This window comes from Cervus elaphus, chromosome 21 (genome assembly GCF_910594005.1).
Source record: "Cervus elaphus chromosome 21, mCerEla1.1, whole genome shotgun sequence".
NCBI lineage: Eukaryota > Metazoa > Chordata > Mammalia > Artiodactyla > Cervidae > Cervus > Cervus elaphus.
In genome coordinates, this window is record NC_057835.1 from 36368287 (window position 1) to 36512465 (window position 144179).

At 38.3% G+C, this 144179-nt stretch overlaps 1 long non-coding RNA gene across 1 annotated transcript; it reads left to right on the forward strand.

Annotated features, from left to right (window-relative positions):
* Nucleotides 1-51847: 51847 nt before the first annotated feature.
* LOC122679423 lies at nucleotides 51848-97370 on the forward strand. Its single transcript, XR_006336398.1, has 4 exons — nucleotides 51848-52055; nucleotides 70333-70556; nucleotides 80893-81001; nucleotides 97179-97370. It is a non-coding gene; the product is annotated as an uncharacterized LOC122679423 (long non-coding RNA).
* The last annotated feature ends 46809 nt before the right edge of the window (nucleotides 97371-144179 follow it).

Here is a 144179-nt window from a genome sequence, read left to right on the forward strand (position 1 = left end):
ATTGCCAGGAGAAATATCAATAACCTCAGGTATGTAGATGACACCACACGTATGGCAAAAAGTGAAAAAGAACTAAAGAGACTCTTGATGAAGTAAAACAGGAGAGTGAAAAAGTTGGCTTAAAGCTCAACATTCAGAAAATTAAGATCAAGGCATTCTGTCCCATCACTTAATGGCAAATAGATGGGGAAACAGTGGAAACAGTGACAGACTTTATTTTGGGGGGCTCCAAAATCACTGCAGATGGTGACTGCAGCCATGAAATTAAAAGACGCTTACTCCTTGGAAGAAAAGTTATGACCAACCTAGACAGCACATTAAAAAGCAGAGACATTACTTTGCCAACAAAGGTCCATCTAGTCAAAGCTGTGGTTTTTCCAGTAGTCATGTATGCATGTGAGAGTTGGACTATAAAGAAAGCTGAGTGCTGAAGAATTGATGCTTTTGAACTATGGTGTTGGAGAAGACTCTTTGAGAGTCCCTTGGACTGCAAGGAGATCCAAGCAGTCCATCCTAAAGGAAATCAGTCCTGAATATTCACTGGAAGGACTGATGCTGAAGCTGAAACTCTAATACTTTGGCCACCTGATACAAAGAACTTACTCATTTGAAAAGACCTCGATGCTAGGAAAGATTGAAGGTGGGAGGAGAAGGGGACAGAGGATGAGATGTTTGGATGTCATCACCAACTCAATGGACATGAGTTTGAGTAAACTCGGGGAGTTGGTGATGCCTGGACGGGGAACCCTGGCATGCTGCAACCCATGGGGTCGAAAAGAGTCGGACACAACTGAGCAACTGAACTGAACTGAACTTATCAATACATCACTGGCTTTCCTTGTCCCCAGCTTGCAGACAGCAGATTCTGAGAGTTCTCAGCCTCCATAATCACTTGAGCTAAATTCTTATAGTAAAACTCTGTATCTCTCTCTTTCTCTACTATTGATTCTGTTTCCCCAGAGAACACTGACTAATACACTTCCTCTGCAAAAGTTAAATTTGTTTCTGAGCAGAATCAGGCAGGGTAGAATTTTTCTCCCCCAAATGATGTAATGACTAAAAGAAGAAAAGAAAGTTCAATATCGTTCCCCAAATTCACCAATAAGTGAAATTCTCAGCAAAGTTATTTTTTCGTCAGATGCTAACCCACGATGAAATATGTAAATTGCTTCAACAGAGATGAAGACCTTTCAATGGAGCCAAACTCTAATTCAGTTACCAAGGAGCAACTATACAGTGAGTTTAAGGCATGAATCAGCAAACTTTTTTCTATTAAGATCAGTTAGCAAATATATTAGGCTTTGCAAGCCGTGAAGACTCTGTCACCACCGTTCTGCCAAGCCTTGGTGATGAAAAAGCAGCCATGTGTCCATAAAGAAGCATGGTGGTGTGCCAATAAAGCTTTATTTGCAAAAATAGGTAGCAGGTCTGTCTTTGCCTAACGGCCATAACTTGCTGAATGCTGGTGTAGGGGTTTAGATAGAGAGTCAATAGTAAGACAGACAGCCTGGGTTGGAGTTTTGGCTTCACCAACAACCAGACACTAGAAAAATGGTAAAGATGAACCCATTTGCAGGGGAGGAATAGAGACACAGATATAGAGAAGAGATGTGTGGACACAGGGGTGATGGGGTAGCGCAAAATGGGTGATGAGATGAGTCGGGAGATTGGGACTCACATATATACACTACCTTGAGTAAAACGGGTAGCTAGTGGGAACCTGCCATATAGGACAAGGAGCTTGGTTCGGTGGTCTGTGGTGGGATGGTGAGAGGGGGGATGTAGAGCTGATTCACTTCAGAAACTAACACAACACCTTAAAGCAACTCTACCTCAACTTTTTTTTTTTTAAGTGCTGGTCATTGAAACTCTATTTATGAAGTTGTTGTTTCGTCACTAAGTTGTGTCCAACTCTTGTGACCCCATGAACAGTAGCCCACCAGGCTCCTCTGTTCATGAGAATTTCCAGGCAAGAATACTGGAGGGATGGCCATTTCCTCCTCCAGGGGATCTTCCTGACCCATGGATCTAACCCACATCTCCTGCATTGGCAGGCAGAGTCTTTACCACTGAGCCACCTGGGAAGCCCATTTATGAAGCACCCACTCTTTAGGTTTATTGTGAGACTTGAATGAACTGTGTGCCCCCATTGCTCAGGGAAACCTTTGAAATATGGGAAGTTCTATGTGGAAGGTTGGCTTCCCAGGTGGCGCCGTTGGTAAAGAATCTACCTGCCAGTACAAGAGATGCAAGAGACATAAATTCAATCCTTGGGTCAGAAAGTTCCCCTGGAGGAGGAAATGGCTACCCACTCCAGTATTCCTGTCTGGAGAATCCCATGGACAGAGAAGTCTGGTGCACTACAGTCCATAGGATCACAAAGAGTCAGACACAACTGAACACACATGCATAATTATAGAAGGTAGTTATGCTTTTCAACTTATTTTCTCTGGCATTTAAAGGTTTGGGTTTTTGTATATACCACCAATTTAAAAAAAAAAAAAAGAATATAAAGTAGTCTGAAATGAAGTTACACTCAATTTTTCAGAAGAGACTGTTCAGTACCATTGTGGATGCCATCTGAAGTTCTAGAACCTGTTCCTGCAAATATGATTTAGTAATCTCACTCTCCATAATGGATTCTCATTAGCAACAAAGAACATCTTGTTGCAGTGAAACCAGAGACACTGTCCTGAGGAAAAGGCAGTTAAGATAAGACTTGGGGAAAATGAAATTTTAACCACTTCAGTGTTCAGCTGTCTTGTGTAGCTTCTCAAGGTTTTGACATTCAGTTTCCTTCAATGACCCAGTTTTGTCTCTTCTAATTGAGAATCCTCCAGTGGTTTAAACTGATAGGAAGTAACCTAGTAAAAACACGACCATATCTATTTTTCCTTAAGGTCAATAATAAAGATTTCACCCCAAATTATCTTTTCTATTTACCACATGGATCATTTTACCCTCCTCATGAAAAACCCTGAAGTAGCTTTTAATTCTTCTTTATAAATACAGCATGACCAAGTGCTTCATCGTGGAGATCGCAGCTTGGCGCAGGTTTTTCAGGACCCTCCCATACAATCTCTGACTCCCCCACCCACCCAGTCCCTTGCACTCAGATAGAGAAGCACATCATCCCTTTCATGTGTGCATTCCCAGGACCTGAGCTATGTCTGGAATCTCCCTCCCGCCTTGATGGGATCCCTCCCTTCTATCATTTATGAAGCTTATCAGATCACACTTGCTTCTCAATATTCCTCAAATAACTGAAAATGCAAGAGTAGGTCCTTACTCCACTTTGCCTTTGGGAAAAAAAAGAAATCTTGCCTACAAAGGCAAGAGGGCATGTCCCACACAACATTTTACACTTTTTTTTTAAAAAATTGTGATTTGCTAATCTTTCTGGAGAAGGGAATGGCTACCCACTCCAGTATTCTTGCTCTGGAGAATTCCGTGGATGAAGGAGCCTGGTGGGCTACTGTCCATGGGGTCAGAAAGAGTCAGACACAACTGAGCTACTAACATTTTCACTCACTTCTAATTTTTAATTTATATGATTTGAATGCTATTCTCCATTAGAGCTGAGCTGAGCTGAAGTCGCTCAGTCGTGTCTGACTCTTTGCAACCCCATGGACTGTAGCCCCCCAGGCTCCTCGGTCCGTGGGATTTTCTGGGCATGAATACTGGAGTGGGTTGCCATTTCCTTCTCCAGGGGATCTTCCCAACCCAGGGATTGAACTCGGGTCTCCCACATTGTAGGCAGAAGCTTTACCATCTGAGTTACCAGGGACGCTGAGCACTAATTCCAACAAGATGAGTGGAGAATCTTGTTGTGTCCACTGAGGGACACATACCCAGGGAACTAGGTCCTCCAGACTCACAGAGATATTAGGACAAGAAGCACAGTTTCTCTAGGAAGGTTACTGGAAGTGAAAGGAAGTGCCAGTGAGTAGTAAGTAAAATGGTCCCCAAAGATGTCCATGTCCGCATCCCTGAAATCTTTGAATATGATGTTACACAGCAAAGGAGACTTAACAGGAGTAATTAAAGTTCTAGTTAAAATAGGGAGATTGTCCTGGATTATTTGGATGGGCTTATTCTGTGATTACATGTAATTGTGTAATAACAGAAAACCTGCTCTGGCCTGAGTAGAGAGATGGAGCAGAGGAGAAATTAGAAATATTCAACGTATGAAAAGGGATTCAACTTGCCATGGCTGGAAGAGAGCCACTTGAACAGCTGAAAAGGAATGCAGGCTGCCTCTAGAAGGAAAGAACTGTCTCCCATTACTTCAGTCCTAGGTCTTCAGTCCTAGGTCTGAAGAACTGAATCCTCAAGGAACTGAATTCAGCCGTGAATTTGGCTTTGAACATTCTATGCAGAGACCAAGCCTACAGAGCTGTGAGATAATAAATGGTTCTTGGTTTAAGTTGCTTTGTTTTTGATCATTTGTTGTGGTGATAATGATGGCTCAAATAGTAATTTGCCTGCAATGCAGAAGATCCAGGTTCGACCCCTGAGTTGAAAGATCCCCTAGAGAAAGGAACGGCTACCTACTCCAGTATTCTTGTCTGGAGAATTTCATGGCCAGAGGAGCCTGGCAGGCTATAGTCCATGGGGTCACGACTGAGCGACTAACACTTTCACTTCAACACTTATGGTGGTAATAGAAAACTTACACAAGAGGCCACTCCTACCTTAAACATTTGATGTCGCAACTTACATGTTCTGCCTAACATAATTGTGCCAAGTCGCTTCAGTCATGTCCAACTCTTTGTGACTCCATGGCCTATAGCCTACCAAGCTTCTCTGTCCATGGAATTTCCCAGGCAAGAATACTGGAGTGGGTTGCCATTTCCTCCTCCAGAGGATCTTTCTGACCAAGGGATCAAACCCACATCTCTTATATCTCCTACATTGGCAGAAGGGTTCTTTACCACTAGCGCCACCTGAGAAGCCCAATCGTAAATAGCACATCATAGAACGGTTCATGATTTAAGGTATACGCTTGTCTTCTGGAGGATGGCTCCCAATCCTCACTGAATTTCATTATCAAACTAGTTCCTCACTGTCTCTCAGCAGGCCATTCCAATATTCATCAGTCTGGGAGTGTAGCATATGGCAGAACCAACTTATAGTCACGTGGTCAGTGTTCTCACTATAAGCCTTCAGATAGCAGTGTGGCCTAAGATTCTGGAGAAGGAAAAGGAAACACATACCTAGAATATTTATGAATTATAACTAATTGGGATAAATTACAGCCCTTTCCAGAGTGGAAGAGGCCCAATGTAATAGACTTGCCAGCTTGGGGCTGGTGGATATTTTTCAAGGGACAGTGCTGCAGTAGGGTTCTGCGTTTTTCTGTGTTGCCATTCAGGATGTCAGCTACCTTAGAATTTAGATCAGTCTTGGAAGTGGACCCATGTGGGTGGGTCCATGTATATATAGTGTGCCTCCTTGCCACCCTACCTACAGCACTTATTAACTCATCTTGTCAGCCCTAGAGTGGCTAAGGACAAATGTTACCTATGTCAACCAGCTGATTTTTCTGTCTACCCAGTTACTTAGTGCCTTTCCTTGTTAGATAAGTTTTTGTGAATGTTAATATAGAACACACACAAAAAAAAGGTGATGCATAATCTCATGCCTCTTGTTTTCTAGATGCCCTTCATGGCTGACTTCTTTTCCTTGTTTAGAAAAACATCCTTCCTGGCTTCTCTCATCTGTATCCTTCTTCTGTGCCAGTCACATGAGCACTTCCCTTACCACAATTCTACCAGTTTTCCCTATACATACTTGTCTCTCTTTTTTATACCTGCCTTTAGTAAACTGGAAATTAATTAAGATCCTTTCTCCACTGAACATGGAAACAAGATTTTATGGCATGCTTTATATGTTGCCTGACAATATACAGTACCTCCCTACTACTGACAGGGCAGGGATTATATCTTATTCATCTTGTAAACTACTGAAGCATGTACCACAATTTAGTCATTTATCCATTCATCAAGTAATATTTATTGATGACTTACTTATGTCAGGTAGTATAAAGAATGAATAAATAAGATTTGATCCCTGGGTTGGGAAGATCCCCTGGAGAAGGAAATGGCTGCCCACTCCAGTATTCTTGCCTGAAGAATCCCAAGGACAGAGGAGCATGGCAGGCTATAGTCCATGGAGTCTCAAGAGTTGACATCACTTAGCAATTAAACCACCACCACCAAATAAAATTCCTCTAGGATTTCAAAAGAATCGCTCAATTGGAGTTCTTTAGGATGAGTGAAAGTTCTCCTGGGAAAGAAATGAAATGGAAACTATGATATTAAGCCATGTAAACAGTATGTACAAAATATACAGAAATATGACAGCTTGTGGGGGCATTTTGGGACTGTAGTCAGTCTGGTATGCCTGGATCAGTAGTTCATAGTCAGGAATGCTCATCTGATGCATCTAAGAAATTTTTTCAGAATAGACATAACCAGAGTCCAACACTAGGAATACTAATTTAGTATGTGTGTCAATCAGGAGCCCAACAGAAAAGAGTTGGCAAAAGAAAAATGGATAATTTAAAGAGAAACTAATATAAGTCCTCTTTACCAAGGTATGGGCAGGGTAAACCAAGAAGGAAGGAGTATTACAGCATCCCAGCATTTTATAGGGCTTCCCAGATAGCGCTGTGGTAGTGCTGGTTGTTTGGTTACTAAGTTGTGTCTGACTCTTACAACCCCATGGACTGTAGCCCACCAGGATCCTCTGTACCAGGGATTTTCCAGGCAAGAATACTGGGGTGGGTTGCCATTTCCTTCTCCAGGGGATCTTCCTGACCCAGGAATCAAACCCAGATCTCCCGCACTGCTGGCAGATTCTTTACCAGCTGAACTAACTACCAAGGAAGCCCCCAGATAGCGCTAGTGCTAAAGAACCCGCCTGCCAACCCTGGCAGGCTACAGTCCATGGGGTCACAAAGAGTCGCTTATGACTAAGCACGTACGAGCAAGCATCTTAGAGCTACCAACTCAAGAGAAGTGAGGACCCTAAATGGGAAAGGGAGGAAGTAACAGATTGGTTAGCTTTACAGAAGGGGCTGTCAATAACCCGTGGCAGAGGGCTTTAGCCAATGCAGAGTAACATCGCAGGGAGAGAGGCTGAAAAATAACGGCCTAATCTCACTCTTTCCGGTCTTTTAGCCAGGAAATGACCATTGAGAAAATCTAGCCAAACACTAGAAGATCAGCTTCCCTGGGCACAGAGCATCATGGAGAAGGTAAGCAGTGGATCTGAACAGGCAAAAGGAAGATGTCTAGCACACATGTGGGAGGGAGCCTTGGCTTACGCACCTCGAAGTAACTCCCAGGTGGTTGTCCCCTTTTATGTCTCCATGGCCAACTGACTCTGTGTCATTCATTTATTCATTCATTCAAGAAATATCACTTGAGCATCCCCTAGTATGACCCAACATTGGCTTCTGGGGAAATAAGATTGAGAAAAATGGATAAAATTGTTTTTTCAACCATGTCATGATTCCTTGAGTGGGGCTATAATGCTTTCATAGTCCCAGGATTGCATAGGTTTGTTTCTATGATCGCACCTGCATAGGTAGTATTTGTTTCTAGTCTGCCACAACTCACACTGCCATCCTGCCCCAGGCCACATTCTTCTATATGGTTCCCTGTCACCTGTGATGCACCAACTACAATCCTAACACTGTCCTTGAAATTACCATTGACCCCAAGGCTGAATATATTTACTTATGCCAATCCTTCTTCCTTCAGGTTGATTTTTCTCCCAGGCACCATATACTCTTCTTTTTCCCCCTGGAGAGAATTGAAACATAATTTAATCGATGCAAATAGATGCAAAGAGAGGTATAAAATTCTAACAAGTATTTTATGATCCTAAGGTGTTTAGAGATCTTTTCTTTCTCTCAGTAATATTGACATAATATTAAGTCTAAAATTACTAGTTTTAATCTTTTGCAACTTAGTATTTCTCAGAGTCCATTAACTAAGCCTATGAGATTAGAGTGTCTTTGCTTTTTTTTTTGACAAGATAGCAAGGAAATAAATCACGATTCTTTTTTCTGCTGAAATGGCAGCCACTACCATTTCCAAAGAATTTAATCCACAAATGTCTCCTGCCCTTTGGTTGAGATGAGAAGTTAAATGAAAAATAATTGATCATTGTATTTCAATTTGCAAGGATTATAAACTTTTCACAAATACTGTTATTTATCAGCACTTTCATTAACAGCCATTAAAAATATTCTGGAATTGAAATTTTATCAAACAAGTTTAACAACAAAGGTAAGAAGATTAACAGTTCAGGTTTAATTTACTTAAAAATCAAACAGAAAGTTGCTCCTAAGTTCTGTTTTCCATTCTCCTCCACCCCTCCCCCCCACACACACCCCTTTTAAAAATTTTTATTTTCTTTCTTGGTGGTGGCTCATAATAACGGCTTTGTCTGGCTCCTGAATTCTTCCTTGTCATTTAATGCCAGCTGGAGTCTTGAGGAGCCCTGGCTTCACTTCTAGCTTTTAACTTCTCCAGACTGTAGGTTGTTAATTGTTCAGTAAAAGAGTTGAAGATCAGATAAAGTTGTTTAACCCCTCCTGGGCCAATGGCCCTAGTAGCCTGCCATCTCTTTGCAAGTCATTCATTCTGCTACCCTCAGAGCTATTGTGTGGTCACCTCGGCAGGGTTTCCAACAGTATCCTTTTGTTTAACCCTGTCTACCTTCTCTGGGGCTCTGAAAGGGTTAAGTAACATTAAAATCAAAATGTATTTGCCCTTTACCCTTTCGTCAGTTGTGCTCTAGTTTGAATGTACGTATCTTTCTCTTCCCTTGCTTTTCCTCCCAGAGCTTCACATTTATGGTTAATGGATCTACTAAAGAGAAAGGTGTTACATACCTGGGCTGTAATTTAACATAGCTTTTTGTTTACTTATTAACTAACTCATAACTACCTCTACCCCCAGCTTATTCATGGTGGCTTATAAGAACACATGTTACAGAAAATAGGGGTGGGGAGAATGTATACATGTGTGTGCGTGCTAAGTCACTTCAGTCGTGTCAAACTCTTTACTACGTATACACATGCAAACACAAATACATATATATGTATTATATAAATAGAGTGGGTATGCAATATCTAGCATAAAAAAGTGCAAATACATAACGCAAACTACAGAAAATAGGAGACAAATATATATTTATATATAAAACTATATGCCATTGATTAATATACTGATAATATTAATATATAATATGCATACATTCTTAGTCACTCAGTTGTGTCCGACTCTTTGCAACCCCATGAACTATAGCCCACCAGGCTCCTCTGTCCATGGGATTTCCCAGGCAAGAATATAGTAGTGGGTTGCCATTTCCTGCTGTAATGGATCTTGCCAACCTAGGGATTGAACTCACGTCTCCTGCAACTCCAGCATTGGCAGGCAGATGCTTTTATCACTGAGTCACCTGGAAAGCCCCAATATATAATATATTATTAATTAATATATAATTAATTTTATATATAAGGATGTGTTAAATAGGAATAGAATGTAAGAAAGCATAACAAAACATGTACCGACCAATTCTCATATGAGAAATTGAAGATCAAGTATTTGTTCTATCTAAAGTAGATTTTGAAACTTGTATTAAGAGTTATTTTTTTAACACAATACTTAGGAAAACCATATAGGGTAACCCAAAGCAATAGACATTCAAAGCTGTCAGATCCTTTTCATCAGCTCCCCCTCATTTCTCACGTTTAATTTTCTTAATGGTTCTACTATTTCTTTTTTTTTAACAAGTGAAAGGACTTTGTAAAGATAAGGGTACATTAGAGCCCATTAACACCATTAGGGCAAGTGTCTTAAAGAAAATCTGTTGAATATAACAAAAATGCTGAATTTCTACTCTCTGAGGCTTTTTTTTTTTTTCCTTTTGGCTTCTAGGACTATAGCCAGGTGGGATATGTTCCAAAGCACCTTAATACCATTTATGTTTTACTTTGTGGGATATCATGACCACAGATAAACCTCGACAGAACTGTTCAGTTAAACCTTGCTTTGGATCACGTGACATAAACTACACGCAGACAATTTCCAGCTGGGCAAACACTTAAGCTCCATTTACGGCTCTCAACTGTGATCCTATCTTTCAAACTTCTCACCAGACTCTCAACCCTGTGCTTGAGGGGTTACCTGCATGAAGACGACAGGAAACTACACCTTCACTTTCCTTTCTAGAAAACTGCATGGAGTCTTAACAAATTTATCGTAGAGCCACAGGAATATAGTCACAAGGCTTTACCTTTAATACAATTAAAGGAGAAAAATACAGTTACATAAAGAGAGCTACTGTAGTTGGACTCTTCTGTTTACTGCCACTTTCCACCTTGTTAAAAACCACAGACAGAAAGGTTTTATTTTGCCCTCTAAGGAAATGCTTAGAAAATAACTATCTCATGTCTATGAGGATCTGATGCTCAAGAGTAAGAAAGGAAATTTTAAGAAAGACAAAGGAGAATTTCAACCTCCACTGCCAGGAAAAAAAAAATAAAAAGCTCATGTGAGTTTGTAGCTCCCTGAATAAATAAGAACTTGCCCAGATTTATTTTAACCTTCAGCACCTAGTATTGTATCTTTTGTTGTTTGGTTATGTTGCTCTTGGCTTCTGACTTTTTTATCTATTATTCTTTCAGCTATACATTTCTGATTAATCATCCATAACAGTTTATAGTGGTTGTTCACAACCATTTCCCAGAGGTCACTCATGAAAGATGAGATTCATACACAGAAAAAATTTCCATGTAACGTTCATGGACTCCTACATTTACCGTCACTTCTTGTATGCGCCTCAAAAAATACCATATACAAAGTAATGAAAGTAAAAAGGGGATAACCTTGAACACAGTTATTCTTATTGTAAATCATTGATAAAGTTTATTCCTTTCACTTACAAGATATGCCCAAGGCAGTAAGACAAAACCACCACATCATTACAGCAGCAAGGAAGCGTACAAACAGTGTCAGGCAGTCCTGGGTCTGAGACTCACCTGCACCCTTTCCTAGCTGTGGTTCCTTGGACAAATTACTTAATTTCTCCCATTTTTTCAGTCTATAAATAGGAGCAAGAAAAGCATGTACATGAAAATATTCTTGGGAAAACCAAAAGACATAACACACGTTAACAGTAAGCATAGTGCCTGACATACACTATACAATTGTTGTACTAAGATCTCCTGGTTTAGAGAAGTTGTAGCATGAAAATCCTTAGTTCGGAAACTAAGACACTGAAAACCTTCTGTTTCCACTCACGAGGGAGAAACAGATCTGGACACATCTTCCTACCATCACCAACTTTAAGACAGGACAAATTATATGAAACACCTATTTTCAGATACTGGACAATAGGCAGACAGGACTGTGATCTTCGAGGTAGTGGTAACAAATGTAGTGACTCCTATGACCGTCCCAGCTTTTTACCAAGAAGAGACTTTTTCCAAGATTGTAGCACAAGTGGGGAAGCTAAGCAAAGAAGGCTGAGTGGAGAAGACAGTTTGGAATTGTGTCAAAGTGGCTGGAATTTATGGGTCATATTACTTGAGAAGAGGGAGCTGTTCAAAGAAAGAGCCCAGAATTCTCCATGGTATTCACCTGACTCTTTGGCTGGCTGCCAATCTGTGCTTGTTTAGAGCAAAATTCTGTACTGCTGGACCAAAAACAATATCTGGTGAAAAAATATTACCAAAAATCTGTAAACCAAGCAATTCCCAAAACTCATACAAGTGCAGAAACCATTTAAGTTATCACCATCCACAGTAGAGAGACCACATAGAAAATCTTCATTAGAGACTCCCAACAAAGGCAAAATACAGTAGAGGGACATGACAAGACCTAGAGTAATAGCAACTCTAGACCTGCTTTAACCTCAAAACAATCAGTCTGCTCCATAAGTAGCCTGACTGCCTGTCAAACATATTAAAGAAATTGTAAAGATAGTTAACAGAATCTAGTACTCAGAAAATGGCAATTACAATGTTTTAATATTTTTTACCCAATCAAAAACTAGAAGATATCTGAAATAACAGGAAAATGTAACTCATGAAAATGAGAAAATTCAGAAAATAGAAATAGATGTAGAAATCTTAGCGATTATGAAATTAGCAGACACAAATGTTATAAACGCGTGTGTGTGTGTGTGTGTGTGTGTGTGTGTGTGTTAGCTGCTCAGTCGTGTCCAACCCTTTGAGACTCCATGGACTCACCAGTCTCCTCCATCCATGGAATTCTCCAGTCAAGAATACTGGAATGGAATAGGTAGCCATTCCCTTTCCCAAGGAATCTTCCCCACCCAGAGATCTAATTCAAGTCTCCTGTACTCAGGCAGATTCTTTACCACCTAAGCCACCAGGGAAGCCCAAATGTTATTATAAATATGCTCAATGATTAAAATAAAAAGATGAGCTTAATGAGGACAGAATCTAGTGGAACAAATAAAACTTTTAAAAATGAAAAAGAGAATATCTTCAATAAAAATTTTATTGGATTATATTTATAACAAATTAGGCAGTTCAAAAGGAAAGATCACTAAACTTGTAACTACAGCAATACAGCAATCCAAAATAATGCACAGTGAGAAAATAAATCACTGAACATCAATAACAAAAAAACTCCTAAAAAACAGAACCTCAGTAATTTTGGGGACAATATCAAACAATCTAACATTTGTGCAATTGGAGACCTAATAGATATGGAGCGTGGGGAGACCAAAAACAAAAAAATGAAATCATGGATGAAATGTTCATAATTTGCTTAAAGTTATAATCCTACAGTTGAAATAAACTTGATAAATTCTAAACTCGTTAAAGCAACCAACCAACAAACAAATACACCAAGGTATATCTTAATCTAATTACTTAAAGTTATTCATAAAGAGAAACTCTTAAAGGCAACCATCGTGGGGAAGAGGCATATGACACATAGGTATAAGCAATACAGAAGGTTTCCTATTAGAAACATAAAACCAGAAGATAAAGAGACAACATCTTTAAAGTATTGAAAGAAAAAAAAAAATGTTAACCTAGAAACCTTTCAAATATGAAGCCAAAATGAAGTTTGTTTTTCTGAGAAAGAAAAATAAAATTTATCACTAGCAACCCATAATATGAGAAAAGTGAAAAGAAGTTTTTTTAGACAGAAGGAAAAGGATATCAGGAGGATACTTGGATCAACACAGAGGAATGTGGAGTGACAGAAATAATATTTAAAAGTTTCCTAACTTTAAACTTGTCAAGGTAACTGCTTAAAAATAAAATCAGTATATTGTATGTTTTAAGATCTGTGTAGGAGTAATGTGTGTGATGACCATAGTACAAAAGATGGTAAAGGTGAAATGGAAGTATATTATTGCAAGATTCTTATGCTATATGTGAAGTAGTAAAATGTTACTTCAAAAATTATTGCAATAATAATTGCAATAATAATGTTAAGTGCAAAGATTTAAAGCATAATTAAAAGGAAAAAATTAGATTGGGCAAAAAAGCAAATTCCAACACAAACTATCATGAGAAACTCATTTTACATGTAAAGACACACTTAGGCTAAAAACTGAAAAGTGGAAAAATACATGCCATGCAGCAAATACTAATTATTAGAAAACTAGGATGGCAATATTAATATCTAGAAAAGAAAACTTCAAAACAAAAAAAAGTTATCAAGGGCAAAGATGAACATTTCATAAGGATAAAGGATAATTCATCAAAAAGACAAAAACAATCTTGAATGTGTATGTACCTAATAAGGGAGCTTGAAAATTGGTACAGTAAAAACAGACAGAACTGACACAAATAGTTAGACATTTTGACATTCTTTTCTCAATAATTGGAAGAAAGAAGACAGAAAATCAAAATGGTTGTAGAAGACTTAATCAACACCATCAACCAACTTGACCTAACTGACATTTAAAAGAACACTTTACCCGAAAGCTGAATTATACAGAATCTATGTAGGACATTCATTATGACTGAATATATGTTGGGCCACAAATATGTTTGTATTAGAAAAGAAAAAGTTCAATAGCAATGACCTATACTTCATCTTTAGAAATCTATAAATTTAAGTAGAATGAAGACAATAATAAAAACAAAGAAACAGAAAACAGACAATATTGAAAATTAATAAAACAAAAGCTGATTCTTTGACATAAGAATGAATAGAAATTATCAATATGATAAACAAAGGAGATATCACTACAGATCATAGAAATATTAAAGGATAGTAAGAGAATATTATGAACCACTTTATGTGAATATATGACAAACTATATGAAACACACAAATATCTTGAAAGATACAAATTACTAAAATTTATTTAACTTAAAAATCTGAAAAATCCTGTATCTATTAAAGAAAATTAATTTGTATTAAAAATCTTCTCCCCCAAATAAAGTTCAACACCTAGATGGCTTTACTGGTGAACTATAACAGGCCTTTAGGGGAAAAATTAAATGCTACAAGAATTTTTAACTGAATTATTAAGTTCACAAAACACAAAAATCAAGTTATAAAAGTCAGTTGCATTTCTATATACAAGCAATGAATAATGGAATATTTCAACAAAAATACCATTTATGACAATGTCCAAAACTGCAAAAACCTAAAGGATATATTTAACAAAATATGTACACTGAAAACTGTAAAATATTGCTGACAAAAATTAAAGAAGATGTATATAAATGAAGAGATATACCATATTCATGTATCTGAACACTGAATATTCTTCCCAAATTGATCTATAGATTAATATAATCCTAATCCAAATCCAAGACAGTTTTTAAAAATAATATTGACAAAATTATTTTTAAATTTTCATTTAAGTAAAAAGGATCTTCAAAAATAGCCAATGTATTATGAAAGAGAAACACAAAGTTGGAGAACTTAAAACACTTGATTTGAAGATCTACTATAGAATTACAGTAACAAAGACAGTGGAGTATTATCATAAAGATATGTAGATTAATGAAATAATATAAAGAGACTCAGGCATATATGGTCGATTTTTGCCAAGGCAGCCAAGATAAAATATAGTGTTATCAAAAAATATTTTGAAACAACTAAATATTTATATGAAAAATATAAAATTTACTCTTACCTTACACCTTATACATAAATTAATTTGAAATTGATTATACACCAAAGAAAAAAGACAAAATTATAAATCCTCTAGAAGAAAAGTTAGGAGAAATTTTTGGGAGTGTTGAGTAGGTTAAGATTACCTAGAGTGCAAAAAACACAGAATATAAAAGAAAAAAACAATAACAGATTTCAGAATTAAAACCTTCTGCTCTTTGAAAACAACAAAGAAAATGTTCACAGTATATTTTCCTGACATATGGCTTGTATCAAAAAATGTTAATGCAAACAACCCAACAAAAAGAAGACCCAAAGATTTAAAAGAGATACTCAAAAAAGGAATACCCAGATGGTCAATAAACACAGAAAACAATGGCCCAAATCATTAATTATTAAAGAAAGGCAAAGTTAAGGCAAAAATAGATAACACTATACACCCATTGAATAGCTAACTGACATTACCAGACATTGGTAAAAATGTGGAATAACTGGAAACCCTATCTGTTTTGATAGGAATTTAAAATGGTAAAACCACTTTCAAAAATGGCTTGGCAATTTAATAAAAAGTTAAATATGCTCTTATACTATATATCCCAGCATTTTCACTCTTGTGTGTTTATCCAAAAGAAACACAAACATATGTCCACCCAAAATCTTATACATAAGTATTCATAGCAAATTGATTCACAATAGCTATGTGAAGGGTAAACGTTAAAGTGACCCCATGATCCTCATCCCCTGATGTTCATGCCCTGGAGTAATCCATTCCTCCTCTGGGTAGAGGGGACCTAGAACTTGCTTCTAACCAATGAAACCTGGCAAAGTAATGCTATATCACTCCTGTGATTACACTATGGTATGTAAGATTTCATCTTGACAGCAGACTATACAGAAAGTGTTGCTTTCCATTTCTGCCTTCCAAGGAGCAAGTGACCATGCCTTCTACAGCCACAAGGAAATATAATCTGCCAAAAATACGGCTGAGTTTGGAAGATAGTCCTTTCCCAGCCTAGATTTCAAGATGTGAATCTAGTCCTGGCAGACACCTTCATTGTAGCCTTGCAGAGAACCCTGCTAAGCTGTGCCTAGACTCTTGATCCAGGAATCAGTGAGATAATGAATATGACCATTTTTGAAGCTGTTTGGTTTGGGATAGCATGCTACACAGCAACAGAAAACTAAAATGAGCCAAAATCTGGCAACAATCTAAATATCTAACAAGTACATGGACATGTGATACATCTATATTATGTAAAAGAAAAAATACTAATGTACATAAAACAAGAATGAAGCTGAAAAATATGCTGAGCAAAGGAGACAAGAAACTAAAGATGGCATGCTGCATCATTCATTTGATACTCAAAGAAGACAAATCTTATCTACAGAACAGAAAGCATATCAAAGCTCAAAAGGCTGTACCCATAAATTATACCTAATAAAGGTGATTCTAAAAAACTATAGGAACTCAGAAATGGTATGTTTACTTCTAAATATTTAAGGTAGTAAAAGGGAAAACAGTTCATGTGCTTGTAAATAGAGCATATCTGGCTACAAATAACATTTTAAGACTGGAAATCCTGCACTTGATCTAGAGCAAGTACTTAATAATCACCATAAAGGAATTTTAGGAGCCTAGATAAAATTCTGTACTGATTCTAACTGCATAATAGCAAAGCCTAGAAAACTCAGGCTAAATAAGAGTTTGTACTTAATTTCACTGACTAATAATGTATAGATAGGATTTTTGCCCTGAATGTGGAGTCCAATGCTAAGGTCACAAGTGCAAGGCCTTGTACCAAGGTCACAGAACCAGAGCCCAGAACCAAGCTCATCTCTGGAACTAACTGAGCCTCATGTTAACCATTGCCAAAAGCTCCCTGATCCTCACCAGCCAGTTTCCTGACCACAAATTAGCAAAGATGCTCACCCTGGTCCTCACCTATAGCACCCTAACCAGTCACCTAATGCCACCCTTCCAGCAGGAATTTTCTTTGTTTTGAGTCTTCCCTGGGGGTTCAGTGGTAGAGAATCTACCTGCCAATGCAGGAGATTGGCATTATGTGTCCGATCCCTAGGTTCGGAAGATCCTCTGGAGAAGGAAATGGCAACCCACTCCAGTATTCTTGTCTGGGAAATCCCTTGTACAGAGGAACCTGGTGGGCTACAGTCTGTGAGGTCGCAAAAGACTCAGACACAATTTAGTGACTAACCCACTACCAACCCATGAAAGCATCAGTTCTCCCTTGAGCCGGCCTGCTGTTCTAACAGCGTCTCCCAGTAATAAACTCTATTCTCCCATCAGTCAACTGTCCCTGGCCCGTCAGGAGGTCAGTCCACTGAGCTCGCAGTACCCACATTAACTCTGCTGTCCATTCTTAATAAACTCACTGCTTTATGAAATACTCGGTGTTGGAAATTATTTTCCAACCCATGTTCAGATTGCCATGACACTGGTTGTCTATATAGGTAAGGCACACCAGATCATTTGGACCATGAAAATGATATAAACCCTGCACTTCAGAAGCAAAATGTATTAAGGGATAAAAGACAGTGTTACAAGTCACTGTAAGGTCAAGCAGAAAATGAGGATACAGATAAAGTTCTAGATAGATTCACCAGAAGTAGTACTTGCTTTGGGAAGGAAGTTCATGCTAAATAAATGTAGAAACAGATTCTTGAGCTGGTTTTTGAAAGATGCACATAGTTTTTGAAGGATGTTTAGAGAAGCAAAGAAACCAAATGGAAGGATGTTTTTGTTTAAATGCAAGAATACTGAGAATAAGAAAAAGTCATTTTAAAGATCACAGTATAAATAATGGGAAATAATACAGATTGCAAAGGCATTTGAATGATTCTACTCTAAATACACTCTCTCTAGGTCATTTTATCTAATACCATGACAGTAAATAATACATTTATGCCAGCTATTCCAAATTCTATCTTTATTCAGCCTCTTCATTAACCTCCAAACTTGATATCTAACTGCCTCCTTGAAGCTGACTTGCATGGCTAATAATAATCACAACCTCAACATGATGAAAAAGAGATTTTGATTCCACTGTTCCCAAAACCTATATTCTCAATCTTTTCCTTCTTAGTAAATGGTCTAATTGTCTATCTACTTAGGTCAAAAAACCCTGGAGTTCCCTTTGATTCCTTTCTTTCACTCTTGATTTCAATTACATTGAAAATTACCACCCACTTTTCTCTGAAAATAAATTCTGAATACCTCTCTCCAATGCTACCCGTCTAGTCCAAGCAGACCTAATCTCCTGCCTGAAGTACTGCCTTGGCTGCTAACTGGTCCCCCAGCTCCCATTCTTCCCCTCTCCAATCTCCTTCTACACAGAAGCCAGAATAAGCTTTCAAAGTTAAATTATATTGTTGGAACACCCATTAAAACCTTTCATCGGCTTCACATTGCAGTTGAAACAAAATCCGACTTCCTTATAAAGCCTGCAAAGCCATATGTGGCGGGGCCATTGGCTGTCTCCCTATCTCGTTTCTCCCCACTCTGCACCTCACTCACTCAGCTTCAGACACACTGCTTCAACCTCAGGTCTGCTCAGGGTTTTTATTTTGCTACTTCCTCTGCCTGGAAAACACAGGCTCCGTGTCTTAAAATGGCTACTCTATTTTGTTCACTGTATTCTCCTTGGTAAGGCTCTTCCTGATTGACACATTTAATTAGTCCCTTGCCTAGGCTTGACTCCAAATCATAGAGTTTGAGGGCCCCTCTTTAAAGACAGAGGAATGAGACTGTACATTAACCAACTGGGTAAAATATCTTACTCTGGTAAATATAGCCACATGAACACCTTTGTAGGGCTCCCCAAGGCTTGAGAATGGATCTTTGCAGTTGAGGGATGCTTCAGCTTTAGTTTCATTAGTATCACAGTCAATTTTCCTCTAGTTCCACCTTGTCAATCTTCTTTAGTCTGTTTCCTTTTCTTCATAGCACTTTCCAAAATTAACTTTCCATTTATTTTTCTACTTTTTAAAGACCATGTCTCACTTTCCCTAGAATGTAAACTTCATGAATATTTGTTGCACGAGTCAATATTTTAAAATTTGGACTTAAATTTATAGAAAAGAAGGTATAAAAATAGAGAAAATGAAAAATTATATCATTAGGAGGGCTACTGTTTTATTTGCAATGACTTTAAAGTAGAGAAAATGAGATCATGATTTCAGGTTATGCAAAAGGAAATAATGAGAAAAAGAAAACTACGAAAGATATAATGCCTGCAGAATACACAGGATTTGCCAGCTTAAAAGGGAGTAGCAAGTGGAGCAAGAAGTCAAATGTGACTATAATAATTTAACCTTAGACCATGAGAGAATGATGATACCAATAAAACAATGAAAAAGCAGTTTGTTTGAAAAAAAAATCCCAAGATTAATGTCCAAGACTGAATTAGAGATGGACTGAAATACTGCCCATAAATACACGAATCTCTTTCTTAAAAATCCTTTCTTCCTGTTGAGTTTTTTCTTTTTCTTTTTTTTACAATATTGGTATTGTTTACTCTTAGAAAATATTTTAGTCTCTAATCTTAATAAAAGTCATATTTACTATGACCAAAGCCAAAATTATATCAGTATAGGAAAGTTTAATTTTCTGAAATCATCAGTGTTGTTATGAATGAGTTAACATATCATTGTAAAGAAATCTGACTTATTTTCATCTTTGATCTAATTTAACGTTCCAAGAAAGCTTGTCAGTGTCAACCAGACTGAGCAAAATGAATAGAACGAATCAGTCAATGTCTATTTAATCATCTCATATAGCAAGATAACATACGACTCTCCTTAGCTGCCCAAATGTTAGTTCCTGACACCGCTGTGCAACCTACAGGCTTTCAGAAGCTGGAAGAAGAGCCAGGGTTCAAAATGGAACCGTGAAGCCATCTCAACAGGAACCACCTTTAATGAAACACTTAGCTGGCTGGAACCAAAATTCTGTAATGTAAAAATTCAAGTAACATCCTTGCAATCTGTCTCCTGGCTTAAATTGTACCACTATACAGTGTGCCGAGAAGTTCCATCTTCTCTCCTTTTCCTGATTGAAACCTCATCCAACCCACAACCAGAAAGAGGAGGCAGCATTTATATAAACATAAAATTGATGATTTTGGTTCAATAAAGAAAAATTATATGCTGATAAGATTTAAGGGATTTAAAACCTGAGATTGAATTTCAACAAGTTTTCACACAATTGGTTCCAATCAGGAAAGGAGTACATCAAGGCTGTATACTGTCCCCCTGCTTATTCAACTTATATGCAGAGGACATCATGCAAAATGCTGGACTGGATGAAGCACAAACTGGAATCAAGATTGCCAGGAGAAATATCAATAACCTCAGACACGCAGATGATAATACCCTTATTCCAGAAAGCAAAGAAGAACTAAAAAGCCTCTTTCATCAAGTGAATGAGGAGAGTGAAAAAATTGGCTTAAAATTTAACATTCAGAAAACTAAGATCATGGCATCCAGTCTCATCACCTCATGGCAAATATATGGGGTAACAATGGAAACAGTGACAGACTTTGTTTTCTTGGGCTACAAAATCACTGCAAATGGCGACTGCAGCCATGAAATTAAATGATGCTTGTTCTTGGAAGAAAAGCTATGACCAACCTATACAGCATATTAAAAAGCAGAGACATTACTTTGCCAACAAAGGTCTGTCTAGTCAAAGCTGTGGTTTTTCCAGTAGTCATGTGTGGATGTGAGAGTTGGACTATAAAGAAAGCTAAGCACAGAAGAATTGATGCTTTTGAACTGTGGTGTTGGAGAAGACTCTTGAGAGTCCCTTGGACTGCACGGAGATCCAATCAGTCCATCCTAAAGGAAGTCAGTCCTGAGTATTCATTGGAAGGACTGATGCTGAAGCTGAAACTCCAATACTTTGACCACCTGATGTGAAGAACTGACTCATTGGAAAAGGCCCTGATGCAGGGAAGGATTTAAGGTGGGAGGAGAAGAGGACTACAGAGGATGAGATGGTTGGATGGCATCACCAACTCAATGGACATGAGTTTGAGTAAGGTCCGGGAGTTGGTGATGGACAGGGAGGCCTGGCATTCTGCGGTCCATGGGGTTGCAAAGAGTCAGACACAACTGAGCAACTGAACTGAACTCACGGAATTCATTGTTTGACAATGAAATTTGAAATGTGTTCCATCTTATCCTCAGCCAATCATCTCACCTGTTCCATAGAGTATATAGAGACTCTAGATTAAACAGTCATTGAAACGTGCCTCTGATTTATAGACTCACCTTTCCACAGCAGACCTTTCAAACAGAAGCCATTTCTTTCTCCATCATGTCTCAGCCCCATAGATAGAGCTACAAAGTCATCTGCTTATGCCTCCTTATAAGCCTCCCTTTTCCCTTTCAAGCCATGATGCTTCCACCTTGAAGCAAGCCCCTCCTCTTTCAAGAGACATTTCATCTGGGTATAAAGAACCCCACCAAACTGTCTCTCATCTCCCCCGACCCCCACTCCTAACAGATCCAACTACAACTCTGGCATTTCTCTTATGCTCCCACAAGTTTCAAGTTTCATCATGACCAACCTCTGACTTCTTATACACAACTCACTCAACTCCCTGGTCAGAAAACTTCCAGTTCTTCTAGAAATTCATGAATTTCATGTTCATTTCACTTCAGCAAACCATTCCCTTGAGCTGGGATTTCAGCTAGAGTTTCGGGTTTTCCAATCATAACTCTCATCCTTTCCACTTTCTCACTCCTTAACTCACAATGCAGGTGTAGTCACAAGACATATAACAAAGGATTCATACTCTACAAATCAAAAAGAAAAGGTCAGACCACCAAGAGAAAATGAGCAAATGATGAGAGCACATGATTTAGACAAGTGGACCTCAGAAGGCCTCCGGTTATTTGACTCTTTTTCTTCTAGGCCATCATCCTCACCTTGTAATTTAAATCCTTCCCATTCTCTTATTTGCATCTTCAAAATCCTCACCTCCATTTGCTCCACCAATCACCACATCTCCTATTAACCCATCCATCATTTTTCCAGTTCATCACTTCTTGCTGATCACTGCTGGGTACCATTAAAAATCCCTTTGGTTTGGTGCCTACAAATTTAAGGCTTTTAACCTTATATGGGGTCCCACAGAAGCCATTCTAAGCTTTTATCACCATAAAAATGGTATTTATTTGCAGTCAACAGATTATATTTCATGTTGTTTCACAGAAAAACAATTGCAACTATCAGGTGGGAATGCCCTCCATTTCCTTGTCATAAATCAGCATTTTATATCCATTCCACAAGAAAAACAAAGTTTTTCTTAAAGAATCCCACACTTTCAAAACCTCTGCCTCAGAGAAAACCACTTGTTTTTTTTCTGGCCTGTGTCTTGAGACCCTTTTCTGTACATTTATATATATATATATATATATATATATATATATATATATATACACACACATGTATATATATTTGAAATATGTTTTGTATGTTAATATATTTAAGTAATCCATATTTGTCTTGGTCCATTTGGACTGCTGAAACAAAATACCACAGAATAGTAGTTTATAGACAACATAAATTTATTCCTCAGTTTTGGATCTGAAAATCCAAGGTCAAGGTCACAGCATGGTCAGGTTAGACTAAAGGCAAATTCCTCTGCCAGGTTGCAGATTTTGCTCTGTATCTTCATTTGGCAGAAGAAGGTGAGAATTTTCTCTGGAGCCCTCATGACCCAATCCACTCCCAATGGTCTCACCTCCCAAAACTGTCACCTTAGGGATTAGGTTTCAACCTGCAAATTTTAGAGGCCACAAACATTCAGACCCTAGCAATGTTCTATAGCTATAGAAATGTGACTCTGACATTTCCCTCTTTCTTTTTTACTCACAATGTAGTATGAAGATTTTGCCATTTCACTGTTTTGCAGCTTCTTCTATTTCTCTGTATAAAATATATCACAGATAACTCAACCATCATTCCATCATTCCATCCACAGTCATGTAAAAGTGAAAGTGTTAGTCACTCAGTTGTGTCCAACTCTTTGTGACCCTGTGGACTGTAGCCCACCAGGCTTCTCTGTCCTTGGAATTCTCCAAGCAAGAATACTGGAGTGGCCTGCCATTCCCTTCTCCAGGGAATCTTCCTGACCCAGGGATTGAACCCGGGTCTCCTGCATTGCAGGTGGATTCTTTACCTCTGGGTCTCCAAGGCAGCTCAGGTTGTTTCTAATTTCTTACTATTGCAGACAATGCTATGATGAATATCAGGCAGTGCAAGTGGTAAAGAATCTGCCTGCCAATGGAGAAAACTCAAGTGAGGCAGGTTCAACACCTGGGTTGGGAAGATCCCCTGGAGAAGAAAATGGCAACCCACTCCAGTATTTCATGTTGGAAAATTCCTTGGACAGAGGAGCCTGGCTGTCTACAGTCCTTGGGATCGCAAAAAGTCAGACACAACTGAAATGACTGAGCACATACACAGGCATGGGGTGGATATCTTTCTTATTTTTACCAAATTGTCAAAACACTACTTATTCAAAAATCTATCCAGTTCACAGTGAGCGTATCATATTCTAAGTCCAATTTTACAAGAGTCTATTGCAAGACTCTAGGTTGTTCCTCTTATTTCATTGTTTTATGTTTACACAACTTCCATAAAATTTTAAATATTGTATCTTTATTGTGATTTTTGTAATTTATGTCTCAAAATTTTCTTAGATAATTTTGCTCATTTTTTCTTCAGATACATTTTGAAATTTCCTTATCACAATCCTTTAAAAAAAACCTGTAGAGTTTTCATTTGGTGCATAGTGAATTTGTAGATTATTCTGGTGAACTTGGAACTATTTCAGTATTGTGTCTTCCCATCCAAGAACAAAGTATCTTTCTCCATTCAGACTTTCTTTTGATTCCTCAGCTTAATACTCTTATGTGCATATTTTTTCCCCAGATATTTTAAGTTGTGCTGCTTATGAATGGTTTTGCTAGTTCTGCAGGCTTATTGAAATCCATCTCTAAGCAGTCCTAAGAGGAGTCTCATCATCTCCCAGGGTCTGAGCCCTTCCCTGGGCACAGTGGTTCGCCCAAAGCATACAGGAACACTTCCTGTGGCATAGGATGCTCCACACCTCTCTGAACAATCTCAGAAGTGCAGTCTGACCTTGGAACTCTCCTGCTTGGAATCCTCCAATGATGTCTCCTCATCTCCCATATCATACTAGAAATGTTTGCAGGGCACATACATACACACATGAAATGTTCCACATTCTGGCTGCCATCTTCATACTATCTTTATCCCCACTTGTGTCCTACGTATCAGGCACCATGTGAGGCCGTGGGCCCAGCAAGTCCCTTGCATACCCTGATGATGTGATGCTCGTTGACTTTCCCTATATCTTGGCTTGTGGTCTTCCTTCTTTTTAAAATGTCCTTCTCGGCTTAGGTCAACTACTTTAATCCTGATCATCTGAAGCCCATTTCCTTCAAGAAGATTCCCTTGCTATTCCAGGGATTTCCCTGGCTTCTCCCCACCCCTCCTGTTTCACTGTACCTGGGTACCTCCTGCTATTTCAGTATTTGTACAATATTTGTTCTTTTCTGTCTGACTTTTTTCACTTAACATAATGCCCTCCAAGTCAATCTGTGTTGCTGCAAATGATGAGATTCTGTTCTTTTTTATGGCTGGTAGTATTCGTCTGTTGATGGATACTTAGATTGCTTCCATATCTTGACAACTGTAAATAATGCTGCTATGAACATTGGAGTGTGTGTATCTTTTCAAAGTAGTGTTTTGCTTTGTTTTTTCAGATATATACTCAGGAGTGGAATTGCTGAATTGTATGGTAGTTCCATTTTTAGTTTTTTGAGAAACCTCCATACTATTTTCCATAGTTGCTACACCAATTTACATTCCTACCAACAATGTACGAGGGTTCCCTTTTTTCCACTACCTTGCCAACATTTGTTATTTGTGCTCTTTTTGATGACAGCCATTCTGACAGCTGTGAGGTGATATCTTATGGTGGTTTTGATTTGCATTTCCCTGATGATTATCAGTGTTAAGCATTTTTTCTTGTGCCTGTTGGCCACCTGCATTTCCTCTTTGGAAAAATGCATGACAGTCTTTTTAAAATGCACTAGAATTCCCTGAACAGATCAAATACCGTAAACACAATATAACAGAGGAATAACTTACACAGAATATGGGGTACCTCTATTGGAGAGTGTTCCCCACATCCACAATCTAAATGACCCAGCTAAAATATGCTGCTACAGATGGACTTCAAAATTTTGACTCTCACTATGTTAATGACATAGGATTGGGCTTCCCTGGTGGCTCAGAGGTTAAAAGCTTCTGCTTCCAATGCGGGAGACCTGGTTTTGATCCCTGGGTTGGGAAGATCCCCTGGAGAAGGAAATGGCAACCCACTCCAGTATTCTTGCCTGGAGAATCCCATGGACAGAGGAGCCTGGTAGACCCCAGTCCATGGGGTCAAAAAGAGTCGGACACGACTGAGCGACTTCACTATCACTATGTTAATGACAGATAAAACTGATATTCACAGAGCTTAAATGATTTGTCCCAAGGCAAACAGTCAGTGAGAGACAAAGAAGGATTGAAAACCAGACAACTAAGCCTTATAAGCATTATAAGTTAAAAGCAAGGGTTTTGTAATCAGATTGGCGTGGGCTAAAGTCCCAGATATGCCAGGTGCTACTCAAGTGATTAAGAGGAAGTCCTATTTTCCTTATCCATGAAAGGGTAGATCTACGTATAGTAGCTGTTTTCATAAAATAGGTAAGCAGAGAATGGAACCCAAACTCATCACAAATTATGCATCCAATAAATATTAACCATTCATATTCTTCATATTTTAAAACTCACTCCTTGATTTTACAATATCATGAGCTCCTTTCCTCTAAATTTAAGAAGCCAATTAATACTTATTGACAAATATAATTTTTAAATGTACTCTTACTGAAAACCTTAGCATAGCTTTGGATTCTAAAGATAGACTGACAGAAACACAATTCATAAAGTCAAGTTTTTGAACAACTGGGCAGTGCATTGGTCAAACTGGGTCAATCCACAATAATTATCAAGTATCCACTGTGACAAGGCATTCAGCTGTGTACTATTGCCCTCAAGAAGCCTTCTTTCACAGGTTATACTTGACTTTACAAATTCTTTCCCCCAATTTTTTTTTCCCTCCTCCTTTTTTTTGAAAAAGGGTGCTCCAATTCTGGATAGGGCTTTGAAAATACTTAATAATATAATCTGATATCTGAAAATATGAAAAGTGTAACAGACACCTGTAGAACATTATCTGTCTACAGATATCTGTATATGGAATCTCAAGGAAAAGTGAAAATGGATGTGGTGGTATTTGAAAAGATGAAGGCTAAGATTTTTCAAAACTTATAAAGAATATCAGCCTGCAGATTTAAGAGTCTCAGTAACCCTAGAGGCATCAAGTACAAAGAAAACCATGTGTAGTCATCTCATATTCAAACTATTAAGAATCAAAGATGAAGGGAAAGTCTTAAAAGCAGGAAGAGGAAAAGTACACATTATATTCAAGGGAACAATGTTAGCAGTGATAGCTAGATTCTTATGGAAAATAATGAAAGCCAAAAAAAAAAATATTTAATGTGCTAAAAGAAAAATAATCTGTCAACCTAGTATTCTATGCCTAATAGAAATATCCTTCACAAAGGAAAGTAAAATTGGACACCTTAGACAAACAAGCTAAAGAATTTGTCACTCAAAGAAAAAAAATAGCAAGTTACAGATTTAAGCCTAATCATAACAATTACTGCATTAAATATAAATAGATCAATTAATCTCTTTTTTAAAGAGTAGATAAAAAATAAGATTCAATCATAAGATATTAAAAATACATTTTAAATATAAAGATTGAGAAAGATTGAAATTTAAAAAATAGAAAAGATTATAATCTACCAAAACTAACATAAGAAAGAAAATGTTTATTTTTTATACACTTTATTGACATGAGACAAAGTCAATTTTAAGAAAGGCATACTGTCAGAGATAAATTAAGATATTTGTAATAACAAAAAAGTCAGTTCATCAGGAAGATAAAAAAATAATAAACTGATGTGCACCTTGTAGAATAGCATACAATTATATAAGGCAAAAATTGACAAACTAAATTGAGAAATGAAAACATTTACAATCATGGAAATGTTAATATACCTCTTTCAGTAAATGATGGAAAAATTGATAAATTAATCAGTGAGAACATAGAACAATTAATAACACTACTAACCAAATAAACTACATGTCACCCAACAATTAAAGAAAATCCATATTTTTAAAGTAGACATAGAACAGTCACGAAAATGTACCACATATTATGTGAAAACTAGCCTCAATAAATTTAAAAAAACTGGAATGATACTCATGACCACAATAAAATTAAGCTAGAAATCAATAACAAAAAGAATTTTTAAAAATTCCCAATATTGGAAATACAACAACACTTTTATAAATAATCTATATGTCACTGGGGAAATCATAGTGGAAATTATAAAATATTTCAAACTGAATAATAATGAAAGCACAACATTCAAATTTGCAGGACACAGGTAAAACTGTATAGAGGGAAATGTTAAATATATAAAAATTTATATTACATAAAAATCAATAATCAAATTTTCCTGCTTAGGAAGCTGGAAAAAGAAGAGAAAATTATATGCAAATAAAGTAGAAATTAGGAAACAATAAATAGAAATTGATGATATAAACAACATGAACAATAGGGAAATAGCAATGAAACCGCAAAACGGATCTTTGAGAATAATAATACAATTTTTTAATCTAAAGAGATGAATCACCAATATGAGGAATAAAAAGGGAGATATTATTATAGACATTAAAGACTTTAAAAGGAGAATAAAAATATTATGAATAACTTTATCACAATATATTTGACAACTTAGAAATAAGAATGAATTTCTTATAAACCACAACTTTCAAAGCAGACATTAGAAGAAATAGATAATATGAACAGTTTTATGCCTATTAAGGAAGTTGAATTCATTACTTCAAACTTCCTACAAAGACAACTTCAGGTGCAAATGGTAGAAATAATGCAAAACCCTTTGAGATACAAAGCAGGGTTACCGGGGGAGAGACAGAGGAGGAGATGGGGAGAACAATTTCAAAAAGATTACTTTCAGGAAAACAAAGTATCTCCACTTCTAGACTGTCAACTCAAAACTCATCTGTACATTCTTATCCTTTTTTTCTTTACCTTTCCGCTCGATTTCATAACCAGATTTATACTTCTACATTTTATCTACCAAAATCTCATCTCATAAAATTAACATTTTCTTTCAAATAAGTCTATTGCTTTCCCCAGTTACAATATTAATGATTTGCTCCTTACTGTAAGAAACACCTGGAGTAATGGGCAAATTTGGCCTTGGAGTACAGAATGAAGCAGGCCAAAGGCTAATAGAGTTTTGCCAAGAGAACGCACTGATCATAGCAAATACCCTCTTCCAACAATGCAAGAGAAGACTCTACACATGGACATCACCAGATGGTCAATACTGAAATCAGACTGATTATATTCTTTGCAGCCAAAGATGAAGAAGCTCTATACAGTCAGCAAAAACAAGACAGGGAGCTGACTGCTGCTCAGATCATGAACTCCTTATTGCCAAATTTAGACAAATTGAAGAAAGTAGGGAAAACCACTAGACTATTCAAGTATGACCTAAATCAAATCCCTAACGATTATACAGTGGAAGAGAGAAATAGATTTAAGGGACTAGATCTGATAGACAGAGTGCCTGATGGACAGAGGCTTGTGACATTGTACAGGAGACAGGGAGCAAGACCATCCCCAAGAAAAAGAAATGGAAAAAACAAAATGGCTGTCTGAGGAGGCCTTACAAATAGCTGTGAAAAGAAGAGAAGCAAAAAGGAAAGATACACCCATTTGAATGCAGAGTTCCAAAGAATAGCAAGGAGAGATAAGAAAGCCTTCCTCAGTGATCATTGCAAAAAAATAGAGGAAAACAATAGAATGGGAAAGGCCAGAGATCTCTTCAAGAAAATCAGAGATACCAAGGGAACATTTCATGCAAAGATGGGCACAACAAAGGACAGAAATGGTATGCACCTAACAGAAGCAGAGGATATTAAGAAGAGGTGGCAAGAATACACAGAAGAACTATACAAAAAAGATCTTCACGACCCAGATAATCATGATGGTGTGATCACTCACCTAGAGCCAGACATCCTGGAATGTGAAGTCAAGTGGGCCTTAGGAAGCATCACTATGAACAAAGCTAGTGGAGGTGATGGAATTCCAATTGAGCTGTTTCAAATCCTAAAAGATGATGCTGTGAAAGTGCTGCACTCAATATGCCAGCAAATTTGGAAAACTCAGCAGTGACCACAGGACTGGAAAAGGTCAGTTTTCATTCCAATCTCTAAGAAAGGCAATGCCAAAGAATGCTCAAACCATGAGGGCCGGGCAGGGCAGGGGGAGAATTGCAGAGGGAATATTTATTCAGCTGCTTTTATTCTTGTGAACCAATCTTCCATGCTTCAAACTATAGGACTTGTCGGATGGTAAATAAACTCTACTTACCTTATCATTTGTAAATTTTCAGGAATTGCTGAGTGAGGATATTTTAGTCCCACATGTTTTTATGTAAAATATTGGGTTAATTTAAAACAGAAGTGAGAAAACTTGCCTTCTAAAATGGTGTGACTTCCACCATGGAGTCTCTGCTGACTGCCTATTCCAAACTATCCCCACCACTACTCTGGGCTTCATAATGTTACTATCATCTCCTCTACCAAGCTGTAATTACCCTGTTAAAAATATTTATAACATTGTGGTCAACAGAAAACTCCTTGAAGACAAAGATCTTGTTCACTACTGTATATACTTATATGCGTAGTGTCTGGCATGTAGGAGGTAGTCAATAAATATTAGCTGTATGAATAAACAAGTAAAATGTTTCAATCTCTATATTATTAGCAACTTGCATTCTGCCTTTAAAATTTCCATTTTGTCAAATTTTTTTATCTATGATTATAATTAAGAAAAATGTGAAATTCTAGGCAAATTTGGTTTAACTAGAAAATACCTTTTGAGAATTTATAGGTTTCTGCATCTTTAAGGAAAAACAATTTTTATGTTAAAACAGTACTGTCCAACAGAAATATATTGCAAGAGAGAAGCATAATTTAAAATTTTCTAGTATCAATTTAAAATTTTCTAGTATCAAATTTAAAAAAATTTTAATTGTAAAATAAATTTAATTTTCCTAATATATTTTTATTTAACCAAATATATCCAAGGTATTATTTGAACATGTAATTAGTATAAAAAGTTATTGAGATGTTTTACATTCTTTTGTTCATACTGTCTTCAAAAATATTTTTTCCACTCACTGATCATCTCAGTTCAGGCTAACCACATTTCAAACACTCTGTGTTTTGAATAACACAGAGTTAGAATTTATTAAGGCAATTTTATGTAGACAGGAATAAGATTTCCTTAAAAAATAAATAAATAAATGGCAGTCGTAAGTAGAGGGGTAGAAATTACTTACTTCTGATTGGAAAAAGACATCCATAATAATTCACATTGAAAGGAAAATACAGAACATGACTTTTCTCTCTTCTACCTTGTGCCAGATAGCATGAGAAAGTAAAGACCTCTGAAGATATTGGCACAGAAACATTTCTGAAGATGTTTAACTTAATTTCAAAGTTTAATGAGAAGCTGACACTACAAGAGTGTAATATCAGAGTGAGACAGAGTGAATATTGCAAATATTCTAATTCTCTTAAGCAATCAGTTGGTAATTATAAGGAAGAAAGAGAGACAGAGACCTTCACGCCTTTAGCAGAAAGAAATGGAGTCCCCCATCTCTGCCCCACTTACATGAAGTGGAAAATCAACCAGACCCCAGGGTGCACTGAACCACAGTTATGTTGAGACTGTGACTAGTTCACAGCAACTGATGTTTTTCTGAACTCTGAAAAATAGATCGCAAATTGTTGGGAATTTGCCACATACATGCCATGAATAAAACCGACAGAATGAAAGGTCTTATTACTTTGAAAAATCATTAACCCTCATTTCATAGGTTCAGTTCAGTTCAGTTCAGTCACTCAGTCATATCCGACTCTGCAACCCCATGGACTGCAGCACACCAGGCTTCCCTGTCCATCACCAACTCCCGGAGTATACCCAAACTCGTGTCCATTGAGTCAGTGATGCCATCCAACCACCTCCTCCTCTGTCGTCCCCTTTTCCTCCTGCCCTCAATCTTTCCCAGCATTAGGGTCTTTTCAAATAAGTCAGTTCTTCGCATCAGGTGGCCAAAGTATTGGAGTTTCAGCTTTAGCATCAGTCCTTCCAATGAACACCCAGGACTGATCTCCTTTAGGATGGACTGGCTGGATCTCCTTGCAGTCCAAGGGACTCTCAAGAGTCTTCTCCAACACCACAGCTCAAAAGCATCAATTCTTCATTTCATAGGTAGCTGTGTTTTGAGTAAAATGTGGCATATTTTAGCCCCTCACAGTGTGTCTTAATTCCTGGCCCCACTCTGGGCTTAGGAATTCATACCATAAAATTTAAATTACCATACAGCATTCCAGTTTGAGCAAATTACTCACAATTAAAGACAGAAGGCTTTATGTGCTTGTGGTAAAAAGGAAGCAAGATCCACTGATTCTCACAGGCCACCAACCTATCTAAATACTGAGGATGAGAGATCTGTCAGGACCATGCAAGCTGAACTGAATCTCCCAAATTGAGAGAAGCTCCGAATGAATGTCATCTTACCAGATACTGTCTACATTCCAGTCCACCACATCTGAAGCCAAGACAACATACCCAATCAAACAAACAAAGAAAGACTGCCAAGAACCTTAGTGTTTGGTCCCTGAATTCTGTCACTATCTGAAGTCAATGCAATACTTTACTGAACATTTCAGAGCCACACTTCTCCTCCTTCTACTTAACTGAAATAACAAATTGCTGTAAAAGGTTATTATTTTTAATGTATAATGTGATGATTATAATTAACACTGCTATGTGATATGTATGAAAGTTAGGAGAATAAATTCTAAGAGTTTTCATCATAAGGAAAAAAATTCTTTTTGCTTTTTCTTTTAATTATCTATACGAGATGATGGTGATAATTACAATTATTTTAGCAATCATTTCACAATATCTGTAAGTCATGCTATCCTGCTGTACACTGTAAATTTAGTGGTGTATATTAATTGTATCACAATAAAGTTGGAAAAAATCATTAAAAAGTTAATATTTAGTCAAGCCATGTCTTTACTCAGATGAGCAGTTATCAAAATACTCTTCAGAACCACCTCTCCTGGGACAATTAGCTATCTGTCAAAATGAGACATAAATAATGATATTGTTGTTGTGTTAATTGCTCAGTTGTTTCCTACTCTATGTGACCTATGTAACCCCGTGGACTGTAGCTCACCAGGCTCCTCTGTTCATGGAATTCTCCAGGCAAGAATACTGAAATAGGTTGCCATTTCCTTCTCCAGGGGATCTTTCCGACTCAGGGATCAAACCTAGATCTCCCTACATTGCAGGCAGATTCTTTACCATCTGAGTCACCAGGGAAACCCCCAAATAATATTACAAGATATCAAAAGGGATGTCAGAGGAAAAACAGTTGTGTCTTTGAAAGAAGCACTGCTGTGTGAAAATGTTGGAAAGTTAATTTTCCCCAGTGAGTTTTCAGGCATTTCAAAACCACCCAGTGACTATAAAATGTGTCTCTAATTTAAGAGCCAGCTCCAAGTCAGATTTCTTAATTTTCTCAGAACAAGTTAATCTACTCTGCTTTTTCTCATATTTCTTGACTTGGTTTAAAAGTTTGGAGGGTCTTTGCTTGGCCTCAGCACATGGACTTCTAGAACTGTGATGTTTTTAAAAAATATGGTTTCCCTTACACTGGCATCCATTGCGTAAAGATCAATTTGTTAACTGTGGTGACAGCCTGCCTCTCATGGCACAGGTTCAATAAATGTCAGGAAATGAACAAAGAGAAGAGATACTGGAACATTCTTAGCCTTAATAGACTGAGAAGGTAGTAGTGAACTGAAAGTTAAATTCATTCAGAATAAAGAGGTCTTTAGAGTCCTTTTTTCTGGTTGAGCGATCAGAGCAAATGAATCTAAAACCTAAAATAGAAGTTATTCTATTCTCACGGGTTCTGACATTTTAGTGGTGAGCTGCAAGTTATAAAAACTGCTACTAAAATCCAAATTGTTAGCACCATATGGAAAAGGATCCAGCAATATGTCTTTTATCATTATAATATATATGTGTAGAAAGTCTCTGCATCTGAATCATTTCAGAATGCTTTTTTTTTTTTTTTAAATAAGCACAGTGGCAGAAGGGTTGAAATACTGAGAGGTCATACAGCTGATTATAAATAAAGGAATTGCTGCAGACTTTATGCTTGCATTGACTTCATGCCTGCAACCCTAATATGTAGTGAAGTTGGTAAGTTTTAGGAGATGTGTTACATATCTTGATCAAATATCTCATGGTTGACTTGTGGCAGGTTACTTAGAATTTCAGGAATTTGAGCCTTTCTTCAAACCATCATCAGTTAGAACAGGAATTAAATAAATGGCTTCTGCCCAAGTGAGCATATTATTTTCTCACCAAATATAAAATATTTTGGAAACTAAATATCAATATATATTCTCTTTGCTTTCCTTTAGTAAGGCAATAAATAAGGAATAGAATTTTGAGATCTGAAACACAATTGCATTTTAAGATAATCAGTAAAATGATGCATAGGGTAGAACTGCAGAAAGTAAATATAAGTATCAAGAGTAAGTGTGTACATTCAGAAATCTCATTTAATGCTTCTCTCTTAAAAGTAACAGTATTTTTGGACTTTCCTGGTAGTCCAGTGGTTAAGAATATCCCTTGCGATGCAGGGGACTTGGGTTCAATCCCTGGTTGGGGAACGCAGATCCTGCACACAATGGGGCAACTAAGACCTCACGCCATAACTAGAGAAGCCTGCACATTGCAAGGAAGACCCAACGTGGCCAAAACTTTTAAAAAATTAAAACATAATAGCATCTCATTCCTATATAGGTGTAGGGTACAGGATCTGAAACACTTTGGGGATCCCTTCTAACTTTATTGTGCCCATCTTTGTGTGAAATGTCCCCTTGAAATCTCTAATTTTCTTGAAGAGATCTCTAGTCTTTCCCATTCTGTTGTTTTCCTCTATTTCTTTGCATTAATCACTTAGGAAGTCTTTCTCATCTCTCCTTGCTATTCTTTGACACTCTGCCTTCATGTAGATACATCTTTCCTTTTCTCCTTTGCCTTTCACTTCTCTCCTTTTCTCAGCTGTTTGTAAGGCCTCCTCAGACAACCATTTTGCCTTTTTGCATTTCTTTTTCTTGGGGATGGTTTTGCTCACTGCTTCCTGTCACAAACCTCAGTCCATAGTTCTTCAGGCATTCTGTGTGTCAGATCTAATCCCTTTAGTTTACTTGTCACTTCCACTGTATGATCATAACAGATTTGATTTATATCATACCTGAATGATCTAGTGGTTTTCCCTATTTTCTTCAATTTAAGTCTGAAATTTGCCATAAGGAGTTCACGATTTGAGCCACAGTCGGCTCCTGGTCTTGTTTTTGCTGACTGTATAGAGCTTCTCTATCTTTGGCTACAAAGAATATAATCAGTCTGATTTCAGTATTGACAATGGTGATGTCCATGTCATCTCTAGTGTTGTTGGAAGCAAGTGTTTGCTATAATCTCCTAACTTAGTATATGCTTTGGGCTAGATTCTTAGCCATCATTATTTTTAAATGAGAACAATATCTAGAAGTTATTGGGAAGTTGTTAACATGTAGTGGCACCTGATGAGGGAATAGATTCAGAGAGTTGGACCGTAAAGAAGGCTGAGTGCCAAAGAATTGATGCTTTCAAATTGTGGTGCTGGAGAAGACTCTTGAGAGTCCTTTGGACTACAAGGAGATCCAACCAGTCCATCCTAAAGGAAATCAACCCTGAATATTCATTGGAAGGATTGATGCTGAAGGTGAAGTTCTAATACTTTGGCCACATGAGGCAAAGAGCTGACTCATTGGAAAAGACCTGATGCTGGGACACATTGAAGGCAAAAGGAGAAGTGGGTGACAGAGGACGAGATGGTTGAGCGGCATCATCAACTCAAAGGGCATGAGTCTGAACAAACTCCAGGAGATAGTGAAGAACAGGGAAGCCTGGCGTGCTCCAGTCCTTGGGGTCACAAAGAGTCAGACATGACGAGTGACTGAACAACTGCCTTGGCTACATGTTGGAATCACTGGGGAGCTTTTAAAATACCAATATCTAAGTCTTAACTCAGAACTACATCACAAGCTCTGAGAGTGAAACCTAGGCAACAGCATCTTTTAAAAGCTCTCAAATCAACTCCACTTTTCAGCTTACATTGAAACATACTGTGTTAAATTAATTCATCAAGCTAGTTAGTAATATGAGAATAAAATGAAGGTCTGTGTCACTGCAAAGCCAGAGTTTGCCCCAAGGACTTCTCACAGAGCCTCCTTGGGCACCCTGAGGACTAGGACCAATGTCTTCACACACACATAGGGCCGCCCACATCAATCAGCTACTGGCCCTGGGGAAAATTATAATTACTTGATCTTCCCCCATCAATTTCATCATCCATATCATTGTAAGACAATTTCTGGGCCAGTATAAGACAACATACACAGTACTTAACAGAACTACTTTCACACTCTATGAGGTCATTGGAAAATACTTTGTACATCAAGATTCCGCTGTCTCCTACACATGATTCTTTCCTACCAAAACATTTGTTTATCATTTTTGCAGACATTGTCAGCAGGATTTCATGGGGTGGCTAAATGCCTCTAACTTAAAAGTGTATTATTCAGGAGTGTCATAGAGTAACCATGGGACAATGCTGAGAATGGAAAAGCTGTGATGCTTTTATGTAATAGTATAAAACTTTCCATATGATGGAGATTCAAAATCAGGCAGTCAAATCACTAAAGGGTGAAAACAAGGAGTCTAATTAACTTTTTTTTTTTTTAAAGAAACAAGCTATACCATTTCTAGCAATAGTTTGCTTTGAAATATTTGTTATAGAGTTATATTTCTTAAGTTAAAGTGTGTCGGGTCCTACAGTGTTCAAAGTCTCATGGAAATAGCCTCGAAAGAATTTCCTGAGAGTTAGATTTGGAGATTTTCAGTTTCTCACTTATACTTTTCTACAGTTTACAAGGTTGTGCTATGAGCATAATTAAGTCCATTATAAAATACTATAAAAATAAAAAGCATGTTTTAACCACAGATGTATTGATAGATTTTTCTCTTGGTATCACCCCAATTAAGGAATCAGAATGAAAATGACCAATTACATGTTTCATCATTAGTTAAATCATTCCATTAAATCATCATATTACTATGTTTTTCTTTCTTTGCCTCACAATTAATATCTCAGATGAAATTAAAAGAAAGTATTTCTTCCATAAAGTCAAAAAGCCTCTACCATTGCACCCACCACCAATCCCACTGCACACGTCACAAAACTCAACCATTAAGAATCCTCCAAAAGACCAACCTAATTGATCTTTGTCTCCATGGTGTTCACATCCAACTCACTCCTATCACTCCTATCGGCAGGACCGAGAGACACTATCGGAGTACATAGGTCCCAAGTGTCCCCACAGCATCAGAGGGATTGTGTTATCATCCTTGAGCCCTGTACCCAAAGGCAACTGCAGTGGCGCAACCTGACCAGCTCTCCCCATAAACAAGGGCTGTCTGCAATTGTGGAGAGTTGTGAGAATTATCTAGAGCCAACTTGACTTGCTGGATACTTTAAAAAATACACAGAACGATTTCCTAGTGAAGAGGAGTTATCTGTGTGTTCCCAGACAGCAGGGTGGGTTCTGGCACCCACTGACGGTTTTCTGGTTGTAATCAGACACAGAAAGACAAATATCATATGATATCGCTTATATGTAGAACCCAAAAAAGGGATACAAATGAACTTATTTACAAAACAGAAGTAGAGTCGCAGATGTAGAAAACAAATTTATGGTTACCAGGGCGTAAGGGGCAGAGGGATAAATTGGCAGATTGAGATTGACATATACGTGCTACTATATATGAAATAGATAACTAACAAGAATCTACCATATAGCAGGGAACTCTACTCAATACACTGTAATGGCCTATATGGGAAAAGAATCTAAAAAGTAGAGTGGATATGTGCATGTGCATGCATGCTAAGTCACTTTAGCCTTGTCCAACTCTTTGCAACTCTATGGACTGTGGCCTGCCAGGTTCCTCTGTCCATAGGATTCTCCAGGCAAGAATACTGGAGTGGGTTGCCATGTCCTTCTCCTGGAGACCTTTCCGAAGCAAGAATTGAACCTCCATCTCCTACACTGACAGGTAGCTGAGCCACTGCTGAGCCACCAGGCTATGTTACAAGTATGGTGTATACTATAATAGGTGAGACAGATGCTTCTCATTGGTGAAATAAGTGGGCAGATTATTATATAAAATAGCGGATGCTGCCTTAGAAAGGTGTAAAGATTATTTAGCATGCATTCAAAGAATGACTGAAACAGTAAGGATCTCTAAAAACCCTCCAGCAGATGACTAAATAAATGAAAAATGCTATAAGAAAAGACTCAGAGAGACATACAAAATCTCTTCATGGGTAAAGACTGGAATTTTTCTGTAATGTCAAGAGGTAGAAGGAGAATCAAGAAATGGGAATTTACAATCAGGTGTGTTTATAAAAGATGTCCAAGGAGAGATGGGGTTCTTCAAAGATATATTTCATTACCTGGTTGAAATTATCATATGGCAAGGGTGATGAAGAAGCTAACGCATGTATTGAAGGCATCTGAGAATTCTCTTTTCTATTAGTATGAATCTGAACTCAAATTTAAGTCCTCTTAAACAGTGGCTGCTCACAGCCATTTCCACTATTACACTAAGAGAAAACAATACCTTCTGGCAGGACTAACAAGTATGTATGGCTGATGGGCCAGGCTCATCCAACTGGTTAAAAAAACAATTCATGCTGTAACAACCAGAAGTGACAGCATAAGCAAGGGATGCCCAATTTGCTTATTGATGACCATCCTCTGGCAAAAGGAATTAAACTTTAATTTTCACAGATGATACAGACCATCAGTGTTTTGAAGTAGATATCTGTTTCCTCAGACAAAAGGAATTCAGAAAATAATTCTAAGATAAGAAGTATATTTTTATCACCATTTCTCTCAGAGGGAACCACATGTTTAAATCACATCCTAATAATCACTGACTCATCCTACTACTTGTTCTTTTAGCTTGGTGGTGCCCCACTTCTGTGACGTTTTAGTAAAACCTTACCTCATAGAACAAACACACTGTTCAGCCCACTAGAACTCTAGAATGAGACATAATGTTGACAAATCAAAATCACTTATTCTACATTTGCTACAGTAATAAGATTCAAATGAAAGCCTCACATCTTTGGTTCTCATGAAATTACAATTAATCATGTAATTATTTTTTTTCTCTGTAACGATTTAAATTTCAAATTATCACTCCATTGGGACGATTAAAACATAAATAATTTCTGTCAATCTTCCTCACATCCTAATCCGGGATTCTGTCTGAATGCTGAATTTTGTCTTTGAGGTACCTATGAAAAAAATTTACTAAGGAAATTAACAGAAGAATAAAACATGGAGCTTATCCTACTTAAGACTTGATTGTTGTTCTTTCTCTAAGTTGTGTCCAACTCTTTGCAGCACTCCAGGCTTCCCTGTCCTTCACTGTCTCCTGGCATTTGCTCAGACTCGTGTCCTTTGAGTTGGTGATGCTATCCAACCATCTCATCCTCTGTCACTCCTTTCTCCTCCTGACCTCAGTCTTTCCCAGAATCGGAGTCTTTTCCATTGAGTCAGCTCTCCCCATTAGGTGACCAAAGTATTGGAGCTTCAGTTTCAGCATCAGTCCTTCCAATGAATATTCAGAGTTGATTTCCTTTAGGATTGACTGGTTTGATCTCCTTTTTGTCCAAGGGACCCTCAAAAGTCTTCTGCAATACCACAATTCGTTTTTATTTATCCATGAAAATGATTTCTGAAAGATCATAGCCTTTCTTTGTTAATTCTTTGATAATTCTAATTCTTTGCATTTCTCACAACTACATTTTCTCAGAAGTTAAAAAATAGCAATATTCATTCGCCTAATGGATTAATGCTATAATCAAGCATTTCAGTAATTTTCAACTACTGTGCTTGAAAAAATAGGTTTCACTGTAACAGACACCATCATGATTGTCCCTTGATTCAATGACAAGTACCCAACTAACACCACAAAGGACCCCATGAGAAAGGCACTCATGTCACAAATGTTAGACTGTTGTGGTTTCAGTAGACCCACCAAAGCCCTCACAAATTTTAGGCGCTTCAAGTATAATAAGTCCCCTACATACAAACAAATTCTATTCTAAGAGCACGTCCACTGCATCCAATTTGTTCCTAAGTCCAACAAAGTTAGCCTAAGTAACAAAATAACACCATCAACTATATAGTACTGTATTATAATAGGTTTATAATACCTTTCATGCAAATAATACATACAAACCAAATATAAAAAATAAAGAAAACATATTTAATTTCATAGTACAGTACCTTGACAGGGAAGGAAATGGCAACCAACTCCAGGATTAGTCAGATACTGGAGCGACTAGTCAGATACAACTTAGCAGCTAAACAAACAAACACAGTATCTTGAGAAGTACAGTAGTTCAGAACAGCAGCTGGCATACAGGGGCTGGCATCCAATGAACAGGCAAGAAAAGTTACTGGAGGATGGAGAGGGGGTGGGAAATGGTAGAGCTGAAGGATTGTCAGTAACAGGAGACAGAAGACAAGCTGCAATTCCACTCATGGTGACATCTTGATGTTGATGGAACGCACATTCACATCTTTGAAAGTTGGCAGTTTGAAGGTTCATATGTATGGGACTTACTGTTCATATAAACAGAACTTACAAATGAATAAGGAAAAGAAGAATATCCCCTATATTTTAAAAAATGGGCCAACTCACATAGAAAATAAATGTCCAACTTCACAAGTAATGAAAGGGAGGCAAACTAAATTAAAATGCAATGCTGTATATGTTTTACATCCGAAAAATTCATTTGTTTTCAAGTGGTTATACATGCAGTGTTTACAAAGATGCGAGAGAAAGGGAAATCTTTGACACTGGAGAATTATCAATAGATACAGACCTACTAAGGAGAATTTAGTGAAAGATTTCAAAAGTTTAATGTCTTTTAGTCTGTAAATCCCACTCCTTGAAATTTATGCCTTAAAGCAGGATATTAAGTGTGGGGAAACAGATTTTAGGGCAAATTTATGGTAGCACTAATTATAATAATGTCAACTTGAAAGTGAGTTAAGCACACAAGCAAAGGAAATTTATTCATTTCATCCATTTAATCAATAAATTGTACCAGTTGCTGTTTTTTGGTCACTTTCTCTGCCACCCCTCCTGTGTTGTTTCTTATGAAACAGTTTTGGATTCCCATACGATAGTGATGATTGGTATAACCTGCCTGAAGTCAATTTCAATTCCCAATGTACAGCTTATGACCCACGACTTCTATACTGACTCCATTATGAGAGGAGGAGTGGGCTAAATAAACGGTGTAGTTTCAGAAGTATTCTTCATTATAAAACTGTCCTTTTGATGGAGACCTTGAAACTCAATCATATAAAGATAAAGAAGACGTTAAGATGACTCTGCTTCCATTGTTAGGGTTACTTAGGGCTTTCTTTCTGAAAGTTCCCTACTTCTCCTCTCTCCTCCTGGGAGTATCTTGTACATCTTGTGCTTAAAATAGTTTACTGAAGCATTTGAGGCATGTGGCTGGATTGATGGGAAATCAGGGAACTTTCCCGGGCCTGATCTGTGCACCTTTCTTGCTCTCAGCTCTCCCTTATTTAGCAGTCTTTAGCATTTGATTTGTACCAGGCTGCTGGCTATCCCTCTGTTTTTCCATGTGCTCTGACACATTTTACAGGGTACTAGCTACATAATTGCCCTCTGCTTTTATGAGCTCAGTCATAGCATTGTTGGGGCCAGGTGCTTTTCCCAGCTAACTTTTTTTTTTTTTTTTTTTTTGCTGTGGGTTTTAGATGTGGTTTCAATTTCTTCCCTAAGGCTTCAGAGACACAGTTTCTTTCAGTATACTTAACTACCTCATTATTGATCATTTTCCCTGGAATATTTAACATCCTTTTTTTAATGTCAATGGGTTTGAACCATTTGTTCAGGTGCTTTCTTTTTTAAATATAAATACCCCTTTGCCTTCAGACACAGAATTAAAATTTATAGAGTCTAACACTCTGCATGTCTCAGAAATGACAGCCATCTACTCCCAGATGCTCCTTCCTGACTCTCATCTGTAATTGGAGAAGCCAATCTAAGAGGAGATTTGGATAAAACAGGACATGTCTTTTTATTGAACCTCAGTGGTTAAATTTTTTATAATTGGTGTATATAAGTATATAGACCTTCCACATGGGGTGTGACTTGAAAAAAAGAAAAGAGGTTTTGCTTGAATCATGACTCTTATTGAGGATGAAATATTAAAGAACACCTTAAACTCTTTTGAGCCAACCATTTTTTAAATCTCCCTTGCTGGACCATAAAGGAGAGAAACTGTGTTTAATACTGGAAATTTGCCAAAAGTAGGTTTCATGTGCTCTAATCACTCACACAAAAAAATGACAACTGTATAAGAAGTTATGTTAATGAGCTTGATTATAGAAATCATTTCCAATGCATATGTGCATAAATTATGTGACCTTTTTATAATAAAATTAGCTAAATAAACAAGAAGGATAGGATAATGTTTCTGGGAATTTCAGAACTGAGAATTCATTGATGGTTTCAACATGCAGTAGTAGGAACAGAGACAGAGTAGCTGCTCAAATTAAAACACAAAGTGAATTTTTTAAAAATTTAGACCTATAGAAATAAAATGTGTTATACAACTTTATGAGAAATAGAAAATGTAAGACAAAAACTTGTAACATTATAGTTTACTTCACATTATCAAAGAGCTCCCTGGAATTTTTTAAAGCATATTTTCAACTTAAAACTTTATATCATGGCATGTGTATAATATTTCTTTACCTTATTCCCTTGTGAAAAAGTGGGAGTGTGAGTCACTCAGTCTTGTCTAACTCTTTGTGACCCCATGGTTTGTAGTCCGCCAGGCTCCTCTGTCCATGGGATTCTCCAGACAAGAATGCAGGAGTGGGTAGCCATTCCCCTCTCCACGGGATCTTCTTGACCCAGGGATCGAACCTGGGTCTCTTGCATTGCAGGAAGGTTCTTTACTGTCTGAGTGTAAAGCGTGTTTTAAACTTAAAACCTTGTATTGTAACATGGGTATAATATTCCTTTACCTTATTCACTATTTCCTAATTTACGGATTTAATTATTTCTCTGCATCTTTGATGGTATGTGTATAAATGTGAGGATGTTTATGCATGAAAAGAAGATGCTGGGAATATTTTATTTAAAATTTCATAAAGCTACCTACATGTTTCCACAGGAAAGCTTGTTTTAAAATAAACAGTCTTTGAAACTATGAAAAATATATTGGCCACATACAGCAGTCTGGTTTAAAGAATAACTGATAGATGGTAGAAAAGAGCAGTTCTCTGGGTGAATGTGTTAACAACCAGATCTAAAACAGATTTGGAGACTTCTCAGTTATCATGTTTATAAATGAGTGTATAGTGAGATCTACAAGTTTAGAAGACTGAGGTCTTCTAGACCAAAGAAAGTCATCTTGCTAACCTGCAGGTTGGGTGTGGTGGGTGTGGGGTGGGGTCTTAGATTGTACATTTCTAACCAGTTGATGCAGAGATTGATTATCCCCAGACTATACAATGAAGAGAGGCTTCCCAGGTGGCTCAGTGATAAAGAATCCACTTACAATGCCAGACACATGGGTTCAACCCCCGGGTCAGAAGATCTCTTGGAGGTAGAAACGGCAACCCACTCCAATATTCTTGCCTGAAAATTCCCATGGACAGAGGACCCTCATGTTCTACAGTCCATAGAGTTGCAAAGAGTCAGACCCAACTGAGCAACTGAGCATAGCAATGCGCTTAGGGAAGTATATTCCCAATCACATTGACAAGACGACAGACTCTAGACTATCAATTTTGACTTACGAAAAGGACATCTGCACCCTATGGTTGTGCTACCATAGCATTCACACTGTATCATAATTACATGTTCATCTGTCTCTCTAAGTTCTAGCCCTTTGAGAAGGCAGGAACTGGATCTTGTTGACCACTGAATCCTAGTTCTCAGTAGAGTGCCTAGGACAGGGTAGACACATTGAAGAATTCTTACTATAGTAAGAAGTCAGACAGGATTCTGCTCTGGGGGCATAAGGAAGAAAGAAGCAACAAAGCGCTAAGTAAATAAGCAAGAAGTTACCAGGTATTAAAAAAGTGCTAAGCAGAGAATCCAAATCTGGTGATGAGATAGAAAGTAATCGTGTGGCTACTTTAACTTGACTGAGATCATATTCAAACTGAGAACCAAATGACAAGAAAAAACCCACCCATAGGAGGATCCAGAAAATTCAGTATAAATGCTCATAGACAGGAAGTAGCTTAGTGTTTACTGAATAAAAGTCAATGACTTAGAGAGTAATGACAAAAGATACAGAGTAGAAAATGAGATCAAGGATGTAGGTAGAGAGAGACCCAATCCTGTAGGGTTTTAGAGGATTTTTATTGTAAATGCAATAGAGAACCATTCATTGCAAGGTTTTACTCCAGAGAAGAGCACCATTGATTTATTGAGAAGTCTCATTAGCTGTTGAGGGAGAAATGAATTGAAGAGGAATCCTTATTGGAAGCAAGAGAGCATTTAGGAGACTGTGGCTGCTGTCCAGGTGAGAAGTGGTGTGCCGTTTTCTGAGATGGGAAAACTGGAAGGATAAACCATGTGAGAGAAGGTGAAAAACAAGAATCCTGCTTTAAGTCTGAAAAGTCCATTCAAGAAGCAGAAATACCAAGAAGGAAGTGTCATATACCAGTCTGGTGACCAGGAGACAGCTCAAGGCTGAAGAAAAGTATTGGAGAGAAATTGGCATATATAGGTATTTTATGGGCTTCCCAAGTGGTGCAGTGGTAAAGAATCCACCTGCCAAGCAGGAGAGGCAGAAGACCCCTGGGTAGGGAAGATCCTCTGGAGAAGGGAATGGCAACCCACTCCAGTATTCTTGCCTGGGATATCCCATGGACAAAGGAGCCTGGTGGGCCACAGTCCAGGGGCTCGCATAAGTCAGACGCAACTGAAGTGACTAAGCACACAGGTAATTTATATCATGGGACTGGGTGACAGTGCATAGAGAAGCTATACAGATCAAGAAGAAAAGAGTTCCTAGTGTGATTCTGCTTTGAATATCTGTTGGGCAGAAACGGGAAAGACATGAAAGGATGAACAATAACAAGGAGAAGGGGTTTCATTATAAGCAAAAATTAGCTAAATACTGGGGAAGGGATACAGAATACTGAACAACTTGGGGTATTTTGCTAAATTAAAAGTGTTCCTTACGTGTTCATCACATATTGCTATTTCATCTTTTATTCAAGGTGCCTTTTCATTTATATATAGTTGATACTTTAAATTTTATGAAAGATTCCTTTTGAAACATATTCTCCAAAAATTGCATACACTTGAAAGCAGTTCATATACTTAAACATAAGAAAAGAGGAAACAATTCTAAGAAGAAGCGTGGATGGTTTCCTTTTTTTTTTTTTTTTACATGAAATGAGAATTGAATCGTGTCCCACTGCACTAATCTTAAAGCAGTCGTTATCTCCTGAGTCAGCAGATGAGTGAAGTACGCAGGATTTTTCCTCTGGAAGCATCTCCAGATCACACAGGGAGTAGATTTCTCTTCCATATGCTTCTCCTACTAAAGACTCAGACACTTCATATCTTGCCCCTCTGCTTATGAACCGCTAAAGTCGCTATTACTCTTTGGAGCATGCCACACCCATCAAGTGGGTTAAGATGGAAAACAGTTGATAACCACTACCTTTAGGCATTAAAAAACAATGAAGCCTCCTTTGGTACCTATTTTTAAATGTACAGAGATGCTCTAGGGGAAATGGATTTAAATTTTTTATAAGAATAACGAAGTTATAATAGAGTCACTATGTTCTTACTTTGTATTTCATTTCAGAATAGAATGTATTTTGAAAACTCTTACCCACCTACTCTGCTTTCGTGGTACACAATATACAACTAAATTTAATAAAGAATCATTGAAATGGAAAATTTTATCTCATGGAAAAAGATATAGCAGAGTGTAGTGTTTAAAATAAACAAACAAATGTGGATGTGGGGGACGTTATGGGTTGAAGGTGTTATGCCCGATGTCTGAATCCCCAAGCGGGAAGAGAGAAGGCCTCCAAGACAATGCAACTCGCAGGAAGGGAAGTTTATTACTGACTCGAGCCAGGACTCTCCGCCCGCAACCAACGCAGTGGTGCGGCTCAGAGAGCCCCGAGCCCAAGCTGTTACACAAATTTATAGGGTGAGAAGCGGATTGGTTGAACGTTCACAAAGCAATTTCATTGGTCAATACTTTCGCGCACGCGGGACTTTCCTGGGGGTTTCCGCCCCGTTCCTAATTTCCTAATTGGCAAACATCGGTCAGTGTTAAGTGAATGCTAATTCGTCCTAATTGGCAAACAGTGGTCACTGTTAAGCGAAAGCTACCTGATAATCTTACCAAGTAGGAAGGCCTACTCCTAATCTAAGTTGCGTTACTTCTGCTCGCCTCACAAAGGGTGTCCCCAAAAAAATGTGTTGAAGTCCGAACTCCCACCATCTCATAAGGAGACCTGATTTGGAAATAGGGTCATTGCAGTTGGAATTAGTTAAGATGAGGTCGTATCAGAGCTGGGTGAGACTTTAATCCAATGTGACTAATGTCCTTATCAAGAAAGAAGAGAGGCAACAGGGAAAAGACAGACATGTGACAATGGAGGCAGGGCTTGAAGTGTTGCCTCCTTAAGCCAAGAAACAACAAGGACTGGAGGCAAACCAGAGGCTAGATGAGATGAGGAAGGATTTTCCCTGCTGGTGTCACAGAGAGCAGGCCCTATAGACACCTTGGTTTTGAACTCCCACCCCTCAGAGCTGTGAGCAATAAATTCATCCTGCTTTACACCATGCAGTTTGTGTTACTTTGTTACAGCAGCCCTGGGCGACTACCACAACCACGGCTCTGGCACTGACTACACTGTGACCCTGGGAAGCCTCTTTACTTCTCTATACCTCAGTCTCTTGTGATGTGGAATGGGGATGATGGAAATGATATTTAATAGGATTGTGCATGCTGAGTCACTCAGTCGTGTCCAACTCTTTGCAACCCCATGGACTGTAGTCTGCCTGGATCTTCTGTCCATGGGGATTCTCCAGACAAGAATACTAGAGTGGGTTGCCATACCCTCCTCCAGGGGATCTTCCCAACACAAGTCTCCTGCATTGCAGGCAGATTCTTTACCATCTGAGCCAACAGGGAAGCCCAAGAATACTGGAGTGGATAGCCTATCCCTTCTCCCGGGGATCTTCCCGACCCGGAAATTGAACTGGGGTCTCCTGCATTGCAGCCAGATTCTTTACCAGCTGAGCTACCAGGGAAGCCCTAATAAGATAGTAGTCAAGATTAAAGAGTGAATACATGTGAAGCAGTTGGAAAAATGTTAGGTGCTTCACCGTGCTACAGTCTATGGGGTCGCAAAGAGTCGGACACAACTGAGCGACTGAACTGAACTGAAAGTTTACATAAACTTTTATTATATGCATGAATATGTAAAAGACCTACCATAGTACCTGACCCATGGATGGCATTCAATACACAGTTATTTCTTTTCTCCTGTTGTAACTTACCAACCATTACTAACATTAAGACTTGTTGTTCAGTCACTTAGTCATGTCCGCTCTTTGTAACCCCATGGACTGCAGCACACCAGGCTTCCCCGTCCTTCACTATCTCCTGGGGTTTGCTCAAACTCATGTCCACTTAGTCGGTGATAAATAATAGATAGGTTTTCATTATATCAGATAAATCTGATCAAAGATGAAAATTTTTTATCTCAGAGAAGTCTTTTGTAAATAAAAGAAATTTTTTTTGCATATTTTGAATCCTGAACTGCCTTCAAGCCCACTCTTTACATCTCAGTTGTTCAGTACAGGGAATTTAAATTTAGCTACTGGACCAAGAAAGCTTTAATTACTAGATTACTTTTCAGCCCCATGACCACCTCCAAATATTATTATATTAATAACTGAAATCCCTAGAAGCCTGGACATTTGTGTTTTGAATTTTGAGCTCCTGATACTTTAGTGTAGACATTTGAAAGTTATAGAGTAATTAACTTGAATGAATGCTGACTTAATCTGTGTGACCACATATGAAGAGCTCCATGATTTCTGCAGAAATTAAGTACCTTTTGATAGATTTCAGAAAGTAATTCCATGTTCCACACAATATCAACTACTAGTACATTAACTTTATTTATATGCACTATTTCATGCCCCTAAAATTCATTCATTGTGCATTCATCCAGAAAGTATCTATTGCATTATTTTATACAGATCACTATAGAGGAAAAAGGAAACAGAGAAATGTAAGAAAATAATACATGATATGAGGAAGAATAAAAAGTGTAAAAGGAGCAAATATATGAGCCATCAATTCCTCTTGCGTTGATCAGTGAAGGCCTTACTGTAGATGGAACTCTTGAAGGACATGGATTTTAAAAACCTGAACTTCTCTTTTAACTTTCCAGTTTTCATCATAATTTCACTGGCTTCTAGAACTACAATAAAAAGTGAAAACACTGATAATCTGAAATAGATGAAAATTTGCCCATGGTAAATCTAAAACATTTGTTAGAATCCTATGGAGAGCATTTGACTTCAGAGCACAAAAGCAAAAACCTATTCCTTAAGAGACCAAGTTCCTGAGAATAAAAGATGTGGGGGGCGGGGGAGACATGCTTGCCTGTGCCTGTGACACTGAGGTGGCCACAGAAGAGTCTTCTGACATGTCTTCACACATCACCCAGATGAGTTACAAGATCCAAAGAAATAGGAAAGTTTATCATTCCTGTAATTCTAGCAGTGTTTGAAACCTTGAGGTGACAGACACCATTTTAATACAGTCTTCCTTTTGGAGTTTGGCAAAACAAACCCATAAGAGAGATATTGGGTTTGTTTGCTTTGGCAGAGAGACATGCTCTACACTTCTTTCAACTGAAACTCATTACCATCTTTGGAGGGAGAGTGGCTGAGATCATGGCCCACTTGTGCATTCTCCAAGGGACCCAAAAGGAAGCTGGAACCATCCCTGAAAACACTGATGTTCAGCAGGAAACTCCAAGAGCCATTACTAAAAGAGAAAGAAAGGAAAAAGTATACAAAAATATACATTCAGATGTATTAGCGTATTAATAAAAAGCCTTTTTAGTTCGCAACATCAGTTATCCAAAAATACCCACTCTTGAGTATAAATGGTACCAGGGAGAGCCACTAACCAATTCCAATTAGACACTTCAATTATGAGCTCACAGCTAACCACACACCCTCAAAGACAGCAGAGGCCACTTTCACAGAAACTAAATTTTACACAGGCAGAAATGAGAATGAATTATGATGATTGTATAGATAATTAAACCAACAGAAACCTAGCCACAGAGTCTTCCAATCTGAAAATCCCATCTTGTCTACCTATTTTTATCTAGATATTGATTTCTTTGTTCGATATTCCATCTCATTTGGAGTTTGGGTCAGATAGGAAGCCTTAGAGAAACAAGGTCCTAGAAGAACACAGGCTCCATTACTTAAAGACTGTGGAACCCCAGCTGTGGGTCGCTGGGCCTCAGTTTTCTTGTCTATCAAATGGAGTGTGTGTGGGTGTGTTAAGTTGCTTCCATCATGGCCGACTCTTTGTGACTGTACGGACTGTAGCCTGCCAGGCTCCTCTGTCTATAGGATTCTCCAGGCAAGAATACTGCAGAGGGCTGCCTTAACCTCCTCCAGGTTCAGTCATGTCCGTCTCTGTGCAACCTCTTGGACTGTAATCTGCCAGGCTCCTCGGTCCATGGGATTCTCCAGGCAAGAACACAGGAGTGGGTTGCCATTTCCTCCTCCAAGGGATCTTCCAGATCCAGGGCTGGAACCCGCGTCTCATGTGTCTCCTGCATTGGCAGGCAGGTTCTTTACCACTAGCACCACCTGAGAAGGCCATAAAGTGGAGTAAGCAACACCTAATTCTTTAAGTGCTGGTGAGGAAAAAACAGACTGCTGGACTTAATAGTGAGAGCCTTGATAATCACCACAGGTTTAAGAAGTTTTTCAACTTCTTGATTTAAGTACCACTCAATTGGAGTTGAAATTAATGTCATTTTCTTGTGTTTGAACTGACTTAAATGGGAAACAAAAGAATGTGTTTCAGCTACTTGTCTAATGACCACCTAAAGACCCTTGGAAACGTCTCTCAATTTTAGGTTGAAGAAGGACATTTATGTAAATCATACGAATTGCTTGAAAGGCTATCCCCTTCTCCCAGTCTCACAGGCTTTTGCAGACACTAATGATCCTGGGAATGAACACAAGCTGACACCTGGACTTTGTGCCTTTAGATCCAGCCACTCTCCATCGCTAGCCACAAAGTCTGGGAAGAAATACTCAAGGTCACAGTAAGATAGACACAAGTGCCTTTCAGACATGGTATTTTCTTTGGATGGTACATTAAAAATTGGAGTTCAGCATTTTCATTGGAGAGATTAGAATGCTTGCACAGGTGAAGGTTTTAAATAACCTTCTATACAGATTTTTTACAAGAAAGCTAGACATAGATCTTTCTGTACCAGTTTGAATAAAGTTCCCTGAAAAGATCCAGTAAGAGGACTTCCCTGGTGGTCCAGTGGTTAAGAATCTGCCTTCCAATGCAGGGGACATAGATTCCATCGCTGATCAGGGAACTAAGATCCCACACGCCAAGGGGCAACTAAGCCGGATCACTGCAACTAGAGAAGTTCCACGTGCCACAATGAGACCCAGAGCAGCCAAAATAATTTTTGAAAACTTTTTTTTAATTTAAAAATAAGATTCAGTAAGGACTGTGTTACTCCTTGGTGTCCCCTCCAATACATCACCCCATAAATGTTATCCATGACATCTCCCTTGGCCTGATAGTGCTGCCTTAGATCCCCTATGAATGTCCTTTTCCCAGACCTTTACTGGGCTTCTCTGGTGGTTCAGATGGTAAAGAATCTGCCTGCAAAGCAGGAGACATGGGTTTAATCCCTGGGTCAGGAAGATCCCTTGGAGAAGGAAATGGCAGCCCACTCCAGTATTCTTGCCTGGAAAATTCCATGGACAGAGGAGCCTGGCGGGCTACAGTCCATGGGGTTGCAAAGAGCCAGACACTACTGAGCGACTAACACTTACTGGGAACAGCTAGGGTGTACATAACTGTCTACTCTTCCTTGGTGTTTTTAGACTTAAAAGAACAGTGGGATAGAGACCAATAGAGGGGGCTAGCGTGACACCACCTACCTTGGAGATCATTGTAAATACTGACTTTTGACATTTTCCTACTAATCTTGCAGAAGGTATCAGTTGCCTTTAAATTTCCACATAACCAAGGCATTAGAATAAGCTGTAGGGTTAGAAGAGTGGGCAAAATATTGACCAGCAGACCCAGGTCATGCACTGAAAGAGCAATGAGCCATGCCTAGCTCCACTAGACTAGAGCATGTTCTTGGGTGTTATGGGCACGAGGCTTAGCTTTAATGATGCAACTCTTCATGCATCATTGTGATGGAGAGGGGGAATGTTTGAAAATGAAAATCCTAGCTTCCCCCAACTATGAAAGTTAGACCAAGTGATTACAAGTACTCATATTTCAATACAAAAATACTTTTAAAGTAGGACAGTTCCTAATTAAGATGGATTCTGACTTATGTAGTTAGGCAGTTCTTGATTTGGTTAAGGATGGTGGTTTTCCATTCTACTGTTCTACTATGAAACAAAAAGCAATTCTGCTCAAAAGAAAAAAAGATTTATCAAGTCTTCTTTAATAAGGTTTTATATTCTTACCTCTAAAACCTCTCAGTAAATAAGACAAATAGAAAACAGAATTAGTGATTTCACTGACTTTTTCCCCAGGCTAAGTAATCACAGCAAATGAGATTTCTATATTTCTAAACATCTGCATTTCATTCACATCTTCTCCCAAGTTAAGAGTTTGGGACAGGATAAAGGAATAGCTCTTCATCTACAGAACAAGGGTACCCTGGCTCCAATGGACCAAATGTCTTAGAAAGAATCCATCCACTGAGAGAAAAACTGTATACCACACTTCACATTTGTGTGTAGTCCTGTGTTTCCTCCTGCTCAGCAGATTGTCTCAGGGCATGGCTTAAATTCCTTGGATTTGGTAATAAACAGTTGCCGTTTTGACCACTTCCTTTTGTGTCGACCCACAAACTACAGAATAAATGAATAGCTCCTTTGCTTTGCTAGCCTTGCCCAAGGGCTGTTTTAGCACCCCATAAATCCTGTAATTGTATGGGATCCTTTGGCAGTGTGTGGATTTTTCTGCTAAATCACAGTGGGAAGAAGATCAGGAGGAACCCTGAAAAATAAAGCATTATCGTGGCATTAGAAGATTCACAGTGGGAGTGAATAGCACTGGCACAACCCCAGCCCAGCCTTCATTACTGGTAAGGAGAAAGCAACACCAAGCATTAAGTGTCTTCTGTATTAGCAGCTGAGAGAGAGTAGAACTTCAGCCAGATCCAGTTCTTTTTTGCTCCTACACATTGTAGGTGTCAGTGAGAGTCTGATGAAATTCCAATGTAGGCTTAGCTGTCAATGATATAAACTAAGTGCATGTTCTTTCCTATAGATGTCCTGTAAATAGACTTATTATATGGGGGGGGGGGGGTGGAACAGGCATAGGAAACAAAGCACTTAACCACTTGGGCATATGTTGTTTTTGTTTTCTGTATGTGTGTGTTTTCCCCCGAGGGTCTCTGTCAAATGAATGTGTGTAAAAGCATTGTAGGATTCTGCCAATTTTTCACAAACTGCATTTTCGTGTCTCAACAAGACATCAGTGCAGGGTTGAGATGGCTAGGGTTTATTAAGTTGCACCGTGCTGGTTCTTGGGTAGATGCTGGTAGTGCTTTGGAAATCCAAGTTATACCTTGTTTTGTTAAACTCTGTGCTATTCTCTGGGTAAAAAACTTCAGTTGCTGTGTTTATAAATGCTTCGAGAACAGGAAAGTGTAAAAAGACATAAAAGTATTTCCCCAATGGTATCCAATTGAAATGTTTTTAGCAAGTTGAAACCAGTATAAAGCTTCAGTAATTAACAGATTAAGATCTATCGACAGACTCTTCACATCAGAAATTAAAAGGAAAATTACAGGTCTCTTAAGAAGTTAAGGCTTCTCATAAAGCAATGGCAAGGAATAACTGCACATCTTAACGGAATTTTTTTTTTGGCGAAATAAGCAGTGCTAAATTATATGGAACACATAATTCTTTTGAACTCTCTGAGAATGGGAATCCTGTAAGACAGAAGCTTTGGGTTTTGGGAAGTGATTACTAATACGAAAAGAAATGCATTGGAAATAACTGATAATAAATACTGCCTGCATTGGAACTTATCCAGGACTAAGTCCTGGACTCTCTCCTCTCTGTCTACACTCTTTCCCCAGGTGAGCTCAAACACACCCAGTCCTCAAAGATCACGTATATGCTAGTGAATTCCAAACCTAATATCCTACCTCTGAGTCGCGAGGAGCTCCAAGTTCAGTTGCCAACTGACATCTCTAATGTCTAATTTATCATGCAGCCCAAGGTTAACTTGTCCAAAACAGAACTTTAAATTTCCAACTTCACTACATGCACGTGCACACACACAAAAATGAAGTAAAATTAGTAAAAAATAAATAAATAAATAAAAACAAAGCTATTTCTATCTCAATCTTCCCTGTCTCACCTTTTTCCCAACTGCTCAGATCAAAACCTAGAAATTCCCCATAATTATTCTCTTTCTCTCACCTCCCATCTATAATCCATTCAGCAAGACCTGTTGGCCCTCCATCTATAACATATACCACTTTGTCCCAGTTCTCTTCCTTCTTATTGCAAAGCATCGTTATTTTTCTTTGGCTCCTTGAAGGATCTCCTGCTTCTGTGCTTGTGCTCAGTGCAAGGAAAAGGACTTGGACAGTATTCCCTAAGACTAAGGAACCAACTGAAGATACTTGAACAGATGTATAAAAATGTATCCATTGTTAAAGTGAATTAGCAGAATAAGAGGATTCCACTTTGATACAGGACAATTTAGAAGGCATGAGGAAAATATGGACGATTGGTAATTCAATCATCGCTAAGGAAGCAAAATAACTTTACTAAAATAAGAGGAGTCAACCAAAGGGAAACAGTCACAGAAATGAAGGCATCTCCCTAACTCTGATTCAGTCTGTCACATGGCAATTGCTTAAAGGGCAGGTTGGGCAAATCCCACTAGAATACTGTGCATTAATATATTCATCGATGTAGTCAGTTAAATTGTCAGTCAACCAATGATTATTGAGCAAGTCTACATCCAGGCACTATGGTCTATCTACCCTAGGTGTACAGAGATGGAAATGGTGGAGGACCCTCTGGAAGCTCCCAGCTTAAAAGATGGAAATGCAAGTCAATAATTACAATTCCACATGACAAGTGCCATGAAAGTGGTAGGAACAAGGATTAGCAGTAGGAATATCCCAGAAGACTTCATTGAGGAAGTGACATTTGAATTGGGATGTGAAGGTTGAATGGGTAGCCAAGGAGGAAAGGAACATTGTGAGCAGAGGGAATAACATTAGAAAACGTAAAAGTCAGAGTCTTGCAAAATTAACTATGACTTAGTGGCCAAAAAGGACTCTTTTAAAACATTTTCTTTTTTAGTGGTAATGGTAGTTTCTGCTTCAAGTTACAGGGGAAAATCAGTCTCTTTCTGAGTGCTCTGAAACTTTTTAGGTCTTGCAGCCCAGGAGCATGGCAATGTAATAACTTCATTATTTGTTGTTGTTTAGTTGCTAAGTCACGTTCAACTCTTTGTAGTCCTGTGGACTGTGGCTGACCAGGCTCCTCTGTCCACAGAATTTTCCAGGCAAGAATACTAGAGAAGGTTGCCGTTTCCTACTGCAGGGGATCTTCCCGACCCAGGGATTAAACCCACATCTCCTGCTTGGTAGGTGGATTCTTCACCACTGAGCCACCTGCGAAGCAGTAACTCCGTAGCTAATTACATATTGCATACTGATTGTCTTATCATGTACAAGACAAGCAGCAGAGATACAAAGACGCATGATACAGCCACTGCCTTCAGTCAAGTCACAATTTAAATAAGCCAGCCACAACCACAAGACAAATTAAAAAGAAACCACCCTTTTCTATGAGAAGTAAAAATATCACCAACTTTTACAGGGGGCTGGTTAATGTGTTAATTTACAATGTTTTTCACAGTGAGTTAGTAAGAAAAACTGATGGATGTTAATATTTTTGCCCCAGGAAAGAAAGATGAACCCTATGATTTTATAGTGGATAAGGGAACAAGATGTCAGTTTTGTAACTCTAACCTGCTGCTTGCAGTTAAGCCTTGTCAGAAGAGACCCCCCACCTACTCAGACAGGCAGGCTGCAGGGAGCACCTAGGAAAGGTTGGTGCAAGGTGTCATGGCCTTTCATCCAAAAACCACCTTTTGCTTAAGCTTTGCATAGCAGAAGCAGACACTCAGGCCCTCAAGAGTCCACATAACCTTGGAAAGTGAACTTAACAGTGGTGATCAGTGTGAACTAATAACACAAGACCAAATGTTTACCAGGTCTTACTATGTTGCAGTATTATTCTAAGCAGTCAACTGACTTATTTATCCTCATTAACCTATGGGGTGAGCACTAATATTATCTTTGTAATATACATGAGGAATAAAATGACACAGAGAAGGTAATTGACTTGCCCAGTTACCCCACTGTGTTAGTTTTCTATGGTTGCTATAATAAATTACCATAGGCTTGGAGGCTTAAAACAACAGAAATTTATTCTCTCACATGGAAACCAGAAGTATGAAATCAAGGTGTTGGCAAGGTCATAATCCCTCTGAAGGTTCTATCAAAGAGTCCTCCTTTGCCTCTCCCAGCTTCTGGGGGCTCCAGGGGTCCCTTGACATGTGGCTGAATTATTCTCAAATCTGCTTTCCAGTATCCAGTATGGCTTTCTCCTCTGTCTGTATCACCCCTCCCCCTTCTTCTAAGGACACCGCCATTGAATTTAGGGCCAGGATGTTCTCATCTCAAGATCCTTCACTGACTGATACTTGTGAAGATCCTTTTTCCAAATAAGATTACATTCAAAGGGTCAGAGTATTAGGACATGGACAATCCTTTTGCTCCCCAAGAAAAAGAAATGCAAAAAAGCAAAATGGCTGTCTGAGGAGGCCTTACAAATAGCTGAGAAAAGAAGAAAAGTGAAAAGCAAAGAAGAAAAAGATATACCCATTTGAATGCAGAGTTCCAAAGAATAGCAAGGAGAGATAAGAAAGCCTTCCTCAGTGATCAGTGCAAAAAAATAGAGGAAAACAATAGAATGGGAAATACTAGAGATCTCTTCAAGAAAGTTAGAGATACCAAGGGAACACGTCATGCAAAGATGGGGACAATAAAGGACAGAAATGGTATGGATCTAACAAAAGCTGAAGATACTAAGAAGAAGTGGCAAGAATACACAGAAGAACTGTACAAAAAAGATTTTCATGACCCAGATAATGATGATGGTGTGATCATTCACCTAGAGCCAGACATCCTAGAATGCAAAGTCAAGTGGGCCTTAGGACTATGAACATCATTATGAACAAAGCTAGTGGAGGTGATAGAATTCCAGTTGAGCTATTTCAAATCCTACAAGATGATGCTGTGAAAGTTCTGCACTCAATATGTCAGCAAATTTGGAAAACTCAGCAGTGGCCACAGGACTGGAAAAGGTCAGTTTTCATTTCAATCCCAAAGAAAGGCAATGCCAAAGAATCCTCAAACTACCACACAATTGCACTCATCTCACATGCTAGTAAAGTAATGCTCAAAATTCTCCAAGCCAGGCTTCAACAGTACATGAACCACAAACTTCCAGATATTCAAGCTGGATTTAGAAAAGGCAGAGGAACCAGAGATCAAATTGCCAACATCTGTTGAATTATCAAAAAAGCAAGAGAGTTCCAGAAAAACATCTACTTCTGCTTTATTGACTATGCCAAAGCCTTTGACTGTGTGGATCACCACAAACTGTGGAAAATTCTGAAAGAGATGGGAATACCAGACCACCTGAGCTGCCTCTTGAGAAATCTGTATGCAGGTCAGGAAGCAACAGCTAGAACTGAACATGAAACAACAGACTGGTTCCAAATTGGGAAAAGAGTACATCAAGGCTTTATATTGTCACTGTGCTTATTTAACTTATATGCAGAGTACATCATGAGCAATGCTGGGCTGGATGAAGCACAAGCTAGAATCAAGATTGCCAGGAGAAATATCAATGACCTCAGATATGCAGATGACACCACCATCATAAAAGAAAGCGAAGAAGAACTAAAGAGCCTCTTGATGAAAGTGAAAGAAGAGAGTGAAAAACTTGTATTAAAACTCAACATTCAGAAAACTAAGATCACGGCATCTGGTCCCATCACTTCATGGCAAATAGATGGGGAAACAGTGGAAACAGTGACAGACTTTATTTTGGGGGGCACCAAAATCACTCTAGATGGTGAGTGCAACCATGAAATTAAAAGATGCTTACTCCTTGGAAAAAATTATGACCAACCTAGACAGCATATTAAAAAGCAGAGACATTACTTTGCCAACAAATGTTCATCTAGTTAAGGCTGTGGTTTTTCCAGTAGTCATGTATGCATGTGAGAGTTGGACTATAAGGAAAGCTGAGTGCTGAAGATTTGATGCTTTTGAACTATGGTGTTGGAGAAGACTCTTGAGAGTCCCTTGGACCGCAAGAAGATCCAACCAGTCCATCCTAAAGGAAATCAGTCCTGAATATTCACTGGAAGCTGAAGCTGAAACTCCAATACTCTGGCCACCTGATGCAAAGAACTGACTCATCTGAAAAGTCCCTGATGCTGTGAAAGATTGAAGGCAGTAGGAGAAGGGGACAACAGAGGATGAGATGGTTGGTTGGCATCATCGACTCAATGGACATGAGTTTGAGTAAACTCTGGGAGTTGGTGATGGACAGGGAAGCCTGGCGTGCTGCAGTCCATGGAGTCGCAAAGAGTTGGACATGACTGAGTGACTGAACTGAACTGACTGAATTGAATCCTTTTGATGGTCACCATTCAACACACTAAAACTATTTTCAAGAAATGCAATTGGAATTCAAGTCCAAGCAGACTGCCTCCAGGATCTTTGGTCTCCAAACCAGCGCAGTATACTGCCTCTCAAAGGCCACGAAGGGGACGGGTTAGTGAGAGGAGTCTTGCAAATTAAGAGAACTTCCATTAACATTCTGCATTACTTAAGATGGTTGAAACCTTCACTTGACGTTGACTATTGGGTAAGTAGCCCAGTAATGACTGATATCTAGTCTTGCCAGCCAAGAGATCAAACCAGTCAATCCTAAAGAAATCAACCCTGAACATTTATTGGAAGGACTGATGCTGAACCTGAAGCCATAATATTTTGACCACCTACTGTGAAAAGCCAACTCATTGGAAAAGACCCTGATCCTGGGAAAGATAGAAGGCAGGAGGGAGAAGGGGGCGAGAGAGGATGAGATGACAGATGGCATCACTGACTCAATGGACATGAGTCTGAGCAAACTCCAGGAGATAGTGAAGGACAGGGAAGCCTGGTTCACTGCAGTTCATGGGGTCTCAAAGTGACTGAACAATAAAAACATACTGAGAGTAAAACACCTCCCCATTTTCTCTGGATGCATTCAGAGCTTTAAAACTCAGAGAAATGAGGAAGTATGGGCCAGCAAGAACAGGGAATATTTTCAATCCTAGAAACCACTTCTGAACAAGTGCCTTCATTATGGATGAGAGGGACTTCACCAGCTCAGACTACAAACACTCAGGGTTTCCAACAACAAACAACATTAACAAGGAAAAATAACTTATTTCCCAGGAACAAATTTTTCTATTTATCTCACAAAGAACCTTTATAATTTTATCACCATCCTTTTAAATTTTAATATATTATTTTGTCCAGTGTCTACCTTGATTGTCCTATGAACTTCCTTCAGGTTAACTTCCTAAAAACCCCTTACCACCCCTTAGGCTCTGCTCCCATCTCCAGAGGAAGCAAGTGGAGTCTTCACTCCCTGTTCACTTTCTTAACAGTTTTGTTGTCTAGCTATACATTCCTACTTACGTCTGCAAAGAGGGAAAAAATAAAATGTTACCCTGATCTATGGTTTAGATACATGATAAAACCTTTGCAGACTGATTCTTGTTTTCTTTTTTTCTTTTTTTTACAGAATATACATCCCCTGGGGTGAGATTCATCTTTTTATGTCTGAAGCAACATCACGAGAATAGGAAGTTAGATCTTATGCCATAACTCAAAGCTTTGTACAGCTATACTTTGAAATGTAATTCTCTGCCTTTGACAACTTACAGTCTCACTGTGGGAGACAGCAAGCCTCCATCCTAAGGAGATGTGCAAGAGTGTGTCTAATACTGGAAGTGAAGGCGACAGAGGGAGCAGAGAGGGTTGGCGTGGTTAGAGAATGCTTCATGCAGAAAAGCAGTGACTCTGGAAGAATAAGTGAGACTCAGATCTGTTCTAGAGAGGTATCTGTCTCTCATGAGACTGGCCAGTAGTGGGGTTTAGTAGGAACAGTATAACCTGTCACACAGATCTAAATTCTAAGCTACCCTTTGCCACTCTCCATGTGACTTTTGCTAAATTACTATATGATTTTTGAGCACCTGTTTCTTCATCTGTCAAGTGTAAAGTACAGTATCAATGCCACCATTTTAAAATATAATGGAATACTACTCGGCCACGATAATGCCATTTGCAGCCACATGGACACAACTAGAAATTATCATACTAAGTGAAGCGGGAAAAAAAAAGACATACCATATGATATCACTTATATATAGAATCTAAAATATGGCAAATATGAAGCTATCTGTAAAACAGAAACAGACTCACAGACATAAACAGAATTGTTGTCACCAAAGCAGAGAGGGAAAGGAGAGGAATGGACTGGGAGTTCGGGGGTGGTAGATGCAAACTATTACTTTTAGAATGGATAAATAACAAAGTTCTACTGTACAGCACAGGGAACTATATCTAATCTGCTGAGATAAGCCATAATGGAAAAGAATATTTTAAAAAAGAATACTTAAAAATAAAACAAAATAAAATCTAGGTGATGCTCTTTATTCCTGGTATTACTTGGTCTTTCTGTGACTTTTGATACTGTTATATCAAAAAGACAAATCTTCTGCTTGAAATATTCTTTACTGTTGGCTTTTGAGAAACCATTGATTTCTTAGTTTCTTTCTGGTTCTTAGATGGTGTCTTCTCTTTCCCTTAAAGGTCAGAGTTTCCCAAAATTATTCTTTTAACTTCCTTTAAAAAAAGAAATTCCCAGAGTAATCTTGTCCTTAACTGTGGATTTAAATAGCATCTCTAGCTATGGTTCCCAGGTTCTTAGCTCTGACTTAGTCCTCTCTCCTCTACCCACATTTATACATAATTCTTACTGGACATTTCCACCTCTATATTGCCCAAGAACTTTCAGTTCAGTTCAGTTGCTCAGTCATGTCCAACTCTTTGCGACCCCATGGACTGCAGCATGCCAGGCTTCCCTGTCTATCACCAACTCCCAGAGTTTACTCAAACTCATGTCCATTGAGTTGGTGATGCCATCCAACCATCTCATCCTCTGTCATCCCCTTCTCCTCCTGCCTATAATCTTTCCTGGCATCAGGGTGTTTTCCAGTGAGTTAATTCTTTGCATCAGGTGGACAAAGTATTGGAGTTTCAGCTTCAGCATCAGTCCTTCCAATGAACATTCAGGACTGATTTCCTTTAGGATGGACTGGTTGGATCTCCTTGCAGTCCAACGGACTCTCAAGAGTCTTCTCCAACACCACAGTTCAAAAGCATCAATTCTTCCATGCTCATCTTTCTTTATAGTCCAACCCTCCCATCCATACAAGACTACTGGAAAAACCACAGCTTTGACTAGACAGACCTTTGTTGGCAAAGTAATGTCTCTGCTTTTTAATATGCTGTCTAGGTTGGTCATAACTTTTCTTCCAAGGAGCAAGCATCTTTTAGTTTCATGGATACAGTCTTTAACTCAATGAGCACTTTAACACAAGCACTTTAACTCAGCATATTCAAAACTGAATTTATATTTTCAAATCTCTTTCTCCTCATGTATTCCTTAGCTCTTTAAGTCATGCCATTGTTTATTCAGTTGATTTCATGCTTTCAGATGTCTGCAAAACCACCCTCAGCTTCAACAGTTCTCTAGAATGACTCATAGAACTCAGAAAAGCTGTTAGTTACTTTTACTATTATAGTTTATGGTAGTGAAAGGATATGGATTAAAATCCTCAGAGGTAAAAAACACAGAGCAGAGACCAAGAGAGACCAGGCAACGAGCTTCCTATTGTTCTTTACCAGGGAATTCTTCCAGACAGCACTTAATTCTCCTAGTGATGCTATGTGACAACACACACAAAATATTATCCTCCAGAGAGGCATCCAAGCCTACCTGTCCAGGGTTTTTGTAGGAGATTGGTCACATAGGCATGCTGATCGCCCACATGGCTGATCTTAGTTACTTAATGTCCATTCCTTCCAGAGCTCAAACTGATCCTACCTGCCCCAAGGTTCCCACCATATATCAAGTTGTCATCATACAATACCTAGCATGGCCCAAGGCCTCAGGTAAAGAAAGAGACTCGTAACAGTCAAGATTATCCAAGCGTTTAGAGGTTATCTCCCAGGAGGTGAACAAGAGCCAAGCTTTTGTTTGGAATATACAGTGTTTGAACAATTCAGATCCACTGAGTTAATCCTTTACTTCACACTTGCGCTCATGTTTAGTCACTCAGTCGTGTCTGACTCTTTGCAACCCCATAGACTGTAGCCCACCAGGCTCCTCTGTCCATGGGATTCTCCAGGAGAGAATACTAGAGTGAGTAGCCATTCCTTTTTCTAGTGGATTTTCTCAACCCAGGGATCAAACTCGGGTCTCCTGCATTACAGAAGGATTTTTTACCTTCTGAGCCATCAGGGAAGCCCTTACTGGACATTATTCCAACCCCAAATTTGCTTTCCCTCTTCCCTCCTCCCCAGCACCCATATCCAGTTGGTCTCTAAGTTCTGTTTATTCAATCCAAGTATATACATCCATATCTCCATACAGTTATCTTCATCCCCAAGAGTTTCTACCCCATCCTCAAACTAACCAATTGCCAAAACTTATGCGTTTTTTGCACAGAGGTCACTCAGCTTAATCACTTTTTTCTTTCTTGTCTCTATGGCCTTAGTTTTGTATTTCATCATATCTTACATTGCCCCTGCTCAGCATCCTGTCAATCATCTTGCATATTGCTTTCAGAATGATTCCTATAAAATAGAAATTGTGCTGTGTCATACTCAAAGCCCATGAAGTGAGTATTTTGTCCACATTCCTTAGCATAGTTCTGGATAATACAGCTGCCAATTACCTCTCCAGACTCACTGCTTATTGTGTTCTGGACTAACCACAGTGTTTCTTTGTCTGCATACCTTTACATATACTGTTCTCTCCATTGGAATTTGCTTTCCCTCCTACAGTCCACTCAACATCCAGTTAACTATTCTCCAGGAGAAATTGCAGTTTTCTACAGGAATCAACTCAAGTGACAGTTGCTTTAGAATGTCTTCCCTGCCTCCAGTTGGGTCAGGTGTCTTTTCTCTGGACTTTGGAAACATCATTACATATCTCATCTTATTTCATTCATCTATATACCTCTCTGCCTCCCCCACCGGACAGGGAGAACTTCAGCGGCATTGACTGATGTGTGTTTAAGTTAGCATCCCCTAAACTCAGTGGATGACCCTCGTAATCCATGAAAGAGATTTCTGAAGAGCACAAATCAAAACTGGCTTAAAAGCCAAAGTAATCTTAACAAAGGATGACAGATATTTTTATTTCCAGACAAGGTGTCAATAGCCTAAATACAGTTGCCCTACCCTTAAATTTTATAAGTATACAATATTTTAAAGAATTTTTGATTTGGGAGAATTTACATCATTTCAACTTTGCATAAATTGGAAATCGAATATGTGTATCATGGCATTTCAAATTTACATAATTCAAATTCACAGTAAATGCAATGCCCACATCTAGCACCTTATTTATAGTCTGTTCTTAATGTGTATTTCCTTCCCAACCAGTCCTTCTATCATTATATTTTGTTTACTTTCTTAATCATTTTCTTATTCATTGCCATAGTCACCACCAAGTATTATTTCCTGAGATCACATGAAAAATATATCCCTTCTCTCCTCTCTGCCAAGTTATTATATTTTTTTCAAAAAATATAATGGCAGGAATACAGGCAAAAACATTCTGTATTTCACACTTTTAAGAAACCAGGTATGTGTCTCTCATTTTATTCTGTATGGTTTAGTTTGGAATAATAATCAGAGACCACGCTTTCAAATTCTATAATGAGCCATGTTTATCTGGAATATAAGATAGATATGAAATATAAGCTTACTAAGACCACGTGAGTGAGTTATCTAATCCAGATAAAGCCATATCTGAAAAGTGGGTTTAAAGAGCTTTCAGATTCCTGCTAGTACTTGCATTATTTCTACTGGTTGTGGTGCTTAGAGTTGTAGCAATGTCCTGTAGCAATGTTAGTATTTTAAAAACAACCTTTTATCATCAGGAACCTAAAAATGTAAAGATCTCTTCAGCCAAAGTCTGAAAACTTTCATTTGCAATATAACTTCTTTTTAAAAAATGAAGGATTCTGTTTTAACTTTTCTAGCAGTGCAGCAGTAGAAAAATTGGAACAAAGGAAAAAGGTTTGGGTTTTTTCTTTTTTTTTTTTTTTTAACTTTTTTTTAGCATATAGATTAGTATTAATTACCACGTAATGAGCTGAAAATTCCTGCCAAGAAGCTGAGGTTTGCGGTTCTTTAATGAGTATTTTCTTCCCACTGGGTGAAGTGAAATTTTTTAAGTGTTAGGGATTTGCACTTGGAAAACATCTCTAAGCTATTTATACAAGCAAGTCAATAGGAAAAGCACATTTTCTACTTTTAGCCTTTGTAATACATTCATGGGCCTGACGTTTCTGGCAGTGTGTTCCTATAAGTGGTGGCTCTGCACTGTGGCACTGAATGGACTTTAATGCAGCAAGAGACCGGGGTCCTCCACCATCCAGATTCAAGCTTCCCCCGCCAGTCGTGGGCTGGCTGTGTCCTCATCTAGGTGAAGAGTTCTCAGATCTCATTTGTTTTCCAAACTGGGAGAAACCACCAATGTCTGCTTTGATACTCTCCCCTCAGAAATGGATTCAGCCCCAAGATGTACACCAACCATCAAGGGACACTAGAAACAAGATACCACCAAGGACATTGTTCTTGGTTTTGTTGTTCGTTGCTGTTCAGATGCTAATTTGTGTCCAGCTCTTTTCGACCCCATGGACTGCAGCATGCCAGGCTTCCCTGTTCTTCATTATCTCCCAGAGCTTGCTCAAACTCATGCCATTCAACCATCTCATCCTCTGTCACCCCCTTCTCCTCCTGCCTTCCATCTTTAACAGCATCAGCATCTTTTCCAATGAGTCAGCTCTTCACATCAGGTGGTCACAGTATTGGAGCCTCAGCTTCAGCATCAATCCTTCCAGTGAATATTCAAGGTTGATCTCATTTAGAATTGAATGATGTGTTCTCAGTGCAGTACAAGGGGCTCTCTAGAGTCTTCTCCAGCATCACAATTCAAAAGATCTCAGTGTTTAAAGGGAAATAAAAGTTTACACGATCCAGTCAACTTGGTGTAGTAGCGAAAGCACTGACATTAGTTCCATCTCTACAATCCTGAGTTAATTATTAAATGGTTTTAGATTTCTGGTTTCTCATCTGTCACAAGAAAGTGATGTTTAATGACATGAAAAGTTGATTTATTCAGTTAGAATAAACTTAGCAGGGAAGAAAGAATTTTCTGAATCTTTCCATAAATTACAATGGCACTGTCTCACTAAAACTAAAGATGAGTATGGGCTGGACCTCTGGTCTGTGGCCCACGTGAAGAACTGTAACAAGGATGAAGCCCTGGTTTATTTTTAATGGAATAGGACTCCACTGAAAGACAAGTTAGTGTTGTCGGCTTCTCAGCATCAAATTCTCCTGCTGAGAGCAGTCTTCCTTTTGAAAGAGCAGGAAAGCAAACCAAAGCAGAGTACAGAACTAAACCTGGGAAGACAAGGCCATTATATGCACAGATCTGCTACTTCTGGGTATAGGAACACATTAACATCTATCAAAATGTAAATGTCATTCCTCTTAGATAACTTCTGGGTTAAAAGGATCTCATGTGGAGGGTGGGATTTTAGATTTTTGTCCACTCTTCCTTGATTTTCCAATGATCTTTTTGTAGTTTTTACAAAATTGATGTTTTCTGTAGCCATTGTTTCTGTAGACAGGAGTCACCAATAGTAAATGCAGTACAAAATGTTGGTTTATATATAACAGTGAAACTACTATTTTTCAATCAGCTAGGCTTCTAAATGGCATTTTAATATAAGAATATTGTCATCAACTAATGCAGGGTGATTTCTTTCTACTTAGGTGCCCTTTGCAATCATGAGAATTTAACCCATCTTGAAAATTGCCAGGTAATAGAAAATAGTCTCATTCACCAGCTTAATAAGGCAAATGCCTTTACTTAAGATTTCAACAACATTCACTGATCACCTTATCTATCCTCTGCCCTAGGTTAGAGAAGAGAAATACAAAGATAACTACTACATGGATTGTGATTTCAAGAATCCTGAAGTCTATTAGGAAAAAAGTAAAAATAAGTAAAATAACAATAATCACTATCACTGTTATTATTATTATGCAAGGGAAAGCTGCTATCATAATAGTATCTATGCAATGCAAAGATAGCTCATGAATAGAGACAGGGAAATACAAGGGTGTGAGGAAAGGTTCATAGAAGTGGGCATTTATATAAGTAAGTTGCAGAGCATAGGACACAACTGAGTGAGCGTGAGTGCAAGACAGTGAAAGGGGTGATGTCTGGGGAGCTCTGATGGGAACACAACGCTAGCTGCCCTTGGTAAAGTCCTCCCAAAGTCCCTGGTCTCTAGACCAAGTAATTTCCAGCAAAAACTGAGCCCATACATGGAAGCCTGAATAAATATGCATTGGAAAAAAAGCTTGGGTAAATAGGCATTATTAAGTTTATAGCTAAATAGTCTCTTGCATTCTTCTACACCAGAAAGCAAGGAACAAACGCACATTCTGTTATGTTTCTTAGCATCTGTATTCCTCCTAGGTTGCCCTGCTTCTCATAGAATAGCAATAACTTCCAGCTCAACTATGAAAACAAATCCCCAATTCAAAACTGAGAAAATGCTTACTTCATATCCAATTTTTAAATATAAAGCACAATTTTATCCAAGCTTATTTTTATAAACAAAAATATGCATAGAAAAGCATTCTGAAACTAAATTAATTTATACATGTAAACCCTGCAATATATTAAACATATTTAATCAACCAAGCTGAATTCATTCTAAGAGGAAAAGATACAGTACCTGGCTTTGATAGTCAACAGATGGCAGGATATTTTCATGATAGCATTTTCATAAAGCCCAAGTATGAATGACTAATCTATTTGCCTTGGAGGGAAATGGATGAATAGTTGAGTATGTTATAAGGGTTGACAGGGCTCTGGTCTAAGCATACTTATCATATAAAGAGCAAGATGGAAATAATTCTATATTGGAAGATCTGCTTTGTATTGGGTAGTTACATGAATTACTCTCTGCATTATATATCAGCTTCTTAATTACCATGCTGAATTCCTGGCAACCCAAGATATTTTGTCTTTTTTATGTTATCTAGAACAATAATTATATGGTGAACTTTTTCACTTTTTTAATGTACTACATTGGTGTTATTTTACAAAATTAATCTAAGTCCTATTTTTCCTAGAATGTTCCATCTTTTTATTGATATCTTTCTTCTCACTAACCAAGATTTTTTTCAAGTTTAAATCTGTCTTTCTAAGAGGTAAACAATTAATGTCACTTTAGTAACAACATACACATTCACATACATACACAACTTCCTTAGGTATTTTTATCCAGAAATGTTTCATTTTCTTAACTAGATCAATGCTTATAACATAAAATTTGCTCTAGGAACCATGCAAAAGAAGAAACAGATTGAGAGCATTATGTCAGTTTGGACTAAGAAAAGAGATACTTGTTTTACAATGTGGTGCCCAATCAATACTTTATAACTTCATTTAGTTACAAGGTAAGTATCAAATGTAGTCTCCTTTGAGGAGGAAAAAAGTCAAGATCTCTCAAAGTTATTTTTGGTTTAGAAAATGTCAGCTTCAAAAAGAACAACCTAGGGAAATCAGAGCTGCTCTTAGACCCAAATGAGAGAAATGGGAGTATTTTAGAGGACCCTGTATATCACAAACTGAGGCACAAAATAAATTTATTAATGGGCACATGCACATCTCTGTCACTCACAAACCAGTGTTCAGAGCTAACATAACCAGTTCTGTAAGATATTTAAGAACCAGCTCACGGTGGTAGGAGGAACCTTATCTGTAGTATGCTCTGATCCCCAAGGTGTAAATTCTCCAACCACGGCAGGTTTCAGACTCCCAACGTGATGTCACCGATTTCAGAACTGGGAAAGATGCAGTGAATGGATTCTCTCAAATCATATGTGCTGGCTCTAGCCCAGCAGTGGCTGTGCCTCTGACCATACCCTCTTGTGACTAATGAAATACAGCCAGGTTATCTCCATATCTCTTGCCCTCTGTCTGCTAAACAAAAGATGACTGTGTCCAAATGCCATGAAGTTTTCTGTGTTGGGTTTCTGATGGCATCAGAGATAGACCTTGACTTTAGACTGTGGGCAAGATTTGAGAGGCAGAAACTTTTAGGAAAGAAAAAGGACAAGTTAATTCGTTTCTCAAATTCTTCCTCTCTGATAACTTAAATGTAATAGATTCTTGCATAAGGGAATTTCATAGTTGGAGCAAAAAATAAAATAAATCAGTGATTTTGCTCAAAAAATAAATCATGGATTAAATTTTAAAACTTTATGAATTGTGTATCTTTTTATTTGATCACTGAGCCAGAAACCACTAGCCTATCAATAGAATATTTAGTCAAGTATAAGAATAAATGTCATCATTTACAACATGACAAAATAAGTGTATTTTGCCAAATTTCATATTAATAAGGTAACATCCCACATAGTTTATTTTGTCATGTTAAGTCCTATTTGTCAAGGTAGAAAGGTAGAATATACTTAACAGCTTAACAACTTGATTTATAACTCTAAGTATTTGGACATTACTAATTAATTATGTTATTTGTGAAAATTGCTTTTCAGTATTATCACATTCAATATTATACTTGCTATGCAAAAGGACAAGTTAATTCTTACCAAGTAGTGTGGAAATATGAGTTAAAATTTTGGATTTGAATTTTTAAAGCAAGCTTCCCCCCACACACAAAAAGTAAGCACAGTTATTGACTATAAATGCAGTTATTTAAGCATTTACATGGATAACATTCTGCTGCCTGTGCTGTGCTTAGTCGTTCAGTCGTGTCCAATTCTTTGAGACCCCATGGACTATAACCCGCCAGGCTCCTCTGTCCATGGGGATTCTCCAGGCAAGACTACTGGAGTGGGTTGACATGCCTTCCTCCAGGGGATTTTCCCAATCCAGGGATCGAACCCAGGTCTCCCACATAGCAGGCAGATTCTTTACCATCTGAACCACCAGGGAAGTCCAAGAATACTGAAGTGGGTAGCCCGTCTCTTCTCCAGGGGATCTTTCTAACCCAGGAATCAAACCAGGGTCTCCTGCATTGCAGGTGGATTCTTTACCAGCTGAGCTCCCAGGGAAGCCCTCTGCTTTCTGGAACCAGATTAAAAATTTTGAAGGCAGTAAGCAGTATTTTTATTTTCTTCAAAAGTTTTCTGAAAGCCCAACATTTTTTTGCCCAAAGACTATGGATTTTCTTATTTGAACCTAAGTAATTCTTGAAAGTGAAAGTCACTCAGTCGTGTCCGACTCTTTGTGACCCCATGGACTATACAGTCCATGGAATTCTCCAGGCCAAAATACTGGAGCGGGTAGCCTTTCCCTTCTCCAGGGTATCTTCCCAACCCAGGGATCAAGCCCAGGTCTCCTGCATTGCAGGCAGATTCTTTACCAGTAGAGCCACAAGGGAAGCCCAAGTCATTCATGAGTGTGCTATAAAACTCTAACTAAAAATCAAATTTCCTTGAGTCTTAAGTATCTCAAGTAAGAATTAAGGACAGTACATACATATCATATGTACCTTGCAGTTTTGGGTGTTTTGCAAGAAGACACACTGCAGAATGTAACACAAGCTGAACTGTCACTAAATGTTTCTTGCATTCCCCTCTCTAAAATATAGTTTCTATGGCAATCATTTAACATGTTTATAGTCCCATGTTACTATTTAATTAGATTTTGATCCTTGGAAGACAGAGACTATGCCTCATTCATTTTTAAATCTCTAACCCTGGGCTTGGGACCAGGTACATTTCTCAGCACTGGACAATGTCAACAACTTAAACATAAATGCTATGCTACATGCTTTTGGTGTGGAACTTGAAACACCTGAACTACGTGCAGCGAGAATAAATGTTTACCCATGTGATGTGATGTGATTGAAGTAATCCAGTTTTTTACAGAATCCCAGTTCCACAATGTCTCACATTTTATCAGTAGAATTTAATTACTTTGAGATTTTCTCTCTATGGTCTTCTTTTATTACAAAAGTAATCCTAAGATCTTTGCAAAACAAAAAACTTTTTCTTTGTGGGGATCTGAGGGCAGTAGTACCAGAGGCTGGTAGAAACTAAAATTGAGGCAAAGAAAAGATTTTTGCTAACATTTTGGGAAAACTAGCTCTATGATATTTATACACAACAACTGCAAATAACTTATTGTACAGAATTTGCACATTTGGTAACATTGAAATTTTTTTTTTTAATTGCACTTTGGAAGTCATAGTATTTACCAGTGAGTGTGTGTTCAGTCATGTACAACAATTTGGGACCCTAAGGACTGTAGCTTCAGGCTCTTCTGTCCATGGGATTCTCCAGGTAAGAATACTGGAGTGGTTTCCCATGCCCTTCTCGAGAGGATCTGACCCAGATATCAAACATGGGCCTCCAGCATTGCAGACAGATTCTTTACCTCTGAGCCACCAGGAAGCCCAGTATTTACCTGTATCTCAAACCCAAATGACTCTCTCGTACTCTTTATTTTTTTGTCTCATGCTACAAACACTACAACTCAGTTCCTTCCTTCCAGAGTCATAAAAAGAAGTTATAGGAAATAAGTCTTCATCCTCACTCATCACACTCACTCTCATTCTGGAATGAAATGCAAATCAAACAGGAAAATGACAAATATGAGCTATAGAATATCTGCGAGGATCTGGAAAATCACAAAAGTGGAAAATGATAAAAATAAATGAGGTCAAGGCAAAGCATCTTTGTCTTGGTGAGGAAGATGTGGGCGGAACGGAAAGCAGGGAAGCTGTGGTGTGGGGGAGGCTCCGTCCATTAGACACATATGTTACAGAAAAAGCCAACATGTTTAAAATCAGTTAATTTAAACTCAAATATTAAATCCTGCTTTGTATTTTCTTTTATGTAGCTTTTTCAAGTTATTTAAGGAAGTCATTGAAGACAATCTCTGGTTTACTCTGCACAAGTAGCCACAAAATTTTGGCAAGGAATTGACCCATTAATGTCATGGGGAGTAGAGCGTCTTCTAACAGAACCACACTGAGTCCTCTGAATAGAGCTCTCATCTGGAATGAAAATACTGTGTTCGCCATCTAGACTGTGGCTCGTCTGTACACACAACCGATTTACCAGGTTAGTGGTCTGCCCCAGGAACAATTCTTTGTTTGGCTTCCCTGTTATAGCCTAGTTTTTAGAGACTGCTTCAAATCCCTAGGCACAGAAAACTTTTAAAAAGTTCCCCTCTGGTGATAACCAGGAACAGAAATGGGAACTTGGTGGAATACTTACTCTCAACCTCCTTGCTTCACTTATAAAAATAAATAATCTAGAAGGACCTCTAGGGAATCCTCAGAGGTGGTCATGTCATTACTTCATGTAAAATGTTAGATAAAATTGCAACTACTGATGTTGCACCTATGTGCAACAATGCATTTCCACCTACATTGCTTATTCAGTCCTCACAACAACCCTATGAGCTACCAAGGTTCTACTTCACAGAGAAGAAAAGAGAGGCTTGAAGAAGTGATTTGGCTAAAGCAGTGCAACTAATAGAATTCAAGCCTAGTTTCTGGGTTTCCCAGTTTGCACACTTTCTGCCATATTGTGATACCACATGTAAAAAACCCAAGTCATCCTTTAATTTGGGCACTCCCGAGAGCTTTGGCTCCTAGCACTGTTTTCCACTTTTAAATCAACTTTAAAACTTCTCTTTTTTACAAATGAACTTATCTATGAAACAGAAACAGAACCACAGACGTAGAGAGCAGACCTGTGGTTGCCAAGGAGGAATGGGGGCGGTGTGAGGGGGATAGATTGGAAGTTTGGAATTAACATATGCAAACTGCTATTTATAGAATGGATAAACAACAAAGTCCTACTGTATAGCCCAAGGAACTCTTATTCAATATCCTGAGATAAACCATCATGGAAAATAATATTTTAAAAGAATGTATGTGCTTGGTGGCTCAGTTGTATGTGTATAACTGGATCACTTTGTTGTAGAGCAGAAATAAGTACAACATTGAAAATCAACTATACATCCATTAGTTTAAAAAAAAAAAAAAAAACTTCTGCTTTATTATTCCAGTAGTTGTTCATCTTTTCACTTTCCTGTTCTCATTCCACGTTCACATTCTTCATCTAAAATGTTGTCACTGTATCAAAGAAATCTCTGTGGAAACTATAAATTTTAGTGAACTGAGAAGGGGCAGGCAATTGTAAATGTTCCTTTCATAGTTTATTCTTTGACTTTTCTTTCATTAATACACTTACAGAACTAAAGAACAGGAGCATCTTGAATCTTTTAATTGCCTGAGGGGACCAGGAAAGGGGTGGTCCTTCTATGTAGCCCACATGTACAGAGAGGAGTGTGGCTATGCTTGCACTGGGCAGTCCTGGGTCTGTGCAAATAGTAACAGTGCTCCTCTCCCTCTCTAAACTGCCCATTTGATCTCTAAATTGTTCCCTCAAGACCAAGCATATGCTAAGTTGCTTCAGAATCTGACTCTTTGGACTGTAGCCTGCCAGGCTTCTCTGTCCATGGGATTCTCCAGGCAAGCATAGCAAAACACCTTCTGGATAGACATTCTCAGTCATTTACAAAATCCCGCAAAGAACTTTCCTTTGGTAGGGTTCTACCAGCCTCCTGTAATACAGATACCTACTCCTTGGTCTGAAGTTACAGTACTTTCTCCTGAAATGAGCTTCTTTAAATTTGATTAACTGCAACCATGAAGGGCAGGAGTGCCCATATGACAGAATGACATGTTAGCCAAAGGTCATTTATATTTGACTTTGCAGCACAGCTGTTTTTGTACTGATTTTCTTTTCCAAGAGTATCTGGATTCTATTCCACAAAAGCTTAGAGTCCAATAATACTTTAATAGCTGTTCTTTGAAAGCTGTTTCTTTATTAAGCTTGGGAAACCCCAAGCTAAACAAGTTTTTGAAGTAAATATTTATAAAAGCATTTAATATTTTAACATGCACTGCACATCTTCAGGGCTGGAGAGGTAGGTTATGGAGGATGTTTACCAGTTGACTTGACAGTGGAAGACAGTTGAGAAACCAGTGGAGTAGGTTTAGGCTAGGACAATGTGAAAATTATCTTAATAGTGCTTGGCATATCAAAGTAATTCATAAACAGTTTAAATGATTTTAATTTCCCAACCACCACTAGCTTAGTGATGAGGAATAACAAATTAGGTTGAGTAATAGTGCACTCAACTAAAGTAGAAAACCTGCCCTCTGAATCCCACCTAGAAAATCTTAGGAAATATTAAGAAATCTTCCCAGAAAGAGAACTCATCTGTAGTTACCACATGAAGAATTAATTGTTTAGCTTTGTATTTAAAAAGATTCTCCTCACAAATTATTCTGCTAATATTAACACCTATATGTAGGACAGTAATTGACTGAAAGTATTAAGATGTGAAATTCACAAAGGAAGTCAGAGTCAGACCTGATATTATTTATCGTATGTATATGCACGTGTGTGTGTGTGTGTGTGTGAGCTGCCTGTAACTGGTTTAGTTTTGTAGCACTTACCACACTGATTGTTCCTATTTTGTTTCCAACAAATCTAGGATATATTTTTTTTTTCATCTTGGCATCCCACAGAACTTGCAACAGCATCTTCTGAAAAAGCACATATAGTTGTTTCTCTGTATCCATGAAGAATTGGTTCCAAGACCCCCCACAGTCACCAGAATCTGAGGATGCTCAAGTCCCTTATATAAAATGGCTAGCATTTGCATATAGCCTAGCCCATCCTCCTTTATACTTTAAATTATCTCTAGATTACTTCTGATACAATGCAAATGATATGCATATAGTCATAAGTATAATGTTTTTTTAACTATTTTTGGCAGCACTGTGTGGCATGTGGGATCTCAGTTCCCCCACCAGGAATGGAACGGTGCCAGAAGTGTGAGTCTCAACCACTGGATAGCCAGCGAAGTCCAATAAGTACAATGCAAATACAATGTAATCAGTTGCCAGCATGTGGCAAATTCAGATTCTGCTTTCTGGAATTTTTTTCCAATATTTTCCCACCACAGTTGGTTGAATCCACAGATTTGGAACGCTTGAGTACAAAGCCTGGCTGTACTTTAGATGGATATGCCTAGAATCTCATGAACATTTCCTTTCTTCTTCTTTTTTTTTTCATTTATTTTTATTAGTTGGAGGCTAATTACTTTACAATATTGTAGTGGTTTTTGCCATACATTGACATGAATCAGCAACAGAAAAATAAAATGAACCAAAATCTGGCAACAATCTAAATATGTAACAAGTACATGGACATGTGATACATCTATATTATATAAAAGAAAAAAATACTAATGTACATAAAACAAGAATGAAGCTCAAAAATATGCTGAGCAAAGGAGACAAGAAACTAAAGATGGCATGCTGCATCATTCATTTGATACTCAAAGAAGACAAATCTTATCTATAGAACAGAAAGCATATCAAAGTTCAAAAGGGTGTACCCATAAATTATACCTAATAAAGGTGATTCTTTTTTTTCTCATTTATTTTTATTAGTTGGAGGCTAATTACTTTACAATATTGTAGTGGTTTTTGCCATACATTGACATGAATCAGCCATGGATTTACTTGTGTTCCCCATCCCGATCCCCCCTCCCACCTCCCTCCCCATCCCATCCCTCTGGGTCTTCCCAGTGCACCAGCCCTGAGCACTTGTCTCATGCGTCCAACCTGGGCTGGTGATCTGTTTCACCCTTGATAGTATACTTGTTTCAATTGCTGTTCTCTCAGAACATCCCACCCTCGCCTTCTCCCACAGAGTCCAAAAGTCTGTTCTGTACATCTGTGTCTCTTTTTCTGTTTTGCATATAGGGTTATCGTTACCATCTTTCTAAATTCCATATATTTGCATTAGTATACTGTATTGGTCTTTATCTTTCTGGCTTACTTCACTCTGTATAGTGGGCTCCAGTTTCATCCATCTCATTAGAACTGATTCAAATGAATTCTTTTTAATTGCTGAGTAATATTCCATGGTGTATATGTACCACAGCTTCCTTATCCATTCATCTGCTGATGGGCATCTAGGTTGCTTCCATGTCCTGGCTATTATAGACAGTGCTGCGATGAACATTGGGGTGCACGTGTCTCTTTCAGATCTGGTTTCCTCGGTGTGTATGCCCAGAAGTGGGATTGCTGGGTCATATGGCAGTTCTATTTCCAGTTTTTTAAGGAATCTCCACACTGTTCTCCATAGTGGCTGTATTAGTTTGCATTCCCACCAAAAGTGTAAGAGGGTTCCCTTTTCTCCACACCTTCTCCAGCATTTATTGCTTGTAGACTTTTGGATAGCAGCCATCCTGACTGGCGTGTAATGGTACGTCATTGTGGTTTTGATTTGCATTTCTCTGATAATGAGTGATGTTGAGCATCTTTTCATGTGTTTGTTAGCCATCTGTATGTCTTCTTTGGAGAAATGTCTGTTTAGTTCTTTGGCCCATTTTTTGATTGGGTCATTTATTTTTCTGGAATTGAACTGCAGGAGTTTCTTGTATATTTTTGAGTTAATCCTTTGTCTGTTTCTTCATTTGCTATTATTTTCTCCAATTCTGAGGGCTGTCTTTTCAACTTGCTTATAGTTTCCTTTGTTGTGCGAAAGCTTTTAAGTTTAATTAGGTCCCATTTGTTTGTTTTTGCTTTTATTTCCAGTATTCTGAGAGGTGGGTCATAGAGGATCCTGCTGTGATTTATGTCGGAGAGTGTTTTGCCTATGTTCTCCTCTAGCAGTATTATAGTTTCTGGTCTTACATTTAGATCTTTAATCCATTTGAGTTTATTTTTGTGTATGGTGTTAGAAGGTGTTCTAGTTTCATTCTTTTACAAGTGGTTGACCAGTGTTCCCAGCACCACTTGTTAAAGAGGTTGTCTTTTTTCCATTGTATATCCTTGCCTCCTTTGTTGAAGATAAGGTGTCCATAGGTTCATGGATTTATCTCTGGGCTTTCTATTCTGTTCCTTTGATCTGTATTTCTGTCTTTGTGCCAGTACCATACTGTCTTGATGACTGTCTCACGAGCATATTTAAGGCAAATAAAGTCCTTAATCCTTATTGGTTGGTTGTTTTTTAAAAAATAGTACCATTTGGTACAGTTAAAGATGACACAAATCTTCACTAAATATACAACTAAGTTTGCCTTCTTGTTAGATCTGTTTTTATTCATCTGGTAAGGAAAACTTGTTTTTCAGAAATATTTATCATATTGCCATCTCACTTATCAGAGGGTCTTTGCTATTGTGCACTTTATAGGGAGGTATTTTGCTGAATTTCCTTGGTACCCAGAAAAACTGTCTTGTTTCAAATTAATCTTTATAGCTGCAAAGCTAAGAGAACTTTAGTAAGACATATTCTTCAGATTTTAAGTTTTGTTTTTCCATAGAGTAATTCAACATATTTTATCCTAAGTAATTTAGAACTCTTCATGTGTAAATGTATATTTTATTTTCCCTATATAATTTTTTGGAGCAACATCTAATTTCTATTTCCATTGGTTATTAAGTTTAACTAGCCAAATTTTAATCTTCTAATGACTACCTCACATTATTTTTAGAATGAGGCTAGACATAAATAGGTATATAAATAAATAGAAGAACAGGTACATATTCTTAAATATTTTCTTATTAAAACATTTCCCAACCAATTATGAAACCACACTAGTTTCTCTAGCCAAGATATGTGATACATCTTTTCAAATGTTCTCTAGAAATTCACAAGAATATAGTGACAAATATAATAAGAAATTTAAAAGTGAAACATTTATTCATCTGTGACCATTCCAGATATTTTAAAAGGAAAAAAAAGCAAACAAACTACTGTGTCTAGTGTATGTTCAATTCAGTTTGAAGAGATTGTTTTGAGTTTTGACTTTCTGGATTTTATAATGTTCCTTATTAATTTTCTGTTTATGTAAGATAGTATTAATAGTAACAATTTCATGAGAGTATCACTAGAGAGGTATTTTTATGCCAATTGCATACATGTATTCTGTTAACTTCACTTTCACTTTTTTTTTCATTTATTTTTATTAGTTGGAGGCTAATTACTTTACAATATTGTAGTGGGTTTTGTCACACATTGACATGAATCAGCCATGGATTTACATGTATTCCCCATCCCGATCCCCCCTCCCACCTCCCTCTCTACCCGATCCCTCTGGGTCTTCCCAGTGCACCAGGCCCGAGCACTTGTCTCATGCATCCAACCTGGGCTGGTGATCTGTTTCACCACAGATAATATACATGTTTCAATTCTGTTCTCTCGAATCATCCCACCCTCGCCTTCTCCCACAGAGTCCAAAAGACTGTTCTGTACATCTGTGTCTCTTTTTCTGTTTTGCATATAGGGTTATCGATACCATCTTTCTAAATTCCATATCACTTTTCACCTTCATGCATTGGAGAAGGAAATGGCAACTCAGTCCAGTGTTCTTGCCTGGAGAATCCCAGGGACGGGGGAGCCTGGTGGGCTGCCGTCTACGGGGTCGCACAGAGTCGGACATGACTGAAGTGACTTAGCAGCAGCAGCAACAGCATTCTGTCAACAAGCTGATGAGATAGATGCTATTTTTCTTATTTTATACACAGGAAAAATGGGACCATGAGAATTTAAGTAACTTTCCCTGTCACCCAACTTTAAAGTTCCTGGAGCCAGGATTTGAATCTCTGACTCCAAAGTACATAATAATAACATTAAAAGAAGGGTTGGGATAAATTAGGAGCTTGGGACTAGCAGCTACAAATTACTATATATAAAATAGATAAATAATGCTATATAGAAAGCATACTGTACTGTAGTGTTTACTACTGTGTAGCACAGGAAATTATATTCATTATCCCGTAATAAATCATAATGGAAAACAATATGGAAAATAATACATTTGTGTGCAATTGAATCACTTTGATGTACATCAGAAACTAATACAACTTTGTAAATCAAGTATACTTCAATTAAAAAATTTTTCCCACAAAAAAGGAATATTTTATATAGATTCAGGCTATACTTTTCAAATAGTGCTTTAAAGGAGAATCTGATAAGTTTAATTTTTACTGTCTCAAAAGTAGGACTCTTGTCTCCTAAAAAAAATGAATAAAACCATTTAATATTTAAAAATGTTAAGGAAACCAACTGCTTTAATTAGCAAGATTCTTTCACTAAACAGAGAAACCAAAGTCAAATTTCTCTTCACAAATAAAAAAGTAACTAAATTGAAAAATTACCCTTCCATGAAAGATTAAAAATAAAATGACTCTTAAGAACTTTATTAATACATTGTTAAATAGGGTGCTAGCAAGACTTTTTTTTTTCATTCAGCTGAGGAAAAAATTCATTTTTCCGTCAAACACCAATGTTAAGTAGGTTTGAATTTCTTTCCTTTGGTAAGGGAATTGGATTAATGTGTCAGAGCCCTAGGCTTAGGGAGTAGGTAGATTCAGTGTTATGTTTACACACTAGGCCTTTGAATATCATTTTGAAACAGAGGGAAAAAAGCCAGAGCACTTAGATCTGGAAAACTCCTGCAAACAGAGACAGTCTAGCAAAATCAAATCCATTCATATGAAAATAAAATCCTCTAGAGTCAAAAGACATTAAGTTTTCAACGGTACTATTGTGACAAACTGCCTCCCACCTACAACCTTCTGCGATATCTCCAAGTGGGGACAGTACTCTATATACAGAAAAGATGTCTTCCTTCTTTATTTTTGCACTTGGAAAATTATGTCTGCCCATCTGAGACTTAGGCATCTTAAAGTTGGGAAGCAAATGACAGAAGAAAAATTTACCAGACTATAAAACTTAATTGTTTCATTCAATTCTAATGGAGCATACCACATTATTTGTTATGCAGATACTTTTAGTGACAAGATCATCAGTGTTTTTATGGTACTCTAATTTTGAAGTGTGGGGAGTGGATGGATAGAATGTCTGTATTTGACAATTTTTAAAAAAATTTTTGACTGTGCTGGGTCTCCACTGTGACTGTGGGCTTTTCTTGAGCTGTGACACAGAGGCTTAGTTGCCCCAAAGCATGTGGGACCTTAGTTCCCCAAACAAGGATCAAACCTGTGTCCTCTGCATTGGCAGGCAGATTTTCAACCACTGGACCATGAGGGAAATCCTTGTATTTGACAATTGTAACCAATATTTTATTCTTGAAACTCTCCCACACTTTCTAACTGGGAACATCAAATCTTCACGCCCTAAGAGAATGAGAATTCCTCATGTCCAGCTCCATGGACTTGGGAGAAAATTTCCTAATGATAGCCTAAGAGAACTGCCCAAAAAAGGGCAGAATCGGGATTAACCCAAAATCCAATCCTCTTTTCACTATGCTGTCTTTCTCTGATTACTCTATTTCTTTTTCCATCGTTGGCTTCTCTTGATCATTATAGCATCTGAGGCTGGCCAAGCAATTCTGTTTCCAAGTCTTTTCTTCAAAGATGATTAGATAAGGCTGGGTGTTTTCATGCACCACAAACCTGTATTTATCATGCTTTTTTGCACCTGCATCACACTTTAAATGAATGGTATATACCAATATATGGAGCCCAGCAGGTGGAAAACTCAAAACACCATTATACTTCCCTAGTCAGCATTCTTTCTCACCACTATTTACTGCTGATTTTTTCACTTAAATTCATAATTTGGAGATCTTGAAAAAAATATGCTCAATATTGCTACTAATTTGGGAAAAGAAAACCAAAACCACTTGAGGTATCACTTCAAACCAGTCAGAATGGCTATCATCAAAAGGTGCACCAATAACAAATGTTGGCGAGGATGTAGTGAAAAGGGAACCCTCATACAGTGTTGGTGGGAATGTAATTGGTATAGCCACTGTGGAAAACAGCTCAGAGGTTTCTCAAAAATCTGAAAAAAGAACTACCATATGACCCGCAATTCCACTTCTGGGTGTATATCTGAAAAAATACCAAAAACGCTATTTCAAAAAGATATAGGCACCCCAAGGTTCACAGCAGCATTATTACAGTTGTCAAGGTAAGGAAGCAAACTAAGTGTCCATCAACAGACAAATGAATGATGAAGATATGGTATGTATATATATATACAATTGAATATTACTTAGTCATAAAAAGAATGAGATTCTGCATTGGCAATGACATGAATGAACATGGAAGGTATTATGCTAAGTGACATTAGACAGAGAAAATGATATCACAAAAATACTGCATGATATCACTTATATCTGAAATCTAAAATAATACAACAAACTACTGAATGCAACAGCAGCAAAAAAAAGCAGACTGACATATAGAGAACAAACCAGTGGTTACCAATGGGGAGAGGGGATGCGGGTAGCAAGGAAAAAAAGAGTTATTACTGGATTGTTTGAAATCTTGTGTGTGAAACTTGAAATTTGTAAAGCACCATAGAATTTAAAGGATCTTTCATTCAAGTTAAAAAAAAAAGAAAAAAGTGATACTATTTGGGGAATCATAGCACAAGTTAATTTTCAAAGAGAAGCAAAAATATAACCTTTAAAACGTTATGTTAGAGATAGTATCACAGTAAAATTGAAAATGGTTTCCCACATACTTCCAAATCATTCTGTAATAAAGTCTTTTCAAGTATTTTTCCATAAGGTTTCTCAAATTCAACCAAAATGTTCCGTTTTTTTTTTTTTCCCATTCTCAGTCATTTCCCTTCCCTTTTCAGATTTTCAAGCCTAGTTTATGACAAAAACTCAGCTGTTTTTCTTTCCGTCAGAGATAACTATCCTTAAAACCTTCCACTTCATCACTTCTTCATTCAAGAACTTCCCCTGACTACATCGTGTCCACCAGCTCAAACCTAAATTTTTAAACTTCCCAATTATATACAAAATAGATAAGCAACATGATCCTACTATATAGCACAAGAAACTATTCAATATCTTGTAATAGCCTATACCATTATAGGTATCTGAAGAATAAGAATCTGAAAAATAATATATATATATAAACTGAATCACTTTGCTATATACCTGAATCTAATACATTTTAAATCAACTATACTTCAATTTTTTAAAAATTACAGGTGAATTATTTTATCTCTTTTTTTCAAAGAAACCACAACTAATAGCAGTTCTGCGCTGCTCTAATTAAGCATGACCTTTTATTGCTAGAAGTCCCCTGTGGTGCAATTTATGGTACCTAGGAGAAATTTAAAACATGTTTACTCACACTTTGAAGCAGGAAAGGCGCATTAGGATAGAATCCCCTGAGTTACAAGAGGAGCTATGTGATTTTCCTCTGAAGAACTCTTCAAATAGAGTTCCAGCTGGTCCATGGGTCACATATGGTCCTGAGAGGATAGGTTATCCAATTTTCCTTCTTGCTCCTAAAATGATTTGAACATAATATGTTCTCTGGAGACAACTTGCATAATATCTGCTCCCTTCATAATTTTTTTTATCCTTTAGGAAACCAACTACCCAAAAAGAAAAAATAAAGAATTAAAGCAAGAGTGTTTATTTTGACCATTCAAGTGCCCAAGGAGTAACCTCTTTCTCAATTTTCGAGAGACTCCAGGTAAAAATTAACTATATCTCTCTCTTTTATATTTTAATGCCAGGTTGAAAAGTTTACCTGCAATACAGGAGACCCTGGGTTCAACCCCTGGGTTGGGAAGATCCCCTGGAAAAGGGAATGGCAACCCACTCCCAGTGCCTGGGAAATTCCATGGACAGAGGAGCTTGTCAGGCTACAGTCCATGGGGTTGTAAGAGAGTCGGACACAACTTAGTGACTAAACCACTACCACCACCATAGAGGACAGGAAGGCACCAAAGTGTTTTAGGTAAAGATGACATAATCTAATTTCTCTTTTAAAAAGTTATTCTCATGGGATGGGGAGAGGCAAGAGTGGAAGAGGAAAACCAGAGCTGAGAATTTCAGTTTCTCAGTTAAGGGATGATAGTGGCTTTAATTAAAATGGTGACAGTGAAAATGGAAAGAAAGGGGAGGATTTTTAAAACAACAAATGAGAGGAAAAAGAAAGAGGAAAGCTAGATCTGTAGCCACCATTAGTTTTTGTGAAGACCACTGGAAGAGAGGGTGTGGGCTTCCCATGTGGCATTTGTGATAAAGAACTCGCCTCCCAGTGCAAGAGACATAAATACAGGGATTTGATCCCTGGGTTGGGAAGATCCCCTGGAGGAGGGCATGGCAACCTACTCCAGTATTCTTGCCTGGAGAATCCCAGGGCCTGGAAGGCTATGGTCCATAAGTTCACACAGAGTCAGACACAGCTTAAGAGACTTAGCACACATGCACGGGAAGAAAGAGAGATGAGGACAGGGATGGAAGGCAGAGTGACACACAAGCGGCTCACCCATTATCAGTCAGATATCAGGGATGGAGCCCACGCTGTAGATACAGAACTTGGAGGTCATCAGCTTTAGATGTCATTCAAAGCCCTTGTACTATCTGAAACCATCTAGAGGAGGAAACCAAAAGGGGAAGAAAGGAGAGGGGAAGAGAGCAGGGGGAGAGGAGGGAAGATGAGAGGGCTCAGGACCAGAAGCCTTAAACTTTAAAGGCCAGTAGAGGAGAACAAGCCACCATCAAAGGATACTGATAAGGGATGCTGGGTCAAGAGAGGACTTTCTTTGTTTGTCTTGAGTTTGTGTCTGCTTTCTGAAATGGAAGCACTAGAATGTATATACATGCTTATGGGAATGATCCAGTATAAAGAACACCATTGATGACTTAGAAGAGAAGGTTAAATCAATCAACATACTTAGAAAGGCAAGAGAGTTTGGATCCAGAGTGAAAGAGGTAAGATTTACTGTTTATCTGAATCAAGTTTGAGAAAAAGTTTCTCTGATAGTCCCAACACAAGAAGAGATGTTAGACCTTTTCTTTTACCTACTCCTTCCATTAACTTCCAAATCTTCATTAATATATGACTTTATACCTAATATTGCAATATTTAACATGATACATATTTGCTTTTAAGGGAGGTTTTTTTTCTATTTACGTTAATTCTTATTGACTAGACCCAAGCCCAAAATAGTTTTAGTTATCATCAATTTTATCTAGACACTGAAGGAAGTATTTTTACATTTACTATCTCATTGAATGCTTAATATTAACAAAACAATGCATGCATGTTATTGTGTATGTGTTAATTAAGGTATTGTTGCTCTACAATGTTGTGTTAATTTCTGCTGTACAAGGAAGTGAATTGGCTGTATGTTTACATATATCCCCTCCATCTTGGACCTCCTCCACCACCCACCCCCGCCACACACACCCATCCCACCACTCCAGGTCACCACGCAGCACTGAGCTGAGCTCCCCGTGCTATAGAGCAGATTCCCACTAGCTATCTATTTTACACACGATAGTGTATATATATCAAAACACTGGAAGTGCAGCACAAAATGACCTCCGCTGTTTTCTTTCACTCTTTGATTCATGCACATTCAACTAGCACTTTCTCCTTTTGACTTCTCAATGAGTTAAAAAGAACTTAAAGGAAAAGGAACTATGGGTTGCTTTATCTTCCCCTTTCATCTATGTCATCATTTTCACATAAGTGACTGGCTAATACAGGGAAGTAACATGGTAAATATATCAGTTTGCCAGGGCCAACATAACAAAATGCCACAGATGAGGTGGCTTAAGCAATTGATACTTTTTTTCCCACAGTTCTAGAAGTTCAAGACCAAGATGGCAGTGCTGACTTCTTCTCAGTACTCTTTCCTTGGCTCAGAGGTGCTTTCTCTCTTTATTTTTAGATGGTATTCCCTATGTCTTTTGATGTTTGCATTAAATGTTTTCTTCTTGTAATGTTTTTGGAGGATGGCCCACTCTAACGACCTCATCTAACTTAATTATCTCTTCAAAGAACCTATTTCCAAATATAGTCACGTTTTGCAGTACTGGGGATTAGGACTTCAACATATGAATTTGGAAGGGCCACAGCGCAGCCCATTAACAGTCAGAAGGGATACGACCATGGTCACTAGGTGTTCACGCTTCTTAGACCACCACGGCCTTCTCTCTGAAGTCAAACCAAGTTTCAGTTGGAGGGTGTGGCTCCTGGGGCTGCTGTCCTCTCCACTTACTCAGTGTAACATATTGTGCTCTTTGAGTCTCACTGAGCTCTTATACACCAAGCCCCCTGGGGTTCTGTGCTCCTGAAGCATGAAGAAGGCTATATGAGGATGTTGTTGCTATTGTTTCGTAGCTGAGCTGTGTCCAACTCTTTGTGACTCCATGGACTGCAGCACACCAGGCTTTCCTGTCCTTCACTATCTCCCAGTTTCCTCAAATTCATTGTCCACTGACTCATGATGCCATCCAACCATCTCATCCTCTTTTGCTCTCTTCTCTTCCTGCACTCAATCTTTTCCAGCATCAGGGTCTTTTCGAATGAGTCGACTCTTGGCATCAGGTAGCCAAAGTATTGGAGCTTCAACTTCAGCTTTCCTTTAGGATCAACTGGTTTGATCTCCTTGCAGTCCAAGGGACTTTCAAGAGTCTTCTCCAGTCTACGGCCATACCACCCTGAACGCGCCCGATCTTGTCAAGAGTCTTCTCCAGCACCACAATTTGAAAGCATCAATTCTTCAGTGCTTGGCCTTCTTTATGGTCCAACTCTCACATCTGTACATGACTACTGGAAAAGCCATAGCTTTGACTACACATACTCTGGCTGGTAAAGTGATGTCTCTGCTATTTAATACACTGTCTAAGTTTGTCATTGTTTTTTTTCCAAGGAGAAAGTGTCTTTTAATTTCACGGCTGCAGTCACCATCCACAGTGATTTTGGATGAGGATGTGATTTTGTATATAGATGGCATGGCAGTAAATAGCAGACATACCACTTGAATCTCCTCTCTTCACATACATGCTTGCTCCATTGTTTCATATATATATATATATATATATATATATATATATATTTAAAATCATTTATTGCCTATACTGGTTCTTAGTTGCAGCATGTGGGATCTTTGATCTTCTTTGCAGCATGTAGGATCTTGCATAGTTGTGGCATGCAAACTCTTAGTTGCAGCATGTGGGATCTAATTCCCTAACTAGGGATTGAACCCATGCACCCTGCATAGGGAGTGTTTAGTCTTAGTCACTGGACCACCAGGGAAGTTCCACTCCATTGTTTCTTATAAAACTCAAGTTTAAATGTAAAATCTCAAATGTTAAAGTATTAAGAATTTCAAGATGGCAACAGCAGAGGAGCAAACCAAGAGCTTCTGAGCAAGACTTCCCATGCAACAGTACAGGTTGTATTCTCATGAAGCTGGCCTTGAACACAGATGCGGCCACCCACGGAAGGCGCTGTGATGTGGTACTGTGTAGTTGTCTCTGCTTTGTTTCACCTCTGAATTGGCCCAAGACATGCCAGGGCTGGCAATCTTTTCTCATCTTTCTTAGAATTGCCATGTGGTTTTGGAAGAAATACCGACACACCTGATAAAAATATGTATGCTGAAATGCATTCATAAAAATGTATAGATCAAAACTACACAATCTGAAAATGATTTTAAGAGAAGCCCATATCACAGCTTATGCATAAAATATTACATATTACACATTATAAATATATCTTCTGTACTTATAAATATTAGACAAAATAAAACAACATGCTGGATGGCACTGAATGTAAGTCAGGTTATAATGAAATGGTCTTAATTTTTTAAATGTGCATTTTTATATCTCCTTTTTAATCCATCAGCAGAAAGAGCATATGGACTGTCAGCTTCCAAGCTGGACACCTGGGTGTCCTGACCTTTTCCTGCTTGACTCTGCTGTTCTGTTTCAGCAATTTCAAAGTATGGTGGTCATACTTTGATGGTGGTCAATCCAGCCCCATCTCTGTTGTGGTTACTGAAATTCTTCCCAGTGTCTGGCAATTCATTATTTGATATTCCTAGGTTCCAGCACTGCCGGAACTCTACATCAATTTTTATGCTTCCAAGAGTATTCAGGGTGCATGGCAGGAAGGGCAGATCAGCTATCTGCCTTCAGAGCCAAGAAATCCACCTGCTGTACTGTCACTGCAAAACCAAGAATGAGCCGTGGATTTTCTGGGGTCAAATGAAGCACCTGCTGCATACTACCTTTTAATATTGCACATGTGTGCACATGCACACACACACACACACAAATTAGATGTGGGAGACACTGACACTGACTCAATGACACAACCAGGATTATACTCAACTTGCCAACCTCACTCACTGCTATTATGCTATTACGTTCTGCTTTGGGAGGTTAAGTGTTAGTCGCTCAGTTGTGTCTGACTCTTTGTGACCCCATAGACTGTAGCCCACCAGGCTCCTCTGTCCATGGGATTCTCCAGGCAAGAATACTGGAGTAGGTTGCCTTTCACTACTCCAGGGGATCTTCCCAACCCAGGGATCAAACCTGGGTCTTGCGCATTGCAGGCAGATTCTTTACTGTCTGAGCCACAAGGGAAGTTCCATAAGAGGTAATGTCTCTGTCTAATGGGATAAGACATAAATACATAAAAATGTAACATGTCAGGTAGAGAGGGAAATGGCAACCCACTCTAATATTCTTGCCTAGGAAATCCTTTGGACAGAGGAGCCTAGCGAGTTACAGTCCGTGGGGTCACAGCGTCAGACATGAGTAAGCAACTAAACAATATCAACAAACCTGTGAGGAGTTGGAAGCGTTATAAAAAAATTAAACAGTGGTGGGAGTTAGAGGGAACAATGGGAGGGGGTGCTACTTTAGGTAGAGTCACCATGGACACCCATTCTGATGGTGTGAAAATTGTTAAGAGACTGGAAGGAGGGAAGGAAGCAGTCACACAGACATCTTGCAGGGACATATTCACGGGGAGAAAGAGCAAAGGGTCTGAGGCAGGAGCTTCATGTGTTTCAGGAAGCATAAGGAAGCCAGTCTTGCTAGAGAACAGTAAGAGGGGATGAGGTTTGAGATTTCTTTGAATTGCGAATCCAATGGAGTAGTCACAGCAAGGAGTCTTGTGATTTATTCACCCAGGAGAAAAACCTCGAGGAGATCAAAGGCTGGGGTAGGGGCACTCCTAGGGGAAGACTGCTGCAATAGCCCTCAAGAAAGATGATGGCAGCTTGCACCATGGCAGCTTGCACCATGACGGCCATGGTGAGGTGTGGTCAGATTTGGGATATAATCTGATAAATTTTCTAATGAATTAGATTTGAGGTATGGGAGGAATAGAACTGTCAAGGATGACTCCACCTTTTTAGCCTAAAGAGCTAGAAGAACAGAATTGCCAATGACTGTAATTCTGCAACTTCTCCTCCTTTATAAAGAGATGACATTTCATGACAGACTCTAGGTCCATCCACAACATGACAAATGACCCGATTCCATTCCTTTTCATGGCTGAGTACTATTTCATTGTATATATGTACCACACCTTCTTTATCCATTCATCTGTCAATGGACATTTAGGTTGCTTCTATGACCTGGCTATTATAAATAGTGCTGCAATGAACATTAGAATACCAAGTGTAAAATACATAGCTAGTGGGAAGCTGTTGTATAGCACAGGGAGCTCAGCTCAGTGCTCTGTGATGACCTAGAGGGGTGGGTGGGAGTGAGGTTCAAGAGGAAGGGGATATATGTATACATATAGCTGATTCATGTTGTTGTACGGCAGAAACTAACATAACATTGTAACGCAATTATACTCCAACAAAAAAATAACACTGTAATCCAAGTGAGTATTTGCTATGATGATAATTAACTTGAAGTTAATTCTAATTTATAAAATTACATTTTAAAATTATTTCTTGACTATAAAACACTACTATAGTATGTGTAACATTCCTCACCACTGATCATTGTAATTCCAGTGTACATAATACCACATTTAGATTTTTCTGCATGCTCTTTATTTGGAGACCTAAAGAATAAATGAGCATTCTGCATTCCCCAAATGCAAGCTTACTTTCAGCTATTGTTTTAACTGGAATCTACTTTGGAGAACACTGAGTGTGTTTTGGTAAAGATGCTTCATAAGCCAAGACTTGTGAATTGAGCGATCATATAATTCATCATCCAAACTAAGACATTTTAAGGGGGTGGTCTAATAACAATGTTGTAATAATGAACATAAACAAGGAGGGTCCAGGTAGCCTAGTCATGGAATGTGATAAGAATAGACTCAGGAACTAACAAGGTGGCAAGAAGCTTCCAAAAGTACGACCTGCTGCAGAGGGCTGAGGTGTGTGACAAATGAGACCTGATCCTGGCTGGTGTTGGAGCAGAAGATGGCCCACCTTAATGGTGGGGCAGAAGGGTTTCTTAGTAGAGGCAGTCATGATGATGCAATGACAGGAGAGCTGTCTGGTTTTCTGTAATACAGTGAGGAGCAGGGGGAACAGACACTGCAGCATCAGGGTTGGGCCCCAAAAGCTGGATTCAGGACAAGGCTTCCATCCCAGAAATAGTCAGGGAACCAGAGAAGAGTGCAGTCCCAGCCACTAGACACCCAAGTGTCACAGTCCCGTGAGGAGCCCTCATATGGCTTAAGACAGTCAAATGGTCCCAAACCTCACCAAGTTATGGGAGGTGGTGAGATTCTTAGTGCTCTCTTTGTCTCATTCTCAAGCTGGAGGTTCAGTAAGGAATAATGTCTGAAAGGGACTCACAATCTACATCATTCTATGCACAAAAAAATAACAAGACAGGGTTATGTCCTATAAAACATCAAAGGCTACCATCAAAGGACAATTAAAATTGGTATTATGAATGATTTTCACACCAACAAAAAATCATAGAGAAAAATAGCACTAAGAAATAGCACTAGTATGTTGCCAAATATAGAAAGATATGTTTTGCGGTATTTTCTTTATACATCTTATTTGCTAAGAATAGAGAGTGCAGCTAAATTCCACTGCTTATCCGCCCATCACATCTCTCTTCCTCCCTCCCCAGATGTAACCACTACCCAGAACTGGATGTTTCTAATTCTCATACACATTTTTTATGGTTTTGCTCAATATAGAGGATACATTAAAAACCACTATTGTTACATATGTTTTAAAACTCTATTTAAATGGTGTCATATTATTTGCAGTACTCTGCAACCTGTTTTTTCTTACCACATTGTATTTTGGAGCTATATCCATTTTGCTAATGAAACTCTAATTTATTATTTCAGTATCTGATATTTCATTATATGAGTATACCAAAGTATACACACACCCATGCAGATAGATAGAAAGATGATAGATAAATAGACACATACATACATATAGAGACTATTGTTGTGTTGACAGTTGTTTGCAATTATTCGCTATTACAAAGAATGTAGCAATGAAAATGCCTTCCCATTTTTCCCTGTGCCCACATAAGAGGTTTTCTCAAGCAGTGGCTCCCAGTGGGGCAGGATCAGCTCTTAGGAGACAATTGAACATTTTGTGGGGGAGGATTTGGCTCCCACAGTGATCGGCTGGCACTCCCGGCATTTCCTGTGCTGAAGTCAAAAGCAGTGACTTGTCCTGTATCCTCCAGTAGGGCTTCTGTGTAATTGAAAAACCTGTTTGAAAGTAACCCAAGCCTAGAACCTTACTCCATTTTATACATATAAACACAAACTATTGCCATATACTCTGGATGTTAAATATAACTGTAAATTGAGCAAAGATCATATTTTGTTCACAACTTTATTAATTTGGGAGAACTTGCCATTTTGGAAAATTACATCACCAACAGTAACTTAACTTTTGAGTGGCTAAAACAACAGTCTGTTTTTAGAAGTCCCATTCACGTAATCTATGAAGGTATGTGTATGTGCGCTCAGTCGCTAAATCACCTCCAACCGTTTGTGACCCCATAGACTACAGCCCACCAGGCTCCTCTGTCCATGGGATTTTCCAGGCAAGAATACTAGACTGGGTTGCCATTTCCTCCTCCAGGGGTTCTTCCCTACCCAGGGACAGAACCAGCATCCCTTGTGTCTCCTGCATTGACGGGTGGATTCTTTACCACTACGCCATCTGGGAAGCCCTACGCAGGTATGTACTTCTTCATTATTCCCAAACATCTATATATTGAAATACATATTTTATGATGATATTTCTCTTTTATATTTAGATAATGGCATTATACTGACTTTTGTCTGAAATTAAAAAGAGGGTGATTTTGTTGTAAAAAGAGAGTTTAGATCTGACAAACAAGAGAATCATTACCTCTGTGTGTGTGTGTGTGGGTGTGTGTCTGTGTGCACATGTGTGTGTGTGCATACTGTATACACACAGAAACTACCAAGTACATCCTTAACATTACAGTCCTTTATCAGTTTTCCTTCTAGGGAAGTTGTGCTAGTTTTTTTTAATTTTTTTAAGCTTTGTTTTATTCTAGTTGTATTGAGATTAGTTGACATACAGCACTGCATAAGTATAAGGTGTACAGCATGATGAAGTTTAGTGAAGATTCATCTTCTCATATAGATACAAAATAAAAGAAAAAAGGTATTTTTAACTTGTATGAGAACTCTGAGGATTTACTCTCTTAATAACTTTCATACATAACATACAGCAGTGTTCACTGTATTGATCATGTTGTATGTCACTTCCCTAGTATTAATACTTATTTATTGTATAACTATAAATGTATACCTTTTGACCACCTTCATCCAATTCCCCATCTCTCTACCCCCTGCCTCTGGTGACCACAAATCTGATCTCTTTCTCTATGAATCTGTTTGTTGAGATATAGTTGACCGACAATCTTATTTTAGCTCCTGGTGCACAACACAGGGGTTCGGTATTTCTATACATTACAAAGTGATCACCACCATTAGTTGTGCTAGTTTATAAACCCACCAGCAGTGACTGAGAACTTTGTTCCACGTGCTTGCCAGTTTCTGAACTGTCACTTTTTTTAAATGACTGCCTATCTAACGGGTATGACATAAACTTTGATTGTTGCTTAATTTCCATTTCCCTGATACTAGCAAGACCAAGAATCAATTTCACATGTTTGTGGGCCTCTCAGGGTCCTTCTTCTGAGAATTTCTGGTTCATATTCACAGGCCTTTCTCCAATTGCTTTTATGTGTTCCAGACTAAACTATTTTTTCATTCTGTGCTATATAATGTCTACTACTCCCTGGAATGTCTTTTTACTTTGATTCTGATGTCTTTTATTTTATGAAAATTTTTCATGTTAATAAAAACAGATTCATTAAAAAATTCCTTTCCTGTCCTATTTTTTTAAATCTCTCTTTTTTTTTAACTTCAAGTTTTAAATTTCTACTCCAAATATTAATATTTTGCTTTTCACATATGTCTTTAAGTGACCTGGAGTTTATTTTTGTGATTAGGATGAGATAAGAATCTAATTTTTTTCTGAGGAAATAACTCTTTCTCCCCAGCATTTTGTATTGAATTCTCCATCCTTTCCCCATTTGAAATGCTTTCCTCCACAAAATATGCACATATCTGTTCCTGAACACTCTCTTCTGCTGATGACTTTGTTTTCATAATCCAGAAACAATATTACTATCTTGATTAGTTCAGCTTTATAACAAGTATCAAAATTTGGTAGGCCAAATTCCCCTGTGTTTCTATTTGTGATTGTTGTTCAGCCATTAAGTTGTGTCCAACTCTTTGTGACCCTATGGACTGCAGCACGCCAGGCCTCCCTGTCCCTCACTATCTCCCAGATTTTCCCAAATTCATGTCCATTGAGTCAGTGTTTCTATTATCAATTTTCAAAAATGTACAGGCTATTCTTAATCCTTTGTTTTTTTCCATTTGAATTTTAAAGGGTCAACTGGCACAGTCCATAAAAAATCTCTGGGAATTTTAATTGGAATCACATGATATTAATGGATAAATTTCAGGAAAAGTGAATCTTTATAATATTAAATATTTATGTCTATGTATTTGTAACATTGAATCAATTCTTGTTTATATTGTAGCAGATTCTGCTTCTTGTCTTCCCAACAAACTTCTTTATCTTCCTTGATAACAAAATATAAATATTTTTAGAGATGGCAACAAGCCTAGCCTCAGGTGATGAATGGTAGACATTCGATAAGTGGCACCTGTTTACTGGCATCACCCCGTGGTCCATGACTTAGTAACCAAAGCAAAATAAAGCTCTATGTTGCTGTTGTTCAGTCAGTTTGACTCTTTGCAGCCCCAGGGACTGCAGCACGCCAGGCTTCCCTGTCCTCCACCATCTCGCAGAGCTTGCTCAAACTCATGTCCATTGAATCAGTGATGCCGTCCAACCATCTTGTCCTCTGTCATCCCCTTCTCCTCCTGCCTTCAATCTTTCCCAGCATCAGAGTCTTTTCTAATGAGTCAGTTCTTCATATCAGCTGGTCAAAGTATTGGAGCTTCAGCTTCAGCATCAGTCCTTCCAATGAATATTTCAGGTTTATTTCCTTTGGTATCAACTGGTTTGATCTCCTTATAGTCCAAGGGACCCTCAAGAGTCTTCTCCAACACCACGGTTCAAAAGCATCAGTTCTACAATGTTCAGCCTTCTTTATCATCCAACTCTCACATCCATACATGACTACTGGAAAAACTATAGCTTTGCTAAACAGACCTTTGTCAGCAAAGTAATGTCTCTGCTTTTTAATATGCTGCCTAGGTTGGTCATAGCTTTTCTTCCAAGGAGCAACCATCTTTTAATTTCATGGCTTCAGTCACAATCTGCAATGATTTTGAGAGCCCAAAAAAAAGAGTGTGTTACTGTTTCCATTGTTTCCCCATCTACATAAGAGTCTAAGTAAGACTAAGGAAATTACAGCCCATTGGTCAGATCTGTCCACTTCCTGTTTTTGTAAAGAGTTTTTCTTGGAACACTGCCATGCCCATTCATTTGCATGTTGTCTATATCTACATGTACACTACAGCAGCAAACTCTTGCATCAAGCATCTGACCCAAAAAAAAAACAAAGATTGTATATTAATGCATATATATATATGTGTGTGTATATATATATATATATATATACAGCATCTAGAAAAAATGGTACTGATGAACCTATCTGCTATCTGCAGGGCGGGAATAGAGACACAGACATAGAGAAAGGACCTGTGGACACAGCGTGGGGAGGAGAAGGTGAGACGAAGTGAGAGGGTAGCACTGATATATATGCACTGAGTAAGTAAGTGTTAGTCGCTTAGTCATATTTGACTCTTTGAGACCCCCTGGAGTATAGACCACCAGGCTCCTCTGTCCATAGAATCCTCCGGGCAAGAATACTGGAGTGGGTTGCCATTCCCTTCTCCAAGGGATCTTCCCGACCCAGGGATAGAACCTGGGTCTTCTGCATTGCAGGCAGATTCTCTAACACCTGGGCCACCAGGGAAGCCTGATATATGCACTACCATGCGTAAAACAGATAGTTAGTGGGAAGCTGCCATATAACATGGGGAGCCCAGCCCAGTGCTCTGTGATGACCTACAGGTGGGATGGGGGTGGGAAAGGAAGGAGGCTCAAGAAGGAGGGGATGTGTGTATATAAATATATATACATATGTGTGTATATATATATATATATATATATATATATATATATATATATATATATGCTATGGCTGACTTGAGTTGCTGCAGGGCAGAAACCAACACAACATTGTAAAACAATTGCCCTCTGATTATAATAAATAAATAAATAAGAGCCTGACCAGATAGCCAATTAGGCTTTTTATAGAAAAGCCTACCAACTTCTGACTTGGACAGTATTTGTAGCCAGACATTGCCTTGGCTGGGTCTATTTTCCAGATGCTTACTGTTCCATTATTTTGCAACTTTAAGTATCCATGGGGCCCAAACTTTTCTGAAAAGACTTTTAGATTCCCAATAAAGGCAAAGACCATAAAAGAAAAGCTTGCTGTCACCAACTCTTCTACTTTTTTTCTGATTCCACTGTAGACTGGATGCCTGATATCTTGCAAATATGGGGCAACTATTACGGGGGGTGGGGGAGGGCAAGAGATAAGCCAAAGACAACAGACAGAGCCAGCTATATAATTTGCAGGGTCTAGTACAAAAATAAAAATGTGGGGCCCCTTGTCTAAAAAGCAGGGATAAAATACTATTAAAGGTACTAAAATATAAAGCTTTTCCCTTTCTTCCATGTCTTTTTCTTGATTTGCCATGGTAATTTTTATTTGCAGTTTAATAGAGTTCTCAGTAAAGAAAACTTAAAACCTCAAATGGTTAGCATGAATTTTACCATTTTCTCTATATCATGCAATGTCAGTTTGAAATGCAAATATAAGAACCTTCAACTCATTTGCAGAATCCCCAAATTACATAATTTATAGTTCATAGCTTGGACACACATATGTATTTCACTCTTAGCAGAACAGTAGAAATGCTGTACAAGATTAACTCAATTGTCTTTATTTCATGTCTCTAATTGCACACATTCAACCAACACTCTCTACCTGGGATTTACAGATAAGTAAGGCGGGTCAGTGGTAAAGAATCTGCTTGCCAATGCAGGAGGCGTGTTTGATCCCTGGGTTGGGAAGATCCCCTGAAGGAGCAAATAGCAACCCACTCCAGCATTCTTGCCTGGAAAATCCCATGGACAGAAAAGCCTGGTGGGCTACAGTCCATGGGGTTGCAAAGAGGTGGACAGACTGAGCATGCATGCAAGGAAAGACTGAAAGAAAAAGATACAATGAGTTGCCCTATCTTTCCCTTTTCTCTTGTCATCACTTTCATTATAAATGAAATGTCTAATATATAGGGAAGTGATGTAAGACAGGATACAATTGGGACCCTTAGTTGTCTGTGTCTCTCAGAATGCCATTGCCTCCATTCTGTATCTGAAGCAAGTCCTGGTTTGAATGGAAAATTAGCCTCTCTGGGCTGTTATCTCCCTGCCTTTGTCAGATGGAACATGCCTAATCAACACTAACTTTAAATCTCACTGAATTCCCGTGCATCCTGGAAATGTGTGCTCAAGTTCAGTCATGTCCAACTCTTTACCACCCCATAGACTGTAGCCTGCCAGCCTCCTCTGTCCATGAAATTCTCCAGGCAACAATTCTGAAGTGGGTTGCCATTTCCTTTGCCAGGGGATCTTCCCGATCCAGGAATCGAACCCAGGTCTCTTGTGTCTCCCGCATTGCAGGCAGATTCTTTACCAACTGTGCCACCCCTAGTTCAACAGAAATTCTGTGCTCATGGGTCATCACAGAGATGATGCAAGGAATGAAACACAATTTCCACATATCTCCTCTGCTTACACATATGTCCTACTGGATGTCATTTACTAAATACAAATTCAAATATAAAATTATCAAGACTTTCCAAACAGAACAGGAGAGCACTAACCCAAGCACAGAACCCTTGAGTGTGGAGGCTCAAGTGACTTTACAGGTCATATGCCCACGAAACCAGCCCTGATGGCCAAGCAAAACCAGCACAAAGGTCCCACAACAGGACTGATGTATTAAGCTGCCAAAACAAACTATCTTCAAACATTTTCTTCAATAAACAATAAATGTCCTCATGATTTAGTTCAGCTTTTCTTTTCCTAACAGCTGAAACCACTCCATGTCTTTTGTTAGATTTATACTTAGGCCCATCAGAGTTTTTATTACTATTATAAAATATAACATTATAAATTATGTTATCTGGTTATTTGTGGCTGTGGCATGTTAATACAGTTGATTTTTGTAGGCTGCTATTTTATTCAGGATCTGTCAAATTTGCTTACTAGTTCTAGTAAGAGTCTCTTGAATTCTCTTAAAACCTCCTGAGTTTTAATCACAAATATATACATGCAATGTGTAAATGTTGAAAATGTTGCTTTGCTTTTTCAACCTTTATGCCTTTTTCCCCCTGGTTTTACTACAACTAGATTGTACTTCAGGTGTGATGATGAGCAAAATTCTTGCTCTTGTTCCTGACTTCAAAGGAAATTCTTTTTCTCATCACTAAGTATGCTATGTGCTATAGAATTTTGATGAATTCTTTTTATCAAGTAAAAGAAATACAATCTATTTCTATTTTGTGAAGAGTTTTTATAATGAAAGAAAGCAGAGATTTATCAGAAGATTTTTCTGCATCTATTGAAATAATCCAAGTGTTTAGTGTCATCAAATATTTAATGTAGAGAATTACTTCAATAAATTCTTTCATTTTAAGCCTCTTTTATATTCCTAAGCTAAACTTGAGTATGAAGCATTATAATGTTCACATTAAAATGTTCACACATACTCAATACACAACCATACACAAACATACATATGAATCTAATATGAACATCTATTTCATAAATATAATGGATCATAATTTTCCTTCTTGTTCTGTTCCTGTCTGGTTTTGTTATCAAATTTATATTACTCTCATTAAAAAAATGGGAAAAATTCCTTTTTTGCTTATTTGCTTTATTTAATCACTAATGCATATATATATAAAAGACAAATATGTATATATATATAAAATAAATATTTTTTTTAATATGCTGCAAAATACACAAATTATCTGTTCCTTAAATGTTTGGGCAAATGTGCCTATAAATGACCTGAATCTTGGACAAGCAACCCCAAAATGCTTTTTTTTCCCTTTATTTGTTTTTCTTGTTGTTTTTGCTATATTTTAAAACTACTAATACAATACAGTTTATTTCTTCTTGATTTAATAATAGTACATTTTATTTTTTCCCAGAAATTTTCCATTTTTCCACACTGAAGTTTTTAACTGTGTAAATAAAACTACTCGTGACTCCACCATAAAAATGACTATATTTCAAATATTTATCAGTTTATAAATTCACATTCCCACTAGATTATAGATGCTCTTAGCGCAGGCACTAGATCTGTCTCCTCTACATGTCTAGAATCTAGTACATAAGAGATACTCATGTACCATTTGTTGAGTAAGATAATGAATGAATGAATATCTACTTGAAAACTGTGGGAAGCCTTTTTTATTTCCAATTCACATGCTGTTCTATACTTTTCTATTTCTGTTACTTACTGTGTTGTATGACAATGCAGGAATTACAGCATCTAATTTGAGTAGCAAATTTAGGAAGATTTTGCTACATTTCAAGAATAATTCAAACTCATGTTAAATAATCACTTTATCACTATGTAATTTTTAATATCTTTAATAATAACAACTCAGTGCTCCAAAACTACATTTCACTGTAACATGTTCCAAAAGTTTTCTTCCTTTCATGAAAATTAAACCTTTCCAACCAAGTAACAGTTGCTAAGGGATTTGGAATGGAGATTAGCATAGATTTGGGTAGCACAAATGATCTTTTGTGCATGGTTAACAGTCTACTTTTCATCTGAAAAATTAATATCTTTGTCTGTGATGCCCACTAAGCCTAGTCTGAAAATAAGCTAAATATAATCCCCCTCTCTTTAATTTCCATGAGGCCAGCACCACTTGATCTGATTATGTAATGTCAAAAACTGAAGTTTACTGTCTAAATGCATCACACCTCCATGTCCTGGTGCTGACAGTCTTCGGCAATAACTCAACTTCTATTTCTTAAAGGAGATTCTGAAAACATGTTTAGGGAAAGGCTGCCCAAAAGATCTTAACAGAGAAACATTTTAATTTTGTTGCCTCAAAATTTTGGAAATTATTCATATATATACATATATTAGTCTATCATTTTGTTTGATAGATTCCCGTACTTCCTACCAATTTCCTTCACTTTGATTCTCATCACCTTTTCCCAGAGAAGCGGCTTCACTATTCTCATTCTCATTGACTTCAGGTCTATTGAAGCAGGCCCAGGCCCAGATGCAGCAGTGGACAGTCCTACCAGCCTGTTTGTGCTCCAGTCTTCCTAACAAGGGGTCAGCTCTGGACAAGGTCACAGCCCACGACTTCTCCCTGGGACAACATTCTTAGGGTTCATTGTATATGACTGACTCTCCTCTTCTGAGACCCTGCAAGCTCACCACAAATCCCCAAATAAACAGCTTGATTTTACCAATAAGATTTTAAAAAAATTCTCCTCAGTGTTCTGGGCTCCCCTGGTGGCTCAGTGGTAAAGAATCTGCCTGCCAATGCAGGAGACGCGGGTTCAATCCCTGGGTGAGGAAGATCCCTTGGAAAAGGAAATGGCAGCCCACTCCAGTGTTCTTGCCTGGGAAATCCCATGGACAGAAGGAGCTTTGTGGGCTACAGTCCTTTGGGTTGCAAAAGAGCACAACTTAGCAACTAAACAACATTAACAACAGTTATGTATTAGTAAAGAATAAGAGGAGAAAAAATGTTCATGGGAATGTAGAAAGGAAAGTCATTAAATTTCAATTCCAGGAACATTATGTATATCCCCACACTCGTTTTCCACAGATTGTGAAAAACATCATTTCCATTGTTTATGATTTAGTTTCCCCATCTGAAAAATAGAAATGATGATTCATATTTCTTACTTTTCAGGTATAAGTGAAAATAGTCTGTATTGTCCAGAGACTAAATATGAATTCAAGCTATTATCATTACAAATATTGAGTGTAACTCTCAGCTTTCAAATAACATACTAATAATTAAAATATAAAACATACCAAACTCATGCAGGATTCCTGATTTGTTATCAGATAAAACTAAAGTCATACTTCTTGGGCAAAGGCCACCATCCAAGACCTCATGATTTATTATTGAAAGATGCAGGGAGTTGATATTTTAAGATAGTTAACATGGAACAGTCTCACTCAAGTCTTGCTATTGTTCCCAGAGATGTCCTTATTCCTTCAGAAAAAGATAAATGGTTGCAATTGTCCCTATTAAGATGGAGAATAATCAAAAGGAAAGCACTTCCTCACTAATTCCCATCTCCATAGAAACCACTCAGCTCCCAAGCCTCTTGTCTACAGACATCAGTCCACAGTTTGCTGATATTAGGCAGTCTGAACCCAAAGCCTCCGTTCTCTCACACTGTGATACCTTGAAGGGCAAGCTGAAAGAACAAAAAGGCTTGTGCCAAATTTTTAAAGACCCCACTACATCAAATTTAAATCCTTCCTGTATTTCATTTTCCAGTCTCTAAGAACCTATCCCAAACACAAGTTAAAAGGGCCCTGCAAAATGTGCCTGTTATCAGAATGCCCTTAATCCTGAATATCCCTTTCTGTTATTTACACTCAAATGGTGCATTGATAAGAATTTCCTCTCTTCTCTCTCTCTCTTTTTTTAATATGTATATTCTCAGAAGAGTGAGCAGGCTGTGGGAATTTTTACCTGCTGTGTGAACAAGTCACTTTCCTGTGTCAGTGACCAATGAGTGGCATTCATTGCCCAGGTCCTTTTGTTCCTATTCAGATTTCAGGTTGGGGGATGTTATAGTAAATAGCCTAAGGCTGATTGAAAATAATTTAACTCAGTGGCTAATTGGATTTAATAATTACACTGGAGCCTTAAGTGAATTGAAGTCCATTGACCTGAAAAAGACTTATCAAACTAGAATTCTGGGGGTGAGTTTGGATTGATAGAATTTTAGAGATATTTAAGTCAGGATTCTAAAACCCTAGCTAATTGCAGCCATAAACTGCAGAACTTTGAAAAAAAAAATCAGAGACCCCCTTAACTCCTATTCTATATCCACTGAGTCAGAATCTACATGGGTTGAACCCAAGAATTTGTATTTTTTTGAGATGCCAATCATCAACTAAATTTGGACATTTTTTTCTAGCATCACCCTCTGTGCTACCCGTTTTACAGATAGTAATATTGACACATGATGTCTAGTTCAGAGATCTCAGTGCCTTCCAGATACAGATAATGAATGAAAGGAGTGGGCCAGGAAAAGAGTAGAGAGTGGAGAGGATAGTGGCAACCAAGACAGCACAAAACTCAAAGAGATGATACTACTCAGCTCTGGACAAGTGTCATAGAAAATGCAAACCCCAAAGCAACTGACCGTCACCTTCTCTCCTGCCCCACTTACCGTTTTCTGTCCAAGAGAAACTGAATATCCAGATTTTTAGGAGGAAATGCTGTAGGAAAAAAGCTAAACATAGGTTTAGACTGAATCTATAACTACCAGTTTACCACCCTTTACAGAAAATATAAGCAACTTGCCTAACATCACACAAAGAGGACTGTGACACAGAATAAATGAGGTTTTATGGATTCCAAGACAAAATTATGAACGTCACCCTCTTCTCCCATTTCTTTAACTTGTAAAAGTCAAAGGGTGGATGATCTTTAAATTGCCTCCCAACACAAGATTTCAGGATTTTATCCTAGTCAATGTGTTGAGGTCTTTTTACAGTGATTTTGTTTTCCTCTTTAAGACACTTGCTTGGCATTTAAAAAGGCATAGTTTACATGCCAGATAAAATAAAAACTAATGGCTCAAGGAGAACATAGGACCATTCCCCTGCTTATGTCCTCTGCTTTAGAGTAACAATCAGAACCTGACTGCTCAGTGGCTTTGTTTTCACTAAACCTGAATTTTCATTAAAATTTTAACAGTAAATTTCTAAACTGTGTATTTCTAAACTATGACTGACCAGGTGGCACTAGTGGTAAAGAAGGTGCCTATCAATGCAGGAAACACAAGTAATGGGGGTCCGGTCCCTGGGTCGGGAAGATTTCCTGGAGAAGGAAATGGCAACCCACTCCAGTATCCTTGCCTGGAAAATTCATGGACAGAGGAGCCTGGCAGGCTATAGTCTATGGGATCATAGAGGGTCAGACATGACTGAGCCATTGAGAAGTGTATTGACAGCCTTAAAAATTCACTTCAGAGTTTACTGCAAAAAGCCCAGAACTGGTAGATCTGAGGTCTTTCCACTTCCCTCCCACAATCACCCCATCCTCATCCCTGCTACCCATAACAGAGATCAAGTCCTGAGCCTTTGGAGTGGGAGTACTCACTCCAAGACCCTAGACAACAAGAGAACTAACCCTCAGTTCAGTTCAGTAGCTCAGTCGTGTCTGATTCTTTGCCACCCCATGAATCGCAGCACACCAGGCCTCCCTGTCCATCACCAACTCCCGGAGTTTACTCAAACTCATGCCCATCGAGTCGGTGATGCCATCCCGCCATCTCATCCGCTGTCGTCCCCTTCTCCTCCTGCCCTCAATCCCTCCCAGCATCAGGGTCTTCTCCAATGAGTCAACTCTTTGCATGAGGTGGCCAAAGTACTGGAGTTTCAGCTTCAGCATCAGTCCTTCCAATGAACACCCAGGACTGATCTCCTTTAGGATGGACTGGTTGGATCTCCTTGCAGTCCAAGGGACTCTCAAGAGTCTTCTCCAACACCACAGTTCAAAAGCATCAATTTTTCGGCGCTCAGCTTTCTTCACAGTACAACTCTCACATCCGTACATGACCACTGGAAAAACCATAACCTTGACTAGACGGACCTTTGCTGGCAAAGTAATGTCTCTGCTTTTTAATATGCTATCCAGGTTGGTCATAACTTTCCTTCCAAGGAGTAAGCGTCTTTTAATTTCATGGCTGCAGTCACCATCTGCAGTGATTTTGGAGCCCAAAAAAATAAAGTCTGACACTGCTTCCATTGTTTCCCCATCTATGTCCCATGAAGTGATGGGGCCAGATGCCATGATCTTAGTTTTATGAATGTTGAGCTTTAAGCTAACTTTTTCACTCTCCTCTTTCACTTTCATCAAGAGGCTCTTTAGTTCTTCTTCACTTTCTGCCATAAGGGTGGTGTCATCTGCATATCTGAGGTTATTGATATTTCTCCCAGCAATCTTGATTCCAGCTTGTGTTTCTTCCAGCCCAGCGTTTCTCTGCATATATACTGCATATATACTCTGCATATAAGTTAAATAAGCAGGGTGACAATATAAAGCCTTGACGTACCCCTTTTCCTATTTGGAACCAGTCTGCTGTTCCATGTCCAATTCTAACTGTTGCTTCCTGACCTGCATACAGGTTTCTCAAGAGGCAGGTCAGGTGGTCTGGTATTCCCATCTCTTTCAGAATTTTCCACAGTTTACTGTGATCCACACAGTCAAAAGCTTTGGCATAGTCAATAAAGCAGAAGTAGATGTTTTTCTGGAACTCTCTTGCTTTTTTGATGATCCAGCAGATGTTGGCAATTTGATCTCTGGTTCATCTGCTTTTTCTAGAACCAGTTTGAACATCTGGAAGTTCACGGTTCACATATTGCTGAAGCCTGGCTTGGAGAATTTTGAGCATTACTTTACTAGTATGTGAGATGAGTGCAACTATGTGGTAGTTTGAGCATTCTTTGGCATTGCCTTTCTTAGGGATTGGAATGAAAACTGAATTTTCCAGTCCTGTGGCCACTGCTGAGTTTTCCAAATTTCCTGGCATATTGAGTGTAGCACTTTCACAGCATCATCTTTCAGGATTTGAAATAGCTCAACTGGAATTCCATCACTTCCACTAGCTTTGTTCATAGTGATGCTTTCTAAGGCCCACTTGACTCCACATTTCAGGATGTCTGGCTCTAGGTGAGTGATCACACCATCATGATTATCTCAGTTGTGAAGATCTTTTTTGCACAGTTCTTCTGTGTATTCTTGCCACCTCTTCTTAATATCTTCTACTTCTGTTAGGTCCATACCATTTCTGTCCTTTATTAAACCTATCTTTGCATGAAATGTTCCCTTGGTATCTCTAATTTTCTTGAAGAGATCTCTAATCTTTCCCATTCTGTTGTTTTCCTCTATTTCTTTACATTGATCACTGAGGAAGGCTTTCTTATCTCTCCTCGCTATTCTTTGGACCTCTGCATTCAAATGGGAATATCTTTCCTTTTCTCCTTTGCTTTTCACTTCTCTTTTCACAGCTATTTGTAAGGCCTCTTCAGACAACCATTTTGCCTTTTTGCATTTCTTTTCCATGAGGATGGTCTTGATCCCTGTCTCCTGTACAATGTCACGAACCTCCATCCATAGTTCATCAGGCACTCTGTCTATCAGATCTAGTCCCTTAAATCTATTTCTCGCTCCACTGTAGAGTCATAAGGGATTTGATTTAGGTCATACCTGAATGGTCTAGTGGTTTTCCCTACTTTCTTCATTTTAAGTCTGAATTTGGCAATAAGGAGTTCATGATCCAAGCCACAGACAGCTCCCAGTCTTGTCTTTGCTGACTGTATAGAGCTTCTCCATCTTTGGCTGCAAAGAATATAATCAATCTGATTTCAGTGTCGACCATCTGGTGATGTCCATGTGTAGAGTCTTCTCTTGTGTTGTTGGAAGAGGGTGTTTGCTATGACCAGTGGGTCCTCTTGGCAAAACTCTATTAGCCTTTGCCCTGCTTCATTCCATACTCCAAGGCCAAATTTGCCTGATATTCCAGGTGTTTCTTGACTTCCTACTTTTGCATTCCAGTCCCCTATAATGAAAAGGACATCTTTTTTTGGTGTTAGTTCTAAAAGGTATTGTAGGTCTTCATAGAACTGTTCAACTTCAGCTTCTTCAGCATTACTGTTTGGGGCATAGGCTTGGATTACCGTGATATTGAATGGTTTGCCTTGGAAACGAACAGAGATCATTCTGTCATTTTTGAGATTGCATCCAAATACTGCATTTCGGACTCTCTTGTTGACCATGATAGCTACTGCATTTCTTCTAAAGGATTCCTGCCCACAGTAGTAGATATAATGGTCATCTGAGTTAAATTCACCCATTCCAGTCCATCTTAGTTCACTGATTCCTAGAATGTTGACATTCACTCTTGTTATCTCCTGTTTGACCACTTACAATTTGCCTTGATTCATGGACCTAACATTCTAGGTTCCTATGCAATATTATTCTTTACAGCATCAGACCTTGCTTCTATCACCAGTCACATCCACAACTGGGTATTGTTTTTGCTTTGGCTCCATCTCCTCATTCTTTCTGGAGTTATTTCTCCACTGATCTCCAGTAGCATATTGGACACCTACTGACCTGGGGAGTTCCTCTTTCAGTGTCCTGTCATTTTGCCTTTTCATATTGTTCGTGGGGTTCTCAAGACAAGAATACTGAAGTGGTTTGCCATTCCCTTCTCCAGTGGACCACATTCTGTCAGACCTCTCCACCATGACCCGTCTGTCTTGAGTGGCCCCACACTGCATGGCTTAGTTTCATTGAGTTAGACAAGGCTGTGGTCCTGCGATCAGATTGGCTAGTTTTCTGTGATTATGGTTTCAGTGTGCCTGCCGTCTGATGCCCTCTCGCAATACCTACCGTCTTACTTGGGTTTCTCTTACCTTGGATGTGGGGTATTTCTTCACGGCTGCTCCAGCAAAGCACAGCCGCTGCTCCTTACCTTGGACGAGGGGTATCTCCTCACGGCTGCACCTCCTGACCTTGAACTTGGAGTAGCTCCTCTCAGCCCTCCTGCTCCCAGGCAGCTGCCACTCCTTGGCGGGAGTATCAAATAATGAGAACTCACACAATGGAAACCACTGGAATATAAGACCTGGCATCACCCAACCACCAGTAGCACCCTGTGCAGTCATCAGCAGACAGGATTATCACCTCACTCAGACTTGCCCATCAGAGGAAAAACAAACAAACAAAAACTCAGCACAAATCTCACCCTATAAGATGCTTACACAAACCACTAGACCAACCTTGAAGGTGAAGTCGCTCAGTCATGTCTGACTCTTTGCGACCCCATGGACTGCAGCCTACCAGGCTCTTCCATCCATGAGATTTTCCAGGCAAGAGTACTGGAGTGGGTTGCCATTTCCTTCTCCAAGACCAACCTTAGGAGGGCAGAAATCAAAGGAAGAAAGAATTCAACTTTGAAGCCTGGGAAAAGGAGACCTCAAACACAATAAGTTAAATAATAATGATGATGATGATGATAATGAAAAGGCAGAGAAATACTACACAAATGAAGGAATGAACTAGAAACATAGAAATCCAAGTAAATGAAGAGGAAACAGGCAAACTACCTGAAAAAGAATTCAGAATAATCATAGCAAAGATGATCAAAAATCTTAAAAACAAAATGGAGAAAATACAAGAATCAATTAACAAAGACCTAGAAGAATTAAAGAATAAACATGCCGAGACAAACAACACAATTACTGAAATTAAAAATACTCTAGAAGGAATCAATAGCGGAATATCTGAAGCAGAAGAATGAATCAGTGAGCTGGAAGATAAAATGGTGGAAATAACTTCTGAAGAGCAGAATAAAGTAAAAAGAATGAAAAGAGCTGAGGATAGTCTCAGAGACCTCTGGGACAATATCAAATACACCAACATTCAAATTAAAGGGGTCTCAGAAGAAGAAGAGAAAAAGAAAGGGTATGAGAAAATTTTTGAAGAGATTTTAGTTGAAAATTTTCCCAACATGGAAAAGGAAATAGTCAATCAAGTCCAAGAGGTTCAAAGAGTCCCATACAGGATAAACCCAAGGAGAAACATGCCAAGATACATACTAATCAAACTAACAAAGACTAAACACGAAGAAAGAATATTAAAAACAGCAAGGGAGACGCAACAAGTAACATACAAGGGAAACTCCATATACTTAACATCTGATCTTTCAGCAGAAACTCTGCAGGCCAGAAGGGAATGGCAGGATATATTTAAAGTACTGAAAGTGAAAAATCTACAACCAAGATTACTGTACCCAGCAAGGATCTTATTCAAAACTGATGGAGAAATAAAAAGCTTTTCAGACAAGCAAAAGTTAAGAGAATTCAGTACCACCAAACCAGCTTTATGACAAATGTCAAAGGGACTTGTACAGTCAAGAAATACAAAAGAAGAAAAAAGATCTACAAAATCAACCCAAACAATTAAGAAAATGGCAATAGGAACATATATATGAATAATTACTTTAAATGTAAATGGATTAAATGCTCCAACCAAAAGACACATACTGGCTGAATGGATACAAAAACAAGAACCATATATATGCTGTCTACAAGGAACCCAATTCAGACCTAAAGACACATATAGACTGAAAGTGAGGGGATGGAAAAATATATTCCATGCAAATGGGAAGCAAAAGAAAGCTGGAGTAGCAATCCGCATATCAGACAAAATAGATCTTAAAATAAAGAATATTATAAGAGATAAGGAGGGACTCTACATAATGATCGAGGGATCAATCCAAGAGGGAGACATTACAAGTGTAAACATCTATGCACCCAACATAGCAGCACCTTAATACATAATACAAACACTAACAGCCATAAAAGGAGAAAATGACAGTAACACAACAATAGTAGGAGACTTTAACACCCCACTCACACCAATGGACAGATTATCAAAACAGAAAATTAAAAGGAAACACAAGTCTTAAATGATACATTAGATGAGATGGATCTCATTGATATCTTCAGAACATTCCACACAAATGCAAAAGAAAACACCTTCTTCTCAAGTGTACATGGAACATTCTCAAGGATAGACCACATCTTCGGTCACAAATCAAACCTCAGCAAATTTAAGAAAATTGAAATCATATAAAGCATCTTCTCTAATCACAGCACTATAAAACTAGGTATCAATTACAAGAAAAAAAACTGTAAGAAACAAAAACACATGGAGATTAAACAGCATGTTTCTAAATAACCAACAGGTTACTGAAGAAATCAAAAGGGAAGTAAAAAAATTTCTATAAACAGATGGCAATGAAAACACAATAACTCAAAATCTATGGGATGCAGCAAAGGCAGTTGTAAGAGGGATGTTTATAGCAATACAATCCTACCTCAAGAAGCAAGAAAAACATCAAATAAACAACCTAACTCTACACCTAAAACAACTGGAAAAAGAAGAACAAAAAACCCCTAAAATTAGTAGAAGGAAAGAAATCATAAAGATCCGAGCACAAATAAATGAAAAAGAAATGAAAGAAACAATAGTAAAGATTAATAAAACTAAAAACTGGTTCTTTGAGAAGAGAAATAAAATTGACAAACCTTAGCCAGACTTAGCAAGAAAAAAAGAGAGAAGAGTCAGATCAACAAAATTAGAAATGAAAAAGGAGAAATTACAATAGACAATGCAAAAATACAAAGGATTATAAGAGACTATTATGAACAACTATAAGGCAATAAAATGGATAACCTGGGGAAAATGAACAGATTCTTAGAAAAGTTCAATCTTCCAAGACTGAGCCAGGAAAAAATAGAAATTATGAAGAGCCCCACTACAAGCTCTGAAATTGAAGCTGTGATCAAAAATCTCCCAAAAAACAAAAGTCCAGGACCAGATGGCTTCACAGGAGAATTCTATCAAACATTTAGAGAAGAGCTAATGCCTATCCTTCTAAAACTCTTTCAAAAATTTACAGAGGAAGGAACACTTTCAAACTCATTCTACAAGACTATCATCATCTTGATACCAAAACCAGACAAAGACAACACACAAAAAGAAAACTACAGGCCAATATCACTGATGAAGTGAAGTCACTCAGTCATGTCCGACTCTTTGCAACCCCATGGACTGTAGCCTACCAGGCTCCTCTGTCCATGGGATTTTCCAGGGAAGAGTACTGGAGTGGGTTGCCAATGAACATAGATGCAAAAATCCTCAACAAAATGTTAGCAAACAGAATTTAGCAACACATCAAAAAGCTCATATACCATGATCAAGTTGGGTTGATTCTAGGAATGCAAGGTTTCTTCAATATACACAAATCAATCAATGTGATACACCACATTAACAAATTGAAAGATAAAAATCATATGATAATCTCAATAGATGCAGAAAAAGCCGTTGACAAAATTCAGCACCCGTTTATGATTAAAACTCTTCAAAAAATGGGCATAGAAGGAACCTACCTCAACATAGTAAAGGCCATATATGATAAGCCAACAGCAAATATTATTCTCAATGGTGAAAAACTGAAAGCATTCCCCCTAAGATCAGGAATAAGACAAGGGTGTCCACTTTCATCACAATTATTCAACATAGTTTTGGGAGTCCTAGATACAGCAATCAGAGAAGAAAAAGAAATAAAAGGAATCCAAATCAGAAAAGAAGTAAAGCTCTCACTGTTTGAGGTGACATGATACTGTACATAGAAAACCATAAAGATAGTATCAGAAAATGACTACAGCTAATCAGTGAATATAGTAAAGTCACAGGATACAAAATCAATACACAGAAATCACTTGCAGTTTTATATACTACAATGAAAAATCAGAAAGAGAAAGTAAGGAATCAATCCCATTCACCATTGCGACAAATAGAATTAAATATCTAGGAATAAACTTACCTAAGTAAAAAAGCTGGCTTAAAGCTAAACATTCAGAAAACTAAGATCATGGCATCTGGCCCCATCACTTCATGGGACATAGATGGGGAAACAATGGAAGCACTGTTAGACTTTTTTTTTGTGGGGGGGGGGGTTCCAAAATCACTGCAGATGGTGATTGCAGCCATGAAATTAAAAGACGCTTACTCCTTGGAAGGAAAGTTATGACCAACCTGGATAGCATATTAAAAAGCAGAGACATTACTTTGCCAGCAAAGGTCCGTCTAGTCAAGGCTATGGTTTTTCCAGTAGTCACGTATGGATGTGAGAGTTGTACTGTGAAGAAAGCTGAGCGCCGAAAAATTGATGCTTTTGAACTGTGGTGTTGGAGAAGACTCTTGAGAGTCCCTTGGACTGCAAGGAGATCCAACCAGTCCATCCTAAAGGAGATCAGTCCTGGGTGTTCATTGGAAGGACTGATGCTGAAGCTGAAACTCCAGTACTTTGGCCACCTCATGCAAAGAGTTGACTCATTGGAGAAGACCCTGATGCTGGGAGGGATTGAGGGCAGGAGGAGAAGGGGACGACAGCGGATGAGATGGCGGGATGGCATCACCGACTCGATGGGCATGAGTTTGAGTAAACTCCGGGAGTTGGTGATGGACAGGGAGGCCTGGTGTGCTGCGATTCATGGGGTGGCAAAGAATCAGACATGACTGAGCAACTGGACTGAACTGAACTGAAGGAGACAAAAGAACTGTGCACAGAAAATCATAAGACACTAATGAAAGAAATCAAAGACAACATAAACAGATATTCCATGTTCCTGGGTAGGAAGAATCAATATTGTGAAAATGACTATACTACAAAACTCAATCTACAGATTCAATGCAATCCCTATCAAATTACCAATGGCATTTTTCACAGAACTAGAACAAAAATTTTACAATTCATGTGGAAACACAAATGACCCCAAATAGCCAAAGTAGTCTTAAGAAAGAAGAATGGAGTTGGAGGAATCAACCTTTCTAACTTCAGATTATACTACAAAGCTACAGTCATCAAGACAGTATGGTAGTGGCACAAAAACAGAAATATAGACCAATGGAATAATATAGAAAGCCCAGAAATAAACCCATGCACCTATGGGTACCTTATTTTTGACAAAGGAGGCAAGAATATATAATGAGGCAAAGACAGCCTCTTCAATAAATGGTGCTGGGAAAACTGGACAGCTACATGTAAAATAATGAAATTATAACCCTTCCTAACACCATACACAAAGATAAACTCAAAATGGATTAAAGACCTAAACATAAGACCAGAAACTATAAAACTCTTAGAGGAAAACATAGGCAGAACACTCGATGACATAAATCAAAGCAAGATCCTCTATGATCCACCTCCTAGAGTAATGGAAATAAAAACAAAAATAAACAAGTGGGACCTGATAAAATTTAAAAGCTTTTTGCATAACAAAGGAAACTATAAGCAAGGTGAAAAGACAACCCTCAGAATGGGAGAAAATAATTTAAAAAATGAAACAACTGACAAAGGATTAATTTCCAAAATATACAAGCAGCTCATACAACTCAATGCCAGATAAACAAACAACCTAGTCAAAAAGTGGGGGAAAGACCTAAACAAACATTTCTCCAAAGAAGACATACAGATGGCTAACAAACACATGAAAAGATGTTCAACATCACCCATTATTAAAGAAATGCAAATCAAAACTGACATATCACCTCACACCAGTCAGAACGGCCATCTTCAGAAAGTCTACAAACAATAAATGCTGGGGGGTGTGTGGCAAAAAGAGAACGCTTTTGTACTTTTGTTGGGAATGTAAATTGATACAGCCACTATGGAAGTCAGTACAGAGATTCCTTAAAAGACTAGGAATGAAACCACCATATAAGCCAGCAATCCCACTCCTAGGCATATACCCTGAGGAAACCAAAATTGAAAAAGACACATGTATCCCATTGTTCATTGCAGCACTATTTACAATAGCTAGAACAAGGAAGCAACATAGATGTCCATCGACAGATGAATGGATAAAGTTGTAGTACATATACACAATGGAATATTACTCAGCCATAAAAAGGAATGCATTTGAGTGAGTTCTGATGAGATGATGAACCTAGAACCTATTATACAGAGTGAAGTGAGTCAGAAAGAGAAAGGTAAGTATCATATTCTAACACATATATACAGAATCTAGAAGAATGGTACTGAAGAACTTATTTACAGGGCAGCAACAGAGAAACAGACATAGAGAATAGACTTATGGACATGGGGAGAGGGAAGGAGAGGGTGAGATGTATGGAAAGAATGACATGGAAACATAAAGGAATTTGCTGTGTGGCTCAGGAAACTCAAACAGGGGCCCTGTATCAACCTAGAGGGGTGGGATGGGGAGGGAGATGGGAGGGAGGTTCAAAAGGGAGGGGATATATGTGTACCTGTGGCTGATTCATGTTGAGGTTTGACAGAAAACAACAAAATTCTGTAAGGTAATTATTCTTCAATAAAAAAATAAATTAAAAACAAACAAAAATGGACTTCAGGGAACATTATTTACAACTGTAGATGAAAAGCTTAGATGCCAACACTGAGTAGGTTTCAGTGCTGCAGCCTTCACTGGTGTGATCCCATTTTTTATCACGTATATGTAATCATCTGCTACCAGCTCTTGCCTCAGCAGCAGTATTTCCTCCAGGCCCTTCCATTTCGAGTGAGAGAAAACCCAATGGCCACAACCCCTGGCTGAGAATTGACTGAATGATGAGGAACTGAGATGACTTCCAAGGCTAACATTTACTTCCTCCAGAAACATCAGATTTTACACTTTTCTTTCTCACAGCTCTTGAAATTCTATTCTTTAGAAATGCATTTTGGTTACCTTGCTGACCTCTTTTCAAATGTGAAACCCCCTAGGAGGGCTGCACCCTAGGGTGGATTTGCTTTAGCTGAGAGCTTCTGAAAGACCATGGGGTTGTAATGCAGAAAGAAGGAAAATTAGAGCCCTGGGTCACTTCACAGGCTCACAGACCTGTTGAGACCAAGGTAGTGTGAAGAGACCAACAGCAAAAATACTTAGATGCTTGGATGTTGAAAAGATAAGAAAGGGAACTAGACAGAGTCCCAAAGCACACTTACCCACAAACTTAGTGATATCTCATGAAACCAAGAAATCGTCCTAGATAGAGCTGCCCGCTGTATTGAGAAAGCTTCAAAGCTCCCAAGTCTTTCTTTTTTTTCTTATATTTATCCATTTTCCTCCCCTCCTGCCATATCTTTTTTTCTGCTTCGAGTTGGTAATTACTTTTTAGTCATGTATGTTGAAATTTTAGGACACCTGACTAGGATTTGTTTTTAATTCCTATAAAGACCAGTTTTCATTTTTCTATGAAGACTCAAACCAAATCAAACCATTATATGGATCACATTTTTGAATTAGTTAATTATTTTTCCTTACAAAGAACTCTGTATTATTGATGTGAACTAGAAGAAAGAAAAGGTTGACCCTTTTGTTATTTTAATACCAAGAAATATTGAAATTACAATTGTTGAAAGTAGCTGAGAGATCCCTCTTGCCTGGAGTGCCAATTCAACTCAGACTGACTCTTTGGAGCAATGTGTTCCAAATGCCTATGGTCTTTTCCTTTTTTAACTTAAAAAATTATGGGCTTGCCTGTTACAGTAAAAATGAATTAAACAATAATGGCTTTAACACTTTCTTTCCTTCTTTTGTTTAAAAATAATTTATTGAATGCCAAAGACATGTCAGGCATTGTCCCAGCCTCTTGGGATGCAAAGGTGAGTAAAACACTGCCTTATTCTTAAGAAAATAGATGTGTTGATAAAAAACGAAGGCCATTTGTTTGTTCCAGAATGAAGGCATCATTTTTTATAGCAAATACATTTATTTTATCAGTTCAGTTCAGCCGCTCAGTCATGTCTGACTCTTTGCAACCCCATGGACTGCAGCACACCAGGCTTCCCTGTCTATCACCAACTGTAATTACAATATTTTACATTTTTTTCATTACACATAAGATGCTTATTCTATTTTTTAAAATTTTTATTGGAGTATAGTTGCTTTACAATGTTATGCTAATTTCTACTGTACAGCAAAGTGAATCAGCTGTATGTCTACATATACCCCCTATGTTTTGGATTTCCTTCTCATTTAGATCCCCATAGAGAACTAAGTAGAGTTCCCTTTGCTATACACTATGCTCTCATTAGTTATCTACTTTATACGTAGAATTAATAGTGTATAAATATCAATCCCAATCCATCCAACCACCCCCTCTTTCCCTCTTTGGTGTCCATATTTTTGTTTTCTATGTCTGTATCTCTATTTCTGTTTTGCAAATAAGATCTCTATACCACTTTTCTAGATTCCGCATATATGTGTTAACATAAAATATTTAAGTAGAAGGAATAGTCTGTACAAAGGCCAAGTGTGATCAAGGAAACGGGCTTTTGTTCCATGTGGTTAGAGATTATTAATAGTCAGAGACAATGGAAAGGTGGAATGGGATGGCAACTGTAGCCTAAGAAAGACTGGGGTGCCCAGCTTAGAATGCCATGCTCATAAATGCCATGGACTTAATTCTGGAGGAAATTGAAAGCCCTTGACAAATGTTAAGTAAGACCAAAGGTGTGTTGTGTAACATTCCTTCTAGGTACTGAGGGATGGGGAGTAGAGAGAGACTAAAGGCAGTGCTTTCACACTCGTCTATTTTAATCCTCTAAATGACCCTGAGACAGGCAAGACCCCCTTGTCTTCTCTGCACAGATATGGCCTCCAGCTGAAAAAGTTTATGTTATTTGCCCAAGGCCAAGTGGTAAACCAAGGACTCAAGTCAGAACTTCCGATTCTCATTTCAGTGAGAATCCACTGCCCCTACCATCTCCTTTTCAGTGTGACAGTAACAGCTGCTATTTGCAGGACACTTACAGATGGCCAGGTGTTTTAGCAGGCACTTTGCCTTCAGTGTCTCTTCTGTGAATAGCTGCATGCACTAAGTCACTACAGTCGTGTCCGACACTCTGAGACCCCAAGGACTGTAGCCCACCAGGCTCCTCTCTCCATGGGATTCTCCAGGCAAGAATACTGCAGTGGGTTGCCATAACCTCCTCCAGGGGATCTTCCCTACCCAGGGATCGAGCCCATGTCTCTCAGGTCTCCTGCATTGGCAGGCAGGTTCTTTACCACTAGCATCACCTGGGAAGTGTCTCTTCTGCATCCCAATCAAATATGTGAAATATAAATTATTATCTCCCTTTTATAAATAAGGAAACTGAGGCCTGGAGAAAGAAAGCAAATGCACAGGGACACATTAGTCGCAAAACTGGGGCTATCTGAGTCCAGAGACCTTCCTGACATTGAAGAAGAAAACTGACCATATACCACCAGTTGGCCTTCACAAAGGTTGAATAAATATTGAATGACAGTATGAGTCAAGTAACAAATTAACAGCAGAGCAAGACTTAGAGAGAAAGCAGGTCTCTCCACCAATCTTCTTCCCATGACCACACTTGGCAACAATCTACTCTGGACCTAATTTAGACAGACGACGTTGTCAAACCCACACGGAGAAAAGTTACAGAATGTCTGACATTGGGTTGAAATCTCTGGCCTCTGAGATAAATCTTTCAAAACCTCATCTCCTTTCCAGTATGCAGCCAGCCCAGTGGGGAGGCCCAGGCAGGAGATGACCCTTCAAAGGGCCTAATGATCAGATCTTGAAAAGTTTTCACAGTAGCCTCGGAAAGTTGGATGACATGAGAATAAGATTTCGTGGTTTTCAAATAAAGAGCCTTAGCCAATTATTAATTTTTCACGTAAAATGAGCTTAGCTATAGACTAGACAGTGAAAACTCTTTGCAAAGAGAGCTCTCATTTCAAACAGTACCAAAAACCCACTTTCTCATGCAAACCATTCAGAAAAAATGTGATTACATCAGAAAGTAAAAGAAGGTAGATAACTGGAGAGATATTTGTCTTTTAGGAATTTAAATACAAAATAATTAAATTCAATGGGGTGTGTAATTACACAAAAATGAAACCTGATCTCCCCAGAAATTTCCCCTCTATTACCTCAGGGAGATGAGACAGAGCCAGTGATTTTTCTCCCTTGCATTTTCTGTATTAATCTGGTTGTGATTTGTTTAAAAAAAAAAAACAGTATTTTTTTCTAAACCTACTTGACGTAGGTTTCACTCTTCCTGGAATTCCCACAGAAGGAAAGAGTCCATCCTGCCATTGCCACATGGAGCTTTTGGGCACCTAGCAGCAAGCAAACGTGGCTGGACCCACAGCTTCCTTGGCTGTAAACCATCTCTGTGCCTCAGACTGTGGCTTTTTACAGAACAAAGGCCTTTCTCATTACAGGTGCAGAACTGATAAGAATGGCCTTTTTTCTTTTAACTATAAAATTCAGATAAATCTCTCTAAAGTGCTCATGGGCTCAATACTTTAACTGACACAGAATATGTCCTTTGAAAAATATATTTTGAGATAACCATATTTTATTAACATGTAGTGGCTTATTAAAACTGTAAAGAGATAAGGGGAGAAGCATTTTTCAGATGCCAGTTTTCATGCTTCTGTAAACTCTGTGGCCCACATATATTTAGTTTTAATTTTTTTTAATTGAAACATGGTTGTTGTACAATATTATGTTAGTTTCCAGTGTACTGCATAGTGATTCAGTATTTGCACATATTATGAAATGATTACCATAAGTCTAATAACCATCTGTCTCCACACAAAGTTATTACAATATTGTTGACCATATTCATTAAGCTGTATACTGCCTCTCTGTGATATTTATTATATACAGGAGGTGTGCCTGCAATGTGGGAGACCCAGGTTCAACCTCTGGGTTGGGAAGTTCCCCTGGGGAGGGAAATGGCAACCCACTACAGTATTCTTGCCTGGAGAGTTCCATGGACACAGCAGCCTGGCAGAGGCTTCTTTTTTTTTTTTTTTTTTTTTTTGACATCTACAAGGTCGCAAAGAATCAAACTTAAGCTGCTTCAAGGGTGTAGCAATCCCACAAGAAAATGATTTTTTTTTAAGTTTATTGATGTGTATACTTTTAGACAAAAACTGGGAGTTCTCTGAGTGAATTTTCATGTGGATGTTTTAAACCCACTAGAAACATTGATTGACATGTACCACTTGTGAATATGCTCCTATAATTAACAACAAAATCAAATCCCTCCCTTTCTCCATACCATGGAGATTACAGATTAAACCCGTTGCAAAGCTAGGATCTTGACTGCAATCCTTTTTAGGGAAATAAAAAAGGCAGGGGCCCTTGGCTTAGACTTTTAGACTCTCCAAGTGGGAGCAATAGGTCTTAATGAAGTTCTGGTTTTGTTTTTTGTGGGGTTTTTTAGTGACTACTTTTTATTTCATTGCTGGAAGGTTTCATGAAGGATGAAAGAAAAAATTCATTGCCCGGTTTTTGTAGAAGCACTTGTATTTAATCACTGTAAGTCAAAGTGTATTGCCACAGTGTGGTCTTTGAGAAAAGGGATGGATTTTCACCCAAAGAAGATGGTTAAGAGACTTAGAGGTGGCCCAACTGTGTCAGTCTGCTCATTTTAGATCCTTTAAATCACAGCTTCTCCTCAAGAGGTTGTACCCACCATCTTTGCAATCTGACAGCATTAACTGTTTGAGCTTTCAGCATGGAAAAGGGGCAATATGCTGCTTCTTTTCTTTTTCCCTGTTCTATCTCTCTCTTTTTTTTTTTTTTTTTTTGGATAAAGAGTGAACATAACAAGTGAAGTTTCAAGTATACAGTGACTTCTGAACAGATATCAACAGATGTTTTCCTGCCTACAGGATGTCTGTGGGCTCCGAGCAATTGAAATTTCAGTTACTCACTGCGTATTCCCTCTTTACAATGTCTACATTGACCAAACCTGAACAGAGCATTCCTTATGCTACTTTATGGTTTTCATACCTATAAATGTATCTAGTAACTATTTTTCATTCATGAGCATCCCTGGGTGGAAACAAAATTTTTGCACAGAATTCAACAAAGCTAAACATGAAATTTAAATGGTTTGAAACAAGATGATCAAAATCAGTAACAAATTAATCTTAAACATTTCTGGACACTCTTCTAAACACAAAAAAAAAAACTGTTTTCCTCAATGTTTTCAGATTCTCAAACTACTACATTTTATTTTCTTTTTTCAAGATTACATTTACAAATGGTAAAACTTACAGTAAAGAAATAATGAATATCTGGTTCTTTTAACTTTAAAAAAGTTGTAGTTGTAGTCAGTTGTAGACTTTACACAGAAAAGAGTGGTAACAATTTTTCTTTTACTTTTAATTTAATCTACTAAGAGATTGAATAGGAATTTTTTTGAAGGCTGATTTGAGCCCATTTGGTGTAACTCCCCCCCCCCTCCGCCTTTTTTTTTTTTTTTTTTATGTTGATTAGTCTAAAGGGAGTAAAAAAAGAAAGATTTTAGGAATATAAATGTACCATATGGGTAAGAATTTTCACTTACCCTCATGGACCTCCACAGAGACCTGGTGTGTCTGTTCCTCTTGCTTGCCCCTAACACAGGCTGTTGTCTTTCCCTCTTGATATCAAAGGATAGAAATATAACATTTGTGGAGATTTTGTATGGACTTTATACTGTCTTAGTTATTTTTTACACACCATTCTATGTAACTTTCAAAACAACCCCCACCCCCCCCACCCCCCGTGGTAGGAATCTCTCTTTTACAAAAAAAACTAAGACTGAAAGATATGTTTACTTGCTCAAGGTGACAGAGCAAAGAAGTAACAGAATGACAAGTTTTTGAAAATGCTAAAAAGTGTTGTAGGTGATGCGCATACAATTCATGGTGAGAATGCAAGGGGGAGTCCTTTATAGCTGGTGGGAGGAGGAGAGAGGGAGATGTTAATAAAGACTTCATACAGCAGACTCACAGATAGAAGAACAAACTAGTGGCTACCAGTGGGGAGAAGGAGAAGGGGCAACAATACGGGGGCTGAGGAGCTGGAGGTACAAACTGTTGGGTGTAAGACAGGCTGCAAGGATGCATCGTACAACATGGAGAATATGGCCAATATTTTGTAATTAACGAAACGGAATGTAAAATTTATTTTTTAAAAACTCTTAAAGATTTTATAGAAGAGATGGACTCTGAAAATGAATAGAAAACCCAGAGTTTTCTGATTCCAAAGTCAAAGCTATTTGCATCATCCACTGTCATCATCTCATCCTCACTATCTACCCAAATGTTACCTATCCTTCAGCACCAAGCTGTTCCTCCACCGTCAAAAACTTGCTGACCACCTTCATCTTTGAACTCCTCCGGTAATTACTGATTAAGCAATTTAATTGATGAATAATAAATAATGCATTGAAATGTTTGTTTAATAAATGCTTATGTGTTGGTCCATGTTTGTGGCTTATCACATTAAATAATACAGCAAGCTTACTTTATTACACTTTTTACTGTTTCTCTTATAATCCTTTGCACAGTGCCTCAAAAATATAAGTTACTTAACAGATCTTTCACATATTTCAAGTCTCTTTCTGTGGTTTCAATTAAAACTGACAGTTACAGAAGTCCTAACTGCATGTGCGTGCTCAGTTGCATCCAGTTCTTTGCAACCCCACACACTATAGCCCGCCAGGCTCCTCTGTCCACGGGATTCTCCAAACAAGAATACTGAAGTGGGTTACCATTTCCCTCCAGGGAATCTTCCCGACTCAGGGATCAAACCTACCTCTCCCGTGTCTCCTGCATTGCAGGCAGATTCTTTACCACTGAGTCACCTGGAAAGCTCCTATTTATTGTGGAAATCTACATATGTGCTTAGATTTTCAAAAGCCTTTATATGAACCAAGATTTCTTGCTAGGAATAAGAGCAACACAACACAAGCTCAAATTAAGAACTTACGATGTTTGTAAGATTAATCATTAAAATAACCAAATATTTATCACAAGTAGATTTATCATATCTTAAAGCAGCGCTATTGAGTAGCAAATCTGTGTAAACTGAACCCAGAGCTCCCTTCCAGCTGCGTTGTGTAACCAGTTGATAGTTTTCTGGCCATTGTGGCTTGCACTCAACTCTCTGAACGGCTTCACTTTATTCCAAAGTGAATTTTTATCCTTTTTAAATGAGACTCTCCCAGAGGAGACAAGTCTTCTCAATAAATCTCCCCTGCTACTATTCTCTTCTTAGGAAAATATCATGAAGCATCCAAGAAAACAAAAAGGTCTTTGGAATGGTGATGTGTACCAAAGTTTCATCACCCCTTACTCCTGTTAATTTTAAATTTAAAATGTCAATTTTTAACAATTGTGACAAGAAGCATTCCTAACTCTGGGCAGCCCCAGTTTTGAGGTGTTTCTATGGCTGATGACAGTGTGTTCACATTTGACACTGACTTTGCTTAGACACAGATGGCTGCTTCCTAATTATCCAGAGAGGTATCAGTTTTAGTATGTTTATTCTATAATATTTCACAATGGTAAAGAAGAGAAATTTTTTTATTTCCTTAGGAAGTCAAATGGCATTGTTCTCTGCTTTCCATTTCAGTCCTTAAAAATAAAGGAGATGAAGCACCAAGGATTGTTAATTTTTTATGCAGAGTAACTTATGTGCACATGCTAAGTTGCTTCAGCCGTGTCTGACTCTTTGCAACCCTATAGACCGTAGCCCTCCAAGCTTCTCTGTCCATGGGGTTCTCCGAGAAGGAATACTGGAATGGGTTACCATTCCTTTCTCCAGGGGATCTTCCCAACCCAGGAATCAAATCCGTGTTTCTTAAATATTCTGCATTGGCAGACAGGTTCTTTACCACTAGCGCCACCTGGGAAGGGGGGATTGAAACATCCTCTAGGGTCACTGGGAAATCTTAACATATCTCAGATAAGGTTTTTTTTTTGGTTTTTTTTTGTTTTTTTTTATTGTAGTGGTTTTTGCCATACATTGACATGAATCAGCCATGGATTTACATGTGTTCCCCATCCCATCCCTCTGGGTCTTCCCAGTGCACCAGCCCTGAGCACTTGTCTCATGCATCCAACCTGGGCTGGTGAGCTGTTTCACCCTTGATAGTATACTTGTTTCAATGCTGTTCTCTCTGAACATCCCACCCTCGCCTTCTCCCACAGAGTCTAAAAGTCTGTTCTGTACATCTGTGTCTCTTTTTCTGTTTTGCATATAGGGTTATTGTTATCATCTTTCTAAATTCCATATATATGCATTAGTATACTGTATTGGTGTTTACCTTTCTGGCTTACTTCACTCTGTATAATGGGCTCCAGTTTCATCCACCTCATTAGAACAGATAAGGTTTTATAAATATCTCAGTTGCAGTTAATGTTCTTTCATTTAAAAGGTTTCCACTGAGAAACTAAAAGCTTTTCCACTAAGATCAAAACAAAGCAAGGAGGTCCCCTCTAACTCTCCTTTCAACATCATACTAATTCAAGCTAAGAAAATAAGACAAGAAAAGGAAATAAAAGGTACACAGATTGGGAAAGAAAAAATAAAGTTTTTGCCCATAGTAGATATGATTGTCTATGTAGAAACATCCAAAAGAATCAACTAAATCTCCTGGAACTAATAAGTGATTATAGTAAGGTTTCAGGATACAAAGTTGAAATTAAAAAGTACATTTCTTTGCTAGCAATCACCAATAAACAAGTAGAATTTGAAATTACAAACACAAACACATTAGTCCCTCAAAATGAAACATTTAAGTATAAATTTAACAAAATATGTGCAAATAGAAATGAAGAAAACAATAAAACTCTGATAAAAAAGTCAAAGAAGAACTAACAAAATTGAAAGATATTTCATGGTCATGGGTCAGAAGATTCAATATTATCCAGATGTCAGTTTCTTCCCACATCAATCTATGGATTTAACACAATCCCAATCAAAGAGTCAACAGCTCTTCAGCCAATCCCCAGACTTGAGCCAGTTTACAGACCCAGAACCCCTTGAATCAAGAGAAGGCTGGGTCCCCTTCAAGAAAGACCCCAGCACACACTACCCAAAATTTACTGTATTAATCGTTCTTCTAGCCTTCCCCAAAGAGACCTACAACCCCTTGCCAGGGTACTTTGGGAAACTGAAAATAATCGGACCTTTATTGGACTACTAGGTACTAGCTCTGAACTACATTTATTCCAGGAGACAGTGGTTCTTCAATCAGAATATGAGCTTCTGGAGGTCAGGTGACCAATGGAGTTTTCACTCAGGTCCTTCTCACAGTGTGTCCAGTCAGACCCTATGCCCATCCTGTGGTTATTTCCCTGCTCCAGAAAGTAGAATTGGAGCTGACATACTTAGCTGCTAGCAAAATCCCCACATGGGTTCCCTGACCTGTGGAGTCAGGGCTATATAGTAGCAAATGCCGAGTGGAAACCATTAGAACTGCTTATATTTACAAAAATAGTTAATCAAGAGCAATTCTGTGTCCCTGAAGGGATGGCAGACCTTTGAAAGATGCAGACCCTTTTCTCCATATTTGTGGAAAAGACCCACCAGCAGCAGTTTGCTCTCAGTTGACAAGATCTACATCTTCACTGCCCTATTTCAGGGGTATACCAGCTCTCCTGCCTTACATCAGAACAGATCACAGGGCTGTCAGTCACCACTCCCTTCCACAAGGCACCATGGTGCTTCACTGTATTGATGACATGGTGCTGGTTGGACCCAGTGAGTGAGAAGTAGCAACTACTCTATGCTTGTTGGTAAGACATTCATGTGTCAGAGGGTGAAAATAAATCTAACTAACATTCAGAGGACGTCTACCTCTGTGAAACTTCTAGGGGTCCAATGGTATGGGATTTGTCAAGAGAGCCCTTTGAAAAAAATTTTTGTTTATTTGGCTATATTGAGTCTTAGTTGTGGAACGTATGATTAGTTGCTCTGTAGCATGGGGATCTCAGTTCCCTGAGGGATCAAACCCACATCCCCTGCACTGCAAAGTGGAGTCTTAACCATTGGACCACCAGGGAATTTCCAAAACAGTCCTTTTACAGTGAAAGATCAGGTTTTGTATCCGGCCTGTCCTACAATCAAGGAACAGGCACAAAAGCTATGGTGTCTCTTGGGATTTGAGGGGTAACATTTTTCTCATTCAGCGTGTTGCTCTGACCCATTACTGAGTGACCCCAAAGCTGCTAATTTTGAGTGGGGCCCAGAACAAGAGAGGGCTCTGCAATGGGTTCAGCTGCATGACCCTTCAGGTCGTGTGGTCCAAGAGACCAAGTGGGGCTGGGAATTTCAGCAGCAGATAGGAATATTACTTGGTGGTGTTGACAAGCCCCTGCGGGTGGATCACAGCTCAGACCTTTGGGATTTTGGAGCAAAGCCCTGACATCTTCTCCAGATAACTGAACATGTATACAAGCTCTGTGCCCTGTCCTTTGAAGTTAACAGCTTTTGCTTTAATCTCCCAGGCCTCCCTTGAGTTTCCAAAGGCTGGCTCAAGAGTTAGTGATTAGGAAACATGAAGATGTAGAAACAAATAGCTGTTGGGCTGGGAAACTGGTAACAATTTAGCTTATAAACCAGCCACACATGTAGCAGAGTCCTGGAACACCCAGTTCCCTGAGAGATACAGATAAAGGTCTGACCCACATTCCTAAATTGTTTTTACAGGGAGCAGACCCCCTCCAGATGAAAACTGCTGGCTTTAGGCACTTAGACAAACCACAAGATAGGTGATGCTCAAAATTTTACCTTAATGTCAACCAATCTGAGAATTGTGCACAAGCTAATCACGTGCCCTGCAGTACCCCCTCCCTCCCACTAGTCTTTAAACATCATGGCTCTGTACCCTTCTATTCCCACAGCTTCAGAATCAGACACATTTGTTAAAGGAAGAGCATCATATGTGTTTGAGGCCAGCCCACGCCTATGAGTTTGGCTTCATTTCTTAAGCTCCACCAGATTAGGGAAGATTTCACTCTATCTTTTGGAAGCTACTTGCCAAGTTCCTGAGCCTCTTACGTCTATCCCCATGCATTTGGGACTTAAAATTTCCAGTCTATCATATCAACCTGATAAGACTGGCAAAAACTGAAATGCCTCCCCTTTCTCTCAGTAGCAGTCTCCTACACGACCTAGAACTAGCAAAATTTTCCAGAAAGAAAATGCCTGGCATTACCAGCCAATTGCAGAGGGACCCCTCCCTCAGAAATACCAACCCATCCTTTACTTGTTACTTCTTCATCTCTCTGTTATCTTTGAAACATTCTTTTTTCGTATGTTTGATTCCTCTAGTTATAGGCAAAACATTGGGCAGCAGAAAACTACTGTATTCTACCCAAAAGCAGTTGAGAGTGATCTTTCTGCTCTACAAATCTGAACACATCATTCCCCTACTTAAATACTTTAATGCTTCTCCATTTCTCTCAAGATAAAATCTAGAATCTTTAAAAGAGCTTATGAGACCTTTGCTAATAAGACCTTTGTTCAATGTACCCTTTTCTCGGATATTCCTGGGCTTTCCATTGTTGACTGCTCCTACTGGAAGGTACTTCCTTCATGGTGCCCTTTGACTGACTAATTGTTACTTGTTCTTCAGGACTCAGGTCATCGCCTCCTTCTAGAGAAAGACTAGTTAGAACACCCAAGGCTGATTCAGATGCTCCAGCTGAAATTTCTTATTGTCGTTATCTATTTACTGCTGTATCCCTACTAACTTCCGCTCTCCTCTGGTCACTGGGAATGTATCATATTCATGTCAGAGATGTCTCTGAGAATGGAATTTAGCATCCTGGGTTTCAGGAGCCAAACTCCCTGGGTTCAAATGTTAGCTCTGCCCCGTGTGAGCTATATGCGCTTAGACAAGGCTTTGCATCCTAGATTCTTCATTTTAAATGGAGATAGATAAAGTGGTTATCTAGTAGGTTTGAACTGGACAAAAAGAAAGTTAAATGCTGTGAAACAGAGTGTCCTGTGCTATAGCAGAGTTTCATATAAAAACAACCATAACAGACAAATATAATGCAACACACACAAAAGGGGAACACAGGAGTTACTGGCCTATGAGGTCCTCCCACACTATCTTTTTTCCATCTTAATTTTCTTTTTTTATTGGAGTATAATTGATTTACAGTGTTGTGTTAGTCTCTGCTGTTTAACAAAGTGAATCAGCTATATATATACATATATCCCCTCCCTCTTGAATCTTCCTCCTACTACCTCCCTAAAACAAAAAACCCCACACTCTAGGCCATCAGAGAGCACTGAGCTGAGTTCCCTGTGCCCTACAGCAGGTCCCGACTAGCTCTCTATGTTACACGTGGTAGCCAATGTGTATATATGTCAATCCTAATCTCCCAATTCATCCCACCCTCCCTTCCCCCACACTGTGTCCACATGTCCATTCCCAATGTCTGCATCTCTATTCCTGCCCTGAAAAAAGGGTCATCTGTACCATCTCTCTAAGCTCCCACATTTCAGATAGGCACAAGTCAGTAGAAAATCCATGAGGCAAAGTTGGGGTCCGTGTGATGTAAGCTCCCTCTAACCAGGATTTTATCCCCACCATTCTACCTAAATTGGTCTTGTCATGTCACCTCTCACCTTAGCATTGGCAAATCCAATGGCCAATGCTCAGTATTCACCTTAGGTGCCTCTCAGCAACATCTGACCCAGATCATCACTCCTCCTTTCTCTCTCTAGTTGGCTTTTAGGGCACCATATTCTCTGGGCTTTCCTCCAAGGTCATTATTTTCTCCACTGTGTGTCTCCTTAGTTAGTTTCTCCTCCCTGCCTCTAATGTTGTAATTCCCAGGACTCTCTCCTAGTTCTTCTCCACTGTTTATACTCAGTCCCATGATGATCTCATTGAATTTCTTTGGTTTAACTAGCATCTAAATGCTAAAGACTCTCAAAAATACCCCAGCACCCAGCCCAGACCTCTCCCTTGAACTCCAGGCTTATGTATCAAATTACCTACTTACTCTCTCTACCTGGATCTCAAATATATATCTCTAACTCAACATATTCAAAACTGAACTGATGTTTCTCCAAGCCTCCATCCACAGCCTTCCCTGTTTCAGTTGATAACATATCTATCCCTGTAGTAGCCCTGACCCAAATCCATGTGATTTTCTTGGTTCTTATCCATTTCTCACACCCAACAACAAATCTGTTAGCACATCCAGTTGGCTCTATACTTTCGGGTAACTGAAAGAAAGCTATTTTTAAAAATTATTTCCCAGAGGACACACAAAACAACTTCCATTTACATCTGTAAATATATGGCACTTAGTCACACATCCATGTCTAGCTCCAAGGGGAACCAGAAATTGCAGGCCACAGTGTTACCTGAACACAAGCCAGGTTTTTTCACTCTGGAGGAGAACTAGTCCTTGGAGTCAACCCCATCACAGATTCTAAATGACCATGAGCCTCTATAAAATGATGTGGAAGCTAATATTATCTAGAAGCTAGCATTAAAATCCATTTTCTGAACACTACATGTAATCCTATGCTAATATTATTACATATTCAGAACAGTATAAGAAGTTTATTTCCTTACATTAGCCAGCCAAACATCCCGCCTGTTTCAGTGAATCTGAATCTATCTAGCTAGTTTACTAACAGCTTAATGAAGGATTGATCAATGGTTTTTCAATGACTTATGGAATTGCTGGAAAAATCAAAGAAACATAGGTCTAGACAGATAGACACTGCACAGAATTATGCCACTAAGGGAGAAGCTGGTCCCTATGATCAAGAAGCCAACTGAAAGATTGGGAAACTGTAGGCCCACACCACTGTTTCTATAGTCACGAAGCTGCCAAAAAAACAAGCAAACAAGCAAACAAACAAACACAGTCAATGCCATTCAGGGTCATCTTAGAGAAAATAGCAGAAACAGTGGAAATATAGGTGCCGCTTGCTTCCAACTTGAGGACATCTGAGCAACTGACTGGTAAATCTGAATGACATTCAGAATCCTAGCTGAAGAGGGTCTGGAAGGAGGTTGGAGTATCTAAAATGAGAAATCCTACATAACAGATGTGGCTGCTGGGAAAGATTGTGGGCAAGAGGAGAAGGGGCTGACAAAGGATGCGATGGTTGGATGGCATCACCAACTCAATGGACATGAGTTTGAGCAAGCTCCCAGAGATAGTGAAGGACAGGGAAGCCGGGAGTGCTGCAGTCCATGGAGGACTGCAGAGTTGGACACAACTAAGCGACTGAACAACACCACAATGTAAAAGACATGATTTGCAAATGTACATCTTTTACAGATGAATCATTTATTTGTGTCCACAGCTAAAATAAGCAGCATGGATGACTCAAATCCATAGGTAATTGGGGGGAAATTTATTTTTACTAGAACTTACAATCTTTTACTTTCTTTGATCATTTTGGTGGGGATGGTATTCAATGAGTGGCAGTGTTTTGAGTTTCCTTTTGGCTTCTGTATGCCTCCATTCAGAGTGCACTAATAAGTAGCAAAGGAGCTAAAAGGAAGACAGCTATCAGGAAGAAACCCAAAATACTCAGATCACTCATTTATGAGATCACCAGCCCAGGAAAAACTGAGCATTGGCTGACTATTGCCATACTGTGATGTTTGCATGCTCAGTTGCTCAGTCTTATCCAACTCTGCGACCTCTTAGACTGTAACTCACCAGGCTCTTCTTTCCACGAGATTCTCCAGGCAAGATTACTGGAGTGGGTTGCCATTTCCTTCTCCAGGGCATATTCCCAGCCTAGGGATCAAACCAGAGTCTCTGATATCTCCTGCACTGGCAGGTGGGTTCTTTACCACTAGCACCACCTGGGAAACCCCAAAAAAAGACACATTGTAAGCAATACTGCATATTGTCTGTAAGTGTGTACACACTATTGTATTTATATATATATGTACAGTTCAGTTCAGTTGCTCAGTTGTGTCCAACTCTTTGTGACCCCATGGACTGCAGCACGCCAGGCCTCCCTGTCCATCACCAACTCCCGGAGTTTACTCAAACTCATCTCCATTGAGTCAGTGATGCCATCCAACCACCTCATCCTCTGCCATCCTCTTCTCCTCCTCCCTTTAATCTTTCCCAACATCAAGTTCTTTTCAAACGGGTCAGTTTTTCACATCAGGTGGCCAAAGTATTGGAGTTTCAGCTTCAGCATCAGTTCTTCCAATGAACATTCAAGGACTGATTTCCTTTAGGCTGGACTGGTTGGATCTCTTACAATTATCAGTTTATTTTATGCACTACTGAATTCATTCATATTATTTTTAGCAAATTTTATTTTCTCAATCAGGGGCTACTAAAAGTATATTAACTATAATATGGAAATATAGAAAAAATTCTCCATGTAGAAAGGGTCCTTCTGTCCAAAAAATTCAAGTGTCACTTCTACCCAACTCTTCCTTCTGGTTTTGAGGGTAATGGATTCAGACGCCCACCCAAGGGAACTAAAGGATATTTTAGAATTACAGCTTCTAATATGAAGATTGCTTAATAATACATAATAGTCATAATTTTCACCAAGGGAAAACATGAGTTATTTCATAACCTAGGCCGTGTTATAAAGCAGCAATCCAAATGGGGCATGTGTGCATGTGTGTGTGTGTGTGTTATGGAAGACAATAGCTATGATTCTGCACAGATTTTTGATGTGACGATATATAATATGATGGAGAAATAACTGGGGCTTATTAATCAATCTTTGACCATCAACCCAACCCTGAGTTGATTAAGCTATTTTTCCTACAAAATATTCATTTCCAAAAGAAAAAGTACTATTGTTAGAACAAGCCCAAGTTTCAGACAGTTTTTATTTTCCCACACTTATGTGACAAAGAATAATTTAGCTCATCTTTTTCTATGATATTTCTGGTTTATTTCTTAAACAGAAGGATTCCTGTTTCAAGATACTCTATAAATGTCCACTTTTCTTTCAAAAACCTGGGTGACCTCTAATATGATTTCAATTTCACAGGGGGCAGAGGGAGGGGTGGGCGACGGGAATCACATAAAAGTTATTGGTTCACTGCCATTATAATGAAAACCATGTGTATGGGGGAAATTCACAGCCATAAATCTCTCAGTGCACATAACTTCTAATTAAAACCTCATAACAATCTTTCCCAAATAATGAACACAATTTTGAGATCTAGCTTTACTTCATTATCTCAGAAATAGACATGAGAAGTGTGTATCTGGAGATAGAGTGCTTGCATGCTCTCTCAGAGATGCCAGAAGAGAACATCATAGCCACCGTCTCCCAAAAAAGTGTCAGAGAAGGGAAGTTGTTGGCATTAAAAATAGTATTTACTCTACAGAATTAACATCCTGTGGGTCTCAGCTATTTTATTTTGTTAGGAAGACATTGGACTTAGATAAACTAGTCTCGCCAGAACGTGAACATGTATACTCTAGAATACAGAATTCATCTTATGTTGAATAAGAAAGATCTGGGTGGGACCTTCCTGGCGGTTCAATGGTTAAGACTTCATCTTCCAATGCAGGGGGTGCAGATTCAATTCCTGGTCAGGGAGCTGAGATCCCACATGCCTTACAACCAAAAACCAAAGCATAAAACAAAGCAATGTTGTAACAAATTCAGTGAAGACTTTAAAAATGGTCTACATCAAAAGAAAAAAAAAAAAAGAATGATCTGAGCAATGCCTAGAGCCCAGCTCATTGTATATGCTATTTTGTTGGTCCAAGGTTTGGAGTGTATGCTAAGGAAAGCATGATGCTTTTCTTTGAATAGTCACATTTCATGCAGTTCACTTTGCCTCTTGCCAGCTCCTAGTGGCCAATCCAAACAACATTAGCAAATTCCAGGGAGGACAAGTGTTTTTCCAGAGAAAGACAAATTGCATGAAACAATCAATAAGGGACTTCCCTGGTGATCAAGTGGTTAAGAATCTGCCTTCCAATGTCGGGCGATGTGGGTTTGGTCCCTGGACGGGGAACTAAGATTTCCACTTGCAACGGAGCAACCACTGAGCCCATGCACCACACTAGAGAGAAGCCTTCATGCTTCTCTCGTGTGCCACAACTAAGACCTGATACAGACAAATAAATAAACAAAATTTTTAAAGAGTCAATGATTCCAGCTTAAACCAAATTTCAGAAACATTCCATGAACGATGAAGAAAGTATTTCCCTTCAGTTAGAATCCTAAAGAGAGAACAATCATTTGGCCCTTAAAACAGTATGCTAATTGCCTTCTTCATTGAGAATTGTTTCTTGTCTCGGCTGGACAATATTGATAATGGTAGTAAACATGTTTAATCTATTAGTTTAAATGGAGCACTTATCCTGCCCTAAGGAGCCTTCTTTGAACTCCTTTTCCTTCTCCTGAAAAGTCATGGCTGATCAACAAGCATAAATCACTATTAAAATACAGTAAATCTAATGGCTATATTATTTGCCTCTTAACAGCAAGTTAATTCATCAACTATGCATATACTGTAATGATCCTTGGTAGAAATTATAATGGTGCTTTTATGGAAGCAAAATAGCATTTAACTATAGGTAATATGGTGATAAACTTGCATCACTAGCTCCACTAGAAAACATACACAACTGCTTCTGTGCCAACTCAAATAGAGTTTTATTGAATGCACCTGATTTAAAGCCCTCTTTCGGTTTTCCTTTTTAATAGCTTAATAAGAACCAGTGATAGTCTAGCCAGCTTGTGCATGTGTGTTGAAAATTCAAAAATCAACTTCAGACCTGCTTATCAATTTATAGAAACTATCAGAAGCAGCATAACATAAATTTAATGTTTTTGTTTCTTTAAAAAAAAGATTCTTTTTAAATTAACCTGGCCTTTTGTCATAAATTATTTTCACAATCTGCTTAGAACATCTAAGAACCCGGCTTATCAAAGGTTTTCCAAGACCCTTCATTCAAGCCTGGCCTTTATGTTGAAAGAGCTCAAGCCGCTGGCTGCTACAAGGACTCCAGGATTATGACTGAAGGAGACTACCTAAGAGTGATCATTCTTCACTGACATCTGCAGCCATTGATGGCGACCGGCTTGGAAGGCCGGGCAGCAGGCCATTAGGGCCTGGCCTCCGTGCCGTGTCAGCTGCCTGTGAGCGTGAGTGCCAGGTGCAGGAGCCCTGCACAAGAGGAGACTGGAGTCGAGGGTAATGGTCGCAGCGATTATGAACTGATCATTATTCCCTCCCTATTTCATTTCAACTAACTGGTTGCTTCACTGATTATTTTCCCTTTATTACTGAAAATGGTATCCCATGGAGAGGGGCTTTCTTTCTGGAGAGACTTTGATTTCGAAATGATGTAGCCTGTTGTTTGTGAGATTGTACCTATTTGCCACAAATCTCTAAAAACCACCCTATGGGCTATTTCACAGTGGAGAGTTGGAGGGTTAATGCAAAATATTGTCCTCTCGATACTCTTTTTTTTTTTTTTTAAACCATAACTCCATATGTGGTCCACTTGATTTTTTTTCTATTCTGTTTGTATTCATTGAGCAAGTTCTCAATTTCTCTTTGTCGAGTTCCCCTCATTTTCACACACATAGACTTAAGAAGTCATATTTTACTTCCATGTACCTACTACAGCATGGCACTGTGTTTGCATTCATAAATGTGGCACAAATTTTATATGATTCAATAAAATAAGCATTTTTATAGTCATGTGCTATATGGCCAAACACTAATTAAAAACAGGATGGAGCTTTTATTTCCCCCATTAGTGATATGAGGGCCAAAGTGTTTTAGCTGAACAATGGTTTTCATTGCTATGCAACACAGTTATTAAAGGCTGAACACAAGAGTTTCAAAGGAATATTGTGTAAGCAATAGGGGCCACTTGGTGATGTTAATCGAAGTGACTATCTGCCAAGATTGAATGCTGTAAAAGAAAGCAATTTGGAATTGAATGTTTAAAAATTAAATAATTGAAACAATTATAAAATGAACACAATGCTCTCCTACAAGTGAATATAGATCTTTTCATCCAGAATCTCAAAACTTACCAGCCTGCCAAGTTTTCATTAGTATAGGAAAATTCCAACTCTTATAGATAACTGCAAACTACATCAGTGACATCTTAAAGAGAGATTTAACATTTCTGGGAATTTTGAAGCCATGTAGGGAAAAAAATTGTTTTCTATCTTTTTGTTCTTCCCTGAAAAGGTGAAAGAATAAAAGGATACTAAAATCATGCAAATAGTCAATAAGATTTTCTAGATTTAAGATAACTCTGCTACTTTATGTATATAGAAATTGGTTTGCTAAAAATACATTTAATATCAAAATTTAAAATAAACCTGATCAGATGGTGTAAAACTTATTTCTAGAATTCCTTTTTTTTTTTTTTTTTTTTTGATAGAGGTTCATGCTATTGAACTTTATGGAATCCAACACTTCTTAACTTTTTTTAGAGTATGAAAAGTAGACCAAGATTGTGAAGGAGAAGAATCAATATTTTTAAAAGGACCTCATAATGTCAAATGGATTCAGAAGGCACTTTTTAAAGAAATGGGTTTGAGGAGGAAAAGAAAAGCAATGCAAATTTCACTGACTATTATTTTTGCTATATGAAATATTATCTAGTACTCTCTGTTGGAATTGCATATTCCATATGACAATTATTTTTGAAATCTCATTCTTGCTTGCCATATGGAAATGTTTCCATATGTGAGAAGTTGGTCTCACCATTTTGCTGAGGGAAATAAATAAAACAGAGTTCTGTGGCCAACTGGAATATAAACACCAAGTAAGCAACATCAGGTTCAGATCCAGCACTGGTGACCTCTTGGAGTTAAGTGTCCTTAGCTCTCCAACCTCCTAATGCTCTGTCTCTGTTAAGACTGGCTTATGCCCTGGAGAAGGAAATGGCATCCTACTCCAGGGTTCTTGCCTGGGAAATCCCATGGACAGAGGAGCCTGGTGGATTACAGTCCATGGGGTCACAAACAGTCCAACACGATTTGGTGAACTAGCATGCATGCACGCAGGCATGAATTTTCCATATACCACCAGATTATTAGGAATTCCTCTAGGATTTATATGTAACTTGCAAAAACATCTATTATTGAATCTAATACCTAAATTGTGAGTATACTACTCTCAGACACTGTACCTATTTGTGCTGCAGCCCATGGGGTCATAAAGTGTCGGGCATGACTTAGCGACTGAACAAACACAAATACAAATATCTACTATGATTCTGATATTCAGGTGATTTTTTACACCTGTTACTCTAAAGTTGAGAGTTATTACAAAATTTTCCCAATGCACTTTTCTCTTTTCTTTTTGAAATTAAAAACGTGGTACATTTGCAAATATCAGGTCACCAGGCCAGGGTAGCAAGTTCCAATTTATTTTAATATGTGCTTTTATTATTTTTGCCCTGGTCATTTTCAGCAAACAAAGCAATAAGTTTTTTAAATTCTAATATCCACAAACATATGTTTGTCATATCTCTGGCTCTAGATCCAAAATCACAGCCTCTGTAAGTGCACCGATTCTTGCATCTTCCTTTTACAGAGCAATATGAGTGTCACCTCTAAGCGGAAATGCTTTGGCTCTGGCAGGCCAGTGTGATTTGCTCTAGTGTTAACATTCATTGCATGTAATATTTAATGAGGCTTCCCAACCGGCTCACCGGTAAAGAATCCACCTGCCCATGCAGGAGACACGGGTTTGATCCCTGGGTTGGGAAGATCCACTAGAGAAGGAAATGGCGACCCACTCCAGTATTCTTATCTGGAGAATCCCATGGACAGAGGAACCTGACAAAAAAGCGGACACGACTTAGTAACTAAACGACAACAGCAGTATTCAATGACATGAAACCATAGGTTAGTCTATGAAAGTAGCTTCCTAATACATGCCTTTTGGACGTATTTGTTCTTTTCTCACATTCTTTTACTCCCTTTTTCTCTCATTGGGAACCAAACTGGAGATAATAACATTGAATCTATTCACTTTGTCAAGAGTTGTTTCAAAAAGCATAAACAGCTACCCTAGCGCATCTAAGTGCCTGGCACGAGATTCCGTAACCAGACAAACAGCAGCAAACCAGGCCAGCTGAATCTTACACTCAACATCACTTCCTTAGACTGAGCGATTTTGGCTCCTTCTGCTACCCACAACTCCCCTCCCTCATAATTGCACAATTACCCTTAACTACTTTTTGAAAGTAGTATGTGCCATCTGTCACATCACGGGGCTTGATTTTTGCTTCTTGCTATCATCTGGGGAATGCCAGAGACGAGGGACGCCAAACACTGAAAAGCGTGGAAACATTTCAGAGGGGAAGTTTATTTTCCTTTTTGTTGTTGTGGACACGTTCACTGGTTAAGAATGCTAATAATATGGAGAGAATTCCCAGAAGTTTTTGGTCACGTTTCAGGTATATAGAAGTTAAAGATATTCAGTTGTACAAATCAAGTATTCAAAAACAAATACTGTGGCTGTGGATTTGAGTGAGCTGGTCTTTAAAAGGACAGTGTGAAGTGGGAACTCTTCAGTTTAACCTCTCTTAACCTCTGCTGTGTGTGACTTACAATTTTCTTAGTCATAATGATGTCACGGTGTATTTTCTCTCTGAATGATCAGACCCGGAAGCATAATTAAACTATATCCACTCCCCTCTCCACCCTGGAAGCACCCATCCAGTACCTCCCTTGTGAAAAACAGAATAATAAAATGGTACTTTTCATCTTAACTTGATGTCCTTCTGATTTTTACATTTTCTCTGAGAATTCAATGAGTTCTTCAGATACGTAAGATTTTTATTTTTCTAAAAAAAAAATGCAATAATAAGATACAGAACTTGTTTTATAAAATCTTAAATTTTATTCTATATTTTTGGTGACCAAAAAATTAGAATGAACTTATAACTTGAGACCCTGGCATTGTAGATATCTCTACCACCTTCTGAATATTCAACTTTGCTATAGAAAACAAAATAAACAGGATAAATAAAACCGTTAGAAGGATGAAGCACAGACATTAAGCAAGCAGTTAATGAGACATAGATGAAATTTACAGGGTGTATTAGTTGTCAATAATGAGTAAGCAGGAAGATTGAGAGACATGGGCAGCATATACAAGATTTATTATATGTAAAGTAAGTTAGTAACTTCTAAGACGCTTTGCGACTCCATGGACTGGAACCCATCAGGCTCCTCTGTCCATGCGATTTTCCAGGCAGGATTACTGGAGTGAATTACCATTCCCTTCTCCGGGGGTTCTTCCTGACCCAGGGATTGAACGTGGGTCTCCTGCACTGCAGGCAGATTCTTTACCATTTGAGCCACCAGGCATCAGGGAAGCTCCAGACAAATTAAAGGTACATAAAATTAATGGAACATATTATGGAACAGACAAGAATGTTATTTACAGATAGAAAGGAATGGAAAGACTACAGAATAATTATAGATCATGTCATCTCTATGCTGATAGCCCTCCCAGCTATAAGTTGGCCACCTATTGGTAACACCCATCATGGTCTCATTCTGGCCCTATATGTACTTTGTTCAAGAAATTCAGGTAACACCTAGAGTTTCAGAGGCTAACTGGCAAATCACAGCAAGGACCGGGCATATTTCCCTGCCTCTGTCAGATACAGCAAGTGAGGGATGACCCTGTTATTGCTGTTCAGTCTCTCAATTGTGTCCGACTCTTTCTGACCACATGGACTGCAGCACGCCAGGCTTCCCTGTCCTTCACCATCTCCCAGGATGTTTCAATTGCTGGTCTTCTTCAGAACCACACCATCAGCTGGGAAGACTTATGAGTCGGAGAGAAAACAGCAGAAATCAGGCAGTGACCCTTCGATCCTGCTTGCATCCTGTTTTGTATTAATCGTCCCTTCTTTTTCTCCTTACTTCTTCTGTGCATTCTTAAATGATTTATAAACCAGCATAATTTGAGCATTTTAATTTGGCCTGTGAGCTTCTCTGCCCCATGACCACTGGGATAGTCTGAATATCCCTGGTTCATATATTTCAAGGTTTTGTCACGCAAGGGTAATTTCCCACGTGACTGTAAAATGAAGAACAAATATATTAATCCCTGTAATTATTATAAACCATTTAAAAGGCAAAGTCTCAACTAAGTTCCAGTTTTAAGAATCTAGTTATTCCCTTTATAAGATAAACGAATGACCATAGAAAATTTGAAAAGATATATGCACTCCAATGTTCATAGCAGCATTACTTAAAATAACCAAGATATGGAAGCAACCTGAGTCCATCGACAGATGAATGAATAAACACATACACACACACACACACACACATATATAGAAATACTACTCAGACATTAAAAAGAGTGAAATAATATCATTTGCAGCAACATGGATGAACCAAAAGATTATCATAACAAGTGAAGTAAGCCAATAGGGAAAAATGAGTATCATATGATATTGCTTTTATGTGGATTCTTAAAAAATGATACAAATGAACTTATATACAGAACAGAAATAGATCCATAGACATAGAAAACAAATTTATGGTTACCAAAGGGGAAAGAGGGAAAGGATTAATTGGAAATTTAGGATTAACATATACACACTACTATATATAAAATAGATAACCAGCAAGGACCTACTATATAGCACAGGGAACTATACTCAATATTTTTTAATAACCTATAAGAAAAAAATCTGAAAAGAAAACCAGCATTTGAATCAGAACCACTACAGCTGAGTCCAGACAAGCTCCCCCAATACCACCTTTACTAAAAAGTGGTGAAATCCACCCGACCAGAATCAAACATCACTACCCCACCCCTCGTACTCCTCCACCCCCATCCCAGCCAATCTAAAGAAAGAACTAGGACAGAAAAAATGATCATCTGAGTCATCAGCCTTATGGAACTGCAAAGTTCATGAGATGAGATTATCTTTCCTTAGAGGGAGGCAGAGCATTGAAGGGAATCTCTGGTAGAGGCTGAAATGCCTTTAACAGGGGTCTGGTTATGCTCCCACCTGGATGCTCAGTAAGCCTTAGAACCTGACCTTTAGTTTGCTTCTCATCTTAGCATTTCAGGAAACAAGAGGCTTGCTGGACTATTCATTGCTGCACAACAAAAGATATGTCTGACCTCCCACCTGTTCTTGGGTTCTGTGCCCTTGAAAGATGGGTTCCATGTCTCCATTGGAGAAGCACAGGTGATGGAAAAGATGCAGCCCATTAGCAGAGGCCTCCAGCAACAGACTGACCTGACCCAGCTATAGTGGGGCCGGGGAATTCGCCCTTCCACTGAAATGGTACCCTGCCATAATGTATGCTAAATTGCTTTTATCGTGTCCGACTCTTTGTGATCCTGTGAACTGTAGCTCACCAGGCTCCTCTGTCCATGAGATTCTCCAGGCAAGAATACTAGAGTGGGTTGCCATGTCCTTCTTCAGGGTGTCTTCCCAACCCAGAAATCAAACCTCAGTCTCCCACATTGCAGGCCGATTCTTTACCAATACTTCTCAGGGATAGAGTCAGAGGTTAGGAACTTTAGTCTCAAGAAAATTATAAATTAGAAGGAGAGTGGGTACCCTCTATTTCTCAAATTATCAGTGAATGACTAAGCTGTCAAATCACTTTTTGATACACCTTTTATAGGACTTACATTTTGAGACACTTTTGAATTTTGCATATATTTCATATCTCTCTCCTACTTTATAATTTTCTTGAGACCAAAGACCAGATTCTAACCTCTGTTGGTATCCCTGATAAGCATCTATTTTTAAATGTAGTTTCATTACTGTAATTTCTACTTCCCAGGTGGCTCAGTGGTAAAGAACCCGCCTGCCAATGCAGGAGAGGAGGAGACATGAGTTCGATCCCTAGGTCCGGAAGATTCCCTGGAGTAGGAAATGGCAACCCAAAAACAGAGGAGCTTGGTGGGCTACAGTCCATGGGGCACAAAGAGTCAGACACAACTGAACATGTAGGCACACACTGTAATTTATTTCTGGATCATGCAAAAAATAATTCCATTAGTATACTTATTATATTATCCATTTTAGTGCTTATATTAATATGATCATTGAAATTTAGCATCTTAAGTTAGTGCTTTGAACAGAACTATTAAAGAACTTCTTCTGAATGAGTACATAGATGAATCAATAAACATATCAAATAGCCAACACACTTGTCTGAATCAACTTCTACCAAACACTAGCCCTACATTCCAAACCCAAAACCTGAAATTGCAATGACTACTTTTGGTTTTATCTGATAATATTAGGATAAAGTTCAGATAAAATAACACTCTTTCTAAGTGGCAATAAAGTCCCTCTCAAAACTCTCATGTTCCCATATCTCCACTAAGTTCCTGCCCTGTCTCTCACCACCCCTGTACTGTCGATTTCTCAAAAAGCATTGTCTACACTTGGATGAAGTGGTGACATCTACTGTGACAGGAAAAAAACAGAGAAAAAATAAGCTGGAGAGAGAGAGTAGGGTAGGCAGCAGATCATACACTCATTTGGGGAGTGGGCTATGTGATCTTATTCTCCACTTCTTCACTTATCTTCTCACTACACCCACCAGTGTGGGTCAATCCCCATCCTATCCCCATTTCCACTTGCATTTCTACATAAAGACATCAAACAAATGTTTGCTGAATCAGATAAATTAATTAAACATTGGTCTCATTAGCCCTTCTTCTAATGATTCATTGTTTTCTTCCTTTTGTTTGTTATTTTCTCCTTCCCTTCCTTCTGTTCTTTTTTCTCCCCTTTCTTTCTCCTTCAACATATACTTATTTGAACACCTATTATGTGTCAGAGTCCATGCTGAGTCTCAAGAATAATAGTTTTTAGCAGGTAGTTTTCCTTCCCTCTTGAAACTTGCAGTACAGAGATTGGTACTGATTACATAAGCCCATCAATAACATTAATGATGTGGAGAAGGAAATGGCAACCCACTCCAGTGCTCTTGCCTGGAGAATCCCAGGGATGGGGGAGCCTGGTGGGCTGCTGTCTATGGGGTTGCGCAGTCGGACATGACTGAAGCGACTCAGCAGCAGCAGCTGGGGGCTTGGAACTACCAGAGGCAGTGCCTGGCTCCACTGTCCACTCACTCCACCCTCTAAAAAAAGAAAAAAAAAAAAATAACATTAATGATGAACAATGCTGTTAAATGTCATGGAGCAGAAGCCCACAGTACGTCATATTGGACACAGCTGATGTAATCTAGCCAGGCTTTGATTTTCCTTTCCTTGGGTGTTTTTGCTATTTAACTTTTATTTTTCATTTTCTATTGTCTACTTTTTCTTTTCTCCTCTTTTTTGTTTGACTCAAGCTTATCCTCTACATCATCATTAAGCTTTTGAGATATCAATGGATTTTTATTGTTTTAACATAACTTTTAGTTTCTTTGCAATTCTTTCTTTTTTAATTAATTTTTATTGGACTACAGTTGCTTTTATTGGAGTATGTCATTATTAGCTTCTACTGAATCAGGCATACATATACATATATCCACTCCGTTTTGGACTTCCTTTCCCTTCAGGTCACCACAGAGCATTAAGTAGAGTTCCCTATGCTATATAGCATGTTCTCATTAATTATCTATTAACGTTTATCTTTAAGTAGCCCAAATATTGAAAAACCAAGCTAAGATCAGTGCATTTTCATTGCCTTCCCAATATTTAGATGTGTACTGTAAATGAAGATATGAGAAACACACTGGAGCTTGGAAAAGAGTTCAACAGGATTTATATTCTTAAAGACTAAAATAACATTTAAAATATTTAAATCATTTCTATCTTAAGGGGGAACAATTTAACAGTACCAGAACATACTGAGTGAGAATACATAGTGAACTAGTGAAGGGAAATTTTAAAACCTGCTTATGTTTTAGTCTCTCTTTTGATTTTCCACCCACCTGTGTGCCACTAGCTACCAAGGAACATCTAATATTGATGCAAGTTTTTATTGTCTTGATTCATGGCATATATAGTTCAATTTATACCCATAATAGACTACTGAATAAATATAAGAACTGTAAGGAACACATGTTCAAATATAGAACATTAATGAAGACCATAAAAATAATAAAAACTCTGCACAGTCACCCCAATACACTATTCATCAGACTCTTACAATGCATCCATCTAAGCAATTTTTTTTACACCAAATTGCCTCTAGTACTTCAGAAGCAAGATTAAAAAGAGTAAATACAGTGATTAATATGTCTAAATTGACTTTACATTTATTGTAATAAAAATGATACATGTGCACAATATATAATTTGTGCTTACAAATACCACACTTTCATATATTAATCTTCTAAAATTTTTTTGAAAATTATATGGGTCTGATGAATAGTATATTGCAGTGATTGTGCAGAGTTTTTTATTATGTCATATTGTTTGTTAACAATTCATTCTTTTTCTTTCATATTTATATTAAATAGCATGGGTCACTTAATAATGGAGAAATTTTGAAATTTACCTCTTTTTATGAACAGTATTAAATAGTCTATTAAATAAACTTTAAACAAATAATTTTAATAATGTGAAGGTATAATTTTTATATGAATAGTTTCTTTATAAATCACTTCATAAAATGGTAAAATGATTACAAAAATTTGTTAAAAGAGGTCTGTGAGATTGTACACTACAATACGAATTCATTAATCAAGAAAGTTGGGAAACTATTTTAATCTACTTTAATTATTGCCTAAAGAGTTCAAGTACACATAGGAGGTATATCATTGAGAGAACAGGCACACCTGCTTGGAACATAACCTTACCTTCTCATTTTTTTATCATAATTTGTTTTATCTTGTATAATATTTTAGCACATGCATGTATGTACACACATACTCAGGCAATCAGTGAAAATGACATTTACAGGTTTTCCCAATTAACTACATATGCACATTAGTAAATGAAAATAACTCCGTAGATTTTTAAGGGAAGAAACATCTGGGAAATCTTGAAAAACTTACAGAAATAACCCATACAATTGATTAATACTGCATATATTTAAGCCACCAAGGTCAAGGTCAGCCTCGACTGGCATTTAGAATTTCATGTATTTCAAAACGTGTATAATTTTAATTAAGTCCTAGATCACTTTCAAGGAAAGTATGCAAAGAAAATTCTTTCCTTATTACAAAATCTCCGGGATTTAACGTGGCTCCCTGAAGTCTGTACAAATCACTTAATCCCTTTTCCTCAGTTTCTGGTTGGGAATTATAGCCTTACGTATAGAGATGGGATAATCAAATACCTCAACATCTATAATGAGCTTTGAAGTCCAGTAATACAGATGTACTGGTTGGGGGGTAGAGCTATTGTTTTCATTGTACTTCATTACTTTTCTGACCCAGGCTTTCCATTGATGTGAGCCCACAACGAAGCATTCATGGTGTGTGTGTGTGGGTGTGTGTGTGGGTGTGTGTGTGTTTCAAACTGTCACATTAGTGGCTGCTTATGTTTACACACAAAACAGCCACTCATTGGTAAATCAGTATAAACTATTATTATTTGCTATTGTCCAACTTTTCCATTTTTTTTTTTTGAAAAACAAACAAGTTTATTAACATGTATGCCTCTTATATACATGGGAGATACCAAAGAAAACTCAACAATTCCCTGACAAAGCCAAAGCCATCACCTTAAATACTTTCTTTTCCATTCTTTTAACTCACCTTCAGAGTCATCAGAATTATACAGGTCAGAAGTGCTCTTCTGCACACACCCTACATTGAATAGCAACACATTTCACAGATCTAATTTTGATCAAAGAAAAAGAAGAAAGTGGAGTTTTATAGTCCACTAAATGACTAAGTCACCAAAAAGGGCTAATATTTAAAATATGTACATATGATGAGATCAAATATTGCTAAATCAATGTGACTTCCTGAAATTCCAGTAAAAACAAGAAAAGGAAGACTATTTCATTGACATTCACTAGAAGAAGTAATTTTGATAAAATCAGATGTATTCCTCTTTTCCTTTGTCAATTTTCATTTCAGAATGATATAAAGGCTTATATTCCAAAATGAAGCCAAGAAACATCACTCTATTACTACTGAGGTTTAAAGAATTTTGCCAGACCTTTCATAGAACTCACAATTGTCTTCCTAGAACTTCACCAAAAAATATGTAAGTCTTATAAAAATGAATTTATCAGATAAATAAGGACTCATTTGAAATATTAATCTATTTAAAATAATACTTTTACATTCCTACACATCTACTCTAAAACTTTAATGATAATTTACATTATTTTTATTTAGAATATGATCTGTGATTATGAAAAATGATAATACAATGATATAAATCATACTGAATGCATTCTACATTAAAAAGTTAATATAGTCACATCAATGTAATCTTACTGGGAAACTACACATGTATTCAAATGGCATAGCTTGAAATAGTTTTACAGCTCTTGTTTTGTACATAGTAGGTGTTCATTATTTGTTGAAGACCAAAACGTGAACAAATAAATGAGTAAACAAGTGAATGAATTGCCTTCAGAGACTATGTAATATATTTAATATAAAAATAGTGATAAATAGTAATTCTTTAATAGTTTTAGAAAATACAAGAAAATGAGAAACACACTCTGGTGAAAAATAAGAATTTGGAGAATAAGAATGGGGAGAAATTATGATTGTTTGCTGAGCAGCTACTATGTGCCTGCCACATAGTAAAATCGCCAGTTTCCAACCCTCATTTTTGCCTATGTCTCCCAATTTTGTTCTTTTTCTCTTTCTTCCTTAGTGACTAAAACAAAGTCAATTCTTTTCCCAAATCCCACAATAGATCCTCATTAACTTAAGGTAGTTAATGCACATGGAATTACCATAGTAACTGTCACAGGGAGAAGAGTGGGCATATCATTTTAGCTCTATTAGACTAATAAAAAAGACTTATAAGCCCTAACGAGAACTTCTTCTCTTCCTCTTTCTTAAAGTGAAAAAAGGAGGCTTATTTCTTCCTGGGCTCCCAGGCACCCTAGTCCTGAGGGAAACCATCCTGAGGTCAAAGCAATAAGCAAAGCTGGGAGTCCCCTGGTGATCCAGTGGCTAAACACTGTGGTCCCAATGCAAGGGACCCGGGTTCAATTCCTGGTTAGGGAACTATATCCCACATGCCACAACCAAGAGTTCACCTGACTCAACTAAAGATCCTGTGTGCTGCAGCTAAGACCTGACACAACTAAATAAATAAACAAATACATACTTTACAAAAGAATAATAAAATAAAAGTAAAGGTTGGACTAAGAGAACATCAGAGGAGCAGAATGGAATCCTGACACACCATAACCGGTGTCTACTAAATTTCTGGAGTCCTTAGAGGATGATGCATTTCCTATTTTAAAACTAGTTTGAAGAGGGGTTTTCTCGTGAAACAAAAAGCATCCTAATGAAAAGAATAATCATAATAATAATAACGCTAATCATTTATTAAGTGTTCAACATTTTGCTAGATACTATAGCAAAAAATTTAAATTCCTGAAGCTTCCAAACAGTCCTGTGAAATATTAATATTAATATATTCTCTTATTTCTATTTAATTGTTGAGGAAAGTGAGAATGTAGCACTTATAGAGTATTAAGTATCTTATTCAAGATCTTTTGTTGTTCAGTGGGTGAATTAGAATCAGAATCTGAGATCCTCTAGCAGCAAAATCTATTATTGTTGTGTTGTTCAGCCCCTAGGTTGTGTCCAGTTCTTTGTGACCCCATGGACTGTAGCACGTCAGCCTCCTCTGTCTTCCACTATCTCCCGGAGTTTGCTCAAACTCTTGTCTATTGGGGTTGCACAGAGTCGGACACCACTGAGGCGACTTAGCAGCAGCATGTCCATTGAGTCGGTGATGCCATCCAACCATCTCATCCTCTGCTGCTCCTTTCTCCTTGTGCCTTTATCACTGACTCACTCTGTGATCCTGATCAAGACATTTCATCTTTCTGGGCCTCCATTTCTTCACTTGTTAGAAGAATGGTAAGTTCCATTCATAATAAAATTCCAAAATGGTCGTGTTCAATGGCAGTAAGATCTACCTCTTAGATTGTTAGAGAGGGAAGGAGCAGGCAGAGATTTAAAATGTTAACTCTAGGTCCAACACTGTCCTAATTATGCTTTAACAGACCCTTAGAGGAGACAGCTTGGGTCTTCTGAGTGCTCTAGTATGAATCCTTAACCTGGGCATTGTTTGATGTGCAAAAGGGGAAAGGGCCCTTCTGCAAAACTCTGTTTCAGAGTTCTGAATTTGACAGTGTTAGTGGTTTTAAATAAAACTGTCACAACAAACTATTTTCTCATCTATATCTAGAATTTAAGGAACCAGTTTTAACTTACAATTGGATACTAGGCAGTCACAAAAATAAATGAGGTAGTTTTATATTTCACCTAAGAATGAGATCCACACATACTTTTAAGTAAAATAAAATTAAGGTGCAGAACAGGGTGTATAGTCTGATCTCATCGCTGAAAAAGATTAATTTATATATCATATATAAAAATAATTTGAGAAAGCTCAAGTGATTGTCTTTTCAAACATTGTTTCTCACTTTCTAGAGTCAGACATTTTCACTATATTTTAATGTTTCCTCTGCTCTTTTAGCTATTTTCATTCTTAATAATGTGGATATTTGTATATTTTCTTCTGATCTATCTTACAATTTATTTATTCTCCATTCAGTTCACTTCAGTCGCTCAGTTGTGTCTGACTCTTTGCAACCCCATGGACTGCAGCTTGCCAGGCCTCCCTGTCCATCACCAACTCCCAGAATTTACTCAAACTCAAGTCCATTGAGTCAGCGATGCTATCCAACCATCTCTCATCCTCTGTTGTCCCCTTCTCCTCCTGCCCTCAATCTTTCCCAGCATCAGGGTATTTTCAAATGAGTGAGGTCTTCACATCAGGTGGCCAAAATATTGGAGTTTGAGCTTCAACATCAGTCTTTCCAATGAACACCCAGGACTGATCTCCTTTAGGATGGACTGGTTGGATCTCCTTGCAGTCCAAGGGACTCTCAAGAGTCTTCTTCAACACTGTAGCTCAAAAGCATCAATTCTTCAGTGCTCAGCTTTCTTTATAGTCCAACTCTGACATCCATACATGACTACGGGAAAAACCATAGCCTGGACTAGACGGACCTTTGTTGGCAAAGTAATGTCTCTGCTTTTTAATATGCTATCCAGGTTGGTCATAATCTTCCTTCCAAGGAGTAAGTGTCTTTTAATTTCATGGCTGCTGTTTCTATCTACAATGATTCTGGAGCCCCCCAAAATAAAGTCAGCCACTGTTTCCCCATCTATTTGCCATGAAGTGATGGGACCAGATGCCATGATCTTAGTTTTCTGAATATTGAGTTTTAAGCCAACTTTTTCACTCTCCTCTTTCAATTTCATTAAGAGGCTCTTTAGTTCTTCTTCACTTTCTGCCATAAGACTAGTGTCATCTGCATATCTGAGGTTATTGATATTTTCCCCAGCAATCTTGATTCCAGCTTGTGCTTCATCCAGCCCAGCGTTTCTCATAATGTACTCTGCATATAAGTTAAATAAACAGGGTGACAATATACAGCCTTGACATACTCCTTTTCCTATTTGGACACATTCTGTTGTTCCATGTCCAGTTCTAACTGTTGCTTCCTAACCTGCATGCAGGTTTCTCAAGAGGCAGGTCAGGTGGTCTGATATTCCCATCTCTTTCAGAATCTTCCACAGTTTACTGTGATCCACACAGTCAAAGGCTTTGGCATAGTCAATAAAGCAGAAATAGATGTTTTTCTGGAACTCTCTTGCTTTTTCGATGATCCAGCAGATGTTGGCAATTTGATCTCTGGTTCCTCTGCTTTTTCTAAAACAAGCTTGAACATCTGAAAGTTCATGGTTCACGTATTGCTGAAGCCTGGCTTGGAGAATTTTAAGCATTACTTTACTAGCATGTGAGATGAGTGCAATTGTGCGGTAGTTTGAGCATTCTTTGGCATTGCCTATCTTTCGGATTGGAATGAAAACTGACCTTTTCCAGTCCTGTGGCCACTGCTGAGTTTTCCAAATTTGCTGGCATATTGAGTGCAGCACTTTCACAGTACCATCTTTTAGGATTTGAAATAGTTCAACTGGAATTCCATCACCTCCACTAGCTTTGTTCGTAGTGATGCTTCCTAAGGCCCACTTGACTTCACATTCCAGGATGTCTGACTCTAGGTGAGTGATCACACCATCATGATTATCTGGGTCGTGAAGACCTTTTTTGTGTTCTTCTGTGTATTCTTGCCACCTTTCTTAATATCTTCTGCTTCTGTTAGGTCCATACCATTCCTGTCCTTTATTGAGCCCATCTTTGCATGAAATGTTCCCTTGGTATCTCTAATTTTCTTGAAGAAATAACTAGTCTTTCCCATTCTATTGTTTTCCTCTATTTCTTTGCACTGATCACTGAGGAAGGTTTTCTTATCTCTCCTTGCTATTCTTTGGAACTCTGCATTTAAATGGGTATATCTTTCCTTTTCTCCTTTCCTTTCCGCTTCTCTTCTCTTCACAGCTTATTTGTCACTGGAGTGGTGAGCTGTGGCTGCACGGCGCTGGAGCAGCCGAGAGGTGATACCCCACATTCAGGGTCAGGAGTGGGGGC